General features: G+C 39.6%; 4 protein-coding genes across 4 annotated transcripts in view; 1 reads left to right on the forward strand and 3 right to left on the reverse strand.

Annotated features, from left to right (window-relative positions):
• Window positions 1-7,849, reverse strand: part of LOC115807904 (F-actin-capping protein subunit alpha-2) — a 12,777-nt gene extending 4,928 nt beyond the window's left edge. Inside the window, exons 1-6 of the mRNA XM_030769108.1 lie at window positions 7,810-7,849; window positions 2,191-2,254; window positions 1,132-1,183; window positions 902-965; window positions 565-771; window positions 113-192 (exon numbers count right to left, since the gene is read on the reverse strand). Of these exons, the coding sequence (XP_030624968.1) occupies window positions 113-192; window positions 565-771; window positions 902-965; window positions 1,132-1,183; window positions 2,191-2,254; window positions 7,810-7,848 (506 nt within the window). The 5' untranslated portion in view covers window position 7,849. The remainder of the gene's footprint in view (window positions 1-112; window positions 193-564; window positions 772-901; window positions 966-1,131; window positions 1,184-2,190; window positions 2,255-7,809) is intronic.
• Window positions 7,850-11,131: 3,282 nt separating this feature from the next.
• On the forward strand, window positions 11,132-14,088 carry LOC115817477 (B-cell receptor-associated protein 29-like). The gene is made up of 5 exons (XM_030780788.1): window positions 11,132-11,169; window positions 11,911-12,013; window positions 12,450-12,550; window positions 12,657-12,804; window positions 13,259-14,088. Exons 2-5 carry the CDS (start codon window positions 11,922-11,924, stop codon window positions 13,353-13,355), a joined length of 438 nt encoding a protein of 145 aa, XP_030636648.1. The 5' UTR covers window positions 11,132-11,169; window positions 11,911-11,921; the 3' UTR covers window positions 13,356-14,088.
• A 3,880-nt stretch (window positions 14,089-17,968) lies between these two features.
• On the reverse strand, window positions 17,969-27,407 carry LOC115812508 (solute carrier organic anion transporter family member 1C1-like). The gene is made up of 13 exons (XM_030774989.1): window positions 27,266-27,407; window positions 25,183-25,315; window positions 24,584-24,705; window positions 24,113-24,259; window positions 23,819-23,917; window positions 23,148-23,396; window positions 22,661-22,825; window positions 21,556-21,751; window positions 21,002-21,167; window positions 20,307-20,497; window positions 20,116-20,180; window positions 19,782-19,899; window positions 17,969-18,197 (listed from the first exon to the last, which is right to left on the reverse strand). The coding sequence occupies exons 1-13, from the start codon at window positions 27,405-27,407 to the stop codon at window positions 17,969-17,971; spliced, it is 2,022 nt and encodes a 673-aa protein (XP_030630849.1).
• Window positions 27,408-53,275: 25,868 nt separating this feature from the next.
• On the reverse strand, window positions 53,276-121,634 carry LOC115821533 (cGMP-inhibited 3',5'-cyclic phosphodiesterase A-like). The gene is made up of 14 exons (XM_030785379.1): window positions 120,729-121,634; window positions 85,730-85,780; window positions 74,841-75,098; window positions 69,664-69,821; window positions 63,088-63,152; window positions 62,408-62,589; window positions 61,409-61,546; window positions 61,084-61,195; window positions 60,527-60,640; window positions 59,819-60,018; window positions 59,350-59,553; window positions 57,322-57,483; window positions 53,727-53,991; window positions 53,276-53,565 (listed from the first exon to the last, which is right to left on the reverse strand). The coding sequence occupies exons 1-14, from the start codon at window positions 121,632-121,634 to the stop codon at window positions 53,276-53,278; spliced, it is 3,105 nt and encodes a 1,034-aa protein (XP_030641239.1).
• Window positions 121,635-125,753: the final 4,119 nt, after the last annotated feature.

Below are 125,753 nucleotides of genomic sequence, written 5' to 3' on the forward strand. Positions count from 1 at the left end.
AGACAGTTTAGGGACTGATGCTCACGGAGACAGTTTAGAGACTGACGCTCACAGAGACAGTTTAGAGACTGACACTCACAGAGACAGTTTAGACACAAATGTTCAAACCTACCAGAAGTTTTTTGGTTGAAACTGATGGCACTCAATGCAAACAATGATGGTTTGCTGCCCATCAATGGTTTTTCCATAAACCTAAGGCCAAACACATATTTTCCAAGTTAAAACTGCAATCAAACATTTAATCAGACCGCATATATGCAATTAGACTTTTTCATTCCTGTCTTGAACTGTTTAGGGGTTTTTTTGCACGTCATCTTTGGTGGCCAGTTCTAGCTACATGTCCAATTCTACCTGTAAACTGGAACACTGCGGTACCAATACACTGCTAAACCCACAGACAGAATCACCTATTCCAGTTTCACAGAGCAGTGTCAGGTATACAGGTTAATGAAAAAACCTTCGACAGAAACATAGACCAAAGCGTTGACACTGGTCTTGACTGAAGTGTGATTCTACTGATTTTGCTGGTGTGTCTGATTGTGTGGATGATGAGGGGGTACTCACAGTGGACACCCCGTTAGGGTAGTGCTCCTTGACATAGTTTCTCACGGCAGTATCCAGAACACTTCTCCAGCCCTCAATGGATCCATCTGTATCGTGAGGTCGTGGGTCGCTCGCCTCCTTGCGCAGATGGTCAAACTTAAAGGAGATTTTGTTTTTGGGGTCCAAGAGTCTACCGTTGCCAAGGTCACCGTGCTCTGTGATTAAGACCTGAAGACAGCGATGAAACGGAGAAGTACAAATGGAAAATCTGAATGGAAATGCAACGGGGACGTGCTGATCATGCTTTTCTCACAGGTTTTGTCCTTCAGTGTTCAGCAGACAGTTTAACTGATCTCACCTGGTCTTCATATCCATCGATTTTCACAGGGGTAAACTGATCCAAGTTATACTGTGCAAATGCGCTACAGAAACACAGAGGGATAGAGTTATTCATCATTAATAATAATGTCACCCTTTTCACATGATGAATAAGCCACTGTATGACATCAGGTCACTGTAATCAAACGCCAAAAGGCCAGTAAAGGCTAAAAACTAACAACTGTGGTAAAACGTCACAAATACACTTACTGTGCAGCACCCTCCCTGAGAAGATTGTCATTATTGAGAAGCAGTCGCACATCTGGTGGGAAGAAAGAAAACAAAACAAAAAATAAATAAATAAACAAGAAAGTATGAGCCCACATTCATACAGACAGACACCCCCCCCCCCAAAAAAAAGTCATGAAAACAAGAGAGAACAGACGTAATAAGCAGACATAAAACATATGTCGAAATCCAAAAGGAGATGAAAAAAGGAGAGTGGTACAGGCTGGTATAAACGGGGATGAGAAGGGGGTATGGTGGCTGTGATAAGAAGGATGAGCCTTTGCCAGACTTAGTCCTCAGAGATGACGCTAATCTCTGCATAAGGATTAGCATCATAATTTCCCTGAAGGCTTTAGGATTCCCTGAGAGATCCTCCTAGTGCTGGCTGTCTGCTAATTTCACATTCCCTTGTCCTTGTCCCTCAGTGGAAGAGTTCAGGGACTCTAGTGAAATGGTTATTACATGTGCTAGCTGGTAACTATTTTTAGGAGCGTCCGTGTCAAGACACCCTGAGCTGTGAGTTTGTGTGCGCCTTAATTACATTACAGCTACTTTCTGTGCTTAAGCAAACTTAACACAGCAATCCCCAATGATTACAACAATGCATAAATACAATATTTTTATTCTCCTTATTATGTATATCAAACTGTTTACAACATAACATGGCATTATATGGCAATTTCCAAACATGTAACTCTCAAAGGCAGGCTAGCATATAGCTCCCAGTGACATTTGTGGTGTGGGTCAAACTGCAGAATGTGTGGTTTCTGATATGGTTATCTCGTATGAGAGCTCACAGGTAACATCCTCTTTTTAATATGAGTAACTGAGAGAAACACAGACAGCTGTAGCGCTTTATTCATGTTCTAAGAGGTCGGTATGGGAAAGCACATGACACGTTTCTATCACATTGCACCGATAAAAATGGCACGCATGAGCTAAATGTGAAATATGTGAAATACACCCATTCTGTTGAGAAGGTGAGACGTGTGGCTCTCTACCAATCAAACAGTCTGCTTCGTGTTGCTGGGCGTCCCTTACCGTTGAAAACTTCGTTGAACTCTCCAGGTGGAGCGTGGATGATAAAATTGGCAGCTATACGCACCTGTAAGAGAACAATTAGACTGTTTTAAGGGTCACAGACACAAACCATAATATCTGTAATATTAATAATATAAACACCATTTCACCTAAACAAAAAGGATTTATCTTAATCGTAACATCTTATTCACGTCCGTATGACAGAAGTGATGCGCAGGGCAGGAAACAGACCTAAGACTGTGCACTACAAACTGTGTAGCACATGTCTGTGGCCTGACCTGAGTGCAAGGGAGCTCCACACTATGTAGGTAATAGTCATGTATGACCTGTTAAAAAGCTATGGCCTAGAATTTACAGGCTTTTGTAAAGGTCAGGCTTAAATTGTGAAGCAGCAATGCTGAAAAAGAGGTTACATCAAGACATTTACCCTATTAGCACTTGTTCCAAAGGCCTACGCTACCGTGTTTTAATGTTGGCTACTGCCTTTTTCACAATTACAAATTAACACAGACCTTTGTACTCATTGCTTATTACGATTCAGCCCAAATATAAACAAATAAACTGTGTGTGGTTTTGTTGATTGTCTATTCACACACAAATAAAGCACTGTTGCACCTGCAAAACCCTGCAGGTGCATGTGTGTGCTGGAGTTGGAAGCATTATACTGATAACATTTTCTCAGTTGAGGGTTAGGAGGAAAACAGGTTTGCGTATAAATCCAAACAAACCTCGAGCGCGCCTATAAAACAGAAGTGTTTGTTACAGAAACTGTTTGAATTAGGATTCAAGTTTATCTAAAGTTACTGAGAGGCTCATGACGTTTCAGAGGATTTCCAGCGAACATACGACATCCGTTTGAAGTGAAACGGAACCACTTAGTCATAAAGTGCTGCATCGTAAGCTTTGTCAACAAACAGCCGAGCACACAGCTGATCCGATGTAACAGTGAAAGTACTGCTTTCTGGGCTTGTCGCACGACTAAGAGAGGGGCAACAACTTCCCATTTGAACAAAATAACCATAAGATTCAAAACAAAATGAATGCCACAAAAAAAAAAAATGACGAACAAGTCTACGGTAATCTGACACATTCTATCTTCTCTTGGAGATTCAAAAGAAAAGTTAGAAGATGAATCCTGATGTGAGATTTGTTTTTTGTTTTTTTTTTTTCCCTTCACAAGCTACTGTTTTACCAGAGGGGAGTCACACTGTAGACATATCACTTAATTTTGCTGCTTTGACTGCTCATCTAATTGAGGGACAACACTATCACCAATGACAGACCCAGGTCTACTTAAAAACATTCAATCAGCTGCTTTACTGCTGTATCTCTTTTTGCTCTTTGCTGCTTTGAGCACTTCCTGTTCTGTGGTCACAAGTGGGGAACTCACTCTGCCCCCTCCCACTGCAACATCTCTCATGACCATAAATGGTAAGAAAATAAGGTGGTGGAAGGGATCCTTGTGGTACCCCCTCACACAGCCAGACACCCCCCCCTCCACCCCCGTGGGACAGATAAGCTGATGCAGAAGGCAAGGGGTAGAGAGGATGCCACCAAAAGAGCTGCAAAAACAACATCTCCCTGTGGCCTCCATTAGAGAGACCTCTGGTGTTTCCCCATTGGCACAGATTGATTTGACTTAATGACTGATGATGTGGGAAAAGAGAGGCAAACAGCTGTGTGGTTGAGAGTGTGTGAGTGTGTGTGCGTGCGCGCATGTATACATGTGCACCTCATGGGACTAGCGAGTGTGCGTCAAGGACAAATCCCTCAGGAAACATTACTAGGACCGCTTGCTGAGTTTTGTGAGAAATAAAAAGCACTCACATATACACGCACATACAAAATGTAAAAGACAACTGTTACATGTTCTCTTATGTACTATCGGAGTCTTTGCTCTGTTCTATGACTACACAACCACATTACAAGATACTGCGAGAAGTAAAAGCAGAACTCATTCGTCAATGGACTGCAGCTTGTGGGGCTGTTCAATTATATTGTTATAATGCTCTTGTGCTATTTAACACAAATGTGTGAATACAGGGGTTTCTTCCATTGCTTAAGTCTGAATGATGTGTGTCTGTATGACGTAGGACAGCCATTAAGTCTGAATGATGTGTGTCTGTATGCCAGACTGTCATTAACTACTGACCTCACTTATACATCCTTTTTCCAACAAGTAGTCTACCTTCTAAAACTAGGCAGCTTTGGACCTGGGAGGGATGCTCCAGTATGTCCTAGGCAATCTGACCATTGCTAGTAAATGAGCTTTAGGTTGAGATGATGAAATGTTTTTGTGATGTTAAATGCTCTTACAAAAGCAGTGTCTACATCTTCACTCTGGGGTTTGATGCCAAAAGATTGCTCCAAATATGGCAATACATCATGAACATTGATTTCCACAAAGTTGTCTTAAATGTACAAAACCCGCATTATTGGATTAAAAGTCATTTCTTTCAATTCTATCACTAGAAGCTGAATGCTTTATTGTCCAGCTGAAGCCTGGGATGACATAAGCTACTCATTATTCATTGAGCGACATGTCAGCAGCGTGAAAATGTTGGGACGCCTGTCAGAGATGCTCTGGTTATAACTAAATGGCTGTTTGGAATGCAAGGCTACTCAAGCCCAAAGTGGCAGCAGAGTGAAACATTCGATGCCCTGCCGCAAGTTTCTGCTTGCAAATCATGAGCCATCTCAGATGCAGAACAACTGAAAATCCTGCAAATTCACACCCACAATTCAAGCACAATGCATCTGATATATTTTTTCCACCACTGTTCATCTTGTCCTCTTGCATCTGCATTGAATGATAACTGATGCATGCCATGTCCATTCCAACGTTAGCAGAAAAGATCTTTGTTTCAGTATCTGACAATGTGTGGTAAGGTGCCAGTTTAGGGTACTGATACTGCAGCCATGTGTTTTTACTCAACATTCTGCTCAGTTTCACAGATTAGAACACAAAGTGTAACAGAACCTCCTCCCTGCCTGTGCAGTCTCTGCACAGTCAAAACACCGGCTGAGTGGTTTCTCTCTGTATGCCTACATACACCCAGACAAAAAGGCTGTCTCCCCTTAAAGACAGCGAGGCTGATTTCAGCCTCTGGCCTCATAACGCACCAGTAAATACACCAGTAAACACACTATCCCTCCACAAATAAAAGAGTCTTGTCTTGGTCACAGAAGAAGAAATATCGTGATATCACATTTTCTCCCTGAGTTACACGCTTAGACAAAACACTGCTATTCAGTGGAGCATAACTATCTGTAAAGGCTGTAAGCAACACATCTCTTTTAGACATCCTAGTCTACAACTTACAAGATCTTTAAAGGTGGATCGGTATTTAAAGTCTGACTTTGTACTGTTGGCCAAAAGGTTACCTACAGCAACTTCAGAACACAGATCAAGTATGTGCAGAGAGATGAGAAAGTTAACTGTGTATGGCCTAGAAACTATGATGTCAAATTTCTATTTGCAATTTATTCTGAATCCAACAGAGAATGGCATTTTTCAGGGCACAGGCCACATATTTGTTGAATGTAAATGTTGGAGCATTTCATCAAAATCGTAGGATATACAATTACACCTACGTGTGTAAGGAGGCTCAGTCACTCAGCTCACAATGCTTTGTCACTGCTCTTCATTTCTCTCCATGTAATATGCTTGCTTGAATAATTGTCAGTAGTAACTTAATTTCATTCTAAACTGAGTGCAAAAATGTCACCCCTTTTCATTCATCTAAACAAAGTTAATCCAGAGAAATGTGGCTAAAGCTTAATATCAGTGATTACATTACAACAGGGATTCATATGTTTTGCCATTCAAAATTGGAAAGTAACTACTGCACAACGTAAAGCGGCCTGAAACACAAAAGTTCTCGGAAATATCATTTCCTCTTACCCTTTGACGGGTAAGAGCGAAACACAACACCGCTACGTTTCAGTACACAAAAGTTAAACAGAGACTGGCCATTTTGTTGCAAATTCAACTATTAGCTGCAAACTGAGAGCTCAGGACATAACATCAGCTGGCAGTACTGAGGACCGTCAGAGGCCTCAATGTTACAGGAGACTGTTAAAAAATAACGTCCCTCTTGTCTGTGGCACGCGTTAAATACCTTAGCTACATTCGTTTAAACTTCACTATCAGAGAGGCACAGCTTTACTTACAAATGAAAAATTAAAAAAATCTGACGTAGTAGGTATTAAAAAAAAAAAGAGATTTCTCTGTTTGCCAGATAAGCTGCAGGTAGGCATAAAGTGAAAAGCGAGAACTGGACAAGAGGAGAGTTTCTGTTCCACTGTCCTGGCTTCGCCGAGTATTGGTTTAAATAATTGTCACAGTAACTGACCCCATGCCCATCTTTTATGGGGAGTTTGTGCATTGTTGATTGATTATCTATGATTTAATTATAGTTTTATCTAAAGGGAGATGGGACAATATATTTTCTTTGCAGTGCAATGCAATATCATTGTATAGTCTTAGAGCACATGTACAGTTAAAAGAGTATCATTTTTCAAAGGAGATATAGATGAGTTAACGGTGCATCACAGTGTCCAGAGTCATTGGAAAAAAGTTTAACATCGTGCTGAATTCAAATTTATTTACAGAGGGGCGTATCAAAGGACATGTATCAAAATGAAATCTACTATATTTCGATGTAATGTGATGCGCTATGGAAAGAAAGGCGTAACAGTCTACGACTGTTTCACAACATTATGGTACGTTTTTCCGCCCCACTAATTTAAACTGAGGAACTCAACTCTGTGGACCTCGAAGAAACAGCCACACCCGTTAGCGAAGCGACAGTCAAAAACTCCCCAACTACTGCCAAAAGACCTAGCCTAGAGCGTGACGCTGAATAATGTCATTATGTGAATAATCCAGACTTAATGTCTGAACAGTATGAAACATAAACTGACAAATGAAGTAGAGGTAAATCGTCAAGAAAATACGTCAATACATTATACGGTCTGTGTAGGACCAAGTGCTTGAGTTAGCAAGTTGGTTACTTTTCCACTTGGTCCAAACCAAAAAAAAAGGGAGAGAGAGAGAGGGAGAAAGGAAGAAAAATATTTTGTGATAGGTCCAGGGACTTCTGGTCTGCTGACCAAGAGATTCACTGAAATACATCGTAACTGTTCTGCAGTCTTTACATGTCTTCCGTGTTCACTGTCACTGCAAACCATGCACGAGAAGGCGTGTATGCCGCTTGGAAGCCGAAATCAACAGCTCGCGCTAGCACGCTCCAATGCTAATGCCCATAACATCTTGCGTTTGCTAGGACGCACAATAAAAACAGTCAGTAGTAATCTATTTCAAGTTCTAGGTGATGTGTGTTTGGGAGAGGAGAGCTACAAACAGTCCAGTTCTTATTTTAGCGTTAGGACCGTACAAGGACTCCCCATTTAAGAATCGCAAATGGGCGGAAGTTGGGTTGAGACGCTGAGCTAAAAATAATAGAATATGGCTACAAAATCGAACGCCTATAGAACACCGATCAGTGGAAGACTTTAGAAAATATTGTTTGGTCATTACTAAGATATCCCCACCATTTCCCTCACATATTGCTTCAGTCTACTATATGCAATTACTAACATATTGCATGAACCTACCTTCTCTTCGTCGGATAACTGCTCCTCATGATCCGCCATCTTTCAGCTCGCTTGAGGCGACTCTGACGTCAGCAGTATGGGTGGATTCCGATATTGAACCTTGCAGTATGCGGACCAACCCCAGGAATCCATCCAGACCCGGAGACGGTGAATAAACTAATGACAGGAGTTGACCAAATGCTCACAGTACTTTACCTTTTTGAAATGTATCATTACTTCGATTACTTAGGTCAAAAGAACATATTCAAAGATTCATTTCAATATGCATCACAGCATGAGTCAACACCCGGCTACCATGACCTATGATTGGAGTGTATTAAGTTATCATGTGCAAAGAATCAACTGGTACAGGACTGGAACAGCTTGTGATAAGTAGTTCCTCCACAGGTAGCCAACAAAAACAAATTAGTGTCAGTAGTGGATCTTACTGGGGTAGGACGCCTGGGATTAGCAGCTGCAGACTTTTGGGACAGCAAGACATGCTGTTTCACCTTTGATAAAACTAGATGAGTGACAGTTTGTGCTTGTCTCACTAGGAAGTGTTTGACTGAACAGGCCAAAAAAGGCATCTGAAAAGGCATCCCTCCTGAGGATGTATGCAATGTATCCAATAAGTATGCAATGCAAGGCTGTAAGATGTTCCTTCCTCCACTAATAATATGGTTGCCCAAATAGGGCTGCCACACCCTCACGCTAATCTTTTCCTTCCTCTTGTCCTGCATGTGGTCCTTCAGACTTAAGTAGCATGCTTGGTCAAGTCAGGAGCATCTGGAAACTCCCTCTGTGCTGGTCTGACTAATGCAAAGCTGGAAAGTGAACTGGAAATGCTGGATGACTTGGCATTAAATTCCCAAATAGATGTTTCTGAAATGTCAAATAAAGACCTTTTTTCTAGTCAGCCTAAGTTCTTCCACGTCATATAATCTGAATGATACTGTTCTTATTTTTTCTCAGAAGACGTGGAACAAAGCAACATTGTTTAGCATTTGTGTTTAAGACAGAACCTGAAGTAATTTTCACTCAGTAAGCCTGCAGAGGTCACGCACTGATTCACTTGCTGAATTTAAAGATTTACACAGATAAGTAAATGTTTAATATTAGTGTACGGAAATAATGTATCAGAAAATGCACTAATGATTTCATTGCAAAAAAGTAAGCATTATAGACCCAAATGAGAAACAGGATGGATTTCCCCTTTGATGAAGCTCATATAGGAGGCTGCCCAGGTTAGGAAGCTGCTAGCCTCTCATTGTTCGATGAGATCAGTTTGTCCTGTTCTAATGCAAACTGACATGAAGATGGAGCTAAAGACCTTGTCCATCAGCTGCTTTTGTCAGGACAATATGGTAGTGACATAAATAACTCTCTCAGCTCTGAGTGAGAGGTTATGAGTACTTGTATGTAAATTCATTCAACCAATTGTAAGCCAGTCAGAATTAGCAAGGAACTGCTTAGGGCTATCAGAGGTTTTCATAATGCCTTCTTATAGTGGCAGAGGGGAATGCTCCTTCTCTAGTAACTCTGCTAGTTGCCTTGAAACACTTCTCATTGTAGGATGCTGGCTAATGTTGCACAGACTGACACAAGGCACAACATTTTCTCTTCACTGTAGTGCATGTTCACTTCAGTGACTGGAGATGACGTGTTACTTTGTGAGACTGCAGTGACCAGGAATGCTTGAACCATGGCTTACTAGTTGTAGTGACTATGTGGTACATATACATAAACATAACAAACCAGTCATATAGCAGGTAGCAGAATATAAGAAGATGAATTGATTTTACTTAGATGATTAGATCAATTCATTGCTCTCGGAAGGGTTGCATGTCCTGTACAAGTCACACTGCAAGAGGCTAATATTCGCTGCATCGGGTCTTCTAGTTCATTCACCAGCCCAGATCTCCCTCATGCATGGATACATGGGTTTCAAGCCCAGTTCCTCCAGGCAGATATCTACCTTGCTCTGAGATCAAAATTATTTATTATTAAACATAACCACAGCTTCTATTTGGAACAGGAGTTAAGATAAAGGATACTCCAAGTCACTCATGTGGGTCTTGTTTAAAAGCATTTTCTCTTGGTTAGAACATTAAAGAAATCATTGCAAGCAACCAAAGTGCTGAAACTGAACAGCTTGAAAAGTCGTGTGTGTGTGTGTGTGTGTGTGTGTGAGTGTGCGCGCGTGCGTGTGTGTGTGTGTGTTTGTGGCTAAAAGAATGATTGCATTGTTACATCTTCCTTCACCAACAACAACAACTTGCACCACTGACCTTGCAGCTGAAGTATTTCATTGCCATGGTGAACCACTCTTCTCTGACAACCCATCCACTAAATTCTCAGCTGCCTAGTATTTGTGGTACCTTGTGTAGCTTATAAAGGTTTTCATTAAGGAATTTATTCCAAATGAGAGGTAGTTATTTGGGCTGAATGAAAACATTACTGTAATAATTAGTAAAATATGTTTTTTTCACTGCTATAATATGAACGAGGACTATGGTTTTCTCACTGGATTAATAAAACTCATTTAATTAATTTCCCAGAAGACAATTCACATCACATCGAAGTGTCTTGTGAGAACTTATTGTGAATAGAGTGTGTGACAATATTTGGAGCAAACAAACAAACAAAAAAAAGAACATCACGTTACCATTATCTTTGCTCACGTTTGGTTTTCTGTTACCATTATTTATGCCATGTTACATTTTCTCCTGAACTTTTATCCAGTGTGCCTCAGATCAAGTAACCCCTCCCACTCTCGGTCCTTGGCGGTAAGCGCGTTGCTTAGGGACACTTAAACTGTCAGGCTACAGCTCAAACCCAAAGTCCTTTGGTTAGGGAGTCTGTTCCTCTCCTGGCTCGCCATTATCTGAGACATTGTCTCGAATACTAACGGAGTTCTCGCCACTAGATGACAGCATCGATCTACTCATTGCTACGATCCTCCACTTAACACCGCTTTTAAACGTGACGTCAACAGTTGAAATGCATGGTGTGTTCTGAAAAGTGATCAGTAAACGCCGACAGAACAGTATAACAAAAAATTTAGCGAATGCACGATCATACGGGGAGAACGATCAAATTAAAATATCATGTGTAATGCTAACGGAGCGCCTTCAGGTTTTGGCAACAGTAAATTTTCCAGAAAATGAATTGCGAAAAAAAGGCTCGAGGTCAGAAAACTTTGTAATCTATTATACAATTGTTCACCTTTATCACGGAAATCAAATGAAACTTTGTTATAGAGCGATGAAATACATGACAGGACCTGCTGGCGAGCCCTCTCATGTTACGTCACATACACAGCTGTTGAGTGGGTGGAGTAAAGGCTTTATCGGTTTTCAACTTACGAGAGCTGAGGGGGTAAGTGTACTTTACTACTTAAAGTTTTGCTTTAATTATCCACCAAGACATTGTTTTCCACAACAAAAAGCTGTCACTTGCATTACGCAGCAGCAAGGATCACTTATGAATTTGTCGTAAATGTACGTGCTGCTTCTGATTGCGTGAGGTGCGTGTGACAGTTTCAATTTGCCGTGTGGTCTACCTTCTGAAAATAACGATCGTCTGTGTTTAATTGAAACGCATATAACTCTAGATGCTTTCGATGAATTACTTTACTTGTTATAAAATAATGTTGTGATGTAATATTGAGGATTAAATTTGCAGTACGGTGTCTGTCAGGACGTAGTTACATAAAGCAACATTTAGCAACTTTCAGTTTCTGAAACTTGGCGCCCGTTTGGATGCATCACGCACTTCATTAGACTTATAGACTTGCAACCCAAGACCATTACATTGTTTGTAGATGGATGATGATGATAAAATACAAATTAGCTCACATAATATGTAAAGACAACTCAAGCAAATGCTGCAACCAGTTGACCGACAAGTAGTTAGAGTGCACTGGTGGAATTAGACGCTGAGCTGGTTTGGGCACTGTTTTGTGTGACTAAAAGTGCATGTGAATGAAAGAAGTAAAATGATAATGATATACATTGTGTGACTGAAATGACGCAAGTCACTTGCTTAGATTAGGTTCATCCTTCAAATATGTAATTGATGAATATGTAAATTAAGCATAATTATCCCTTGTCATTGCAGCCCTTGGAAAGATGACCCTTCAGTGGACTGCAGTAGCCCTCTTCCTCTATGTTGAAGTAGCTGTCATTCTCATTCTGTGTCTACCTTTCATATCAGTTAAAAGGTAGTGAATTTATTCTTCAGTTACACAATTTCTAACGGGGTAAAAAAGGTGAATTCCAAAACTGCAGTAGGCTATTATCCATATCCAACATAGACAGGCTTTGTTCATGCTAAAATTTGAAAACTTTTACTGTGACCATCTTATTTGTATGTTACCGAATGACATTACTTCTCATTATTGTCTCTGAAATATCCAGTCAGATTTATCGAACTGCGAACTAATATCTGGATCTTAGGCCATTCTCAACACTACCAATATCCATACATCTTTAGGTGTGGTGTAAACATGTATATTTTAAAAACAAATTAAATGTTAATTAACCATGCACAAATCCTTTTGATAAAGTTGACTTCTATATGAGTAAATCATTTTGGTGTATCTGAACGTTATAGCTAGACAATCTGCTAATTACAGTTCTCTTGAATTTTCTTTGCAGATGGCAAAATGTCTTCCACTGGAGAATATGGAACACAGTGTCTCCATACTGGAACAAAGGTTTCTTTGCCATGATTATTATCCTTATTGTTCTCTTCCTTGGTGAGTTGTCAAAATCACATCTTACATCACAATTACAAAAGTGTGGCATATTCTTTGAGGGTTTATGTTCCAGGGCTTTAAAGAGGTCTTAAACTTTCTGTCTTAGATGCTCTGAGAGAAGTAATGAAGTACTCAGCCCCAGCACCTATGAAAGACGCCAAAATTAATCCTAACCTGTTTGACCACATTCATATGAAGCTCTTCAGGTCTCAGAGGAACCTGTACATCTCCGGCTTCTCCCTCTTCCTTTGGCTGTGAGAACCTTTCATGAGCACATGCCTGTTTCATCAACGATCCAGTTGAATCCAATTACATTCAGTAAATGTTACTACCACATTTTGAATAAATATCACATGAGTGTAGGCATAGGTTGCTGCATTTGTGAAAGTTTAACTAGCCTGAGAAAAAAGAGACTGACATATATTCAGTATGTTGTATCAGTGGGTCAGAATATCAGAACGAGTCCATGTCTGACAAGATACAGAGACTGGCTTCAAGCATATCAGAGAAAACATGTTTTAGCCTCATTCACCTACCTTAACCACACTGCCTGACATGTGAACAGCAGACTTTTTAGAGAGTAAATGAATGAGATAAGGAACATATAGCATGTGCAGTATTGATAAAAATAACACAGTAAACACAACACAACTCAATATTTTTTTTTGCGATCATGGCTAAACATTGTGGTTTAAATGTTCTGTGCAGGGTCATGCGTCGTATCGTCACACTGATAAACCAGGCTGCTACGGCTGAGAGAGCTGTAGCTGAGCGTGCCAGCCAGCAAGACAAGAAGACAAACTAAGAACGTGGCTCTGTGATGGAGCAAGGGTATGACCTAGGAAAACACTGGAGATATTGTCGGTTTGCTAGAAATGTTTTGGATATTGCCAAACTACTAACTAAAAATGGCCATGTTGTAATTACCATATCATCTCAGTGTTTTATCAGTTATCAGTTTTTTTTCTATTGGGGGGATTGTAAATTTTTATCTAGAGAGATCGAGTTGAAATGAAGTATGATATTTTTCTGCTGAATTTCCGTTTTACATGATCTGTTCTTAGGCTGTAAAATCATTTTATGTTCTTAAACACACGTTATGAAAAGTTAGGGTAATGTTAGGGTAATTTAAAATGAAAGTAGTGTGGAATCAGGCCTCTCTGTGAAGAGCTTCTGTGTGCTATTTAAATAACTCTGAGCTCTGATGCATGATTGTACCTTGGACCTTTTTTCACGTGATTTTTAAATAAATCTACTGGGATACAGTGCTAAGCCTGCATGAAGGTCAAATCCATGAAAAGACATGAACATACAGAAAAATCTGAAAAACATGCAACTATATTTTGTGGTTTACAATAATGAGAAACACCAAAACCAAAAAATTTGGCATATTTACGAGACACAGAAGACCAGGAGAGGGAACAGAGAACTGAATCGCTGAATCGCTCAAAATCAGTATTTGCTGACAGTATTTTACTGTCATGTAAAAATTCCTATACCTTAATTATCAATAATAAATGGCAAACAATTCAGAGGCATTTTTTCATACTGTTTGTCAAGTCTCTTTATTGTATACATTTCTGCAAAATACATTCAAAGCAACAATGATCATTTAGATATCCACTTCGTGCTCGACTATATTCACATTTTTAAGGTGGTGGCTATGTACGTTACTACAAGAGTATGGTATGACAGATAGGACCCACATACATTAGTTTAGATATATGACTATAAGTTGTAGATGTACTGATATTATTGTTAACTGCTAACATTTCAGTTTCAGCTCTCAGTTTTGATAAGATCACATTCTTTTAACGGTGATTTAACATGTTGAAAAGATATGATGCAGAGGACATTCCATCTTTCTTTGTTGGCAAGAGCATGTCAAACCACTCTGCCTATTTTGAATCATTAGTTTTTTCAAAGCGGTAGATACGTATTTAAAATGGTATCGTGGATATTTCCCAGTGCCTGTCAAAAATGACCAGAACATGGTGTGTCTCTGAAAGAAAGTGGTATTATAATGAATTATTGTTCAGGATAAAGTGAAAATAAGTGCTTAAGCAGCTGTTCTTCTGAGTCATGTAACAGAGAGAAATGGATGATGTGATGGCACAGTTGTCTAACCACAATGTTGTTAAATATCAAGTAAATTCAATCTCAATGCCCATCCTTCAGGGCACATTTGAAGCTAAGGAAACAGACTATTTCTGTGATTTGTTCTACCAGGTGAATGTTAACCCAGCTAAACCTCAAAATATAGAAGCACATGTGCTTGCCTGAGTGTAGGATGGTTATTGAATTGTGCCTCTGCAGTTCTGTAGAGGAATTACTCTGATGTACATTGTGTGCACTGGACATGTACAGTATTGCTTCATGAAGTCTGGTGGATAAAGCTGACGTTTACTTGTCCTGATTTCAACTGCTTGTGTACACATCTGAGAAAACTCTGAGTTGTTTACAGTGTTTACATATTGCGTGGGAGATCAGTGGTATTTAACTTTTTTTTTTTTTTTAATGCAATGATGAATCTTTTGCACTGTCTCAAAAGAAAAGACGTTTTTGTGTCTTTTCGGGGCGTGCACTGTCCATTTCTCACCCTCGAGGAGAAAATCAAGACACAACAGTGTGCATTCAAAATGGTTTCCCAGATAAATGAGCCCCATAACATTTGATTTCTGGTGCCCCCTAGCTTTGTGCTAAGGTTCATGAGGGTTAAGTAACAGCTTAGCCCTTGCAGACCAAGAACCATTCGGTCAGAAGCTGGAGCAGTACATAGCAGCTGCTCATACATCCATTTAAAGAATTAGCTTTTCTTTCTTCAGGGTCTTGGGAGTCAGTTACCTAAGGTGGCCCCTTGTGCCCAGAGTCATCACTAACATCGGTGAGTGAATAAACACAGGCCCAATACTTAACGAGATGGCACTTTGGAGCTAATTAAAATGGTGGATTTAATCATGGCTGTACTATAAACACTTAAATTTTCCACAGTCCTTTTTTTCCTCGTTTGTCCTGTCAGTAGATTCAGATGTTTTTTCTTTATTTCTCGCAAGAGAACAGGATTTTGTTCCTTTATATTCTCTCTTCATTCCAAGTTAATTCCATGTGAGTATTGTAAATAACATCATTTTGTGCTCATGTCCCATTAGAAATGACAAGGGAATACCCTCTGTCTCTCTTCACTTCTAAAAAGAAAAAAGAAAAAGCTATCTCGGGTAACTTTCATTTCTAATTACACGACTCACTTTTTTTTTTTTTTTGCTTTTATGGCTCTCACAATTAAAAATGATTGAGTGGTGTGTGTGTGTGTATGTGTGTGTGTGTGTGGATGTATGTATACATATACACATACATATACATACACATCCCTATGTTGAGATTAACTATTCTCCCCTCCCTTCTGTTTATCTCATCTTCCAGTCCAATACTATGTCATGTCTTACATCTTCAGGGCTTATTTCAAGGGCAGCATGGGACCCATATACTACACAGATGTCTTCTGTCTTCTTCTATATCATTATAGATGCAAATGTCATACTTAAGCCTCTCAGCTATACGTGCAGATTCTCATCCTACCTCTGCTGGTATAACTTCTCTAACAATACATGACCTTTACAGTTAAATTTTCTTCATCAAATAACTGGTCAGCTGGACCAATGGTATTGTGCTACTTCCAGTCCAAAAAGTGCTCAAATGTTTGAATATTGGCATTTATTTCATAGATCTCAATTCTGCATGTGGTATCAACCATGTTGTTTACTGAATTTTGTGACAACTCTTAAGGGTCTTCCTGAGGGGAAAATAAGTCTAAAAACTGTTTGGTGCATCAAAAAGTGGTCACAAAAAAGGAAGTGCTACTATTCTGTAAAACAAACTGTTCAATTCAGCTTTTCAGATAAAATTTGGCAAACATCTATTACCAGTAGCTTTGTGATCTTTTGTCACAACCATTTTGTAGCACCTTCAGGCCAAATCTCATTTATGCTTTGTCATTTTTATTATGGAAATTCATAGGCACAACTGTTCATTAAATAAACACACTGTATGGGTAGAATAAAGGTCTATCACAGTGTTGTGACAGTTTTATGGAGGGTAGGAGTCGGTCCACCCTGTTATTTATGTTTAAAAAAGGCATGAGAGGGGAATGCTTCATTTTGACTTACCTAGCGTGTGCAATTCACTGTTACCAAAAATAATTCAGTATATTCTGGTCTATTGTACTGAGGTAAAAAATTCCTCTGTCACCCGAATTCTCTGACACCATTAAAGGGATCCATGTGATGCAAAAACTGCAGTTATTTTTTTTCAAGGGAGAATCACATCAATATTGTACTACATGAAAAAAATGAATACTGAAGAATTACAGGGGCATTAAAAGAAATTTGCCTAGGAGGTGATATTGACCTCATCTGCTAACAGCGTGATGTGTCTCTCATGAATTCTATGGAGTGAATTTTGTGCTACCATTATTTACAGGTATGATTTCAGTGTAACATATGTGGACAAAGATTTGTGAACAGCAAACACAATTTACACATGTAGACAGCTTCTACTATATAAAATATGAATCCGGTGATACAGATCTTGAGTCCACAGTTGTCGTCTGTGGTGCATCTGGCAGTCTCAAACTGTGGAAACTGGTAGGGGCAGCTGTGTATCACTTTGACACTGTGTTTGATATGATATACAGTATGCCTCTTTTGTGACTCAAATCTCCTCCTGTTCCATATGTTACATTCATACATGGGCTGGTAAAAGTGTTACAAAAATGACATAACACTACTGTAAAATTATATGAACATATGCTATTACTTCACAAAATGCAGTTTGCCAGTTCCTTTAGCAGGTTTGAGACAACATTGTGAGTCGCAGTGTGAATCACAAAAAAACAAAACAAAACAAAGCAAAAACCTGTTTTTGTCCCTGAGTACAACTCCAATTAAAGAATTTCACTATCACACACCCGGAACAGGTCTACTGCTGTGAAATGAGACAATCACTGATAAACCATCATGATCAGACTGTGTCAAGTGTTACGATATGGATTAGAAGTATTACTGATTTCAGGCCATTGCCAAAAAGAGCTGATAAAACACCTCACTGTACACTATGTACAGTGTCTTCAAAAGGTATAAAACATACAATTTCCACTATTACTATTTACTAAACAAACATAATTTCAAAAAAGTCTACGTCATTTCCTACAAAAAAATCCATTTTTGCAAAACACAGAACATACATTCAAGAGATATCATCTGAGAAGAACAATGTTCTTTTTTTCATATCATCTACATAAGCTCCTTACAAATGTATAAAATTTAAGTTCTATGTAATCATACAAGGTGTCTTCAGCATACACATTTTGCATGCTCCAAAAAAAGTAAAATTAATCGATGATAGAAGGGACAATGTGTGTTATCACAATCGTGTCTCCCTGTCAGAGTTGCAGTCCAACGTCCGTAGGAACTGCTCGCAGTTCAAAGACTGGCTCTCCTCTTTCCTGAGCGACTCCAGTTCTGTGCTCCCATTGGTCAAGGTGCTCTTCCTCTTCTCTCTCTTCACATACCTCTTCAGCAGCACAAATCCCATAATGCACAGGAAAAAGGAGACGGTCCGAAGCCCTAGTGTAAGACCCAGATACACTGTCCTAATGGTGGCAGAGGAAACACATAGAGACACAGGTTTGCCATGGTTACACTGTGTAATTTAATAGAATTAGACTACTCACTCAAAAAAAGGCAGACCTTCAAGGGAGACAAAGTAAGGATATCACCTGCTTAAATCCACAAGACAAAAGATTCTCCCATTATCTTTGACATGGATGAAACTAAAATGAGTCATTAGTGACTTACGTCATTGATGTAACTCACTAATGACTTATTATTCATGTAGAGTGGGCACCTATTATTTTCATCGTCAAAACCTGATGTTGATGTTGTTCCTAGGTGTATCTTTTTTAAATACCCCTTTACTGAGTTTAGCATAAATCATAGGTGCAGTTATTATAACCAAGCAGTGTATATTTGGAGATATACCCAACTACATTACTGAGTCTGTACATATGTACATAAGTGTTGAAGTACTAGTCATCCTGGTATTACTGAGCCGGGGGGGGGGGGGGGGGGGGGGGGGGGGGGGGGGGGGGGGGGGGGGGGGAGAGAAAAGCCACAGCGCAGGCCTGGTGAGCTGTGCTAGGTCTTAAGCTCATGTAGAGGTTCAAATGTATTCATTCATGCTGTGATCTGATAACCTTTTACAGTTCAATCATCACATGATTTGACTGCAATTCTCTCTCATTAATCCATGTGTGTACGGTAGAAAGGCCTCCTTGTGTGATTGTCACAAGGGCACATATGTCTCAATGACCATATTGTTTTTTGGTGTCAATTTCTCAAAGGGGCAAATCTCATAAATTTTTAGTGAGTACTGTGAATATAATTTTCTCAGCTCGACTGGTTCATCTAAAGTGTGAGGGAGAAGTAACCATCTTCCAAATAACTAATATGACACAACCAGCAATAAGTAATGAAAATATCATTGTATTTGACATCAAAGTGGACAAAATGTTTTAGAGAAAAGGCCAAACAAATTGACCACACGATAATATTCAATATTCCGGTGGAAACATTCAGATAGGAAATGTTAGAAAGGACTTCCAAATGGTGCTCCGAAAGGGAGTTAGTGCTGGGCAGTACCAAAATGCACGGATAAGCCAATCAGGTGCCTGGTGGTGTCTGCCACACATGAATTCAAGGCCACAATTCAATCTGGCAAATATAATCTTTGATGAGTAGGTTTGACTGAGTAACTTAACTGTATCAGAGAACAACAAGCACATATAGAGGGTGACTGCAAGTAAGAAAGAGCTTTTTCCACTGTCTGGGACTGAATTTACTATCAGGATTAGTTCTCCAATTCTGGTTCGCGATAAAAAAGATGTGGATGGAGAACATCATAGTATACATTCAGATCCTGCATTTTTGGCAGTTATGTTCACAAAATACGGTCAGTTTCTAGTCTCTGAGACAGTTGAAGGATTTTTTTTTGTTTAAAATGACAGATAAGAGAAACAAATGCTTTTGGCAGTAAGAATTTTACGGACGGATGGGTCCGAGAAGCAATTATATTGTCATGGTGCAGCCTGGATTTATCTGGAGAGGACCAGAGAGAGGCCGTTTCCTGAACCTGATGACTGGTATTGCAGCTCTAAAGAGGCTGAATGAACGCGTACCTGTAGGCTGCCGTGTCGTAGATTCTACACGCTCCTCTTCCTCCACATCTTTTATGTCCCCACTTTAGACAGGTAGTGTCTATGACTGCACCAAAATAGATGGGAGCAGGAATACCAGCTACAAAAAAGGGGTAAAAAAAAAAAAAAAAGAAAAGATTTAAAACAAAATCTTCATCTCAGAGCACATACTTTTGCCTTATATGTTTTGTATTCTTCTGTGTTTTCAATTTATTTGCTGCCTTCTTTAATGGATTATATACTGATATCTGACACAGATAAATGAACTGAGTAAATTATAAAGTTTCAATTTGTAAGGGTTAGTAGTAAGACGCACCCAAAGTTCGAGTGGCCAGTGTGTGGAATCCCAGTGCTAGTGACTTCAATTCAGCTTTAGTACACCTGCAATATACAAAGGTCATACGTTGAAAGGGTAAAAGGGTGTGAGGGTGAAAAATGTTAAGCATATGTTCTCTGTTGATTGACAATAATGAAGTTTCAGTATTCCTAAAAAAACTGAGCAGCAACCTGATGAGCAGCACATAACCAGGGGTCCCACCCAGTGAAATGATAAAGGAGGTAATGACAGATAAGGCGAGGAAGTAAGGGAAGACCCTGTCACAACTGTCACGGTGGGGACAGTGGCCTAAGACAGCCGTCAGGTTTGTAGGCTTGGAGCTTGTAGCTGCTGCAGCTATGCATTTGCAGTTGTTAAACACCTACAAAAAGATGAAAAGATGAAAATGGTCAGTTTAAGGGGTTTATATGACAATAATTTTCATCACTCTTGATATTTTCAGAATTTATTCTGCAGAATATCACACTACACCACAAAAAAAAAAAAAAAAAAAAAAACTACACCAAAAAACCCATTTGTACTTATCTGGCAATAAAATCCTTAAGGTATTCTTGGAATTCATATTCATATTCTACATATTCTATATATGCTGCAATTTTTAAGCTATGATAAACAATACATACCCTGCATGATAGATAACAGTTCAACACAGATAAATCTTTAACCTTTTACAGTGCATGAACTGAATGTAGTATTAAAATGTAGAACTAAAATAAAGGCTTCTTCCTGTCTGTTACCATAACTTGAAGTAGTTGTTGAATTGTTGAAATTGATGTGTTGAAAACGATCAATATTTGCATGCTGCAAAACAAGCACAAAGACAAAAAAAAAAAGAATAAAAAACAGAAAAGTAAGTGAATCTAACCGTGTTTTTCCCTGATCCAGCTGAGGTGGTGCACCCGGCCAGACATGGGGTTACATATGTTATTCCATTTTCTCCACACACCGGGTCCCAGTCTCTCCCCGGGCACAGGCAAGCAGAGTTACAGCCCGAAAACACAGACTCCTCTCCATACGATAACACATCCCGTCTGAATAATGAGGGCATTAACATAAAGATACGTAAACATGCAGGTAAACATGCGGAGATCCAGAGTGCTCCGCCTGAATTCACAGTCACGGTGATTAGTCGTATATGATGGAATAGTGATGGTAGTCAACAAATGGTCGACCGCGCAGCCGAAAAATAATTTTATGAAATTGGACAGGGCTGCGGTATGCCCAGGTGGATGGACTAAACATAACAGTGTGAGTTCTGTTACAATCTGGGTACATTTCCCTAATAGACTCAACAGATATTTTGAGGACGTACTTTATATGCTACATCCACACTTGCATAACCACTCCCCAGTGGTCAAACTTATGAATCATTCATCTCATTACTCATTTCCAGGACGTAGCCATCTCCAGTGGACATACCCTGTGTAAGACACTGTAACTCCTGCCACCTTGGAGTTTTCACAGCCCATGGCAAAGAAGAAGAGTGACAAGAAGTAGCCTAGGAGGGATGTCCCAAAGGCAAACTTGGCTGCTCCCATAATGCCAAGCTTGAATTTCTTCATGATCACACCTCCGGAGAACATTCCCATGGCAACAGCAGGAATGTTTATGACACCTAAAAACAAACATTTTGCAGCATTCATTCCCTGTGGAACCGTAAATAACAAACACTACAGCTCTATTTTCGTATGGAGACATATTGTAAGTGTGAGTTTGATGCCTCCTGAGGGGAATCAAAGTCGGCACTGTCTTATTCATAATAAAATGTCTTCATCCTCATTTAATGTAGAGTGGTCGTGTCAAGACAGATTAAAATTCCTTCTGCTGATTAAAATGACCAGGATCCAGATATGCATATTTAAATTACCCTCCCAACAGTTCCTTATTTGATAAAAGCTGTGAAGATAAAAGCCGTGCTATTATCTGAGCATCAGTGAGTCTTTGAATATCACCTTTTTATCAGGCACTGTCATTAATGTAGCTCATTTCCACATTCTCTTTCATATTTATTGTCTGTCTCATGTCAGTATCTAATTACAGCTATGCCACACTGCGTACCAGTTACTGCTTACCAGTCTGCATTGCAGCCAGTTTAGTCAAGGCGAGTGAGTCTAGCACGCGCTGCCTTCATCATATGTGAAACAAATCATTGCATTTTTCCCCATTATAAGATGTTCTGTATATTATCTATACAAGTGATTAACTGGCAGAGGCTACCACTGAGAGGAGAGATTAACTCTGACACACATTCTGAAAGACACCATGTTTCACGGTCAGAAGTATGGAGCAGTTGAGGTTAAAACTATGAATCCAAGATGTCAGACGCACCTCTTCAGTGTTAGACAAGTGCCTGAACAGACTGCGCTACTAGGGAGCTTCTGCCAGAAAAACCTGTGATAAAGTGCCTGTGATAAAGTGTCTAAGAGCACAACTTCTAACATAATTTCACATGAACAGTATAACCGGATAGTGACATATGCTGAAGAATTTTCGTGGGACAACACAAATGGGAGACGTAACATACCCATCAGGAAGTTGGCTTTCGATGCTGACTGGCCATAGTGCTGCTCAATGTATTTTGGCTTGTATGTGACCATGCCAATAAGAGAGTTGAACTGGACAACTGTCACACACAGATAGATGAAGTACACGGGGTTTCCAAGCAAGCTTTTTAACGTTGGCAGAAATTCTAGGAAACAAACAACATTGTTGATAATTGTTATTAAGAGAGTAAACTGAAAAATTGTCAAAATTCAAAAAAAAAAAAAAAAAAAACTTGAACAACGAGGGCTTTGCTTTAGTTAGTTTCCTGAAGAACGGCCCTAATTAGTTTAATGGAACACTAACCTACATCATAGGTGAACAATCTGTGTGTCTATCAAGGAGCTACGAATACATCAGTTAAAGAGTTCCTCTATATTCTTTTCAACGAACTGATTAGCACTAACACGATTGGAATGGAATGCATCTTATTTACAGACATACAGTATCTCATGGGGGTGTGGGGTTACCTTTAGCCATATTATGGAAGTTGGCCAGCTCTTGAGGAATGTACTTGTGCTTGGTGGCAGGTGAGTCACTGAGGAACCTGGTTTGCTCTGGAGAGCACTCATAATTCTGTCTGTCCTCTGTCAGCGGCAGTGACTTTGGCAGGAACCAAAAAGGGATGGCTGACATCAGCGTGATGACCCCTGCGATGAGGTATCCAAGCCACCAGGCCCCTACCCAGCGTGCATCAGCAGGAGTAATAGTGATGCTCTCTGCCAAACCACATGGAACAAATGGATCTTGTCATTAGCGCAAAAGTGAAGCATTCATTATTGTAGGAGAACATGGTTTACAGTTTTGTTCTTCAAGAGGATGGAACTATTTATGTTGTTGTTACATCTATTATATGAAAGGGATTTTGGTTGAAACATAAGGGGCATAGGAATATCTTCCCAAATGTTTCCTGCAGATGGGAACTAGCTAAGAAATAAATAACTGTGCCATTTATCCATTTCTATTTAAAAATAGACCGTGGCTTTTGAATGAATACTCTATAAGGCTGCTTAGTTATTGATAGTGTCTTCACAATTAAATGTACAGCATGTTCTAGAAAATGTACAGAACAAGGGACAAACAGTGTTGTCACAGAAACGACTATATTTTTCAAGCATTGCTATTTTTACACATGACTCACCCATGTCAACAAATCCAATGTCAACATAAATTTTCGCACACAGAGAGCCCAGCAAATAACCAAACACAGGGCCAATGATTGATATGGTCTGTACACATCCTGACAAAAAACAAACAAATGAATACAACAACAACGTAAATAAACAAACAAATAAATAAAGTTATTTCTGTAAATGGTTATTTGGTTTGTGTCACATGCATCCAGTGGGCAATCAATGTCTTTCATCTTTAAACAGGAAAAGACATCTTACCAATGTATAAAAGACATCTTACCAATGTATAAAAGACATCTTACCAATGTATAAGGCTGCATTGTCTGGGCGAGCATGGTCGTCAATGTAAGATATTCCCAGTGGCTGTACTGGGGTTTCGCCCACTCCACGTAATACATTTCCAAGGAACACATAGATCCACATGGAGAGACTGGACTCTCTCTCACAGCCTGCTTTTGAAAACAGATGAACATTTTAGATCAACTGAAGGCCAAAAACTTTTACAGCAAAATGTAACTACACCCATGCAGTCTTAAAAAATGACCAGTCTGACTTTAGTATGATTACCAGGTCGTTTAGATGAAATCCATATAAGTGCATTTAAATAAAACAAAAAAAAAAAACAAACAAACAAAAAACAGTCAGTCCTACTTTTTCAAATTTCAGACACAGGTATTCGGTACTCGAGGGGCAATTTAATAATCTTACCCACAGAGGGCACTATAGATGGTGGCTATAATAGATGGCACTATAATAATCTTTAAAAATCTTACCCACAGAGGGCACTATAGATGGTATGCCATCTGTACGAAGGGCTGCAGGTGAGCTTGCTGGGCATGGAGACAGGGTATTAGTTGTATTCACTGGAGGTCTAACAGACGTTTCGAACTTATAGCTGCATACAAAACACCAATGTGACTGTTAAGCAGGAGGAGGGAGAAAGCACCATGTGTCATTATATTCAAAATCCAAATGAACAGAGCAATGAAAAATAAGATCACATAGAGTCTTATCATCAAAATACTCAAAACATCTCTCAGCCACAGTATCACAACAAAAGCAATTAACAAACATTTCTTCATGTCTCTGTGGTATGCCACAATGCTGACAGATTAAAACAAGCTCAGCAACAAGATTATACTAGTCTGATATCAGGAAAAAGTGAACAGTATTCTGCTTCAGAATTTCTGCACGGGGGGGGGGGGGTGATCTTTATAGAATTACATGAAGAAAAAAATGGTTAAGAACCACTGATATCAACTGGTTGGTTTCCAATTTGACAGCACTTGTGGCACCTTCTGATCAAGGAAAGAAAAAAATTCATTTGTCTTTAAGCCCCAGAGACATTTCCATCCAATGCTCAGACACTTACCGTCCAATAATAAAATGAGGCATTGCTATTAAGAATGTGCCGAGGGACATCAGGAGACAGCCAATGGAGATGATCTTGGGGCGGTGGAGCTTGGCACCAAAATAACTCACAAATGCAATCACCAGCAAATTACCTGTTAAGGAAGTGGAGAAGATTTTTCTCATTAGGTTAGATTGGGCCTAAGGAAGGGCTGTGGGTGGAAAAGTTTCAGTACAGAGTGTTTTCAGGATAGGAGACTTTGGAGGATATAGTTGTGGAATGGGTAATGCGAGGGAGTTGATGATCAGGTCAAAGTATAACAGTCGACAAAACTGAGTAAAGCGTGATCTCAGTGGACCTTGGTCAAAAACGTGACAGGGTCCACAAGCAAAAGCCCAGCCAGCTCAATTTTCAAATCTTGTAATCTTATTTTTTTAGAAAGCTATTTCTCATTACCTGATACATCATGACAACCTGCATATCAATACCAGATGTCAGCTACTAAGAGGGTAAAAATTACAGAAAAATTACATAACCAATTGCTCACAATGGCCTTAATGTACAGATGAATGGATTCTATGTGGGCTTTCTATGTTCAGTACAGTTGTGGATAGAGCACAGTAAACAGCACACTCCTCCAAGCACACTACACTTAATTACAATCCCGGTGAGGAAATATGTGGTATAATTAACTCAGATGTTTGTTAGGGTTGCTGTCCCTGATATGTTGGAAAAAGCAATTAAAAACATTAAATGGAAAATACAATGCAAAAAAAAAAAAAATAGACATATATAGAACAGCATGATGAATAAATCTTTGTATGGTGGTAAGATTTAAAAGACCCTCACTGTGTGTGTCACTTTCTGAATGCTGTTACATCATCTAGAAATTGCTGCAAAAATACAAGTTGCAAAAATGAGCTAACTGAATTGAACCACCATACAGCATCAGAACAACACCAAAGACTATTTAAACAGTGCCTTGCAACCACAACTAACCACCATTTTCTTAGTTTTTCTACCATCATAGCAAAGTGACTTTCACTTGTAGACAAAAACTGGTTGTAATTTCTGGTAGTAAACTATCTAAGACAAGTCACGATATGTGTATAGGTATGCGTATGAGTATGTGTGTGAATGAGTATCTCTATTGGTCTATTAGTGACTCTGTGATGTTGTGATGCAATGCCTTGTGATTGTGCTGCAAGCCAATTTCCCCACAGGGACAAATAAAATATCTGTCTATCTATCTATCTATCTATCTATCTATCTATCTATCTATCTATCTATCTATCTATCTATCTATCTATCTATCTATCTAAGTCTGCTTTAGGGAAAAAGGACACTTGAAATTAAGTGACAAAAATTAGATTAGTTCTAAGTTACAAAATTCAAAAAACCCATTACTAGTTCAACTGTTGTTACTGCCCTGTCCTTGTTGTTCTTGTCATTGTCTATGTTGTGGATACAGAACTGCAGTCAAAGCTTGGCCTGCATAGCAACAGTAACTAAGGGGGAGGGACCTGGCAAAGGGTCATATGTGGCAAAGATTTCTGAAGAGGCCAGAACATGTGAGTAGATTTCTATTGAAAGTCACTATAGAAACACTGGTGACTAGTGCTAGGACGCGACACAGCACTGTGATCTTCCCTGATGGTTTCCCTTTAGGTAAGCATCAAAATGTGGACAAGAAGATCCATTTCCATGCACAGTATGTTCTTTTACCACTTGAAGACAGTGGCGCAGTGGCTGTGCTTGGTCTAATCCCCTCTCAAGAAAATTAGTTGATAATACCATATGTCCTTAATAACTACATTCAAGGGAAGACTTGTTCAAGCCCTGTTACCAGAAAACAAGAGTCTTGCTTTACTAGCATGTGGCTCCTAGAAAAACACATATCAAGTTACACTGCGAATTCAAATATTTCATGAACGTCAAAATTATAGTCACATATCTGCTCAGTCACAGAGAAAACAAACCTTTGTTTAAGCAAAAAGAATTTTTTTCTGTGCTGCACCACAGAGTGGACTGCATTTATAATTTGCACTGGAGGTGAATCAGTTTATATCACTGATAATGTAAGGGTAAATGTTACGGAACTCACCTATTTCAAAGCTCCCATCAATAATCCCAATTAAATAACTAGGAATATCGAATCGTCTCTCCAGCTGTGTAATTGTGCTCTTCATGTAACTTCCAGAGAGTGCCTTGGCAAAGTAAGCAAATGACAAGGCCGCAAGAAACATCTAAGAAAGAGAAAGGGAAAAGAAAGCAGACTGATTAAAGTGCATTGCATAGCATACCACTAATATTACCATTAAAAACCATCCCAAGACCACTTAGAAAGACAACCATGGAAAGAAAAAGACAGCCTGACACAAAAAGAGACAAAACTAGAGACATTGTAGAAGAGAGAGAAGTACAGGGAAGGAGAGAAGTACAGGGAGGGAGAGCACCAGGTTGGGGTGACATTCACACATATACAGCCTAGAATTATTATTCCTGCCGAGAGTTTCCGCAAAGATGATACCCCAACACTCCATGAGTCTGGATCACAATGGAGGGGATTAAAGAAGACTTATTTCTTACATCCCCTTGGCAAACAGCTCAGGACTTAGGGGAAGATAATTGGAAACAGGTGAGCATCAGCCCGGCCCTATAGTACATTGTCTGGACAGCTGAAAATAACCTCATTGTGGTGGGAGCTTCACTGTGCCGTACCCAGCAGCTGTCTCAGTCAGAGAGACCATTACAGACCCCTGCCCTCAGATAAATACATCCCCGGCCAAACACAACCCTTTTCAAATATACCAGGATATGGCTCTGCTTGAGTGGGTTTAGAGTGTCCTCTTCAGCTGAAAATATCATAGTGATTCATCCCATTCTCCTTCTCAGTCCTATTCTCTATTCTCCACTCCCCTTTTTTCCTTCAGACCCTCACTGGTCAATTTTCCTTCTGGAGTTATTGCATGTCCAGCTGGTCTCTGTGGACCAACCCACTTCTCCTTCGTCACTACCAGTGCTGGCATTGCCCCTTTAGGACTTTGCGTCAATCTTCCGTTTCCTTTGTTGCACAGTCCTGCGTTTGCTACCTTGTCACTGAGTGGCATCAACCTACTGCCTCCCAGTTTTGTTTCAGTGCAGGAGGGTTCTCCAGTGTTACATCAGATAGCAAGTTAATTCACATTCCCTCTCTGGAGTTCTCACCACCTCTTAACAGTCGGACAACAAGCCCGATGGTTTGTCCAGGACATTTGCCTTAGCTGTGGCTGTAGTAACTACTGGCTGTGGTAACCTGAGCCTTCTCTCTAAACAAACAATTTGAGCTCAGACCTATAATTGTGAGATAACAATATACAAAAAGGATTTGATCAAATACACAACATATAAAAATTGCACATTTCACTTCAAATAGTTAGCCATTTAGTAGCACTGATTTCGGCCAAATGTTTCCTAAACATCTAGGTTAGCCCTACAGATCACCTTGAAAGTGTTTTGGCTCTTACCTTTACAGGATTTGTTCGACAAACGGATTTTTTGGAACTGTCATACATGAGCTAGCTTGTTTCAGGGCATGCCACAATGCCTCAGCTGGGCTGACGTCAGGACTTGGACCAAGCAATTCCAGAATGCAAAGATTTCTTTTGCTTCAGTTACTCCACTGTAGATTTGCTTATGTTTTTAGGACCCATGTCATGCTGCATGACCCACTGTCTGTACAATTCATCTAAAGGACAAACATACTGAGAATTTCCTCATACGATCCAGATACCAGGTCCTGAAACTGTGAAGAAGCCACATACAGTGATACTTCTACCACCTTGTTCCATGGTTTAGAAGAGCCTCTTTTGTTGTTACGTTATGTTTCTTATTTATGCCAAAAAAATTCACTGACCGTCTTGGCAACTGTTGTTCAGCTTTTGTCCTGTGGTAGACTCATAAGCCAATACAAGAGAGGGCTGAAGACTATCCTTCTTCCTGGGGTTCTTTGAGAACTCATATTATACTGTGGTCCTCACTCTTGAAGCAAGTGTTGTTGATCCACCACTTCTGTGGAAGATTCTCAACACTATTGAATTTTCTCCACTTGTGCATTATCAGTTTGACTCTGGGTTGGTAGAGGCCAAGTTTAAAAAAATCGCTCTGGAGGTCTCTATAGCCCCAGAGAACCTCATAAATCTCTCTTCATTAGAGCATGAGTTATCCTTACAAATGTGCTGTGCTCAGATGCTGACAACCAAAGCTGGGCTTTTCTGTAGCAAAAGCCCCTAAAACCCATACCTGACTCGAGTAATTAATAGGAGCATTTGACCCAACTTGGTCCCTAGGGTTGATCTTCCTTGAGGTTCCCATATGTTTTCCAACAAAGACAGTGAATGCTGAATCAACATGTTCAATACAGTCACGAAAAGGCATAATTTGGGGAGTTATTTGTTTATTAAGATTCTGTTTATTTATTATTAGTACTTATTTGACGGTCACAAAAATGTTTTAAGTAAAAAAAATGCAGGTGCAGATCATTCAAAAGGGTTCAGAGGGCCTCAACATAGACACACACACACATGCGCGCACACACACACACACACACACACACACACACACACACACGTGCACATACAGAAGTGCTAGGTGTTGTCAATCAAAAATCACTATCTTTTGTGGGTATTGGACAAACCGTATTCATGCCCAGTTGGTCTTGCCACCAATAGTTTCACCAAAGAATTTGGACAAGAGCTATTGCGCGAGAAGCAAAACATTTAGAGATTCAAACCTAAGGTAAGGTTGTAGCATCAGGGCAAAGCATAGATTAGTTTGAGAACTGCAAATATGCTGTGTTGCATAATGTTGAATGTGTACTAAATATTTATGGGAATGCCTATGGATATAAGTGTTTCTCATTGGTTTGCTTAGTCTGGAAAGCCTTTGTGCACGTTTCCTTATAACTCTAGCTCTTCCTCATTTTTCCTCTCTGCATGAGAAATCTCTGCACGTGGTCTGTTTCACAGTCAAACCTTGTCATTTCCAAAACTAATGCAATTACATCACGTGGCCATATATTACTCCCATTCCAAATCAAACTAAGATATTTTGCATTTTATAAGCAGACTGATCACTGAGTGCTGATTCAAAAGAAGTCCCTCTCCAAACCTTTCTATTCTCTTCTGTCTCAGGCCCTTTGTTCCATTCTTTCAAGTTAGCAAAGGGGCTGTGTGAGTCACGCTGCTCACAGCTCAAGGCCAGAAGTGTGCATGAGATTTGGGTCACATCTCACAACAGCTCCATCACATTTATGGTTAAACTACAAGCAGCCGGGCTGTGTGAACTTGAACAACAAAGAACAATAGAGGGAGAACAACAAAAAACGTGCTCGGTTCCATTGCTGTATTGGCAAACACTGCTAGAATCACTGCACACAAAAGTAACGCTACATAGACTTGCATCATCTGGGGTAACTGGCTTGCTTGCAACCAACTGCTCTGCAGCCACTGATACATACTCCCTTTTGTCTACAGTCATTAGTTACCACTCTAGTTACTTTTTCTCCTGTTCCTTGTTATTAACTGTTGCTTATCTTGTTATTCTGTGTTGATACTATTTTGTCTATCAATAAATGGTTGGTTTTTGATGACTTACTGACTGATTTGCAATTTTATCAGATTTGCAGCCACTTACAAAACTAATCATTATAAAATTACAAACTAGTGAATTTGTAGATATGTACTAAATCATGCTTAAAACTTAAAAGTGAAATATGCAACAGGTCAGACATGCCACTCTGTTTTCATGAGCTGAGTGCTATTTGGTCTCATGCAACAGGCACTGTGGAAAATCTCACTCAGTCTATGTACTGGGAACAGCTATTCATCCTTTCTAACTTATAATTTTCATTTTTAACATGTTTCAACTCTGTGGATAGGCCACACTTTATACAGTTATGAGATAAACATCATGACTTGTACTCAGTACTTGTGCAAACCCGTTTATCACACCTGTTTCATGAGATCTGGTTGGCTAGGAAATGGGGCAGGACCATTTATCTATTATAAAGCCAATGTCTGAATAAAAAACACTCATTCTAAACCTTCATAAAAGCCACACGATTAAATAAAGGTACCAGTTATGCTTTATATATATATATATATATATATATATATATATACACACACACACACACACACACACACACACACACATATATATATATATATATATACACACACACACACACACACACACACACACACATATATATATATATACATATATATATATATACACATATGGAAAAGAACTTTTTCCATTCCTCTCCTTTTTCTAAACTACTTCTCATTAACTCACAAGCCCACACACAAAAAGAGGTCCATTTGCCCCACTAAAAAGCTTTTATATCATTAAAACCAGTTTCTTTCAATCTCATGACAGCATTGAGAATGCATGAATGTCTAAGTGTCCGCATTGTGGATGTGTGTATTTGACAGCATTGAGAATGCATGAATGTCTAAGTGTCCGCATTGTGGATGTGTGTATTTGACAACATTGAGAATGCATGAATGTCTAAGTGTCCTCATTGCGGATGTGAGTATTTGGGGGCATTCAAAACTCTGCTGTGGCAGAACCCTGAACACTTTCAAAGCTGAAACTCTCTAAATGTAAATGCAGAAGAAACATACAGCTCTTTATCTAGCTTAGATTTCTATTATGGCACAGGAGATGCAATAGGTCTTCGATCTGAATCCAGTCAAAACTACAATAACTGCCTCCCAGCAAAATGATTGAATTTCAGGGTACATATGGACTAGCAGTGCCCAAGAAGTTTGAGTCCGCCCCACTGCTCCTGCAAAAAATAATCAGTGATCCCTAGTGATTTTCAACAAGAACATGTCAGTCCCACCAACATAATGCCACCTTTGTTTGTGTGCTGATGCTCTCTGTGAACTTGTGGCATGAAATTGGGTTACTGGAACACTTGTGTCTGTTCCATTACGTTGCTCCTTTTGTCTCCCACTGTCAGGACAGCACTTCTGCAGTGAAAGCATCGGTCTGTTTCAGGAAATAAAACAGCCTTTATCTATCCAGTTCTCCTACGACCAAACCATTCATCCCTCACCTGGCAGGATCTGAAGCTATTGAATCAGAAAGAGAGAAAAACAGCAGCCACACAGAAGTCTAAAACAAAGACAAACCTGGTGACCTCTTTCACTGACTATAAAGGACAACATCGAAACCACACACCATACTCTGGCCTGACTTCTCTCCAATAATGCCAAATGACTCATGCTCATTCTCACAAAGCTTATTATGGTAGTCATATGCAAACCCTAATGTCATAAAAGTTCAAAGACATCAATGCAAGCATTTTGCTTTTAGCTGGGCTACCGTTACTTGACAACTGGACGGAGATATGACCCATATCCTACAGGGCCAAAGGCAGAGAGTTGACGGTCTTGTCTAAATTGGGTAGTGTTGTTAAAAATGGATGAACTGATCACATAGCTAACTGCATTTTTAGTCTGACAGGGACACGGAAGCCCATTATAAGCCATGTTAAGGGCACCGTTCACTATTTACATTTCAACATAGCAAATCTGTTGAAAAAACTGCAAGGGTGAAAATGAGCCCCCTGCTGGCTTTTGTCCTGAGGTATTTTAATGTCTCTAGTGACACCTGAGGAATCTTAAATGTCAGTTGCATAATTAAACACCTCCTGCAGAATTGGCAGGGGGAAAAAAGGGCTACCACTGGACAGACTGAATCGTCTGTTTACGAAGCAGTGAGGTTTAGGAATGAATGACAGACTGAATCGTCTGTTTACGAAGCAGTGAGGTTTAGGAATAAATGACAGACTGAATCGTCTGTTTTAAAACTGGTCTGAATGCCATGGGATTATATGTGATAAACACGTTCGTGATCATGCATACTTCATGTTTAAACATAGCTTGAAAACACATGGTAAACACAGGACTCTGCTTGTTCAGAGCAGAGATATTTGTTTGACATATTTGCCTACAATTTCTTCAATCCGTAAATGTCAGAACAAAATGGCATATACTGGACAATGTCTTTTTGAAGCATCACAGACAGAATATATTCAATATTATCAAGAATGGTGATATATAGTCAAGCATTGGCACTGGACATGACTGTGAAGTCCTGACCCAGACTCAAGCCCAGGAGTATGATGATACAAGACTGACTATCCTCTGTCCTAACCAATGGCAATTTGTCACATATAACATAATGTAACATATAACAATATACATCAGTAATAAGGCTCAGATAAATAATTATCCTTGACAAATTCTCAGATCAACACTACAGCTACACTTTCTAGACTTCAAGTGCATTCAAACTGTTTCTCTCAATGCATCTATAAGAACCAAGAGTTCAGCATCTCAGTAAATTAAAAGCAATTAACCTCCAAAATCAAAAACAAAAAAACAAAACAAACAAACAAAAAATGCAAACCTTCCCTATCTGATTTGTTGTTTTTGAAAGGGTTTTTGTTACATTATCAAACAGCCTTATTGCAGGGGGCTTTCTTCACCATTAGCTAACCAGTGAAGGGAACAGGCTCTCCTTTCTACATTCATCTACAGTATGTGAGCTCAAACACAATGTTAAGTCTTTGAGGCTCAAAGGTATCAACTCTACTAAAGCTTTTACATGCTACCATAGTCCAGGAAGTGGTCAGCAAGAAAAATGCTTAACTTCCTCGACACATGAGTTGCATGTTTGTTACCTGTCTGCAAGATTCTAGTAGCTTTCAGGTCTTAATGAAGTGTGTGCAACACTAAACACAAATTATTGTTACCAAAACTGATGATACCTGTGTGTCGTCCTCTCCTTTCATCAACTTGTAAAAAGCAGAACGCACCTTTGCAATGTGAGATGGTACTATAAGAAGGGAGCTTGTTTATCAATGCGTAAACTCATTCAATAATTTCAAAGCAAAAGATGAGATGTACTGAGAAACGGCAAGCAGTGTAGTGATGAGTCGTTTGTGAACGATTTGTTCATTTTGAACAAATCTTTTGTATGACTCAGGAGTAACAAATCGTCTGAGTGATTCGTTCATTTTTTCCCTAGGCCGCACATGCTCAGCTTCGTTCAGGAATGGGTCTTCGGGTCCTGGGTCTCTTGTTCACTTGTCACATGGCTGTTGCGCAGGCTCAGCGTAGGAACGAGCGGGGTCTTTCGTTCATTATTCAGGTGGTTACAGCAGTAACATGACCAATGCTATTATTACTGGTGAGGAGAGCCATCCAACATTAGCTGGATAGCTAACATTAGCTATGTAGCTATTGAGTGGACATTTAATTTGCCTTCCGTTGGAACAAGTTCATACACTATGGGTCTTCAATGACCAGGTAGGCTAAAGTGAATAGCTATCATAGAATGCAAATTTTTTTATTGATAGGCGAAGCGCTCTCGTATGGGCAAATTAAGTAATCAGTCATTTCAACTGAATAACTCAGTAGGCTGTGGTCCAAAAGGTTGTTTTAAAGCTTAATAAAAGTGAACCTGTGTATTATACTTTACCAAGTGAAGCAAACCATGTCGATCTTAGTGTCAGAGAACCGTCTTTCTGTCATCACTAGGGTTGCCACCCTTATAATACAGGATTGTCCTGTATTGGAAAATAAAATGCTGCGTCCTGAATGGATCAATAAAGGACGCTGTTTGTCCCGTATTTTTGTACACGTCGTTTTATATATGCGCTAGGTCTTCAAAGTGCTGAGAATAACATAACATCAAGTAAAACTAAACCACTTATACAAGCGGAGTGGGGAAGTTTAAGTTCAGTGGTGAGCTACAGACCAACTGTGTTAGATTGGACGTCAGCGTCATCGTTCCCATTAGGTGTAACTCAGTGGTTGCCTTGTAGCTTACAATTAAAAATAGCACCCTCAGTTGCTGTATTTTTCTTTTCCTTATTATTTCAATGATGTCTCAAGTCCCCCGGAGAAACGTAAGAGCCTGTCAAGATATTAGGCTGAATGATCGGTGGGTCAGCCCTTTCCCTGGCGACGAATACAAGGCAAACTGTACAGTTTGTCATCGAGCTTTTTCGGTTGCCCATGGAGGGGTGTCTGACCCTAAACAGCACGCTGCACGTGCTACCCATGTCTGAGCAGAACAGACTACACAGAGTGGAATTGCTCGATTCCTTATACCTCAGACTTCCCCCGAGGCGGACATGGTGTATTGTCTAATTAACTGTATATTGCCAACTGTAGCCTATATTATAGCCTATGTTAGCCTATATTACACAGTAACCAATACAAATAGCTAGGCAATAATCAGTGCAAATGTTATCCTGATATTCCATCCATTCTCTTGGATTTTGGGCTGAAGGTTAAGATAGTTATTTATTTTATAATTCATAAATATGATACATTATATAAATATGACAATGTACAATATAAAACATCTAAATGACCCATCAGTCTATCCTGTTTAAGCCATAAACATGATACACTTTTAAAAAATTGTTTTTTTTTTCTAACTAAGGAAAAAAAGGTTCACAGTATCATTTTGTATTTAACAGTCTAATCCATACACATTTTCAATCCGATTAATGACGCCTCCTCTACAGGTAACAGCTGCAGAGTTGACACATGTATATCACACTGTCACGCTGTTAAAAAAACCTGAGCTATGACATGCCGGGGGGGGGGGGGGGGGGGGGGGGGGGGGCTCTCTTATTTCTCCATATGAAAGGTGGCAACCCCAGTCATCACTCAGATGACAGCTACGGTGCCACACTAGTTCCTATGAACAAAATGCACAAATGACTTGAAAAAAGATTCGTTCATTTTACTGAACAAGATTCAAAGATCCGTGTCAGTAAAAAGATCCGAACTTCCCATCACGACAGCAGTGAATGCTTGTTTGAGGTTGCTTGTGTATTCATATATGCACACCTTTAATTAGGCAGGCACAGAACGCTTGAACAGGTGACTGAACAGGGAAAATCCACACCATCCTATGAATTAAAGGATTTCAACATCAATGCACAAATGAGGGTTTTAATGTTCTCTCCACATGTGCAACCATGCAGCAGCTTAATCTATGACAATGGCGTCAGTTAATTGTTTTACTGAAATTATATTTTCACAATAGTTAACAAACGTATTTCTTTATTCACTGTTCATAGGTCATTTATAAAACAGGCTCATAACAAAGATAATATACCTTCCCTTGGAGTAAAACAGTATGTATGTTTTTCATTTCTTCACTCAACTTTTCTTTTGTTTCAACTGAATGGTTTGCGGTATTAGCTTGATCTGCTATTGGAACAAAGTCGTCACTATCTATTTATTCATTTAATTCTATCTCTGTGTCTTACTCTGTCCAACCATTTCTGTACTTATTCTAAGATGAAAGGATTTTTTGTTTCTAATTCTATTTAATGTTGTTTCAGAATCTACTGCAGTTGTCATCTGTTGCCATGCAACATTTTCTTGCTTGTTGCACATGGCTGCACAGAGTGAATAAAAACAGTACACTTTTATTAGACTCACCCTCCATTATGCAGGTGTAATTTAACATTTCTCATAGTGTGTTGGCTAATAATAATGTCCACGCCTCCCTTTAAAGTGGTAGTTTCTGACCACACATAGTTAATCAGGGGTGCTTATGTATAAATAATTAGAGCCATACATGTGCATACCACAAACAATCTGTATTTATAAACCTTGACTGCTTATTGATGTGTGTATGATCTGTTGGAATATTTGGTAAGTCCCAATTTTGTTGCTCATGAGGTTATCCTAAAGCTGATTTGTAACACAAAGTTTAGAAATTTGTCTGTGCAGTGCTGAAAAATGAGGGCCTCTGGTTGACACTTCGAGCCATAAAGCCCAGGGAGCTTATGAAAAATCCACTTGGCCGGACACGGCAAGCCTCAGCCACGAGGCACCTTACACAGTGCTTAAAGAATATTTACATTGTCTTTCTTGCATTTTTCTTGGAAATACGTTAACACAGTTTTTCCAATCGATTAAACCCTGTTACACAACTTAAACTAATTCTCTCCTGTAACAGATAACAGCCTTCCTAAACTGGTGTACACTGCATTAAGAATAGACTGATTCACGTGCTCTCTTAAGATTGAGCCCTTTCTGTTCAGGCATGGCTGTGTATCCTCTTGCATAAACAAATTGGGTACTGAATTTTAGAAAACTTCAGCATGAGTAGCCAAGAACTTGAGTAAAAAAGAACATCAGTTCAGGGTATTGGTAAGGTGGTGCATAAAGACTTACGTGTGGGCTACAAATACTATTAAAGGAACATTGTTGCAGAGCGGTGGAAAGGCATTGAACTGGACATTGTATTAAAAAAAAAAAAAAAAAAGAGATATCAAAACTTGTTATCATTTGGAGCTTTCCAACCTGGGGGCAAAATTGTTAATCAATAAGAAAATATATATTTATTATGTATATATATATCATCTGTATTCTGATACAAATATGGTAGAAGGTTGCATTATTGAAGTTCTGTATTAGCTCTGTATATTCAGTGGGCTATTGTAAAAGTCATGTTAGTTTCAGTGTTTCAAAAGTGATCATGTGAGATAATTTGTTTTTATTTGTAATGGCTTTCAGTTGACCTGGGCTAAGTCTAGCAAAACGACACTGCTCTAAGGCTCGTCCTGAGGCATTCCTCTATTCACTGTGGCTCCTGTCCCTGTTTCCTCGGCCATTTTAGCCTCTCTTACTCCTTTAACTAAAGCAGTTTTCATGCCTTTGCTTTTGCATGCTTGTGCCTAAGGTACCATTTAGACACACACAAACTTATACACAAATGCATGCATTCACACACACACACACACACACACACACACACACACACACACAGTTTGGAGGGAGAGACTTAGCATAAAACTTATCTTCTGCTCATGTGGGCTAGTGGCTCTCTGAGAAAGTAAGCATGTGAGAGAGAAAGAGAGAGAGAGAGAGAGAGGGAGAAAGGAGGAGGGAAAGAGAAAAAGAGAGAGAATGGAAGAAAAAGAAAACCGTCTGGTCCCCCCCCCTCTAGGGCCAGTCAGATGACTTTGAACATGAAAGGGTTTGCTGGCCCTCACCTCTCAGTAATGCAGAGAACTCCGTTCCCCATCTCCTGCCTGCAGACACAGGGTAGAGACGGAGCAACTGAGTCGCGCCAACTGGCTTCACATAGGAGACAGTGGCCGTCTACCAAATAGTCTCAGTACAGGCACTGGAGGTCACACCTTACTAACCAAAAGGCCTTATGTCTGTTCTGTATTTGAGTGATGCACTTGAGTCTGTGATGCACAGCTTATGTAGCATTCAAACAGACATCATCGGTCATTAGCATCAAGCAGGCATGAGCTGGACTCCCTGGGATTCAAAGTGATGAAAGAGAAAGCACGGTGTGAACTGTCAAGATAGAACTGGATCTCACTAACTGCACTTTGACACTTTGACACAAAGCCACAGAGCATACAAGTGCCACTCTGATTCTAAATCCTTGCTTTGTTCCTTACATTTTGTGTATCCATTGCTGGCTGTCACTCTGTTTCCTCTAACTTTCTAGGAGAATAATAGTGAGTCTTGCTCTGCAAAAAAGTTTGCCTGTGTGTATGTGTATGTCTGGGTGTGTTTGGGCACGTCCATTTCCCTCTGGGCCAAGCTTTGTGGTACTGTCTAACACTCACAACTAGGGTGCTAAGAGACTGAGGTTACACACTTGACTCACTGACACCCTTTCATTTTTTTGCACACTACCAGTCATAAATCAATGGTGGGTCATGTGCTGAAGAGACCCATGTTACGAAACACCTTTGATCCCACTGTAACCCGATCATTCCTTCCACAGATCTCCATGTCTCTCACTGGAAAACATTTGGATGTCATCTGATTTAGTAATACGTTACTAAACATTAATGATTCTGTTCATTGCAGGGCTTCATGCCTTCTTGGTTTTTAAGAAGTGTGTGTATGTGTGCGTGTGTGTGACTTACTGGCTATGGCATGCTGAGTGACTATGGTGTACACAGTGATTTGATGATACCGCTGTCATTTAGCCTCAGAACATACGACCTACTTTCTGCAGAAAGGACCTGTACCCTCTCCCTGATAAACCAGTCCAGTAGACACTATGGATTTGCTGACTGACTCCACAACACTACAGTATATGTATATTTCTTCCTTCTCTTTCCCTTTTTCCAGTGTCAGTTTGTAGATGAATAAGACAGGACATGGCGTCACAGGATAACGTTTGTTTCAGGAGGATGATACAGCAATCGCCAGTTGCTTTGGGGGCCCAGGAAACCTAACCCTCACTGGAGATGACCATTTATGAGTGTGGGACTGCCACAGCAGGCTGGCATTTCCCTCTCACACCTCAGCTGCACTTAAAAAAGCAGATTCCATTTCACTCACAGACAGGGATAACTCTTACCTGCAGGGAGGGGCGTTGCAATGAAAAATGTGTGTGTGTGTGGGCGTGCACAAATGTATATGATAGTAAACACACTTGCCCCCTGGACTGAATTGCACGACAGTGAAAAGTACATAATATTAATATTAGATTACAAGTATGCATAATAACTTGTAACAAGAGAAGATTAAATGATGCTTTCAAGTGACGCATGATATTATTTAAGCAGTGCTACCAACTAAATTTTTCCAAAAAAAAAGTTTCAGTAATTGTAATTTACAGGCTTAGTGTCAATTCCAAGATCAGAGGTGCTGGGTTATCAGATCAACACTGTGACATTCTCAGCAGCGCATTCATTTCAAAGATTGCAACCCTACTTTCATATCATGATATGGTAACATGATATGGTAATATTGACATAGTTATTATAGGATAGTCTTCCTTTATTATAAAGAATAAATACCGCCTCCTTGAAGTATTTGCAATTACACACAATAATTTTTTGACCACCTGAATTAGAATTAAGCACATAATCACACTAATCAGAGCAGAGTTTCATAAAGCAGTTTGTGTTCACCTGAAGAATAAACACTGGCACATATACACACAGTTTAAGTGACTACAGTCCGACCTGTGATGACACTTGTTGCAAATGGTCCAATCAAAAGTAGAGAACATTCTAGATTCTAGATGGTGCCATGGAGGCGCTGATGGTGTCGATTGAGGGAGCAGCTGTGATTGTTTGACTATCCAGTGTTTGTCAGATGTGGAGAACTGTGCAGGGATAAACTGCCGAAAATGTTAATAACGCTTGAATTGCTCAGATATAATTAGCTTACTGGTGAATTTCAGACCAAGGTAGAATAGAGTACAACTCTTCTTCTTAGTCTCTTACTCTCTTCATAAGAAGATTGAATTTATGATGAAAGTCCATGTAATGTCATTCGATCAATGAACAGGATTAAGTAATACCTTATATACAATAGTATGTCCTATAGGGTTGCCGGTTCGATTCCCAGGACCGACATCCACGGCGGCGTGCCCTTGGGCAAGTCACTTAACCCCAATGCCCCCTGGGTGCAAGGAATGCTGCCCACTGCTCCTATGTCTGGTGTGTGTTCACTACCAGTGTGTTGGATGGGTTAAATGCAGAGGACAAATTCACTGCTCACTATTCACAGTGTGTGTGTGTGTGTGATCACAGAGATTTACATTTACATTATTCACATTACCTTTAGCTGCCTACACTTCACTGTAAAATAAGAGTCCTTAAACATCAGTGTTGGAAGAACAAAAACACAAAAACAAGACAAACTACAAGTAACCAAAGTATTCAGTGACAGTTGCTGTGTGCCCTTAGGGATAATTTGATTTTTTGACAACGGTCACTTGAAAAATGTCCCACATTATAATACCCTCTAGATGTGAAAGTAGTAGAGGTTATCAAACGGTCCCATGTATATTGTATTGCTGCAGTTTACAATAATATTTAAGAATGCCACCTGACACACTGCATGGCCGCATATTCATCATCTCTGTCACACTCTCAATCTCACACAATACCATGTGGCTGTACCTTAAGACTGGGGCTGCAGGAATGTCGGACCCTTTGGGATGAAGGACTGTGGTTTTCTGGTGTCCAACTCTCCTTGGTGTGTGTCTCCATCTTCCATAGAGGGATAATGTTTTCCTTGGAAAAACTCTCGTGGATAAATTGTTTTTGCATGGAGGTGTCAGCACCTATAAAGAGATGCTTCTGTAAGTTAATTTATTTAGTCACATAGATATTAAGCAGTCAAGATCATGTGATTAGGTACCTCCATTTATCACAAACATGCTGGTAAAACACTACACAGGACCCACATAAAGTATTAAACAACTTTATGCAAGATATCCATAAGCCACATTTTACAATTTTAACAACACAACCAACAGAGTGACAGCAGAGTATGACAATACCATAACAATTTCAACATCACTAAAAAAATGAATAGCACAACTTGCGCAAGTGTTGCTGTAGCATGCATTTTACATAGTCTCTTTATCCTTCTGCATGAAAGTTATCTGCACTAGGAGACAGCTATCTAATTACCATCGATAGACCACTAAGCCTTTATGGCTTTAGAAAAGCATTCTGCGCCAGTAAAGAAAACAGTAAAACCAAATTAAACTGCTTAAAAGAGGTGCAAGATTTGAAAAAAAAAACAAAAAACAAAAAACAAACAAACAAAAAAAAAGAAAACCCCACTGCATAACCCCTAAGTAGTCACTCAGATTAAATCACCAAATCACGTTTCTAATAGAGCATTAAGCTGACGCTGGACTTCTCTAAGCATACACTGTGCCACACTTCTCAAACTAACAATGAGCTCCTTGTGGCGAAGAACAACAAAAAGCAAGAGCTAATCAAAAGTTTGCCACAGAAGGAACAAAAATGGATCTGAATGGTCACATGGAATTAAATTGTGCCTCTACAAGATGCATCCATTGCAAGCTACCTCAAATAAACAGAGGCAATCAAATAATCATACACAGACATACACAACAAACACAGACACATCAACACACACATACATACACAAAGGGAGAAGAAGGAAGGGAGGGGGAGAGAGAGAGAGAGAGAGAGAGAGAGAGAGAGAGAGACTTGATTGTTTTGAAAATATTCATGTTACGACATGTCGCACATCGTTTTCTGCATTTCTTTTTAGTGATACATCAAGCTTTAAGTAATTATTTTGCACGGTGAAGAAAACAATATCACCACAACTACCACGACAACGCAATTATTTTACGCTTGTCGCTTGACATATAACCTCCACAACAACATAATTATTTTATAACTGATATGAGAGACCGACAGGCAGCCTACTTTGGAAACGCTTATGTCACATGAACCAGATCAGATTAATCATACAGATCAGGAAGAACAGCCCATATGACTGGGACTATAAAGCAATTGCAGTTATAGAACTGCACCTAGTAGGGTTAATCATAATTAAGTCGAGTTTTATTTACAGTGGTTGCACAGTCGAGGCACTGCAATATTAACGTCGCTGTCGCAGAACACTGTATAACGATCTATTTTCTGTTTTGGGAATGCATTTTCGAGGCTGCTATAAAGTTACTATTAACCTACATTGTTTACAGCTCGCATAGCTTATGAGGGGCAGACATGACAATGCTGTTTATATTTCCCTTCGCCAAGCGCTCTTTTGCATAATTGGCTTCTGTACATTCAGGCACCGTTCTGCACTCCTGAAGCTCGACGCAATACGCACTACCATCTCGCTTTCATACACTTTTCGTACACAAACTTTTCCTGCTATAAATCAGAAATGATTACATAACCAAACATACCATTCATTTACACCATTCACAGAACTAAAAACGGCTAAAAGACTCACCGTCATTTATCTACCCTGTTCACCGCTCTTGAAATTAAGACGGCATCGTGAATGACCTCCAAGACATAATTTAACAGGGATGTGTCGACAGTAGCTAAGAAACCGTTCTACAGGGATACACTCTCCAAAGGATTCATAATATGAATCCCCATCTTGCTTAACAGGTTAAGTTTAACAATTTTGACGTAAATCACTGAGCGTTACACTAGTGAACAAACTCTTGGACAGAAATGCCATTTAGGAGTCTATGAATACAAAAGTCCTGCCTATTCACCATTTTCCGTTTGTTATGGTAGAATTTTTGGACTTACCTTGGTTCGTCATTGGATGACGCGATGTTTAGCTCTGGATGACAGCTAGGTAATCAATCTGATGGGGAATGTTTCCGATTTAGAACCAATTAATTGAAACTTTCCATTGCAGGCTGTTGATAGGAATGGTCGGTTCAATCTCTGATCAGCACAAATGTCTGAAAGGTCCATATAACTAAAAGCGAGTCCTCGGAGATGGCTGTAGTGTCTTAAATGCGTTGATTCTGGGCGTAAATCAACGCCCGATAAGTACCTCTGATGTTCAGGCGAATCGAAGCTTTCCTTATGTTGTCGAAACCGCTTGCACGGTACACGCTTATCCACGTGACTCTGCTTCGAATCTTAGCATACAGTGGTTAAACAACAGTGCTCTGTTTTTGAAAATATGAATACAGTTAGGAAGTAGACCGAACGTGTTGACAAATATTAACGCCACCGGTATGGGATCAATGGTTTTCTGGAATGTTCACGTCGCCCCATACCAGCGACTGCAGCTCCTCAAAAAGTGTGCGCAATTCATTGATGAGAACTCCCATAGGCACTGGGAATGGGAGACCACATCCACGTGATGTTGCAAAGTAGACTACAAAGCATCTGTCAGGTGGTGTGGAGTCTGCCACAGCCAGCATTTGGAGTCGAGAAATTTGTGACGCCTGAGTATCCGACGAAAGAATACAAGCCTTCTGTCTTGTCAATACATTATTTATGCCTACCATTTCACATGTATCAGTAGGAGCTGGGTCCCATGACAGTTAATATCATATTTGGTTAATAGCTTAAAGTGTTTTCAGTGCATTCCACCTAATTAGATCATTAGAGAAGCACAGAAGTCTTAAAGAATGCAACAACAACAACAACAATAATAATAATATGCAGTCTGTGATTTTACAACCATACGAATTAACTTCTTTGATTCAGGATTAAATTTGTTGATCCCTGTTGTTTAGGTCAGACTTTTTTGTACTTGCAATCATGGGGAAATCAGTGATCAGCTCAGTAATATAAACAGTAGCTTCAAGCAGCACAGGACACAATAGGGGGTTAGACCTGACAGCCTATGCTCCCGTGTTACCATGGAGATATCCTGGCAGTGTGATATGTAAATGTTAATTTTCACATGAATGTGGTATTTACAACATGCTCCTTGATAGACACTGAATGCTTGACACAGGCACATTACCAAATTTCATGAACTCTCTACTGAACCTTTTGCTGACCCAAATCCCATGTTCATCGTCTGTACTTTTTGACACATTATCACACAAAGGTCAGTGCAATAAAATAATGGACATGTCGGTCTGACTTCTCCGTTCTTCTAAAATTATAGCATTAAACTCATGGAATGAATGAAATATGACGTGTAATTACTCATTTTCCAACACATTATGACAACAGTGGGGGAAAAATGAACAGCAAGCATTGAATGGACAAAAGTGGTTGTTTCAGACAATTAATAACTGGTCTGAATCCAGTCCTCTTAACACAGTTGACCATTGTTAGTGAGTGATTGTGGACAGAGGACGGAAAATCAGAGCTGAGCCAACAAATGTGAACAAGTGTCTGAACTGGGAACAGATACAGTATACAGTATAGTCAGTCTATCAGTGTTCAACACTTGTGTGCAGATATTAAGGAACAGACAGAGCAAATGTAATTTACATTTGAGTCCCTTTGTGGTTTGTTGGTTTCGGTTTGTTGATTTTGCATATATTCTAAAAGCAACCAGACTTGTAATATTTTTGTTTTATTTTATCAGTTCTGATGATAACTGTTAAGGAGAAGGAGAAAAAATATGGCTTCAGTCCAGACCAAAGAGTGAGGCTAGCTCTCACAATCTGAACTGTCAATGAACCTGACCATTATTACCTCTGGTTCCACTTGTGTGGGCAACTCTATCTGTTCAGCTTTTTGGGGAACATTTTTCTGTCACAAGTGGTTTTCTGAGAGCCATTAAGAACCTCTGAAACACAGTAGTTAGAGCAACAAAAACTCTTTAAAAAGTGCCACAGGCAGACCAGGGTGACAGCTTTATATTTCTTCTTGTTTTGATGCATTACTTATTGCATGTTTCTTTGTGCAGCCATATTTTTCTGCACATTGTACAAAATACTAAATGTTTTAAGTAAGTAACTGTGATGATTCATTGACTATTTGTGTGGCTAAACAGTTTCTGAATCAGCTGATTGTTTGGTAGACAAAAGTGATGTCAGATGATGTCACAATGCTCACAATTTCCTCATTATCCAATTATTTGACAGAAGTTTTTAACTGCCTGAAATCTGCAAGAGCTTAACTGAGATATTATGCTTTTCTCCAAAGCAGAATATTTTCAATCAGTTTTTTTTTGTCATGTGCACGTTGTTTTTTTTCCCGTCTCTCAAAACCTTTCTCAGCTTCCATAGTGTTTTGTAATTTTCTGCCTTCATTTTCATTTTGTAATTGAGTAGCCTGAGGAGTGTTTTAAACAATAAATACCTAGTTTGTGTGGCTGAAAAGATTAGTTACACCTCTTAACAGGGCAGAATTGGTAAACTAAGATTTTTATATTCTTTGATTCTTCAAAGTGAAGGAAAAGTGATACACAGGGAGATTCTGAGAAATTCATATACAGTGGAATTCTGTCCTGCATTGTGTAAATACAAACTTGGTATTAGAAAGAGTGCGTTGGTTTCACAGCAGGTTGCCAAAATAGCATACGGATGCCAGTGGCACTGCTTATCACTTTCTAGACTGGGAAAATAAGGCTTTTCAGCACAGAGGCTAATGTGAACACGATGCCTGTTGGCAACTGAACCTACGGTTTTAGACAAATCCCAAACTAATGAATTCAAAATGGTCTGAGTTTTAATCCTTTTATGTAATCACTTTGAGCCTCCCACCCACTGTCTCATTTTGAAGCATTCTGATTTATTTCTGAGGGAAAAACCTTCACTTTTATTACAAACCATAAAACAATTTTGTTTAACATTGTAGTAAGGCACGCACATTTTGTGAGTGCACCCACGTTCATCGAGTATGACTTGGGGCTACAATTGTTCATTTGAGTGTACAAGCAAAGTCTCAGATTAAAGACACAATAAGTATGTTTTTTTTTTTTTCTGAACAATAAAAATTCCAGCGGTATGTATTTGCTAAATTCGTAATACAAATCCCCCTTGTTCGTAAAGAGGTAACCACGCAGAACCAAAGACGACTCAACTGTTGCCATTCTAATCTCCACGTAAATTGCATGTTTACTTTGCATGGCCCATCTTCCCCATTGCACTGTGTCTCTATCATTAGGCTCAAATGCATGAGGCTCTACTCAGATCAGTGATGGCAAGGCTGTTAAAAGCCTCATTTCTTCTCCTGCCTGTGCTTCAGCTCAGGATCTGCCATGTAGGTCAGGAGGAAGCAGCTTCTCTTCCACTTGGCTCCATGCATTTGCATGTGAAGCGCATTGAGAGAGACAGAGAGAGAGGCAGCACAACACGGATCGGTCTCATAAGAAGCTGAGACACGGATATTGGTCAGAGGAGCTGTTGATGTTTTATTAGCTGAGACTATTAAGGCTTTTAGCAGTTTAAATTCATTGATCTGCAACTAACATGTACAGACAGAGAATGATTTTCAAATAATGGAACATAAGATTAAGTGTAAATTTTTTCGGGTACTTCTCGATTGATCTGTTTAAATATGTGGTTTTTGCCCCTGCCCCACACTCACCGTGCTCACACGCTCTCTCATCCAAAACAGTGAAGTTACCTCTCATCAAAATAATATCTCATCTTCCCACTTACATACATGCAGTGTCAAAATTTAATTGCATACTTCCTGAAGAACTCCGATATCAAAAATAGTTCTGACCCAATCATATCATACACGGCATATTTGGAGGTAGATAAAAGTGTAGGCGAGGCTATTTACAATGAAAATGTAAAATTGATGGTCAGTGATTGTGTCATTCTAATCTAACCTTTCAAACACTTTATTCACATTAGAAAAAAACAAAACAAAACAAACAAACAGACAAATACATCGGAGACGCGAGTACCACAGAATTTGATGTAATGCAATTCAAGGTATTCACATTACAACATCCACACACCATTTAGCTTGTGACAGGTTATAATAATGATTTCAGTACATATTTACTGTATAACGCATTTCACCAAGAGGCACTTCCAGTATAACTGGCAATAAAGGAGCTACAGTATAGTGTCTCAATTACAAAACAGTAAAAATAAATTATGTATGTCTAAAAGTCTTTTTGTTGTTATTTTAATTTTTTTTCCTCATACTGTACAGCAAATATATATTGTACAAAATGGAGCATCAACCAGCAAGAAAAAAAAAAAAGAAGAAGAATTTTCACCTACTAAGTTCTTGTAAATTACATATTCCTCCTTTGATAAGTATTGCTACATGTGTTAAGTGCAAGATACTTGTGAGAAGAAAAGAATCAGTCTGTGAAGTGCCACTTCTATAAAAAAATACAAGTCTCATTATTATTATTATTATTTTTTTACAGTTTATAGAATTATAAAGCTTGTTTGGTTCTCCACGTGGTGACGGTAAAGATGTATGAGTAGATGTTCATGACAGCCAATAACATACACCAAAGCACACTGTTGTATATCCTTCAATCAGAGGGTGAGGGCGAAAGCATAAAGGATTTGAAAAAAAAAAAAAAAAAGATTCAAAGATCTTAAAAAATAGGTTTGGGGAAAAACATAAGAGAAGGAAAAAGGGCAACCTGCACCCAAATAGCAGTTGTAATACAGAAAGGGGCATATCCATGGAAGAGGGGATGAGGGGAGGTATATAAGTGAGAGATAATAATTACAGAATGTCAAGTAGTTCCTCAGAATGTACATAGAATCTCAAATCCATACAGAGCACAGATCAAAAGGAGCGCCAGCAATTATCTAGTCTATGTGTTCTGTTCAGCTTTTCTGAATAACAATTAACCCCTGAGAAAGGAAAGAGAGAAGATAAGGGAAGGAAAAGGAATTGAATGAAAAAACAAACACACACACACACACACACACACAATACTGCATTCAGCCATGTTGCTGTCCACTAGTTTTCATCAGCTTTTCACTTGAAATATTAAAAAAAACAAAACAAAAAAAAAACACCCAGTCATTACAGTACACTGTGATCAGGGACTTTGGGAGAACTCTAGGTTTTTTTCACAGGCACTAAGGGTTCTTCTGAATGACAAACTTCACGCTCTACAGAGACCAGTACAAATCAACAGAGTAGTGCCACACACTCCACAAAAATTTCCCTGACTTCCATTCATTCAAGAGTGCACGTCCCAGCCCCTGTAACTACCCATGCATCAATAGACATGACTCTATGGCCTTGGGAAAATGTGAAAAAGTACGAAGATGATATGAAATCAGCAGGAGGCTTTCCTTATTTATCAAGAGCAATGTTGATGACTGTATAAAAGAGCATTGAAGAACAGCTGAACAGGTATGAGAGAAATCATATAACAAAATATAATCTATGTGCATGCCATAATGATCATCTGGTGACATGTACACTGAGGGGAAAAACATACACACACATACACACATAGACATTTCAATCCATCCTTCAGAGAAATGAAAAAAAAAACAAACAAAACAAAACAACAGCAAAAAAAAAAAGAAAAAAAAAGAAAGAAAAAAATGTAATGGCCTATAGCTGAACTTTAAAAGCACTTATGTCATGGTAGCATGTCTTCCCAAATGACTGTCTATGATGTAACCCATCATCACTGCAAGAATATATCATATATATCATATCTTATGTAAAAACAGTAATACTGAATCATTCATGATGAAACTGACTGGGAACGGACTGTTAAATAATTTAGTGTACCTACTGCATCTATATCCATACTAATTGTCATAAGTGTAGTGTATACCACCACAGACCCCGATGTCAAAGAAGAATTTCTAAGTTAGGTGGACAGTGTCAGTGTAAAAGTCTACATGCAAAACAGGAGTGTTTCATTATTCCATCTAATGGATACCCCCTGTTTCATAGTGTAACTCTTGCGACCTGTATATTTTCAGTTCAACGGCCAATCAATGGTTGAAACAGATTTCATAGGCAAGCTATAAAAGAGCCACAGAGTTCCTCCTCTCCCCTTATAGGTGTTGTCAATTTGTACTGAAAATTTGAAAACAATTCATGTACATCCATTGGCAGCTTGTAAAGTGTCCTGAATACTAAAGGCAAAAACTTCACTCAATACATTTTACTGGTATGAGAATTAGCCAGAATATTGAAGCTTGTCAGACATATAAAACCAGGAAAAAGACAGTTTTGTGGTTTTGTGACTGTGAAGACACTATGGTTGCTATAAACTATCGATGGTAGCATTAGAGAGGCAATAGGATTTTAACCAGGACTAACAAGCTTCTTGAGAAGGGGGCTGATTGGTATGTCATTTGAACTTGTATGTCAATTATTTCCAATTATGTGTTTGTTTAAGTATAAATTCCAGCCACCCCATGAACTGTACATAGTAGATCCACAGTTCTTACAGACACAGAGGCCCCACAGACAATGTGGAATATGTCATTTCCCATTTGAACATTGAGCGTTAGCATGTTAATAATAAATTCAGGAAAGGGGTGGGGCATGGGGGATTAGAGAGAACATGGTGTTCCTTTCTAGTACCTTTACAATAGAGAGGTCGCTCTTTGTGTGTGTTGTGTGTGTTGTGTGTGTGTGTGGCTCCAAGAGAAAGCAGAATGAATCCTTTTTAAGATCACCTCGGACAAAAGGTTTATCTCCCTCCAAAGCACAGCTCTTTGATCCAAGTAACCAATTCAGTAATCCTACGAAAACCTGTTGCTTGTAAATGACTCTTTCTTAGCGCTATGGTTAATATAGCTCAGTTTTTCAGTTTTGCCAAGCAAGAAATTCCATTTTCAACTTAGTTTAGGCTGAGTTTCTATGAAAGCTCTGGTATAAAAGTACAGCCTGTCTTGAAAGCATTTAAGTGAAATATTTTCCTCAAAGATCTAAAGTGAACTGTGTAAACAGTTAGATAGGAAAAGAAATTAGTAAAGGTGTTCTATCATTGTGTATGGATAGGGCATCCATACATGAATTCGCATGTAATTTTATTTATACACTGTCACACTGTCATTGTTTCAACTTAGACTCAAAGGTCATTGCATCTCCTCTGTAGCATGTCTGTGTATGCTGTCTGACTGATTCTAGCAATAGCTGCTACCAGGCATGGCTCCACTATGAGAGGAAAAAGTCATAAAGATCAAAGACACAGTGGAGTCAGACGATTGCGTATTCCTTCTTTATGCTGTCTTGGTTTATGGGTGAACATGCATCTACACATGAATATGTCCCACTGATCTTCAACCAAACTGTAAGAGATAGTTTCCCCCCAGCAGTTGTAGAGCCACTAGTAAAAATGAACCTGTCTGTGTTCTCTTGTGAGAAAAGCCAATGACACTCTACCCAACAGACAAGATACCCCCCTTTCAAACACTTAAGAAGGAGCGTGTCCTCTTTCCTCTCTTCTTTGTTCGTGAAAACCTGAGTAGGACTAGAAAAGAAGTAATCTGAACTTAGATGTCAATTTCACAATCAAAGTGTGAGCTTTACTCTCTTTCTGCCAATCAATAAAGAGCTCAGTAATACAGGGGTCGGAGGGGGGGGGGCATTCTTTTTTTTCTCTGCTCATCACCAGCACACAAATGGCACAGTTCACTGCTGTCTCTATATCAATAATTCACCATAATGAGGCCTTGATCAAAAGGATGGTTCTATCCTGCTCGTGCACGAAGCTAAAACACTACCGCTTCAGGGATGCGTAGTACTCCGATTGGCTATATATAGCCAACTGTCAAAGCAACTGACCTTGCTCCCAACTCCCAACCAACTCCCAATTACTGGTAAATATTGCCAGCTACATGAGAAAGATGCAATCACTCTTCTCCTATTCAGTTTAAACACTCAGCTTCTCTTCAGTGCATAATATGAGGCCAACTGCTGAGCACTGCCTCATTCCAACACGACTCGTTCAAGCTGACGATGCACACTAACTATTATATTTTTTCTTTGCAGAATGTTGTATAAAAGGTGGGCACACAGATATTGACATCAAAGACTAATCATTCTTTCTGTATGGCGTGGGCCAACTGAGATGCTCATGAATAATAGTGTGCCACATTGCATCTGTGCTACTGATAACCAATGCCATCTAGCCAAACAGCACTTTTTTCAAATGCAGCCAAGATTTTTGAATGTATGCCTCACTAAATTCAGTAAGCTACTACTCCTAGTCATTGTATTAAATTTCAATGATCAGGACCTTATCGTGCATGCCTGCTGCTCTTAGTATGGCTGGCTGTCCTTCCCTTGTATATGTGTCACATGACTTGCCAACCAACAGCCTGTGTCAGTTGTTAAGGAATCTGCTCACATACATACATGGAGTAACAGCCTAGCTTTTCCATCCTAGCTGTAGTATGGACAATATAAGATAATATGTGCCTGTGTATGAACTACAAACAACAGCATGTTTTTTTCCCCTGTGTTTTCAAAGTGCTGAACATTAAGTTCTCCTAATCCCATGGCTTGGCTTTGTTAAAATACTTGATTCTGACTGGTTAGTGAGTGGTCATTACCTCTGTAGAATGAGTGGTGAATAATGACAGGCTAAATAATCTTGCTGTCACACTTAATCACATCACTCTCTACACAAAATCCAGCAGAGTAGCTCAGTTACACTACGTGAAGTACTACTGATAATAGGCATTGTAACGGTTTATCTATTGTATTTTATTGTCATTGTTGTTTAATTACTGAAATAAACCATCATAAATAATTATTCTTGTTGGGGGTCACATCACCCTCTCAATACCTATTTTCTTACAAATGATTTGATCTCTGCACATTATCCTGTATATACAACAGTTTGACAGTTAGCGGTTTAGGGAAAGGCATTAGGATTTTGATTTGCTTAACCAACTGGAAATTGTGAAAAAAGGAAAGAAATACAAAGGAAAATAAAAACAACAGAGAAACAATGAGAAAGCCTGGGGTAGCTTTTCCCATGTTTACATGACATCAAGGGATAATTTTTCTATTTTAGAATGCATGTGAGAGAATATTTAACAGTACAAGTGATAAAATATGAAATCCCCTTTCCCAATTCATACGTTAAAAAGAGGAGCCTGAACAACTTCAGCTGAAAAACAACTAGTGGCAGCAGCCCTTCTGGTGACTGGAATCAAAAGGTGAATGTTTAGCTGGTGAATGATGACAACTCAGTGACATATCATAATGACATATGGTGCGTGAAATATCTGCATAAAGGGGCAGATGATTTGACATATGTAATTATCAACGGGTAATGTAATGTCCTGGCAACTGGTCTTGAACTGGGCTTGAATGCACCGTGTCTCATTTTGAGGAAAAAAAAAGAAAAGAAAAAGGATGGATGGAACGGAGATGATGCAGATGCATGTGTTAATTCTGAATGTGCGAAGATTTCTACTCCCTCCCCCCAGTGGAGGATCACCCTCCCCCCAAAAAAGAAAAAACACCTCCCAGAGAAGACACTGTTCTCATATGTGGTCTTTAAAATAAGGAGTTGCATTTGAAAATGTAACTCTAATTGCAGCAGTCAGTCAGTCTGTCAGTTAGTTGGTGTTGGTCTGTCTTACTCTGTTCTTCAGAGCACTTTTAGGAGTGTGTCTGGCGGTTCTCTATTGCAGTACGGAAACTTCGTTTAACAGAGTTCGGACTCTTTTGAACCTGATATCGTTAGAAGAGCGTGAACAACACAAGGGCTCCGGTCCCCGTCACCTTGCGATGAGGGCATCTGTTATCTTTCCCCCACTCTTCAGGCACATACTCCTCGTATCTTCTACAGTGTTGTGTCTAACGTGCTGGCAGCTGAAATCTGTTTACAAAAACGAACAAACTAATAAAACGTGTCAAAAAAAGGTTTTGCCTCTGAACAGTACCAGTTCTCTGCTTTCACTCCTGCTGTTCTTCCTCTGCTTCAGCAGGGTGAGGTATTTCATCCAGCTCCTCTTCCTCAGGCCCCTCCTCTTTCCCCTCCCCTTCTACAGGCTCTTCTTTGCTCCCAAGCTCCTCCTCCTCTTCACAGATTGGCTCAGCTGGATTGTTGAGGCGGATTGACTCCTCCCCTGACCCATCCATCACTGTCTCCTCTGCAATCACCTTCTTCCACATCTCGTGATTCTCCAACAGGTGGTGAGTGATCTGACAGAAGACTTTCCTCTGTCTCTTGGAACCTTGTTTTCCTAAAAAGATCAAGCAAAGGAAGAGCTGACATCAATGCATTTCAATCTCATCATTCAGAATAATGGTGTGAGAACAGAATAAAACTCGACATGATCAACAGCAAGGAGTCAAAGCATAAAGCAAAATCAGAAAGGAATATGAGAAAGACATGCATGCTCACGTGAGTTCTCTGAGCACGTAGATGCATCCTCCTCGGCTGTATCCTCCTCCTCTTCCTCACTCTCTTCCACAGTCCCTTCATCTTCATCTTCCTCACCTGGGCTTTGCTCAACCCAGCTGCCAGGCATGAGTCCAGCTGAGTCATAAGAGCTACACAGTGGTCCAACTATGTGCGTGATGAAGGACTCCTGGAGTTTGGCCAACTGGGGGGCTGAGCGGTCCATGAAGGGGCTGATGGGAAGGCCCAGACTGGATTCTTCATCACCCTGAATGAAAAACAGACCCAGTTACATATACATGACCCACCTGACATGGTTAGAAATTCGTGATCAGCACGAACTAGCTGTCCAAGATGCAACATGTATTTGCAGTGAAATGTTCCATACAAGGTGTACTTTGACTGTATATACAATATAAAACTACACACTGTGACAGAATTTTCTAATAGACAAGTACATGAACTGTTAAACAGATTGGATTATTTTAGTCCCTATGTCCCTTAAAACCAGGCATGTGATCTTGCTTCTTAAACATGTTAAAGCAATGTATGTACAGAACACTATGTCAGAATTTCTATCCAAACAGAAAATTTCACATTAGCAAAGTGCAGGCAGTTGTTGTCTGAAAAGTACATTTGCATTTGCCATTCTTGTCACATCAAATTACAACCCCAAAAAATGCACTGTTAATTCAGAGCAACATCACGTCTTTACTCGTGCTCACTGAGGGCTGTTGCAGTGTACCATACACGAATACAGTCAGTCAAACTACGCAGCACAAAGGAACACAAGGCAGAAAACTGGAAAAGGAAAGCTGATGCTTTTTAAGAGGTCTTGCTGTGTTTAAATGGTTGAACGTGGGCATGCATTCCCCATCAGAGACAATCAGAGAAATCAAAATAATTGTGAAAAAAAGCACACAGGGTTTTTGACTGCTCAAGTGGAGAAGGTTGTTATGATCAGATTTTCAATGTTTTGAATGCTGTTCATGTGCAGTTCTATTGCTTGAATGAGTGGGGTAGAGAAACACATCTGTTGAATAGGCTGTTAACAATTTGAAAAGCGTGCAATTTGCCCCATTGAATGAATTTCTTTTTTTAAGTCCAATATACTAGTTATGTTTGTATGTGTTGTAACCATCCCTTGAAGGTCAGAGGACAAGTTGCCGGCCCATAATTCATGCTGCAAGGCGAAAACCAAGGGACAGGAATGGAATACATTTTTTTTCAGTATTGTGTCTCAGTGGCACACATGTGGCCTGTGAATTAAGGCTTGGGGTGTAAGCTGACTGCAGTCTCAAAAAGGTCCCTGGTTGCCATGGTGATGAGCACACGTGCCATTGGTGTGTGTACTTTGCAAGAAGGCTGTTAATCTGAAGCACGAAGATAACAAATGAAAAATGCCCCTGAGGGCACCTGTGTATTGGTGAGATTTCTTATTTACTGCAGAAATTGAATGCGAAAAGCAGGACAAAACGTAAAGGATTGAGAGCTGAGAGAAACATCTTTGATGTACTCTTCACTGTCAAAGTTGTCTTCTTTTGACAAGATGACAAGAATTGCATTCTCTCTGTGAAAGTTCATCGTAATGTTTCTGGGCCAGAATTTGCGCTAGCAGTCTCAGTCAAACAGTACTGGAAACAGTTCAACAGTAATGAAAAACATGTCTTCTACTCCAGTCAGTTCTTCAATCAGTTTTCCATTGTTTGTTATCTACAAGTGTCTGCAGAAGTTGACTTTTAAACAGGAGAAACACAACCACCTCTTTAACGTGTTCATCACCTTTGCAGTACTTACTGAAGGAACATCAATGTAATTTATATTCACTAGGCATGTGGAGTTTGATTCTCATTAAAGTACTGCTGCCTACACGAACAGTATCGGCTTCAAGGTCATCCAACTGTGCTAACACTTCCCATGAAGGAAGCAACTGCTCCCACTGATTCACTCTCACGGTTGCTTAGTGCCCTTATAGGCCACATCCCTGTTGTCGCTGGAGAGTGATGCTGTTGCCATGGCGGTGAAGCATTCAGCCTGATTTCAAATCCCCATGATGATTTGCAACGCTAAGGTCATCAATTTTAACAGGCAAGAATTCTGACTCTTGCTCGTTCACAGGCTAGTTTACACGTGCCAGAGAGATGTGTCAGTGGCTAACAGGCTTTTCACAACGTGACAAGTAACTATCACAACAGCTGATGATCCAGTTCCCTGGATCTAGATGTTCTAGATTCAGATGGAACTAGGATGTTCCAAATGCATCAACACCTTAGAGTGGTACAGTCCAATGTGACCAATGTAAAACCACTCACTCCTCTCATTCTATAGGGGGAAACCTAAGCTGTGAGACCTAAGCTGTATGACTACTGAATTGCATAAATTCGCCCTTTTAATGGCTTTAAATGCCATCGTTGGGCAGAGAGAGAGAGAGAGCCTAATGGATGTGCGATGGAGCCTAATGGACATGCACCCCCCCCCCCCCCCCCCCCCAACACACACAGACACACACACAGACACACAGACACAGACACACACACGTACACATACATTCTAAGGTTGTGAACTGACTGATGTATCTGTAATGTTGATGTTCGTCATCTGGCCGTCTTCTCATATCATGTTAAGCATGTCCTACATTAAAGACTGGCAGTGAACGACATCAAAGCATCAAACCACTTTTTCCATACTTCATTTTTTACTCATCTCACATCTTAACATGAATCAGTTCTGGAATGCAACTAATCTTTTGAGGTCCAGACTAGTCACGATATGGTATCACAAAAGGTAGATGACTATAATTGTCTCAGTGTCTCGGTAATGGCACGTGTATCAAATTGGGCTATTATGAATTTTATTTACCTATATGACTAAAAAACATGGCCTGACTTACAATGAGGATGTGAAATTCTAAGCATATAGTGAGGCTATGTAGATATTTGCAGCTTGACTTTTAATTACATAGCACAGAAGCACTTCTCAAGCACACTTCTCAAGTGGTACTATACTACTACACGGAACAGGAACAATCGATTTCTACGTGGCCTCAGGCAAATGCATAAGGTCTGCTTCTTATCAGAGCTTACATCTTACATGTATAATGTCATTTTAGCTCTTGCTCTACTGTCTTGACATTTAGGCTCTCATAGCTCGTGGTGTAATTGAGCGCTGCTATGATAATCAAACGGCTTGCTGGTTCAGAGAAAAAAAAAAGGAATAAAAAAAGAATAGTAAAACCCTTCATACTGGAAATCTGAAGAATTATGCAGCGCTGTCCTGAAAACACTACTGCACTACCTTAAAGCTTAGATTAAAATGATGAGGGGAAAAAAAGGCTGTTATACCTACAATGCTAACTTTAAAAAGTAAGTTGATTCCGTCTCATAATTGTTATAATTTTTACCCATTATACAGTAGTTTGATCTCATAGAGTCACAAGGATATGACTTCTGAAGAGCATGTAAAGATGATTTCTTCGACAGGTGAAATGTAGTAGGACATTGCGCAAAGACAGGTCCATAGGTCTACAAGTGAGGAAACCTCAACAGAGACAAAAGACATTTGAACCACACTGTGAATGACACCAACCCTCCAGTCCCACCTGCTCATAGAACTCATTGACGATGCCTTCTGTCCACTGTAGGTGCAGGTCCTTGCACTTGAGAGGTCCATTAATGTCAGCCAGTTTGATACACATTTGGCACACTAGTAGTCTGTCATTCTCATTGGACCAGTCAATGCCCGCACTCACATCATCACCAACCTACAGAGTGAATAAAAGGAATGGCTAACAGTAGTGCATATCAGTTTCACATCAACATTATATCAAGCTATTTTAAGCTTACCATGATAGCCACTGCGGATAAAGTATTGTGTAGCGGAGGATAGTGCAGGAGGGTGAGGTCTGGCATTTAGGAAATTTGACGCCGATATATTGTTAATGATCTCGTGGGAGTGCACAAAACGGGGTAACCAAAATCTGATCTGTGTGATCTTGAGTCTTTTTGGCAGAAAAAAGGCATTTAATCATGAAAACCATAGGATTCCAGCAGCACCAAAGCTCCTACCCATGTTGCATTTCTCAGCTTCTGGGTCATTTCCACAAACAGTGGCCCCTGCTGCCATAGTATCTCAGGCAGTGTTTGGTATATGATACAGCAGTCAGCACTGTCCATGGTGCTGAATGTCATATCACATAGAACAAACCTGTACATTGATTTGTCATGCAGTAGATCTGTCGGCTGGCTCATTTTGACATGCAAATGAAACATTTAAAGGCCAGCGAACTGTTGACATTGCTGGTGTTATCACTTGCAAAGCTGCTCTCAGTAGCTCATCCATAATTTGTGACAGCTTGCAAAAGCATTTCAGTTTTTGCACATGATGGCATTACTGGTGCTCTTAGTAAATCTAGGACTTTCTGTCCTCTTAACGATAGTCTGAATGTGTGGTCATTTTAAACCAACAGTCAAGTGATCAGCAGAACGTCCTACTCTATTCACCCAGATAAGTTAACAGTAAAATAAGCAGACTTACATGGTCCATGCTTTGAGCTACAATCCATTCTACCAACCACTCAGTTAAAACCTAGCATCACCCTACAATCTCATTAAATGCTGTGTCAATCATTTGCTGAAAGCAGGCAGTTCAATCTGGCATTATTAAATAGCAGGAAATACACATTGCTGTCAAGCAACGTCAAAAAAAAAAAAGAAAAGAAAAGTAGCATTAAGTCATCTGAGTGTCTTCTATAAGACAGTATGTTTTTGTTCATTGTCTAATGAGACGCTACAATGAGACTCTGAAAGACAATACTTGTCTTTGCACAGTAATCAGTTTTATTGTCATTTATTTATTCATTTTATTTGGGCTTACTTTAAATGGCTCACATGTTGTGAGTAGCACTAATAATGTAGAGCATCTGAGAAAGCTAGCAGCACCCAGCTGGTTTATTAGCCTTTAATAATCACCTATGATCCGCCTCACAGAGGAATTCTTTGAAGGCCCTGAGCAAAGCTGAGTGAGTTCTTGGAAAATGCAAGGCATGCATTGTGGCATCAGAAGTGGGTGGCGAGAGAGAGAGAGAGAGAGAGAGAGAGAGAGAGAGAGAGAGAGAGAGAGAGAAGCACAGAAAGCAGTATTGGTTTTGATTTGAAACTCCATAATCCTTGGGTAAACAGCAAGGTTTTGACAAGAAAAAGAGCTTTTGTGCCAAAGTGTGTGTGTGTGTGTGTGTGTGTGCATGTGTGTGCATGTGTGTGTGTGTGTATGCGTGTGTGTATGATTTGGGGGGAGGAGGTCGATGTTTCACCATAAATATAAAGGCTCTTTCTTTCCTTGCATTTGTAAAGCTCACAATGTAATATCACAATACAATATCACTTCAAATATTGCTCCATATAAACAAAGTCAAAGTCAATGGCATCACAAGAGGATTGTTTTCTTGGCATCTGAAAACTCTGCCCTAACATAAACACCATAAAAGTAATGCTTTTGCTCCGGCACACTAGCTGCAGAACAAACGTTACAAAGTTCAAACAAACAGACCTTTATAAGAGAAGCTTATTCTTCTGAAGGACCTTGTGACTGAGTCAGTCTTAATCAACTAGTAACATCTTTTTGAATTTACCTTGGCATTGAACTCCGCTAGAAAGTCAAAATGCTTCTTCAAGTCTGTGGCAAGGATGGCTTCGATCACAAGAAAACGGAAGCGTTTAAATTCCACGTGGTCCAGATTGACCAAGAAATTGTAGTCGGGATGGGACATGAAAAGGTTCCATGCAGATGCTGCGTGATGGTTCTCCAAAACGGAGCGGTCATTGTACAGCACAGCCTGACAAAAAACAGACAGTGTATTCTACTGAGAGATACTGTTAAAATAGGCTTTACACTCTAAACCGTAATAGACTTCAACATATAAATAGAATGTTTGTTTTTTTTGACACAGCTATCTGTTGGTCTATGAGCTTGTCTGAGATTCTTTGAAATTAAAATGTCATTCGCTATTTGAATGAACTTGGGTTTTTCTGAAATTTTCTGAAATATTTCTCAAATTGCTCTCATAAGACAGTGAAATAAGTCGGTTCGACCCGTCTAACCTGAGGGGCACTGGTGGCCACTAAGAAAGCGTTCGTCCTCCCAGGGTGATCATAGTCGTGCATGGCCGCTGCCACATACAATGCCATGAGTTCCAGAGCAGGGATGAGGCCTGACAGACAGCCATAACCCTCCTCAAACACCGGGTACGTCTTAGACACCAGGTAGCCCCTGTGGCTGTGTGTGATGCCACTGTCTGAGTCTGCAGAGGGGAGGAGGCAGGCAGTGAGTTGTGACAGGAAATAGAGGGATGACAAAACAAAACAAAACAAATCACTGAACTACAGATACGCTGTTATGTCATATTTTGGCTTGTCTACCTGTTTAAATGTTAGCATATACAAAATCATGACTCCAGACAGCAGAGAGTTGATTTTTTTTAAGTTTTCACTTAAAAAGCAAATGTAAGTTTAATAAAGTCTTACTCTTTTGTATGTTACATTTCACTGAGTAGTTTTGCGAGCAGCAAAAAAATGGGCAAACTCAACAAAAAGTGGCGTCCAGTGAAAACAAGATGCATAGAATTAAGAAGTAAAATAAAATAAGAGATGTTAGGTTAAACTGATTTAAGATTTGTCAGCAGCAGTGAGGTTTATAATATATATATTTTGAAATGTCCGCACAGTGAAATGTTCACTGAGTTAGGCAACAAGCGGCATGAATGACACTTAAGTCTCTCCCTGCCCTGGAAAATGCTGGCATTTCCATACCTGAGTCGCTCGGCGAGTTGTGGTCAGGCATGAGGTTTGGGAGGCCAGGCACAGGCTGGGTGGTAAGATACCAAACTGCATGAAGGACATCTGTAGCATGGATCCTGTTATGGTCTGCAATGACAATGAGGGAAAAAAATGTGGTTGCAAAACAATCAGACACCACTAGGGGCAGTGTAGTACTGCATGCAGTTAAAAGAGTTACATGAATGAGCAGCAGTATGACCAGTACCACATTTCCCTCTACTGGCTGAGAATGGTACTGTTCAATGGTAACGACATTAATCGGCTTTGGGAATAAAGGCAGAGTAGCACTGAGTCATGTCAAAATACCACATACTCCATAATGCACTTCAACACAAAACTGTCCTTTAAACTTTCACATGTAACACAACAACCATCTGTTCAGTTATAAGTCAATCCTCTGATTTTTTAAACATATGCTGTCTTTACAAACGCTGCTGCTTGACATAAGCAGAGCCTTCAAATTTATCATAAGAGTTTTTAGGGACATATCTTTTTAAATCTCATCCTGTTTTTTTTCCCCCTGTACTTACAGGGAATGTCTCTGTAGCCATTCTCCAAGGCATGGAAGTAGTTCATGAACTCTTTCACAGGAATCTTGAATGTTTCAAAGAGCCCTGTGTCCTCAAAGAGCCTGTAAGAGACCTGAGCCAGGCAGACTGGTCAGACAGAAGCATCAGTCCCAATCTTACGTTTGATTTGTTCACACAATCAATCATTCACTGACAATTCACTGACTCACATTCAGACTGAATCCCTAACTCACTTTAGTTCAGTCTTTGTTTTCCCTCTGAAGTGGAAAGGATAGCTCACCTTGCCCACTTTGAGAAAAAGATGAAATATGAATTCCACTCTTACCTGGCTAAGGATGCGACCACACTTGCCATGTGTTTTCTCCACCAGGCTGAAGATAGGGAAATTCCAGTTGTTGATTTGACTCATCAGGGACTCCAGGTCCTTCATAACCAGAGGCTCAGGGGCCAGTGTGGGCTTATCCTGACCACCACCACCAACACACACACACACACACACACACACACACACACACACACACACACACACACACACACACACACACACACACAAACAGAGAGAGGGAGACATTGATCACACTCATCAGTCATTTTTCCTGGTTGTAATATTAAACACAAAAAGATCTGATGAATTCAATAACAAAAAAGAAAAAAAGTCTTTCAAGCAATTGTTTGAGTCTAGGATTTAGGAACTTGACAACAACTTAACAATTTCATCAAAACAGAGAGAAGGCCCATCTTCTGAAGATCTGGGAAAGTATAAGTGATTCAAATATAGAGAAAGGGAAGACAGTCTTTGCCAGAACAGAATAATTTTCTGGCCATCTCAACAACAGCAGGTTGCTCTCTTCAAGACTTTCTTTGAGGCATTCCTCTGTCACATATAACTAAGGAAATCCAATCATTTATAGAGTCAGTAAGGAAAACTTTGATTTGAGTGTATAGTCCAAAATGAACTGTTTAAGCATGCCATTATACAATTAGTGCCTGAAAAGCTCAAAACATGAATAATGTTTGTGTCATTATCAACATTGTGACCATTGCCTTACTGTTATTAGTTTTGCAGATATAAAAAAAAAACAGTGATCTGAAGAAGGGCTGTATGTGTGGAACAGCCTACCTCTGGAGGTATGAGTGGATGAAGAAGGGCTGTGTGTGTGGAACAGCCTACCTCTGGAGGTATGAGTGGATGAAGAAGGGCTGTGTGTGTGGAACAGCCTACCTCTGGAGGTATGAGTGGATGAAGAAGGGCTGTGTGTGTGGAACAGCCTACCTCTGGAGGTATGAGTGGATGAAGAAGGGCTGTGTGTGTGGAACAGCCTACCTCTGGAGGTATGAGTGGATGAAGGATGAGACTGGGCGAGCGGTGTGTTCTGTGACTGCTGTGAGTGCCTTTGGTCTTTTGGCCTTCCTCGCCGTCCTCTTCATTCTGCGCTGTGTCACTGCCGTCACTGTGATTAGCCTCATGAGTGCTCTCGTAATCAGACGACGCCACCACCGGATCGTCTGTGAGAGGAGAACGACAAGTGGGCAAACCGTCGCCGACAGCATTTAATCACTGTGGGGTGTTTTTGTGTGTGTGTGTGTGTGTGTTTAGCTCAGAAGAAGCCGGAGGTGTGGATTAAATGAGGTTCCATAACAGAGATGGATTTCAGTTCAAAGATTAATTAGAACAGCGGTGGTGAACTATAGATCACTCCTTAAATGATGTTTCACTGACTGGATTTGGAGGTGTTTATGGTACATAGAACAGAATTTCATGCTAAGGTTGTCATGTACTGCCATTAAAACTGAGGAGAGAATCCTTGATCACACTTTAATATACACCGTGGTTTACAAGATCAAATCTTAAATGATATTAACTAGATGTGTTGTAGCAGTGCTCATTGTTTTAATATACATATGTTGCAACAAATCCAGCACGGCATTAAATGGAAAATGGTACATAACCCTAACTTGATTTCTCGCACTGTTTTCTTTCAGGAGGAAGGAGAGTTTATGTACCTGTCCGATGTATCCTGTCCATAGAGCCCTCACCATGACTTAGTTTACTGTAGGGTCTGCCACAACTGTGGAGAGAGAGAGAGAGAGAGAGAGAGAGAGAGAGAGAGTTTATTTTCTGGAGCTCTGTTAAATGTCATATACTGTCAGTTTTTGATTAAAATTCAAAGTAAATTAAAAATGAATTAGAGGAATGTACTGAGCCATCACTTGCCCTCAGCTGCAGAGCCCAAGGACAAACTCTACACAATTTTTTTTCAGCATTTTCTTTTTTATGAATGGACTTATTTACACAATGCTTAAAGAGCTATCAATAAATAACAACAAACTCAACTAAAGCCATTGAAGCTGCTCATTTCTCTCATAGCAACGGTCCAGTGACTAATAAGGGAGTTTGCATTAATGAACTGAGGTTTCGGCATGACTCCTGATATACTGCAGTAATGCTCTTTAATTATGCACTCATTAATAACAGATCAAGTCCATACATGTAAAAATTCTTCCAATAGGACTTTGATAGCTGGAGCAAACACCGTGGGGAAGTTTAAACTTCTTGTTGTGTCCTTAGATCAACTTTCACATATTCTTAGGACATCTGCTCATTTTGCCCTCCCTAACACACACACACACACACACACACACACACACACACACTCACATACTCATTGAAAAACAAAACGAAGCCCTGGGGGTGGCTGTTCAGTTCTATGGCCTGTGTAAGGGTCAGAGGTGACCCATTAAAATAACTCCACTGAAATGTTGTAGAGCCAGCAGGTGGTGTAGAGGAAATGCCTCTAGCACAACAGAACGAGAGCAGAGGAGCAACCCCAATGATTGTTTCTTGTGAAGATGGACTGGTTAGTTCTGCATATGTGAGTATTTGGTGCTAATAAACCAGTACTCTGAACAAAGTGAAAAATGCTGCTGACAAACGGATGACAAAGCATTTCACATGACAAGGCACGCTACGTTTTCCTGTATGAGACCTCAGTCACTGTGTCTGAGTTTAACTCTGGTTTAACTAAGGTTTCATCCTACAACAAAACTATTCAGTTCCAATAAGCTGTAGACCTGTTCATTCTGAATTGATTTGGCCATAATAGGACACGCTAGGTTTTTAGCAAATGAACACTCTAACCGAATAACTGAAACATAAAGTTTAGCTAGATTTCACCAGTTTATAACCATGTGCAGGATTTAAAAAAAAGTCTATCTATCTATCTATCTATCTATCTATCTATCTATCTATCTATCTATCTATCTATCTATCTATCTATCTATCTATCTATGATTTTCCACTACATAAGCTCTTAAGCTGTTCAAAATATCTGATAACAGCTTTGCTTAAGTTAGTGCGGCAGTAAGTGTGACTTTTCTGGGAAATGGCACAATGAAATTCCTCCATTTCCCCAATCCCTCACGCTCCCACGCTCTCGTGATCCTTCTACTTACACGCATTTTCAGGTTGCCACAGAAATAATCCAAAGATCATTATAACAAGGCTGAAGTAAAAATAGCTGCGTTGTCTGCAAGTTCCCTTATTTCTGCTTATCTCAATTTTGAAAAGGAATGCAGTATACACTGACAGGGTGTCGAGCTAATTTTCTCACTCATTTAGTAACAGGACTGATAAATATTGGCTGGAATCCCAAGTGTAAAGCACCGAGCCATGGTAAGCATGGTGACATTTATTGTGTGTTTCTGGAATCAGGAAACTAAGACATCATAATCATGCTTACTACAGTTCAGAAAAATGACTTGTCGCGTATTGCAGATGCGTTTGATAAGTTCATTTTTGGCTTTGTCTGCTTCAAAAGAGACTGAAACAACTTCAATGTTTGGTTAGGAACTAATGACACATTTGGAATTCACAGTATTCTTGCACGATATAGCTGTTTTTTATTTTTCCGTAAGATAATGGTGGTGATGGAATTCTTCTAAAATTTCAGCCACTCTGAAGTAGAACGGGATAATTGTCGATAAAAGGTTGAACTGTTGTGGGTAAGTAAAGTAATACCATGGCTATGAAGTCCATGTTGCAAAAAAGCACTGCAAAAAAAACCCTTTTAAAAATACAATTTTAAAAACATAAAATACAACACCCTGTTAAAATATAATTAATATTTCTGTACCCAGTGAGATATTTTTACGCGATTCACAAAGAACAACCCATCGTGGCAATATCTGTGATGCAGACATCATTTCCCTGACTAGACTTCACCATAAGTCAGAGCTTCAGTGACAGCTGGGGAGACTCTTGAGACAGGGAAGATGTGTGTGTGTGTGTGTGTGTGTGACATCTGAGCTCTGTCAGAGACGTGTAGTTGACAAACATTTGGGATGTCTGAGAAGAAGTCGATATGTCTCAAATATTTTCCAGGTCAAAGCAAACAGCATCTCTTTTATTAAGATTTATTTAAAACATTTCTGTGACCAATCTCTCCCAAGCACAGCCACAGAAAAAAAATATGATCCTAATAATTTCAACTAACATGTTATTTCATTTTTATTTGACATTTCTGCATTTTTCTAAGGCTTTGGGAGTTGATGTTTGGAACAAGTTGACCTCTGTTTGGGCTCCTACTCCAGTCTCCTTCTCTGAACAGTTCAATTAGAAAAGATAGAACATATACACTGGCATATGTATGTGTTTACACAATATATTTTACTCAGTGAATAGAAAGTTCACAAGCCAAGCAGTTGCCTTGTGGTTTGGTGAGTCCCTAATCCTACCATTGATTTGATCCCTAAACCCATACATCAACAGTGAGTTTAAAAAGTGTTTGGACAGTGACACATTTTTATTGTTGTTGCTTCGCCTCTGTGCATTTTTTTTCTTATTAATGACGTACCAAACAGTTGATCTTGGCATGCAGAATGTTTTTGCAATGTCTCTGACTGATGTATTGTGATTTTCCACCTCATAATGGCCAACTTCACTTGCATCGACACTACTTTGATGCTTATGTTGCCCAATCCCAACGACTTTCTCCAAAAGAAAAACACAAAGCCTTGAATCAAGACTAGACAGCTCTCTTACGCATGCACTAATGACACAGACAGACACACCTGCCTAATAAGAAACAGCTGTGGAGTCAATTCATAAAAAAGGTTTGTGGTACCCCCCAAAAAAGAGGCATATCACGTACATAACGTGCTGTAATTTCTAAATGGTTCACCTGATATGGATGAAAAATTAAATTTAATTTCTTCAAATTAAAGCTGACAGTCTGCTCTTTAACCACCTCTATCTCGTATCAAAACCAAAACTGCTGGGAGGCAGGACTCACAAATGTAGCGTTCTTCAAAGACTTTGAGAACTCATTGCACATTGTGTTCTTGGACTGCTGAATTGTCTGTAGAGGCCTTGGCGAGTAGGGAACTGGTATTGACCATTCATTCGCTCCTTGGGAGATTAAAGCTGAAAGGTTGCTTAGCGGGATCTGAGATAAGACGTTTATTTGGAATGTCCAAGGTCTTTCATTCCTTATTCTAGATGGAAGGAAAACAGTCAGTTGGTCGGGTTTTGTGCAGCACCAAAACAATAAATCAGACAGACACAGAGCCATGATCTCATGAAGTTGAGCCACAATCTCTTCCCATTTTTTGCAGCGAACTGTGTTGGGCTATTTGACTAGATGGTCTGCTATCTCTGCATCCCCTGAAATCTCTTAAGTCTTCAGGAGAGAGAAACTCTCTCTATGAAACCATGGAATGTAGAGAGGCTGATGGCTTTGTGGACCAGACCTTGGAGACAGTGTGGTAGAGGTATGGTTAACGGTAATGTTAGGGAGTAGGATTATGGCAATATTTAGGAGCTTAGCTTTATTGTATCCAGTAGACTTTCCCAAACGTTCCATGACATCATCACTATGTCAGTTGATCACTAGAAGAAATAACCCTATGTGGAGGAGTATTGGCTGTGAGTAAGTGTATCAAGGACACAGCACTGTATAGGGTTCCATTCAGGGAACTTAGCCAACACAGGTCAAAAGACTTTCTATCATAATGACAGTGCATGAGTGCAAAAGTGAGTGTAAATATGTGTTTATTTTTTATGCATCCAAACAAACATATTACACATGTTGAATGCGTGCTTATCTAAGTTGGCGACAGCAAAACAAAGGAAGAGAGATATGTGCAATTCTCTCTTCTTCTTACTCCTCCTCATCCTCCTCCTCCCCCATTTCCATAATTTCCTGGTTTAGGTCCCTCCTGTCATTTGTCCTCCCTGTTACCTTCCTGATATAAACACCAAACTTCTCTCTGGTTGTAGCTGTCCTGTGCTTTGTAAATACAAATGCTTCCTGGCAACCTTTGCTCATTTTAATACCACGGGGGTGGGGGGGGGGGGGGGGGTCAGAGATGTCATGCAGAGTGTTCTGTTCTAGCTCAAACTCTGACACACAAAAAATTCAAGACTTCCAGTTGGTTCAGGCCAGTCTATAATGAAACACATTTTTATTGGTTGTGTCTCTGAAAAAAAACCCTTCTGTTTTGCTTGTGGACTGTGAATGCATCCAAAGAAAAGTAAAGAAGACAACATAGCTGAATTGGCCTCATGGTGGCACTAGAGGGTTGATCAAATGGCCTATGTGCACGCTGGGAAATCATTGACTGAGGAACGGAGCACAATCCATTGTAATAAGAGAATGTGTTTATAAAAACACCCCACATACACTGTAAGTGAGACAGAAGAGGTGAAATGAACAAGTATGGAGCATCCACGTGCATGCTCAGAGTAAGAGATCAGATGAACTTGTGAGAACATATGGGTCACTATGTTATCATATCTGTGCGCTTGTGCATTCACTTTCTCCACATGTTTGATATACAGGTGAAGGCTACTGACCAATATAAGATATCAATGTACTCTTCTGATATGTTAGAGGTCAGTTCAGGTGCAAACTGAACATGTATGGCACACATGGTCCTCCACATTTGACACCGTACCGCTCGGTTTTCATACAGTGAACAGAATTATGCAACATTTCTGGGCATTAGCTCAGAATGGGTATTGCACTCTCTCATAACTTAAATTAAAAAATTCGGTCACTGAATAACCACAGTTGTGGTTGAATAACCACAACTTTTACTTCATCACAAAGGCATGGCAAATGGTATGGAACAATGATCAAAAGCATTTATGCCTTCTTTATGCTTTCTCTTCATATCCTTGTGGACCCTTAGGTTCAGTTTTGTGTAAACGCAGCTTAGAAAAGTACAAAAGGGATGTTTCACAAATGGTAGTAACATAAAATAAAAATACTCAGCCAGGCACACTTTTAAATGATGCTAAAACCACGTCAAATGAGCTAAAGTAGCTCAGTAGCTCAGAGTCCACCCCACATTTTTACGAGTTAGCTCATACTATAGCTAAGGCATCAAAATTCACTACACCATTTGAGCAAATGAGTGCAAAATCAGTCTAGCAAAAACCTACAGTAAACACCAGGGCTGCGTGAGGGGATGCAAATTGCAAAAGTAATGTGGCATGAAAAAAATGTAAAGCTGCACAAGTCTGATTTGTTTGTAATAAACAGAAGGCTGCATGCTAAGTTTGATCATGTTAAAAAAACAGAGAACGACGTTCTATCACTCCGCCCACTGTCCCTGCCTGAAAAAACAAAAACAAAAAAAAAAAACCCTCAATACTGATGACTCCCTCTGCCATGTGTGTTTACACAGAGAGAGTACAACGCTACTACAAGATTAATAATTTTAATGGCCGAGAGAAGCTTATGTACACTAAACCAAGCAAGAGCCGTGTTTGGATTCTGAGTGAGATATCTACCAACACTTGGCACATGTCCCCCTGAATTGTGGCAGCAGCAGGTAGGTCATTAGTCCTGTGACTACCCAATATTGCAACAATACACCATGACAGCAAACTAAATAAACCAAAGAGAAACTGTAGAAGCGGCTTTTCTCTGCATGAACGCCTTGAGCTTGGAGGTCTCCTGAGTGACTGTTTGATTTATCTCTTGGAGGAAGACTAGGTGCATCAACGTCTTCCCATCCCAGCCGACAAGTGCCTCTGGATGGGTTGGCTTTTTTTTTTTTTTAATCCAACAATTATCCAACAAGTGAAAGGAATTTGTATTGCTTAATTGGTGTGAAGTGTGCATCAGTCTGAAATAAATCCAAGAACTGACTGGTCTTGCTATCAGTGCTACCTGAGTTCAAAGAACAGAGAGGAGTGAATTGTAGAACCGATGAATCTCCCCCCAAGAGTGTGTAAATTTCTGTGAAAGACTAACAAGTCAACTTGAAATATTATTAAAAAAAAAAAAAGAAATAAAAGGAATGCAAAATGCAATGCTATGACCTAAGTAACCAAAATAAATTACTTTGCTAACAATACCCATGCATGAGTGCCTTTACAGAACAGAGTGAGCACTGCTACCTTAGCAACACCCATAGAGTTGTAAGAGAGCAGATGCTATCGTCAAGCATGTAGGGTTTACTGAACACAGGTAAAGAAAAGGTTGACTGCAGTATGTGTTCATTTAGCTTTGACAGAGTTAAGCTTTATTAGTCATAATTATAAATGAGACATTAAAGGAGAGGAGGACTAACCTGCAGGTGAGGGTCTCGAGGTAGGGCTTGATGCTGGCGCTGCGATCGCGCCGTACCGGGCCGGGCTCGATGGTGGGGAGACCCGTGGCCGAAGTCGTGGTGGTCCATGTGGACGAGATCCTGCGTAACAAGCCTGGAGGTAAACTCCTTCTCAATCGCTGTAAACAGACACAGACACAGAGCTGTAAACACAAAATCTACTATTTAGATGGTCTAAATGTTTTGTTTTTTTTTTAGACAAGAGCAAGCTTTTGGTGAGTTGTAGTATTATGGATGAACCTGTATCAAGTTTCTCAATTTCATGCCACCGAAAATGTGGAGGAGTTTTGAACAATTAAGAGTTTGAATGTCTGCTTGCTGTTACATGCAAGACAAACCATGATCACATGTTTTCTTTTGACAATAGTTTGTAAACATCCAGTATTAATATGAGGACAACGCCGGATTGTTACACCATACTGAACGTTAATCCCAGTACACAAATTTACTATCTATAGGTGAACTGAACAGGGGTAACAGACAATCATGATTAAAGAGTGAGTAATTAGTTGTTTAATCCCTTTCTGTGCATGGGGACACCAGTAGCATTTATCCTGTTAAATGTAACCAAAATGCTGTATCACTGTCAGAACACAGGACTTCTCCAGTAACACTTACATTAAAGCAGGGTGTTGGTGGACCAAAATATAATCAGAAATGTGCCCATTTTTCATCTTCAAAGAAGTAATATTTTAATGTAATGCTCACCCCAAAATCATTTCACTTGTCATCATCAACAGAGCAAAGTGGATAATATTTTAATTTTCTACTCATTCAGGGGATAAAACTTCTGCTTCCAACTTCCGACATCATTCCCATTAAAAAAACATCTCATGATTCCTTTGACCCTGACATTAGTACTATCGGTACTAATGTCTTGTTAACATTTAGACAACGTTAAATTACCAAAAAAACCCCAAAAAACCCTAAAAAAGAACTTATTACGTCTTAGCAACTACATTACATTACTTAAATGTTTAGCAGATCCGCAGTTTTGACATATTTCAAAGTCATGCTCCGTTGAATATGCTCAGTGAATTACTCATCCTAAGAAGAAGCTTTACAGGTATTACAATCATTTTAATTATTGCTTATTACAAATACCCATGAAAGGTTTGTTGGCACGCTAGTGATACTGTTCTGTTTTCTACTATGACTGTTGATCAATGAAATTGTCACGGTCTGTCTCTGTCCTGACAGTTCTCCTTAAGTCTGAACTGTCCTATATGACTGGACTTTGACATGTATTTATTTAATATTTTTTGTATTATTTATTTATTAATTAATCATTTATTTAACTAATTTTACAAATGTTTATGTAACATTAGACATGTTTAAAATATTGTGTTTAGCATATTTATTAAACATTGGAACATTTCAAACATCCATTAAAGATTGTACTGTGATGGACTGGCGACCTGTCCAGGGTGTTTCCCTGCCTTTTGTCCAATGAGCGCTGAGATAGGCTCCAGCACCCCGTGACCCTAAGTAGAACAAGCAGCTTGGAAAATGAATGAATGAATGAATGAATGAATGAATGAATGAATATTAAAGGTTTTAACAAATAATTTAATAAATGTTGATTTTTTTGCCCACATTAATTTAAATCTGAGAATATTTTATTAAATTACTGAATGCTGAAAATGTTACAAGCATCTAGTAAAAGTTCAACTTTGCTTAAATTATCAAGTATTGAATATTATATTCAAGATCATTCAAACAGTGATAAATGTGAGAATATGATAAGTTTTTGGCCTAAATGTGGATAAAATCATGACTTTTTTTTAGCTCAAATCATGCACTATAAAACTACTTTTATCGCCTTTGGCACCTGATTAACTGTTCCCCAAGGAAATGAAAAGTTCTCCATGGCGAGATTTATGGTGGTTCTGTCCATTGTGGTTGTGCATTGTAATGATAAAGCTTGTCATCCCATGTGACTAAAGGTGGGAACTGCGGCAAGGATTTTTTCATGATGACGTCTTTTGACACATCGTGCGTTTGTTCCAAAGAGAAGAAGAGGAAGTGTGGTTCACCAGAGATCTCACATTTTAAACCTTTTTAAATTGAAGCTGACATTTCAAAAAGAATAACTTGATTTCCATAAAAGTGAACAAAAATAGATGTTCTTTACAAAATATGACAGAACTGAGGGTGTAAGTAAAATTCAGTCCTTAGTTTTTTATTTCTTTAGAAAATCCAATACAAAAATGAATGGGGAAAAATACTTTTGCAGGTCCAGATAGCTTTCTTTGGCGCTCTGTATGTCTACATTACTTCTGTCTTTTCAGACTTTCAAAATAGAACTCTATATGTCCTATATGACCTCTCTGGAGAAGCAATCCCAAAGTGCTGGTCCAGGGCCAATTTACCTTGCTCTGATTCAAAACTTAACCACTTTAAGATAAAAAAAAAAAAAATTGAAACCAGCACTAAAGGAAGACTTCTTCCAACCCGCTATATGATCCATGGAAAGACTGAGCAATCAGCCATACAACACGGTATAGCCAAATGACTAGAGAACCAATCAAAACACTACGATACTCTGAAGTTCATGTCGTAGAACAACACTGAAGTAGACACCAACTCCACTCAGAAAATATGAATTTCAGTTCCTCTGACAGTGTAATGACTGTAATTATTGCACTGCAGCCAAACCAGTAATGATCTATGGTTTTGGACGGACATGCATTTCTTGACTTTTGGAGAGAAGACGAATCGGTATAACTAGGCAGTGCATGTCTCAAGGAACGTTGTAGAATAAGAGAAACAGTGAAGAAGAGAGAGAAACGGCTTATATGTTGAGGAGTTCAGTTCCTCCTGGAGTTACACAGAGAGCTGAATAGAAGCCAGCTATGTTTCACTCATGGTTCAGGACAGGTCACCTCAGTCTGAACCTTAACTGTAGCCCAGCTCAGTTCTGAAATTTGATTGCATAGACCCATCAAGTAGAAGACTTGATGACACCTCTTCTTTACATCATTAGACTGTGCATCAAAGAGCTCTACTATTTTAAAACCGGCAAGCCAATCCACCTCTTTATGATCCTTCGCTAAGAACCTATAATCATGCTATATAACATAGACTCATTTAACAGTATTACTCTGTTAAAACAGGCAACCAATCGGGTCAGTGAAAGCATTGAAAATAAGCTACCTTAGTCAAGTGCAGTGTCTGCCCCCGTATAGGTTCAGGAGTAAATTGTCAGTCCTTGTATTTTTATTCTATTTATTTTAGTCTTTTTGTTCTGATTCTTTTTTGGATAGTCCTATGGGATGCTGCCATTTGCAATTCAATTATAATAGTGAAACTTCACAGATTTAACAAAAAAGTTACTTATTTACATGGCAATTAAGAGACATAAACAGTCAATTTCAAGCAATCATTATCTATTTGTAAAATTACTTTGGTGGAGTCAGAAGCCTAAAACTATTCAAACAATTTATACTCTACTGAAAGCTAGTCACATAAATCAGAAGCGGGATCAACTATTTATTATTGAATGTCTTGTGTATGCTAATGTCCTCAGGGTTCAACGCTGTTACAAACCTCACAAAATCATGTGGTAAGGACTAAAAAGTTAAGTATCCAAAGAATGCAAATTTTGTGATGTTTTGAATGCTGTCCCTTTGTGTGTCCAACTTTTTTCTCTGACAGTGCAATCTTTTGCAGTCTTTTCACAAAACTGTGCTCTTCAATCTGGTCCAACTACAGGCTCCTAAAGATATATGCAAATGCAACCACCCTCTCTTTCTCTAGCTCTGGAGAGCCCAAATATAATTAAGAACTAAGTTATTCAGTAGCTAAAAGGGTTATTTCACTGACTTTCATGTCACATCTAAAAATAGTTTTGGTATGGGGCTACCAATCTCTGGACAAAATAACAGTTAGGAAACTGGTTTCACCCCTTCCAAAAAGAACGTGGTGTGTACTTTGGACAATGTAGCTCAACAGCAGCCCCAAGTCCTATACAGGTATGAACAGTAACAGTAACCTGTGTCTTTGTCCACTGGGACTTGGAGCTCTGTTAAACAAAACATCTTCGTCCCCTGACAACCTCTAACTATTTAACTTAATGTTGTCTTTCATCAAAATCCTTTTTTTCCTAAACATTTACACTGTTTTTCCTCTCAGATCTTTCATGTTGACACAGCTGTGGACATGAAACAGAGCTCACTATTCAGCCAAACAGAAATGCAATACTCTGTTTTTTTTTCATCCTTCAACTTCAACTGTTAAACTCTATTCATGTCTCCAAGGCTTACAGAAATACAGCAGTATTGATAATAGAAGGTATTAAACATGCACATTTGAGTATAAGACAACACAGTGGCTTGGTAAGTCCACACTAAGCAGGTGACAAACAGAAATATGTTTTATTAGGATGGTCTGTTGTGGTGTAATGATCTGCATAGTTCTCCATCAGGGATTTGGGTGGAAGTGAGAGTAATTTATGACATTTTGAGAAATGATGTTGTGCGGGGATATTTATTTAATCTGTGAAATATATTTACAGTTTTGACCGTAATTCTTCCCATTTAACTGACAACGACTGCTGTTTTCCAAATGTGAACACCCACATTGCACACGCAGTGAATATTACAGAAGATGTATGCCTAGTGCTGTCCAAACAAAGAACATACACTCAACTACATCTCCAGTTTACCAACTACCAGGGCTGAGATGAAATGAAACTCTATTTATAAGTTAGAAAAAAAAATTTAGCTAAATGACAGCTAATCCACTGAATTGAATTTCAGATGAAGTTATTTGTGACTTCAGTTTGGGGCAACAACTATGCAAGATATTCAAGCTACCTAGTTTAGCGATGCCCATTGACAGACTCTCATTTCCCACTGGCCAATTCACAATTCCCACCTCCTCCATGTTTTCTACTTATTCCGTTCTTCGTCTCCACCTGGGCAAGTGGTGTCAGCATCAAACAGTAGCAAAGTCCCGATGATGTCAGTTCCTAACCTGCAAGTCTCATACCTCAGAATTCTCCTCCTCTCATTCACCCTCAAATCGTGTCAACTTGCCCCAGTCTGCACAGGTGTCCTCTGCACTTGTAAATTGCCTATTGTTAAACCAGCCAGAAGATGCAATCAAAAACTGAACCATCACACAATGGGTCTTACCTTGGGGATGGTGAGTCTCTCTCCCTTTTCCCCGTCCTCAGAGTCAGAGCAGGTGTGGGAATCACTGAGAGCGGTGAGGAGGCTGAGACGGGGCCGGTGCAGGGGCTGGAAGGTGAGTTGAGTGCTGAGCAGGTTGCTGACGGCCCGTAGGGAACTGCAGGTGTTTGGGGGTAGAGAGGGATCGGCAAGAAGGTCTGTGATCAACCCATGGGCTTCACCCATCACGGCTATGTCCACTGTTACACTGGTGCCCGATGACTAGAGACAGAGAGCGAGAGAAAGAGAAAGAGAGGGAGAAAGAGAGAGAGTGTTACTAAGAGAGTTACTATAATTGAGCCTTCATTAACATCAAAATTTCTTCGGTTTCTTTGGTAGTTCTGGCAACATTTTTGAATGTAAGAGGGAATCAAAGATACTGTGAATGCTGTGATACTGTGAAAGAGAGGGAATTGGGATATTTACAGATTTCTCAGGGAGAAAAAAAACATAAGGCTGAGAACAGACAGCTGTAGGAGAGCATATGTCTCCTTCTGCTACATCCTCTGAGGCATAACCATTGTGATTTAAGTCCACACACATAGAAAGGTTTTAATCATAATGGAATATTGTATCAAGAACCTCTCTAAGTAAAGAAATATGCACTTTTTCAAATCAGTTGACCTTTTGGTAGATTGAATGCTGTAAGTATAAGTGTCATGCACTGACAGTTGATTAACAGATTTCATTACCATGCATACAACCATTCATGTAAACTCTATAGAGTAGATTTGGTCCCATACAATTAACTCTACAGATATCCAGTATAGAAATGACTTTGTGAAAAAAGAATGTATATTAGTCTGTGATATGCTGTAATATGAGAAAAATACACACAAAGATGAGTCATAGCAGATATATAAAAATATACACAGTGACATGTCAAGGCACGTGTATAAAAATACACAAAAAGATGAGTCACAGCATGTGTATAAAAATATACACAAGGACAAGTCAAAGCATGTGTAAAAATAAATACACACAAAACACGAGTCACAGCGCGGCACGTGTACGAAAATATATAGAAGATGAATCAAGGCGCATATATGAATAAATATACACAAAGTTGAGTCGCAGCACATGTATAAAAATACCCACAAACATGAGTCAAAACACAGACAACAAAATTTTGAAGTATAGAAATATGATGGGAAGCAAACTGGAACATACAGAATTGGTTAGAACAGACCAGCTTCTCATATCTATGATACTGATTTTTGGCTCTCGCTCTCTCTCTCTCTCTCTCTCACTCACACACACACACACATACACACATGCGGAACGCATACGGATACAGAGCAACTGTTCCTTGCTAAGAGAAATGAGGGGGTGCTGATTGAGTTACTATGGTGAGTGTCCTGTAATGTGAATTGGCCACATGCTAACACATATTCATGCTCACACACACACACACACACACACACACACACACACACACACACACACAACCACAAACACTTCATGCCTTCCTGTGGGTGAATGATGACGTAAGACAGGCCGATTGAGTTACCACAGTAAGATATACGCAAACACAGATGTGCAAATGTTCGAGATCTCTAACACTAGCAAGACTTACAGTCCAAATAAATAAAGAAAAGTCCTTCCTTTCCGTCGGTATGTTGTCTGATATTTTAATTGATGGTGTTATATTAATGGAAATACTGGAAATAATATTTCCATAATTGTGTCCGAAGCCCGATGTTAAGATACTTTGCGTGTGTGTGAGATACACAATTACACACCATTATTCAGATTTTTACATTTTAAATTTGTATCTTCTATACAAAACCTAAACGCAACTGGTGTTTGAGAAAAAAAATTCAACATGTTTCTTATTTTGGAATATTTTGCCAATAAGAAATTCAGCTTATTACATAAAGAAAAAAAGTTTTAAAATCTTTATGTTCTCATTCAGTATAAAGTGTTTTTGTATGTTAGTTGTCATCTCTCCCCATATACTTTATTTTAATAATATAATGTAATCTTCTATTCATTAATGTATATGAATAAATGCTTTATTTTAATAATATAATGTAATCTTCTATTCATTAATGCATATGAATAAATGACAACAGAGCATAAACACAGAGACAATCATGTAATTAGAATTACAAACTGAATACACACATACAACCTAACCAGTGCTTCCGTGGCACACATTAACTGTACACACACAACTTAAAGAAACATCGCAGACAAACAAAGCATCTCTGAGCAGACAAAGCTGAATTGTGAGAGAGTATTATGACTGTGAAACATGAAGAAATACACACAGCTTCCCTCACAAGGCTGTGGGGTCTGAAGACAGGGCACATGACTCTGTTCTCTTCTTCAGAGAGATTTTAAGGATCCGACACAGTGGAGGAATCCAGCCGGCCGCTCACAGGGAACAGCTGGCTGCACAGACCCTGCCATGACCCTGAGGGAGTCACTGCATGTCTGTCTCTCTCTGTCTGTCTCTCTCTCTCTGCTTGTCCTCTGTCTGTCTCTCTCTCTGTCTACACACACGCGCGCGCACGCACACACACACACACACACACGCACGCACAAAACATTAAAGACAAAATATAACTGTTTCTTTCTTTTTTGGAGGGGGGGGGGGTAGATGATGGAGGAAACAGTGGTAAAGTTTTTAGGGTTACTAGACTGTCATGTGCAGTAATCACTGTGTGCATGCATGTACACTACACTCATACACCTCACACCGCAGTCACGCACCACACACCACAGTGTCACAGTAGTCATACACAGAATAATGTGAATGTGTAGTCTCACACCCACACCCACACACACACACACACACACACACACACACACAGGTGTCTAATATATTTGAACATCAGTTGCTCATTAAAACATGCCATTCAAGTCTATTTGATTTTCCAGTAATAAACCAATATATAATGTTCAGAGCTGTCCTGCAGGACAAGGGAGTGGTACCTAATTCATATGCTGTTTGTGTCAAACAAACCCCACATTTCTCTTCACTTGTACAATGCTGACACAACATTTTTGTGGATTGGCCTCATATCCCTGCTAAGCGCAGTACATTTCCAACTACTGTTCATTTGGCATGATGTCTATGTTAAAAAAAAAAAAAATCTGAAATCTATGGTAAATGCGCAGGCAACTCCCTGGGGCATCTGCCAGCTAGTTTTTCATGAATTGTTTTAAATGCGCTTAGTTCAGTCTTCTGACGTAGAGCGCGCAACAGTGCCTTTTTTTTCTTTTTTGACAAACCATTAAACAATCGGCCCATTGCACCATTCCACTTAATGAAACTGACCATTTTCTTAGAATTAACTAAACTTAAAAGAGACACACAGAGACTGTCATGTGTTCACGACAGTGCAATTATTTACAACCACAGACAACGTAAGCCTGTGTTAGACGTTTTGGTACCATTCTAGTTCTCTGCTAATGTGTCTCCATGTATCATAGTATTGTCTTGACTGAAAGTAACTTGAGACATCAAAAGTTGTGCATAATACATGTAACACTTTAATGTACAGAAGACCTGATGAATTCTACTCTTTCATTTAGAGATACCATCCTCCAGATGTTCCAGAGGATGTTCTAGAACTTCTGGATTAAGTTCTGGATGTTCCTTCCATGGCTTCTTTGTTTTCCCCATTGGCCAAATTATTACTTCTACTTATACAACATGTCCATAAGCCACTAACTGTGATCATTGGTCAGGTGGCTCTGATAAATCACTGATAACTGAGAACCTGCACTGATAACCTGCTGCAATGCAAAATGGGGATGTCCCGGAGGCAGAGCTGCTAACCTACATCTATCCCGCACAGACTCTACTATTGCCCAATTCTAATTAACAACATGTTCTCCCCACACAGTTACTCACACACTTACTTTAAGAGCTCAGGTCACTACTGATTCTATGTAACACACACACACACACACACACACATGAAGCTGAAGATAGTGACATCATTGAGCCTAGCCCAATGTAATCCAGGTGCTTGAGATCAAAGCAAATTTCAAAGTACTGTTCAAGAGTAAAAGTAAACTGTCAAAGGTTACAATTAAAGGTGACAATAATACACAATAAAATAGAGGTGGTAAGTTCGGAAAAAGAATCAGGAATATGCTCTGGCCCTATCTCCAATCTCAGCATAGTGACGTAACAGGCAGTAGATTAGCATTACTAAATCACTGGCTGTGTAGAGTGGCGCCCAGAAAACAATATGGGCTTTGTTAGCAGTTGGCAAACTTTCTGGGGTAGGCCTGGCCTTTAGATGAGAAACAGTATATACCCCACCAATGGAGGGTGCTGCTCTCCAGCTCACAGTTTTACTGATTTAAATCTTGACTAACCTGATCTAACCAGAGTAACCAATCCGGGCTTCAAGCGGACCAGATAAACTGACCTAGTTTCTATTTCCCATCCCATAAAAGCTAAAAACGTCAAGCCCAGTAGCATATGTTCAAATAATTTAATAAACATTAGCTTAGTTCAACAAACAAATAAAACCAGTGCTTACAATATAAAGCTTATGATATGAAGTTAAAGTTACTTAATATAAGATCCCTCACTCCAAAAACAACACTTGCTGCTTTTCAGAGCTGGTTAAACCCAGGTGGGTATATCACTCTGAATGAATCTGCTCTCTGCTGGTACCACAATAAGCCAAAACCTCCCAGTGTGAACTGTCAAGGGGGGTGGCATAGCTGAAGCACTGCTCTCAGCTCTGCCTACAGGTCTAACTCATCCAGAGTGTTTGTTCTCAGTGCTGCTGACATAGCTGTTGATAAACCCCAAGTCATTTACTCTCATAAAGTTTACAGAGGCCTCTAGGGCCTTATCCTGATTTTTATACTGGAGTTTTTTCAGTCTTCTTGGCTAGCCTGGTTGTTACTAAAGATAAGGCGGGGATTGTTGGAAATTTAAAAAATTACTCTCTGAGGATAGTTTTAAAACCTGTTCTGGTAGTTTGTCAGTAACACATAGAAGGTAGCGGGTTCCCATACATTGCTGTGATCACATTTCTGACCTGATCTGATGTTATGACATTGGTGTTGAGAATGGAGCCAGCCTTACCCAGAATCCCAATATCTCAAATCATTAGCCTGTTTCTTCGGAAATTCAGTTAGGCCGTCCTTCCATATCAGTTCCTCAGTATCACTCCAATCAGTCAATTAGTTCATCCACTGTTGGAAATCTCAGAGATAAGCTCCCCGAATGACTCTTACTTATAAATACAAATGAGCCGTCTGACAAAATGGCTCTTCATCAAATGACTGAAGATCTATGTGCTGTTTTACATGATGGTCTAGATATGAGTGTGTATCCTGGTAAAATCACCACGTAAACAAGCTTCACAAAAACAAGAATGTAAATGAAGCTTGACTAAACTGGAGATATTTCGTACTTGAAGAAAGTCTTTTAAATGAATTAGGCGAGGCTGTGGTTAGTTGTCTCATGGGTTGCTTGTCACATAGCTAATTACGGCTAAAAGGGTCAGTACTGTGCAATGACTTTCATGTCAAATGTGTAAGCTTTCGTCTAGAGCACACTTCTGAGTTCAGTTCAAGGAAGCAACACAAAAACTTGAGAAAAGCTCAGTTTTTTGTAGTTCCTTTATATGTTTATTTTGTGTGTGTGTGTGTGTGTAATAAATGCTTGTATGTTGAGTGCCTCCATACATATACAAATTTACCAAAAAGAGGAAAGTTATAATTTTGCTTAAGTGGTCAGCTGACGGCGCTCCATAAATTGAAAATAAATGAGCTATGATTACTTTTCAGAGACAGTTTGTGTAAGTTATTGTTGATATATATTTTACAGGTATTTCCTGTCATTAATTGACTCCCCCTGTCTCATTAAGTCTGTCACGCTGGCGGTGTGGTGCAGGACCCAAGTGCAAAGACACGATGATGATAATGAAAAACGGAGGACTTTACTGGAACTGAAGATCAAAATACATGTGCAGAAAAAGAACAAAAAACCAATAACAAAAAGGTGCAGCATGACTGTTGTGCAAACTAACACAAACAACGATAGACAAAGACAAGGCAAACACTAGGACTTAAATACAAGGGAGAACTAAACAGGGCAAAACAGGATTGGATAAAATTAACAAGGTAATAATTAGACAAACAGGTACAGGTGAGGGGCGGAGACAGACAGAGAACAGGAGCACAAAGACATGTCAAACCAAAAGTCCAAAATGGCGGTGCAGGTTGTGACAAAGTCACTGAATGTTATTCATAAACATAACTGGTACTTATTCTTTTATGTAAACTAATAAATTCCAGAGTGATCTTATACACACTGACATTAATATAGTTATAGTCGACTGTCTTTAAGTGTACCAACAGTGCGACTGTCTCCACAGATTAGTTGATATTGTGTCATTATGTAGCTGATCACAAAGACAAAACCCTAATATGCCTCAGGTAATATCACTGCCATGAGCCCACAAATCTGAGCCTGGAACAGATCCATACCCCCTGAGGTTACACATGCTCACAGCATTGTGCAACTGGGGAGAACAGAGCGTGCTTCAGCCCCACACATCCAGACTGGAGACCCTGGCAAACCTCTGGGGCCTCGCCTGTGAGGGAGATTTGATTTCCCATATAAACAGAGCTCATTAGAGCTTTATAAAGTCACAGAGAATCAGCTACAAATCATAATTAGAGCCTGAGTAACTCACGCTGAGGCCCACACAATCACTGTGAGAGAGAGGAGAGAGAGAGAGGGAGAGAGAGAATGTGTGTGTGTGAGAGAGAGGCAGACAGAAAGAAAGAGAGAGACAGAGAGAGAGAGAGAGAGAGAGAGAGAGAGAGAAGATACTCATTGGCAAATGAACAACTGATTAATGGTACTGTCTGCATTGGTTCCCAAATTTATCCTCAGTATATTTACAATTCTGTTAAAAACTATCTAAGTGTCCGATGATTGTCTATGAAGGTTAGACGTTTCTCTTGGTCTCGTACATGACCCTCCATCTTTAGAAGTCTTTAATCACGACCTGTAAAGCCTGGAATCTGACTTGTAACTAAATTCAATTACAAGCTGTTCCACATTTTTTCTAAAATGAAAAATTCTAAACAAATTCAGAGGCAGAACAAGTTTTAATGGGGGGGGGGGGGATGGGGGGGCGTTCAACCAGTCCACCTATAACCACTCTGTCCCTTTACAGAAAATATTTGGTTTACCTACCCTATGTGAAACAAAATTAGCAGAATAAGTGTCTGAAAAAGAAAGGGACTGTTAAAGGAGCCAAAGGAAAAGAAAGTAAGCTGGGCAGAGGGAGGGGAGAGAGGGAGAGGGAACAGCAAGGAGAACCCACTTCACGGCAAAGAAAAGAAAGAGCAGAAGAGGAGAAGAACTCACCCTTGTCTATGAATAGAGTTAAAAAAAAAACAAGAAACAAAAAACAAAAGGCATTGTCTGATGGAGTGTACATACACCAGTTTGAGGGTAATCTGGAAATTCAAACTCAGAAATAGAGCTACAGCATGTGATTAGTTTAAAAACTGCATATTCAGGTGATGCTATCTTCTTCTCATTTGAAAACGGTTACGTACAATTGCGCAAAGAGTTCTCCTCACACATACAATCATTCTAAAATTAAGGTAATATGTGGCACATCGTCACATGCAAAAAATTAAATCCTGGAAAAAAAACTACAGTTGATATGCTGCCCTGAGAAACTGATGCGTGGCTGAGGGCTGATAATCATAAGTAACATGAGTTAATTCATAATTAATCATAACGGGGTCTGATATACAGTTCTCATTTACTGTGTCCTCTGCGGTTTAAGCCATATCTCACTCTTTGTTCTATTCTTGTATGTACATCTGAAAACACACTCCTCTCTCAAGCCTGCTACCCTTGTGCTCTGTGTGTGTAAGGCCTGGCTGAGCCCTCGGTGCTTGTGTACGTGTGTACCACTTACAGCACACTCTCACACATTCACTCACACACAGTCATACATACGTACACATCACTTCCTTTGTCAGCTACAGTTAATGTTTTCTATGAGTGTGTGTGTGTGTGTGTGTGTCTGAGAGAAGTGTTTCAAAACATTTTTAACTAGGACTCTCCATTTTATTTAATCCCAATTCCAATTCCAGTTTTCTCATTCCAACCTTTTCATCCACTATTTTTTTACTATTATATGGTTCCGTTCTTTTATTGTTGTTGGCACTGTCATACTTTTTTTTTTTTTTTTTCATTATAATATTGATTTATGACCTGAGCATGAAAAGTGGCTCAGTTTTCATCTGACCTTATTGGTAACAGTTTATAAGAGCTCAATTTCATAAGATCACTATGATATTTGTGTGTATCTATAAATGTCAAATACTAATTATATTAACAATATTAATATAAAAATCTGGGTCTATTTTCACCCAGCTGATAATATCACAGTATTTATAGTATCCATATATTTGAATACTGAATTAAGAAGGTTTAGGAGGTTTTTTTCTTAATTAATTAATGACTTATTCTTTTGGATTCACAATTGAAGATTTTAACATTCTTCATTCAATTAAATGTTATCATGAATATTTATGTTTTTCATGAACAGTTTTAATCAACCTAATGCTAACAACCATTTGATGAGGCTGGGGAACGACCACATATTTGACTACAGACTTGTGATGCATATTTCTATAATATTCCATTATACTCATCATCATTGTCCTCAGTGTCATTTGAGTTTGGCAGAAAAGTGAAGCTAACAGGGAGCTTAATATTGGTGTCTGATGGTGGATTGACACACAGTGTAATAGAGGTGCAGTTGCATGTATACTTTTGAAAATCAACTTGTGTTAAATTTTATGTGATCAGGAGAAAGTCTGTGCATGCGTACGAGATTCATGACTGTTCGGCTCATGTTCCCTCAGATCGTTGCTTAAAATCAGCTCTTTTTCAGGACAAGCTCATTTATCTTTTTCACACCCCAAATACTTGTCTGTGTTTTTAGAGACTCCCTGCTGTGCCAACTCAACCTCAACTCAAATTGGGAGACTGTCCACCATAGCAAACTCAAGGTATTGACTGAATTTCGTGCACTCCCTCCTTTCCTTCAGTTACCAGGATAGAAGTGAGAAATTTGGAGCCAACAAGAGCTCTCTTTTCAGCCATCTCTACAGGTAGCTTTCCAGAAACCCAATGTGTTTTCAAGCTCTAAAATAAATATTTAAATAGTTCTCTCTATGCATATTTTCCCCTTCAATTTGTAACTTAAAACAGCCACCACAATCTCCATAATAAAAATGCGGTTTAAAAAAAAAAAAAAACAAGAAACAAACTTACTAATATATGTGTACTGGCAAATTTGCGCACTGAAATAATCAATAAATCTCCACACTGAACTGCCAACACAGGATTTAATTTCTTAACCACTTGTCAAACAGAGCTATGAGAGTCTGTTAAATGAACACAAATATCCATCAACATATAAAATCAAAGTGAGCTAAAGCATCAAAACGTCAACCCCCCCCCCCCCCTCCCCTTATGAATCAAGAATAATTACGGTACTCAATAGGTGATTTGTTATTTTTTAACAGGAGGGATGGCCCAATGACCAACAGGTTGGAAGTCCCAGTGGTCACTGACACTACTCTATAGAGTACATAGGGGGGTGGCAGGTTAACAAGGGGAATGCATTTTGGTCATTTTGCTAAAAAGGGGGATGGCATCCCCTCTCATCTTCCTACAAATCACCTGCTGATGGTACTGATGATAAAAGAATAGAAGGGTCACAGATAAATCCCTTTTCTAATACACCTATTTATAGTAACAGAACAGAAAGTGACATCAAGACAAAGGTTTTAGCACAGCTTGTCACAAAACGTCATGACAGCTGGCTAATCAAGGTAGAAAGTAAACAAAGCAGTTAATAGTTCAGATAAACAAAGACAACAAAGGTGAACACTTTGGAATCCCGTTAACAAAAAAACATAATTACCATAATTCATTAACTCTGCTTTCTGCAAATATGACACAGACAATTATTCATGCTCAAGCGCTGTCTTGACACATGATGCCCACATGGGAGGGCAAAGCCAACCTGATGACTCCTCTGGTGCACGTAAAACCACCCACCAAAACTTTTCCAACTACAAGCTGGGACTGTAATCAAATGATATAATTTAGTTGCATCATTTGCATACTAGCATGTAGCATGGAGTGATCTGTGGAAGCATGTAGCATGTGACCACAGTGTAAATCAAGAAAAATCTGTGGAAGCCCATTCAAAGATGATTTACAACATTCTTAACACTTTACGAGAGAGGAACCATTAAGTCCTGCAAAATTCCATTAAGTTCAGTTTCCCACAAAATTTTGTTTGTAGAGTGTGTTGCATGAACTTTTGGATGAATTATGTGGGATATCCTCTTGATTAGACAGGGTACACTTTTGCATTGATGTGTCAGTTTTGAAGAGCTCAGTCTGATTGTGTTGGGTTAGGAAACAGAGCCATTGGGGATTGTTTAAAAATCCTTTCCATTATTCAGGAGGAAACAGGACAATCACTAGCTAGGTGTATAGAGCTGAGTTTACCCAGGCTCTGTCAGACCACTGGAGACCACCATTTTCTCACGATACCACTGCCCCAAAGCAACCAAGCAGACTGAAAACAGTTCCCTGTCTGTTCAAGTAACACCGCCAATTTCTACCAACAAATCCATACGTGCTTTTCATCGGGGCTAAAACATATGTCACATTTCCACTGGGCTTTGTGGTTAATGGCTTGGCCCATTAGGTACAGGAGATGTCTGCATCACACAGTATGGACGGTTACAACTCTGCGCTGATCTAACTGCTTTTCCAGAAAGAGGTTCAATCTGTGGACATGCACAGGACTTACCTGAGATCCCCTGGGCCATCGTTTATGGTCCCATTCAGAGTGGGAGAGTATCTGTAAACAAGCAGTGAGAAATAGTGGGAGAGAGAGAGAGAGCGAGAGAGAGAGAGAGAGAGAGAGAGAGAGTTCAGTCACATTATCCAGAACATTACTGTCTCAAAAATAATGACCAGTTCAGCCAGTGAATTAGTGTTGAACAGAGCTAAAAATATATCCAACACATAAAGAGCTAAAAAAAGAAAAAGAAAAAAAAAAGGCCTGCTGAACATTGCAGAAGTGCTTGTCAGCCCATTTTTCCCCCCTCCCCATTTTGGAGCGTGACATCTCTAATTCAATTTCACTTTCAGGTCAGGTTTTCAATATGGTCCTTTCCACAGCTTAATGGACCGAAGAGCTCTCTATGCTTCAATTAACAGAATGTACAACGCGTCCATCCCGGACCTTTTCTGGTCCTCCCATCACACACACTGCCTGATCCTGAACACAAACACAACAGGTGTGTGCAACAGAACACTATTCCTCTCAAATGACTCTTCACAGTCACATGGACCAAACCGCAACCTGAAACACATCAGAGGCCGTTAGAGTGGTAGCGGACCCAATAGAGGGTAAGATGATTGCTTACATTAGCGCTCCGCCAAAATGATCAGGCCATCTAGAAAGGCCATGGACCTTGTTATGATGGTAACAAAGTGCATTTGGCCATTTGTACAGTTACTGTGGTGGATATAGACAGGTTCTTTTGAGAAAAAAAGAAAACACACATACACACATGAAGGACCGCGGAGGAGTTACGTTATTCATTAACCGACTGGCAGAAAAGCTTGAAAAGCAAAGATGCCACAACACCTTAAAAACATTGGAAAAATCTTTGTGTCATCATTGTGGCGTGTTAAAGGGACGTTCATTTTTTTTTCCCTTTTTTTTTTTTTTTAGAATCTTACTGCATATTTTTAACCTTAAACTTGAACTATAGTTTTGAAAGATGCCCTATAACGATTTCTAATATGTTAAGTTCTTGTTAGGTAAAGCTTACATTCTAGGCTGGAGATAACAAGAGATTTTGAAGCCAGGAATGAACGCATGCAGTAGTTATGTTAAACAATATATGCTTTAGTCCAAGTGCTGCACTCTGACACTCCAGAGCAAGACAAGTCCTAGAATTTAAGAAGTCAGCATACAGATTTAAATAAGCACAAACCCTTCTCTTCTCACAGTAATCTCAAAGTATGAATCCATAAACCTGCTTCTGAAAAAGAAAAATCAGGTGGGTTTCTTCTTTACTTATGGTTTAAGTGGAGGCTTTAATGAAGGCCATGGGTGTAAAGTTAAGGTTGTAAACTGAGGTTAGACCTCAGTCTGGTTAACTGGGATGATAGTGTTGAGACGTGACACAGGTATGGATGGAGCTTTCAGCCTGTTGAGTGTACTGTCATGGGACAGCTGCTGTTGCCTGGCTGCGTTTTCCTTTCGAGCTCTTTCAGCTTGTGACCAAGGTATGATTTAGGAACATTTTCCATCATGCTACATTAGTACAGCATCCTCATTCAGAGTTTCCGCTAGTTTCCGTGCAATAGCTCAAGTCATAGATTCACTGGGCCTCAGTTCAGAAAAGAAAAACAAACACACCTTTTAACGTAAAGTACTGCAGTAAATAAACAAGCTTTATTTATGCTAACAAGAATTGACTAGGTTAGTATTTTAAGTATTTTAAGAGGGTTAGTGTCAGTTGTATTTGAAAGTCTGTTTTCTTGAGGAGAACTTCTTCCCTTGTGCAACCCCAGACATGAAAGAGAATTTATCAAAAACCACTACTCTTTTCTGAAGTTCACACAGAAAACCACTGAAATACACTACAGACTACACAGTACCCTCAGAGCCTGCTCAGGCTTGTTCATCAAATGAATTCATCTGAAGGCACCAACATCACTCTGGTTTTAAGCACTAAAAACGTAGTCCAATTGTCTCAAAATGCCAAATTCTTTACAAGCGCTGAAGAGAGCGGTATATTAAATTTTCTCCCAGGAGTAATGAGGAGTAGGGTTCTTTTGAAGAGGAACATCAGTGGGCACCGCAAAGTCGGACAGCATTAGTGTATCCCAGCATCAGTGGGCCTCCGCTCCGGCCGTCACTGCATCATCAAACCCCAAACCCTTACATAAGCCAATCTTTCATCTGCTTCTCTCCTCAGCAAGCCTGAACCATGCCTATCTGCACTGCCTTTGATCCTTCTAAACAAACACACACACACACACACACAAATGATCAAAAACGGGAAACTATGGATAACAATTTTCTGTCACCTTTGGCATCTAATCTTCCTTAAGGCCAGCCCCTCCTATTTCTAACTGAATACATTGAAATGTGTCTGATTCCCATTAGGTCAGTAGCACAGTGTAACTAAATTTTGGAAATCTACATTCATCTCATTCTAGTTCATTCCCTTGCTGCATAACAAGATACAATCAGCATAAACAGTAACTACAAAATGCAAAATCTAAAAATGCACTGGATTAGTCAGTCCATTAAACACAATAAACTAACAAAAAGAGCATAAACAAATTTGTACTATGATAATCCAGCTGTTAGTGCAGGATCAGAGCTAAACACTGGTCTTGAACTTTAGGGAGTTATTGTAGTTCTAGTAATGATATATGTCTTTCACAGCCACATTTCAGTGTCCTGAGATGAAGTGATGGAGAGGAATGAGGTGAGTCTTTGAGGAAGCAAGACATGAGAAAAACAAGGGCAGCCGTTCTTTTTTGAGTTCTGATTAAACCCTCGCCAAGATTAGAAGTGGAGAACAGCATTTGTTAATTTTGACATTTTGTAGTTGAGTATGACTAACAATCCTGGAAAAAAATAGGTAAGTGACGACAGCATTCACCCTTGTCCATCTCCAAATAGTCATAGATTCTACAGGGAGTCTGACATGAACAACTAAATGTGTCCATTTGACACTAAGCCAGACTTCTGGCTCTTCTTGTAATTAACTAGACTGGTTGATAAACTGCAGAAGCCTCTGTCTGTGTATACAGGGATCCAAAGAAACTTCTTGCGCTTGCCCTCTGCTACACAAAACAGACTGAATGCTACTCCGCTCCTCAGAGGTCTCTGTTGTTCATGTAGTGTGTAAAAGCCCACAGGTTGAAACACTGGCTTGTCAGCAGTCTGAATGGTACTTAACTAGCTCTGTTTCAAACACACTGGAGACTGGAACACATACACAGTCATCTGGGATGTATGGATGGAAACAGTTTTACTGACTGAAATGTGTAATATACACATGTCCCGATTCAAGAGAGGAAGACAGTTATCAGCGTATCTCCTGGCTCAGGCTCCCTAGCGCTCTCTGACGCACTCCGTTCTAGCTCTAATGAACTTTGCAGAGTGTGTGATGAGTCGGAAGCAGGAAACTGCAGAGCGCTGAACCTAATTACTTCAAATGGATTCAGAATCAGTCATTCAGTGTTCTACCCAATCTTTATGTCCTCTTCCCTTTCTCTGGTACATATTTGGTCCCTCATCAGTGCCTTTGCTTCATTTGGGGCTGATACCCATCTAATTAAATTACAGCTAATGCGCTTGCACTAATCTAGACAAAAGGACTCCAGTGTCGCAGAACTTACCTGCAAGGCCTAAGCTAAAATGACTGATTGAAAAATTGTCTGCAGAGTTTCCTTTGAGGTCAGTGTCCTCATACAGAATGGTGCAAAGAATCGTTTTAATCCATTACACCTCAGGGATTTTTTCTTTTTTTCTTTTTTGCACTGTGCTGCAAGTTTAATTAGAATAAAGGAGCACACCCTAATTAAAATTATGTTGCACAAAGCAAATTAGATTACACATACTGACTTCTACAGGATGTCAAAGTTAAAATAGAGGATACTACCAACTACTGTAATGACCCATTATGCCAGCAGGGGGCAAGTTCCTATTGACAGGGATCCAAAAGTGTCCATATCATACTACGCCTTAAATGGTGTGAGTTATGCTATAGAGTAATCAGTGGATAACAAGCTGCTTATCTATTTCCAAATGAACTTCTGACTTGCTAAAATAAACAGTGTAAGTGAAATATGAAAAACTGAATAAAGGTAGATTGCTGTATGAACACTGAATGAACCGTAAAAACGATTGTGGCTGCTTCAAAGATGTACTAGTGAAAAACAGAACAGAGCCAAAAACCCTAAGGAGAAAAATTATGGAGAAAATAAGCCCTTTTTTCTTTCACAATAAGTGATCTATTACAGTGTAATAACAGTACAAATTTTACAGGAACTAATCCCAAAAGAAGGTCAATGCTAAAAGCCAAAAAAAAAAAAAAATCCAGAACCTGGAAGCTATTGGTTTTGGGTTTCTCTCTCTTTACAGCCAGATTCCTCACTACACAAACACAGCTCACTGAGTTTCATCATCTTCACACTCCTTATGAGTCCATGGGGGCATCTACAGTCGTAACTAAAGCTTGCTGAACTCTCACTGCCCATTAGAACAAAACGGAGATCAGTCAAAGCACAATAGACAAAGCAGACTTCCAGCAGGCCCGATTAGGGAGTGCAAAAGTGCTGGAGCAGCTGACTAGAGTGTTGCATTTCCTCATAAAAGTTTCATGGATTTCACAGTCTAAGTGTTTTCCTCTAGACTTTAGAGGGGATGTTTAAAAGATAAAACAGATGGGACAAACACACGGGGGCCTCGGCTGTAGGAATCACGGTCGCCGTTCACAGCGGGAAACCCATTTCGTGATGCATAATCAGTGCTGTGGGTGCTTACTTAGGACCCCTGTGAGAATCTTGAATCCAAATAGCAGATACCATCTGTGACCTGAAACGCGCTCCCTTGGATCCCAGCGAGCGGACGGGTCTGCCATAACCTGTTTCTGTTTCCGAAACCTTCCCGCTCCAAGCCGAGCGTGAAGGCAAGCATCTGTATGAACTGGTCTAAGGAGTCAGCCTCATTCTGGCTGTCTAATATTTTACAGGTTTTGCTGTGGAGGTCACTCAGTGTAGGTCATTTGCGTCATCGCTGGAGGGAGCCGCCAAGGTGAGCTGCCAAAGACAGGGGGCCATGTGAAGGGGAGAAACACTCGCTGTTTCTCACGCGCAGACTCACACACACACACACACACACACACACACACACACACACACACGCACACGCACACACACACCACCATCAAATGTGTTGCCAAACACATTATTTTAATCCAACCTTACGGAAATGCCTTGCTCATGGTAGAAAGCCTCATTGATGCATACTCAAGAGCACCTGCAAGCAACCGACGACATCCATAAACAAACACATGCATGCATGCCAGCAAATGCACACACACACACACACACACACACACACACACACACACACACACACACACACACACACACACAGAACGTCTGGCACTTTAACTGGATTCCACTCTCTCACCATGACGAACGAGTGAAGGGAAGTCCTCAGTAGAGAGTTGGAGCGACAAAACAACTTTGCTTTACTCTTTAGACAAGCAATTCACTTTGCCCAGAATCATTTAGAAACCACCAGAGATACTGAGCTAGAAATCCAGGATCCTTTAACTCAATAATAGAGCATGACAATACTGTTTTGGATAAAAGTCTCCTTACTAGCCAATTCTGACACGGTTTAAAGGATGTGGGTAACTAAGGGGGAGTAAATCACCTTATTTTGGGGTTTTCCACATTTTTTCTCATGTGTAGCATTTTCTTTTCTGAACTCTGACAGAAGATATTAAAAAATATATTTTAAAATCTCTCCCTTTCTTTTCTTGCTCTCTTCAGCACACAAGTACACAACAATTCTTTTAAATTATTTTTTTAGTAATACAGTAAGGGGAACTTTATCCATGGACAACGATATCTGTCATATTTCCAATTTGAAAATGTCAAAATACTACATGAAAGCAATGTTTTTTCTGTAAGATAAAAAAAATGATACAGAAAAATGACAAACTTCATTCCAATTAAGTAAATAACTTATTAAATGGCTAAATCATCCTAATTAAGTAACTCCTAATTAAATAACTTAAACAAATAAGGCTGCAGTTTTAACATGGAAGGAATCCTTACAAAAAAATGTAAAAAAAAAAATATATATAACAGAGAAAAGACGTGTATATTTTCTTCCAACACCACTCTAAAGTCTTACACTTTGCCTCTTACACTTCTACTTCAAGTCCCATAATGCAATGCAGCAAGCAAGGGAGTCAATTCAAGCTATGTTGGATAGATACAGTAAGACCAGTGACTGCCCATGCCTGGGGTTATAGTGAGGCGTTCCAAAGCCTATAAGTGTATAATGGTACATTCATAGCCATGAGAACTTATACAGAGGCCTGGGGGCTTAGGAGACTGAGCTCCTAGTTATTTGTTTGTTTTAGCAGACTGTTCAGTTAGGCTTTGGCAGAAAGCTATTGTGGAGCTTTAATGAGTTGCAACATCACAGTCTGAAAGCAATAAAAATCTCATTGGGAACAAAGAGTGGAATTATACAAAACTCTCCTACCTACCAACAACATTCGGTAATGTGCGTCCTAAATGACTAAATTAAGATATGCCATAAGTATGGTTGGTCAAAGTCATCACACTGCTGCGAGCAGTTTTTTTTTTTTTAATTTAGGTCCACTACTCTTGGCAGCAAGTTACAGTGCTGGTAACTATAACCTACCCTTTTTTGGCCCATGGCTATACCATAGCCAGGCAAATGGAACCAAATCAAACCTGTGTTGCAGTGAATGAGTGGATGCATGGACAGGGTATGTGTTTGATTTGACTGGCCTGAATGAAGTACCAGGTGAATGGAGTAAAACCGGTTTTGATAGTGTTAATGTGGTGGATGGTGAAATCAGAAAATAAACAAAACCAGATGTAAACTGCAAGGCTGTTTTATAACAAAAAAAATACTTTTCATTAAATATCAATTGTTTTATTCAATTCATTGCTCAATACATTTCAACATTAATTCATTTTCAGGCTTACTTTGTGTTTCTGATTAAATGTTGCACTTTTCATGTCTCATGAGACATGAGATGGGTGGTAATATAAATGGAGTATGGTTGTATGTAGTAAACATAATTGTGTAATATGGATGCACTTTCCAGACTATATGAAAAACAAATTTCCCAGTCAATCCCCCTCTCATATCCAAATATGTGTTTAGGGTGGAACAATAAAGTAAAATGGCTATGAACTGAACACAATATGTATTGTCTTTAAATATAGAGTTCCTTTTACTGTGTGAATTATATAATAAACTATACGATGAAACAAGGCATTTCTCATGGCAGAGCCGTGTGTTTAGGCATTGCAACTTGTTCTGAACCTAAGTTCCCTTTTTTCCACTAACAGCACCCATAAATGTCAGAGAAAATCAACGCGTTCCTACCTGTTTACTGCTTACTGTTCCAACTCACAGAATCAAACAAAGGCCAGGGTGCTGCTGCTCCACTGTAAAAGTTTTATGATGCTATTAGACTGACTGGAGCAATATTTCTTTTAGGGGCGTCAGACTGCGTCAACTGAGCTTTTAAAGCAAAATTACAACATTAATTTTTGACTGAGTTGAACAAGAAGGACAGAGAGAGAGAGAGCGAGAGAGAGATCTTTGGAATCCATTTTATTTTTATAATGATATTTTTGTTGACCTGTCAACATAAGACTAGACTCTGAAGAAGAGAAAGCTAAAGAGACTATAGGAAGAGCTTGCATTTCAACCTCATTAATGGCGCAAGCATAACTCCCAGAGCACTCACAGAGCACATGGAAATGTTTTTGCACAGTAACCATATCCATTCAATTAGAAAATCATTTACAAAATCTCACTATTTGTGTCACTAACTCCAAACCCCTTTTTCAACAACAGTGTTTTGTTTCATTTTATTACAACTAAACATTGAAATGGAGAATGTTTGAGGGTATTTATTTTACTTGTGAGGCACACACTTTCAAAATTACAGATATTTCTGGTGTCAATCACATCTTTGTTTTAAGACATGAGAAGTTATCCCCTCTGAAGTGGAGACTCTCAGGATGACAACAACTGGACTAATAATAATATCACATTATGTAATATGTTCTCTCATCACACTGCAATCATCAGCATGTAACGTAGCTTGAGATAACTGGATCAATGTACTCTCTTTTCAAATCAAATATGTATAATCGTGACTCATGACACAGACGTCAGAGTGACAGTTCCATGAATAATCAATTAAAATGATATTAAAAAGCAGCCAGTCCTGTTTTAAAATCCTTGCAGTTCTGCCAGGAACCCAATGAACTTTTTAAAGTTGATGCTGTGAAAGTGTCCTGAACCTTGGAGACCCTGGTTATTAACGCTGGGAGATCTCAAATAGATAAACTGTAAATCTTGTCCTGTTTTGCACTGGCGTGGTGATATTTAATAAACCCTGTCATTCAGCCGTGATAAGGATGTAAGTTATCAGTGCTCATAAAATTCTCAGAGACTTTATGGGTAAGACCAAAAGAGGACCAGACTGAAGCTTCACAGTGGGAAGGTGAGGATGAGAATAGATTGAATGAGATATTTACAGCATGACTGTGGCTCTCTTAAACTTGTCGAAATTCCTGTCCCTTTCACAAGGACGTTGTCATGTGTTTACAGTTTATAAATGTAACAGAAAATATGAGACGTGAGAAACCAGGAAATTCTCTCTAATGGGTCTGTGAGTTGATGAGAAAGGCCAATGACCAATTTGTCAGAAATTTCTCTAATGTAGGTGGTTACTGTGAAAAGAGTAGAGGGGGATAAGTATTGGTGAGGATAACTGTACTGAGTGAGGAAGTGCAGAAGAGAGTGTGAGAATGTGTGTGTGTGTGTGTGTGTGTTATGAGACTGAAAGAGAGAGAGAGAGAGAGAGAGAGAGAGAGAGAGTGAGAGAGAGTGGTAAGGTTAAGATGGAATCTGGAGTGGCATTAAAGAAGGCCACAGGACTGAGAAAACATCACTGAAAAAATTGTAAGGCTGTAGTTTTAACATGGAAGGAATCCTTACAAAAATATGTAAAGGGTTTGTTTCCTTTTTTTCTCTCTGAGAGTCTGAGAGACAACACAACTCAAAACTACTGGTTTTACTGCAACAAACTTTTGATGGTAGATTTGATTCCAGCCTGTCCACACATCTCCACATCATCCTTTACAGCTTACTGTACCGACTACCACTCTGCATACAATCCTCTTCCAGAGACTCCTACGTTACTCTGGTGTTCTACTACTGTCTCATGGAGCAATACACCAAAACTGGTCTATGCTGCATCACACACTGTGAATTACTGACAAATGAGGAATTACATGAACTCATACCTCTCTAACCGTGTATCAAACATCAAGACTTACAATTACCTAAACTGAGTACATAGATGAACATTAACCTTGAGACGTGATTGAATTACACCCTGAATATAGCAGAGACTGACCCTGTCATAGATGGCGGACATATCGTCACCCGCAGAACTCAAAGTTCTCCTAATATACAGAGCTGACGCTGTATTACTACATGTACACATACACATTACACACACGGATGCACCTGACTCTGTGTACTCATGTTGCCTATGCCTAAATGATATGTTCAACCATATGGTTGTTGTTGCTGGTTATAGTTACTGATGACTGGTCCTGATTACTGCAGTTTTAAAGGTATTACAGTAATATCGGTCACTGGCAGGCAATATTCATGTTCAGTGACCACTTCCTGTCCATTTTGGTTTCTCCCCTCCTTTATAAAAAGTGAAAAGCTTACCAGAGATGAAATTCCAAACTAAGCTGTTGTGACATGTTTGAGAGGCAGAGAGGCTATGGCATACTAACTGAGTTCATTGAGTTAAGGGGATACATGTGTAGGGTTGGTTCTATAACGGAAGGTCATAAAAGCAGTACAAATGAACACGCTCAGGTTTGGCCAAATTTGTGTGGGCCACCCTGGAGTTGAAACCTCTAAAATCTGGGCAGCTGGTCATTTTGTTTCCATCTGGGAAGTTTTCGCTTCCATTACCCCCTCACCGATTAATCTAATAGAAAACAGATCCCAAGAGAAAATGAACACTTGCCATTTAACCTGATTACACAGTACTAAGGGAAAATGGACCAGTGACATACAAGGTGGCCTGAGCGGACTCTGTGTAAGATAGTTTATGCAACTGCCAGCACATGAATATACGAGTTAGCTGGGTTGACTATGGTCTCTCTGGGAATACGTGTAAATTTAAAAGCTATAACTTATGTATTGTTTGACTATTGGAAACAGTACGTATGACGTATGATGTTGTTTGCGAACATTTGTGATGATACTTTCAGTCAGTGAAGTCATGTTTTAACTAATCGTTTGCTTTTCAGACATCCAAACACTTCCCATGCTATGGTAGGTATTGGGAGTTGAAGGATGTCGTGGCTGTCCGCCAGACAACCTCTTTGAGAGTAACCTATGTCATAGTAGGGTAACCTTAAAGTCATTCAGTGTGACTGCCTCTGTTAGTCATTTCTGCCATGTTTCAACTACAGTTACGGACACACATCCGGGAGTGTCACTGCATGTTTTCCATCATCACAGTTGACTGACCTGCTGTGACTCTTTTTGTTTTGTTTTGTGTGTTTTTTTTAACAGCTTTGCTGCCTTGGTTGCTGACTTGGATCTTAGATAATGACTCTTGTAGCAATTAGAGAAGCTTGAGTTTAAAAAAAAAAAAAGACCCTTGGTTGCACCACAGCAAGGTAATGTGCCAAACCAACAGTTCCTGTTTCTGGTGTTGATCCTGAATTTTAGTGGATAATTTAGTGTTTTTAATATTTTTCCCTGCATTATAGTTTGAGAAAGGTATCTTTAACTGTTTTCATGTTCATGGCGCTAATCTGAGACTATCTGCAAACAAATTGGAATTAGCCAATATAGCATAACTCAGCATGACTGTTTATGTTACTATTGGACTAGAAATGAACCATACAATACCTGAATTGTGCTTGTCTGAATATATTACCCATTTCCAGATTTGTTTTATGATCTGACTACTTGTCCACCAACAATACATTTAAATATTTTAAAGTTGTTTTTAATTGTAGATTTATTGACATGGACCCTACCAAACCAGCAAATCACAGTGGAACATCATGATGTGACCTAAATTTGACCTAAATCCTTTCATTCAACTTTTTCTGATATCAGAGGGGAAAATGTTCCTCTCAGCATTTTACTGAGAAAGTAGATGGTAAAAGCATTTTCAGAGCAGCATATAATTATCTGGGACCAGAGATTAAAGACCAAAACAACCAAAACAATGTAACTGCACCTCCAAAATCAAACAAGAAAGATTCAAACACAACAATGGATTAGGCACCACCAACAATCAACAGTGGTAACCAAAAAAAAAATGCATCAAAACCTCAGGAAGATATGGGGTTATCCTCTTAACAGGCTTTCACAGGCTGTTCTTTTAAAAGTTCGTGACCCTGACTGTTGCCGGTGAGACGTGCAGTCTGAGCTGACCCTAAAGCTGCAGGTGCTGTGAGGTGGTGGTCTTGTCCCAGGGTGCCACAGGCCGGCTGGCTCATTGCAACCGCACAGTTTCCTGTGACAGACAGACCCCACGCTCATTGTGTTAGGGTTTCAGTAATGGCCAGTGTACAGAGACAGCACATTAGATCCTTAGTCTCATCAGAGCAGCAGTACCCATCCACTGCACTAATGGGGCTGTCTCTGGAGATTCAGATCAATGGACCTGGTGGAAATACAGCTAAGTCCATTTACAGCCCCCCATCTGGCATCAGGCTGTACCCACTGAAGACTCTGCTGGTTAGTGAACACACACAGACTAACAGACACGTACGCAAGAGTATGCATACACGTACACACACACACACACACACACACACACACACACACACACACACACTTTCTGTGTTCATCACAGTCCGAATCTAATTGGCTGGTACTGTACGATGGACAGACTCTGGAGCACAGAGGGACAACACACATCAGAGATTGATCAGACTGGTCCAACCCCCCCCCCACCCCCCCCAAACAAGCAGGTATACCGGCTTTAACAGGCATCATTTTATGTGAAGATATACATCTTATTCTGCTATTTCAAAATAATCATTAAGGTAGATAATAAGTTGTCTGTGTTAATTTTAGGGTCTTATACTTAATCACATTAAAGAGTGAACAAACAAACATCAATCTTGAACATGAATGAGGGCCTACAAAACATTCTTTGTAGAAGGATGTTTTGCCTACATTATTATTAATTTCTTATTTTGGATAACAGAAAGGAAAGTGTCCAGGCAGATACACCCCTGACAGTTTTAAACATCTGGAATTTACAGTTACTTTTCCTCACAGGTAATTTCCATGCCTCCAGAGACCTCAGAAAACGTCTGTGTGCACTCAGTCTTTTAAGCCAAAAACGGGATGTTGTGTAACTTTCTGGCCTGGAAATGAGCAGCTTCAAATGACATTCTGTCCAAATGAACTATGCCAGACCATAGGAACACTAAAACCGCCAACAAGTACGGCCAAGGGTATTGAGGGATTCAATATTTCAACATCCGTGTGGTTTTAACCATAAATCCGAGTATTTGCAGTAGGTCCCCCCCCCCTCTTCCTTTGTTAGAATAAAACATTTCTAGCATGAAACATTTAAAAAAAATTTCTGTCATTTTTTGTGTCTAACATTCTTGTCCTACAATCCTCAAACCACCTTAGACTTAACACAAAGTTGTGAAGATCTCTAATGCCATTGAACAGGTAATAAGAGTGAATAAATGAGAAAGTCAACGAACTTGATCACAATGCTGTGAACAGATGCAAGTAATAGGCTGCGAGACAAAGTGGCTGAATTTCAACAGGCTAAAGATCCAGGTGGATCCAGGTCGTTCAAGATCATTAGGGATCTACGAAGGATATTGCAAGATCTTCTAAAAATTTGTGAAAAATCATTTAGATCCTTCAGATCCCATAACTGCTCATAATTTGAGACTATGTGCTATAATAACATGCACTGAACATTTCTGCTTGAACAGCCATATATTGGTCTCTGGTACGATGCCAAGGGGATTCTCTTATCAAGTCCAAGATGACAATTTTGCCTAAAGACATCAATGTAATAACTGAATAGAGCAGCTTCTGTAAGCTCAGTTTTTGTTGTTATGAGTGCTGCAACTTTTGAATAAATATTTCACCCTAGTCTTAGTACAGAAATATCCAGAAATCCCCTCGCTGTAGTGTAGGTGAAATTCATAGGATATTGCTTCAGAAGTAATATTTCAGGAACTTTTCCATCTGACAAGGATAATAATAATGATGTTGGCAGATAACAACATTATGAAAAATGGAGACATGATGAAATGTGGTAGCAGGAAACCTCTAAGAGTATCTGTTAGGCTGAATGAAAGGTCATGTAAAACCACAGTGACTTTACCCAGCGGGGGTACCAACTGTTAATGTAATATATCACATTACAGCACCACAGTACAACACTGTGTAGGATATGGTATTACAGCGCTGTTCAAAGGTATGCTCGACAGTGCACAGGGTCATTAAAAATGTTGAGTGAATGAATGTGAATTTTGATCTTTACTAGCTGTTGCTTACTCTTTCTTTTCAATTCTTTTGTATTCTTAGACATAGACATTTTCATTCAGATATGGCATCAGGTATTTCAGTTGGGATAAAATCTTGACTGTTATTATTCTCAACCCACAGATGCCACACAGGACTGTTAACCATCATTTGTGTAAATATCTTTGTTTAATATGAGGCAACATGTTTGTGTTTCTTGTCTAAACAGAATTGATAAAATATTAAAAATCGGAAAAGTAAATGTTCACTATCAGTAATCCATATTTACATTTCCAGTTTAAACCTTAGCACAAAGCAAATCAAATGTCTTTTGACAAAAGTGTACACTGGTCAGAGTACACTGTCTTTTCATATGCACACTTATATAACTACACAGCCTCTTCCAGACCTCCCATGGAGGACAAGACATCCAAGTAAGGAGCACTTTTCAACAATCCCTGATACACAAACTTTCCATCAAACTGAGAGTACATGAAGTGTGAATCAACATTTCAGTATTGTATGATTCTACATCACATTCCTCACAAAACTTCTACCAGAGGGTCACACACACTTAGGAAAAGTATTTTGTGTAAGACATTATAAAAGTTTATGTCACAATATTGTGAAGAGTTAATAGGGCCACGAGAATTGATTAAAATTCAATTTATAGCACAAAGTTAAAAAAAAAAATACTGATTTTCTGCAAATTGATAACAATACTTCCTTTCAATCTTTGTATCTGATATAACTATTCCTCTAATACAAGCATGCTAAGGGAGAATGCTCTTCTAAAAAAGAAAAGACTACATAGTTGTGCTTAGACTGCTGACAAGATCTTGTTTACAACAGAGATCCTAGCTAACATCCTGTCAGTGAAGACAATCCTGCTTAATGTCAAGTCCAAAAACACTGTCGTAGTCAAACAGTAGTCAAATAAGTATATACAATTATATTTGCACGTGGGATTTCTACACGTTCCTTATTTCTGACAACATAGTTATCTGGGACAACATAGCTATCACCTAAACCTCATCAGGGTAAAATGCTGACAGAAACAAGCCTTGTACAGGATCATGTTTTTAAAGATATTCCATAACCCTATAGGATATTGGTCAAGATGTCTTTTATCTTTTTGAGATAAAAGAAAAAAATGTGTTTACATTTTATAAGTGTGTATGCGTGTGGGTGTGTATGTGTGTGTGTGTGTGTGTGTGCGTGTGTGTATCTGTCGTATGTATACATAGATTTATATGTATAAATCTGGCATGCAGGTCAGAGCAGATATGTATTTTTCATGTTAGTTACGTAAGTACTGAAGCTCTTTCTGATGACAGTATCCAAAAGTGGGCACAACCACAAGAAGACGCAAATGGGCTCAGAGCTTCCTTTGTCATCCAGAAAGATACTTGTATTGCAACAAAAGCTGCTGATGCAGGCACTGAGAAAAAGTCAAACGTACTTCCTGCTCAAGCAGCAGGCTTGACCCTGAGAGAAAGCACAGCTGAGGAAAAAGATAGACACACACATACACACACACAGACCAATACAGAAGAGATAAAGAGAATGTTCTGTAAGATGAAAATCTGACACTACTGTGAGGTCACAGCCTTAGCTTAATTTAGAATACAAAGGGCAACTGGTTACGTGGATGCAGAGCCTCAGACAAGGACAGAGAAAAGAGGAAGTAAGGCAGACTAAGGAAGGAGGAACAGAGAGGCAAAAAGAAGTAGTGAAAACAGTGAAAGAAAGTGATGGGTGGTAATCATAAAAACGTCACCTGAGTGTGAGTGTGTGTGTGCGCGCGTATGCGTGTGTGTGTATGCCTGTGTGAGTGTGCATATATGTGTATGTGTGTGTGGGTGTGAGAGTGTGTGTGTATGTAAGTGTGTGTGTGTGTGTGTGTATGTGTATGAATGCGTGCGTGCGTACTGCACTGTAAGGGGGAGGCCTTGAGGCTGCAGGAATGCTGGCTCCGTCCAAGGCCCAAGCTAAGAGCGCTGCAGGAAGAATGTTCAAAAATTACCTCTTGGGGGCAGGGGCACGCTGGGTAACTATGGTAACCGTCGAAGAGGCTGACGTCAAAGCAGGCATTATGCGATTACTCATCCGCGCTGAGGGGGGGGGAGGGGCCAATAAAACGGGACCACTACTCACAGACAAGAAAGAGTTTCGCTTGCCAAGGGTAGGGTTTCTCAGGGGGGCCCATACAGTAGGAAACAATTCATCAAAGTACTCTGAATAGAGTTAATATACAGCAACAGCCTCCACAAGAGTAAACAGAACATTTTTCATGTGAATGGCTCATATCGTGATATGAAAGGAGGACACAAAGTCAGAAGTCAACCAATCAAGATTCATAGCATTTCTCTTTTTTTCGCCTGAAAGTAAATTTGTAGATCTTGTGAAGACAGTCGAAAGAGAAACAATTGGTGTTACAAGCAAAAACTTAGAGTAAACTGTTATCCATATTTAAAAGTAAGCAAGACAACATCTTTAGCTTATTTAGATTTCTTTAGATTCCTTAGAGAGGGAACCTACAAAGAACTTTCCTAAACATGGAAGTAATCTGTGCAAACCAGACCAAAACTTATGGCTTTTAGTTATCATTAATTGACTTGTAAACAAATCCATTGACTCTTTTTTCCAAACAACAGAGTCTCCCTGCAACATGATTTGAACCACGTTCAATCTCACAGCAACAAAGCCGCAGGTCTAACCGACGACAGGGGGACCGTAGGCATACTTGGAATTCTCTGAGCTTCCCACGGGATATTTCTGTTCATCACCGTCATTTTGATAGAGAAAGATACAGTTGGATGACATGCCTCACAGAATTCCATGACATCAGACAACCTCATTAGACCATAATAGTGGCATCATAATAGTGGCCCACGCGTTCTTTCTCTCTCTCTCTCCCACTCTCTGCCCTCTCCGCATTCCTTAAACCACTTTGCTAAAACGCTGCTTGGCAGATAAGAGTCCCGGACAGTAGAGGTGGATAAACAAAGTCGCTCCCGCAATTAAGTCCACTCTGACCCCAGGGCAGACGGCAAAAGACAGCAATTAACCATTGAAATTTGCAAAGGAGCTGATGAAGTGTCAGATGCTTAAATTATTCGGAATGTGACACCTTTCCAGCAAAAGAGGGAATGAACTTAAGTTATCATGTGCTGGTGGCTACAAAATCCTTTCACTCTTTTTTAGATTACAGACAGACGTCATCCATTTTGGAAGTGTGCCTGAATCATGCAGGCTGAACCAAACAGTAACAATTATAAACTTTACTGTGTCAGCCTTCGGTCTGGGAATGCTATCACTGCAAAAAATGTCACACAAAGTCCTAATATTTACCTATCTCTGTTTTTCAACCCCATCTAGAACACCAGAACAATTTAAGCTTAGTATGTTTCTTTCTGAGGTTTACACATGTTTTGTCCTGAGGCATACACATAATGACTACTTTCCACATGAGTAGAATTTCTCTCATTTTTACATAATTACATATCAAAGGGAGGTATCTGTTTTTTTGTTGATTTGAATATTTTTATCAATATTTTTAAACTAATCGTTACACTTTGGTGTATTTTTTGTTGTTTAGCACTCGAAACATTTGAATTTTTCTATGTGAGTGTGTATATGTGTGCGTGCAAACGCAGACATATCATAGTTCCTCTGGCTCTTAATTTAATGAGTCTCAGATCACTTAAAAAAAAAAGAAATTAAAATATACTGAAAAACCACCATCATTACTCCTTAGGCTCTGGTCAGATTCAAGCAAAAGAACAACAAACACTTCCTCCAAAAGCACGTCCTTACCATAACATCAACCTTCAACCAAATCCACTCACAAGTGCCCTTAGGCCTGATTCACCAATACACAGAACAAATGTACCACCTGGACAAATTCCTCCTTCATTTATTTATTTGTTCATCTTAATGGGTGTCCAGCTATTTTGTCTAAACCCACCCAGATTTCCTCTTGGCATGTCTAAATAAACAGCATGTAACATCTGGGTTTCTAACCCACATCACTCCCAAACTACCTTTCTGCCACCTGCACCAACATTCCCCTCTCTCAGTGATTACTGGAAAGATGGGACTGTGAGAAAGAAGAAGAGGCATCGTGTTCATTCTTAATCCTCAAAGGAACATAAATCCATTTATATGGCATACCATACCCCCATATTGTATTTGCTTCTGCCGAGGGGGTCACTGACTTCTAGGGCTCAGAGGTAATGTGTTTTCTGCATGAGAGACACACACAAATGTATGTACTGGGATGCACACGCACACACAAACACAGTATCTCATGTGCCTACGCTTCCAAGTGTAGTAGAGAGGTGAGAAGAAGAGCAGAGGTTTTAGACGTTCCCGTCATAACCTCCACACATAGATCGTTTTTTAACTATATGTTCCACCAGCAGTAGAAACCAGGCTTACCACACAGTGAACACACCAGCTTGAGCAATCATACAACTTAAACAACTCCAGCCTCCCGAGGCCAAAAAAACTAACCAACGGTTACTTCACTTACCCTAGCACTGCACAGTTAGCACTGGAGAACAGATCTCATCTATGGCCTGCTGTGAGAATTATATGTAAATGACAGCTTATTTGACATTCAGTCTAATACTTGGGTAGCGCAACAGTAGCGCTGTTTTTTGTTATATTTTGCTTTTTTTTTTTTTTTTGGATTTTTTTTGTTCCTGGAATGTGAACAGTGTCAAGTTCTCTCAGTCTTCTTGAAGCTGCCGTTGTGCTGGCTTTGCAATTGCGGCCTCGTTCAGCCCGGCCTCTTTCAGACAAGGCAGCATAAACATTTTAATGGAAGACAGCTGCAAGGTTCTAACCCAACCCCCCACAAGCCCCCCCCCCCAAACACCACCACCACCACCTCCACCTATCCTCTGTATCTCTTGCTCTATCTCTTCCTCTCTCTTCCTGTCTAATGCATACACACAACCTCAGTCTCTCTCTATTTTTCTCCAGAACTCCCAAAACACAGTATCTTTTTTCATCTCTCTCAGTCTTTCTCTCTCTCTCTCACACACACACACACATGCACACAGACAAACGGACACACACACACACACACACACACACCAGTTACACTCAACCCCCTAGACTTTTCGAAACATGATCACTCTCCTAGTGTATCCAATGGCATGCAGTCCAAAAGAATAAGTTCGCAATCAGAAGCAATAGATTTTCTCATTGTCCCCGAGTAATAAGAAATAAAAAGGTACATAAAAACTGCTGATCTGCTTTGCACACTCTCTTCCACATCTGACTGTTCTCTATCAGAGACGAGAGTGTGTTCACAGAACCAGCCTAAGGGGAAAGGCAGAGGAAATGTTTGTGTATGGTTTAATGCTAATAACAAACATACAGAATTCAGTCTTTTTTTGTCCTGCACTATATCTTCTTCTAGACCTTTCTACAGCTGCATGACAAAGAGCATGGTTGAATGAACGATGAGGACTATTTTATTTGGCCCCTAAAGACCTCAAACAGGGGGAAAAATCTCCCATTATCTCCCCAGGGAAGGCAGATAATAGCATGTTAAACAATGTAACATTTTAGCTCGTTCTTGACATGGAAAAAAAAAGAAAAAGGAAAAAAAAAAGGAAAACATTACTGCGATCGAATTAGCAATAGGCAGATGTTTATGGTCCTTTACTTGCTGAACACGTGTCACCTTTCCACACCACAAACAAAATGTAATTGCATAAACTGACGTCACGAGAAAGCAGAGAACAGAGAAAACAAAACAAGATGCGAATTCCATGGAGTCGGGAGGCCTTTGGAGAGGGAATGATGGAAAACATGACAGAGTAGTTTTAACCCCCTGTGGCTCTCCTGCTTTGACATTAAAGAAAAGGCTACAAATGGCCTGAGAAAAATGAATCCATTTCTCACTAGAGGAAGGAAATAGGACCACAAGCACAAGTGTCCATTTCTCTCTCTCTCTCTCTCAGAGGCTATGAAGACCTGCCCAGGCTCAGGGTTTGCCTAGTACTGCTGACTGCTGTATACATTACCATCTCCATTTAATAGATTGAAACCACTGCAGCCAGCCACCTGGGAGTCATCTCCTACACCAGTCTAATGTTCACTATAGAAATGTTAAGAGACCGTTTACCACACATCTGTCATCAAAATTATTGCACATGTACAAGGCTCCAGGAAAAGTGGTGTATGTACACAGAGAGGGACAGTGAAAGAGAGATAAGAGAAGAGATATAAGACATACACTGTGGAAAAGTAAGAACAAAGGGATACCATCAGCAGATGAGTAATGGGGTGTACTTAGATAGCAGGTTATCTGTTGGATTAATAGGCTTTGTGCTTGTGTGTTGGTATTGTGCAAACACACAAGCCCGAAGCCTATTGATTGTAAATAAACAGTAATAAACAGCAAATTCATTAACCGCAGATCTGTAACAGCATTTTTCTCCAAATGATTAAGAATTAAGAGCCCAGTACCGCCGTCACGGAGCAGAAGGCATCTGGAGTTGGAATCGGACTGTCAGCCTCTAAGATACACTGTTTGTGTAATGTGGTAGACTGAAGTAAGCAGGCTGCACATTGATGGAAACCCTACACACACTTGAAAGAAGCTCGCTGACCTTTTCATATCCAACACTGAATCAGTCTTAAGCCCCTGCCAAGCCCCAGATGAATGGCAGTTTATTACACCAATGCCAACATCACAGGCAGGCTACCACTCAGCTACCAGCTCAGGTGTGTGCTTGTAAGTGTCACTCTGGGTGTGTGTTTGTGTGTGTCTTTATGCAAGTGGGTTATTTTTTTCATGTGTGTGTGTATGTGTGTGTGTGTGCGCGCATGCCTGCATGGGTGTGTGTGTGTGTGTATGTGTGTGTGAGAAGAGTTAGTGAGAAAAAATGGGTGAATACGGGTATTCCAATTATCTCTAGACTTTGAATAGCATGTCCATCAGGGTGAAGAAGAATATCAATAAATGTTCAATTCAAGCAAAAAATTACGGTAATAAAAAACCTAAAAGGAGTATGCAGGAATAGGAATAAGGTTGTTAGCATCAAAAGTAGCGCTGGCTAATGTGTTGCGACAGCATGTATAACATCCAAGCCCACTGTTCTCAGTATGGCTTAATGGAGTCAGTTTTCAAATGTGACTAATCTTCATTAGGGATGACATTTCTGAAATAATAAGCTGAGATAATCATAAACAATGCCCCCCCCCCCCCCCCCCCCCCCCATCCCCTCAGTATGCAAAATGGAATTTCTTCCTATCGACCATGTCCGCATTTCAATGCTCAGGACCAGAAAGAATGTCTCAAATATGTAGCAAAAGATTGTGCTGAAAATACAGATATAATAATGGACGGATCCAAAAGAGCCATAACGCAAAAACTGTTGTTTACATTCACATTTATTTGTTTTTCTTAAGCTCTTATAGACTTAAAAAAGGCCGTGCACTTACTATAAGGTAAGTCTGGGTTTTTACAGCTACACAAAATTCCAAAGCTTAAAGATAAGGTCAGTTTGAGTGCTGACAGCAAAACTACATGAGAAATATGTATAGTGCTATACAGCAAAATACTGAACAACACATAATGTACGTAATATGCGTAGTTCTAGTTGTGGTGTAATTGAAATAGATGAGTTTCATGGGTGTGTTGAAATGTTTGTAATGACTGTCCTGACCGATACTGGAAATTTGTTCCATCACTGTGGGGTAGAACCTCTGTTAAGACAGCGCTCAGCTTTATGCACATCGATAGCTTGAGACAGCAGAACAACCAGTCATTCCGCAGCCATCTGAGTGGTTGTGGGGGTTTACGTGTTTGGTAGCAGAGAATGCTGGAACAATTTATCAATTTTTTTATTTATTTATTTTTTTAATTCTGCCTTTTTATGGATGATGTTTGCCAACATCATCTCTTCCAACTCTCCTCTGAACAATGACAACAGCCTACAGCATGAACATACATTGAATGTCACGTTGCAAAACACATCACATCCCTCAAAAGCAACGAAGTTCACAAAACAAGCAAACTGAGCCACGAATACAGAGAATACTTTGGTGTGCTAGTCCAGTGTAGTTGAGTGGTTTTGGTAAAAAACAAAACAAAACAAAACAAAACAAAACAAAAAAAAACGAGAACCCTCTGCCGCTTAGTGTTAGAGTCTCCGTCATCAGCCAGGAATATGAGGCTGCAGTGCTCCACAAAAGGTAATAAACTGGGTCGGCAGCCTGCAAGTTAATACAAACGTGTTCATCACAAGCGCTCATTCATTAGAAAAGTTCTTCATCAGGAGACATCCTCTGTCATACAAACCCATGTTAAATGAAGTGTGTGAGAGAGGGGAGTGTGTGTGTGCATGTGTGTGTGTGTGTGTGTGTGTGTGTGTGCGTGCGTGTGTGTGTGTGTGTGCAGGCGTGCATGTGAATCCTTAGCCCCCGCAGTGATGGAATGAACTGTCCAGTTCAGTTAGAACAGCCCAGTCACTATCTGCAGTCTGACGCAACCTAAAGACTTTCTTTTAAATGATACATCAGTATTTTGGCTGCATACACCCACCATTATATCAGCGCTAGCTAATATGAGTAGATTCGCCACAATGCCAATGTTTTAACGCCTTAATTCATATCAGCTTTTCATACTTATTATGATACCCATTGTTCTGCTCTTTGTTTTACTCCACAAAATCTATTGTATTCCTCTGTAACTGCGACTAAATGGAGTTATTTCTCTTTCATTTGCTCCTGCACTCATTAATGTTTCATGGATGTGCTGGTATTTGTACTGAGTTTGGCTTTGTATTGTGTAAGTCTAACAAAAGCGCTTAGCTATGAATGGTAATCACTTACCATTCAGAGACTTCAGCTTTCACAGAAACCATTACACAAACCATTGCTTCTAATGTTCACTTGCTAAATTGTATGCTCTTTTGAAATGTCTCCTCCTCAGTGAAGAAATGTAAGTGATCCAGGCCTAGCTGAGACTCATTCTGCTTTTTGGCAAGAACAACAACAAAAGTCGGGGGGAGGGGGAGTAGTTGTTCAGTTCTGGGACATATGCACTGATTTAAATGAGACTCTGACAGGAACAATCAAAGAGTTTAAAACTTCATTATCTAGTGACTCCCAAACCACATACACACACATCAGAGCATGGGAGTCAATCAGCAGTTCAGTCACAGAGAGAATTGTGTGAGGGATGAACTAGAAGTTGGAGAGCCATTCGCTGGCTGATAACAGACTTACGTAAGAGGTGGCTGTGCCGGAACCACTGCAGCCTGGGTCATGATATAGCCATTGGCAGCTGGCTCGGGAACACGACGTGAACCCGGTGAAAAAAGGGGGGAAAAAAAAAGGACCACAGCTTCTTTGGCAAACTTGTTTGAATCGAGTTGACGCAATGTTTATAGGAACGGCACAAGAATGATGTTGGGATTTGGGACAATGTTACATCTGGAATTGTAACAGATGGTGTTGAGATATGATGTACCTTCTAACAGCATCCGGTGCTTCAGAGACCCAGAACTCGATGGCGCTAGTAGACAGATACTTGCCTCTGGCCTTTAAATATATTTAGTGAAAAAGTTCTGTTGAAAAACCAAACCTAAAGGCCAGACCATTTGTTGAGGAAGTGTTCCTTTAAGCCAATGACTGTTATTGAGGCCAGGGTGGAACTAGTTGATTTTGTCGACCTTAGTGCAAAAGGAGCTTGTCTCAGTGCCACATCTGTGTCTCTGATCTGACGCTCCTGGACGCTTATGAAAGGAGTCATGATTCCAAAGTGACGTAAAACCTCTCTGCTTCTCTGGACTCATTCCAAAGTACCACATGGCATTTCTCAGGATTACAATGGACGAAGTTCGACAGGTTCAGGGCAGCACCCTGACAATTAACTTGCGAAAGCTGAACCTGGAGATTTCCAGTTCAAAGGACCAATCCAGATTTGAACAGAAAAGAAAATGGGATCACAGCGTCTGGGTGTTAAAAAGTCTCCTTTTGGAAAAAGAGCCATACTGGACGTTTAGACGCATATACAACAGAGTTCACTTGCACAAGCTTTTCATTCTGAATGGCGCAAAACAGAGATGTAAGATTTAAATACAGGCTGACAGAGTAAGAGTTGGTCTTCTATAATTTATTCTACCAGTGTAATATAGATCGTGCTATGTTATGCAAACACTATAACTTTGTGATGTTCTAAACACAGCAGCTGCTGAACAAAACATTTATGAACATACAACCCTAAATTTACATTTTGAAAGACCATCATGGTATGGCAAACAGTGGAGATATATATATATATATATATATATATATATATATATATATATATATATCCTCTTCACCGCTCATATTTCAGAACCCTGTCATTTGTAATTTTGAGGAGAAGTGAACAGTATGGTGTGTGAGTCAGACTCTCTGTGATGGGGGGTTGGGACTGTATGGCAAAGGAAGGAGTCAGCAAAAGGTAAGACAGAACTCATAAGGCTCATCTGGAGTTTCACTTTAGACAAAAGAAAGCACAGAAGCACAGTGCTGTAAAAAAAAAAGGAGAATATGTTAGACAGCAGGAGGACGGAAAACCTGAGGCAGCTGCAGGTGAGCCAAAGGTGAAACTACAGCGTCTTATTGTAAATTCCAAACTACACACACTAAAGCACACTAAAATACACACACACACACACACACACACACACACACACAACATACAACAACAGCATATTGAGCACACAAATTCCATTTAAAACATTTATTTTACAAAATCATGAAGAGTGTCTTCCTATCTGTACGTTTTTTTTTTTCACTGCAAAAGGCCACAGTTTATCTTTGGCCAACGTGCAGGATGTCCATTATCTGTTTCACTTCTCAGGTGAGGGTCCCCTTTCACTTTTATGCTGTGTCTGCCCGACTAGAGAACAGCAGGCTGTCACTCACTGGATTTGATTGTAGTGCTAGATGAGAAAGCTCAGGACTCCATCCCCCGTCACCTGGCAACGCACGGGGGGGCCCATGACGGCAAAGACCAATATGACGTGGGTAAAAGTAGACCCAACATGTTTGTGTGCATGCGTTACCAGGCAATCTAAAATTCTTCTCTGAAGAGAGGGCACAGATTCAGCCACTGCACTCTGTTAACTTAAATCTGAAAACCTTCAAAAGGCACAATGCAAAACAATGATGTTAAACAAATGTAACTGAAAGAGTGAGGGTAATATGACAAATAATATATATATGTGTGTGTGTGTGTGTGTGTGTGTGTGTGTGTGTGTGTGTGTGTGTGTGTGTGTAGAAACACAAAGGGGCAAGAGTATTGAAGGTGAACTGAATGAATGAGATTGGAGTGTGAGTAGAGGGCAAAGAGAGTCCAACTCTAAGGCAAGATACTGCACATTGCTCTGTATTGGTTTCAATGCAGTCTTAAGCTTCAAGCAATTCTCAGAATTAGTTATTAGGCCTGTGGGTGGTTGTGGTGCTAACAAGAGAGGAAAAAAATGGAGAGAATATTTCAAACCTAAAAATGCTACCATTTACACAAGTTGTATTGGTTACACAAGAATAATAAACAAACTTTGCAGAGTAAGTTAAGAAGAAGTTGGTTTTTTTCCCCTGAATATAGTGTTATTTGTTTGTCTGAATTTGCTCACACACACACACACACACACACACACACACATACACATGAGTATAGATCCCAGTGGGGATTTTCTGTTGACTTTCATTTCACTATTAATAAAAATTAATAACCTAACCCTGACCATAACCAAAGAAATATTTTGGCACTTTTTGTTTTAACAATAACAGCCATGTCTTTTTTTAAGAGCAGTTTTCCCAAGTGGGGACTAGCAAATGTCCCCAGTTGGTCAATCCCCCCCCCCCAGATATTTATATAATCATGGGGACATTTGGTCCACACGATCCTAAACCACACACACACACACACACACACGAAAACCAACAACATGCTTTTTATGTGCATTTTCACAAGCTCCACCTCTTTGACTCTATCAGTGGTTTTAACAGCTGTGCAAATCTCAACCCATCAAGCAATGAAGCCGCACTGTACATTAAGTAATCAAAGGTAATAACAAGTACTGTCTAATTAAATTTGAAAATGAAGCACTGTGAATGTCCACAGATAAACATTTTGTTTTAGTTATACAGTTTTTCAGTTGGTTTTAATAAATCACTCATTAAGAGTTAACTGTTTAGAAAAGAGATGTTTTAAGTGCTTCAGTCACATGTAACATCACATAGCATTAATACCAATGTAGAAGATATATACATTTAGCATAATGTGGGTAACTGAGCACAAATAATTACCATTAGTGATAAATTATAGTTCATCTCATCAACTCACATCCAAACTGTGGTAGTACAAATGTTTCCTTTGCATAGAATGAACAAAATTCTGTGAGCCAAGCTCAGAAAAGGGGGTTTTCAAGTATACTCTTTTTTTGACCATCTGTACAGCATATTTTTCTGAGGGAAAACACATTAGTGAGTGTGTAACAACGCTGGCCTTGTTAGCAGTGGGAAACACACACACACATGGGCCTGCTCTGCAGTGCTCCACTCTTGAGTGCTCTGAAAGTGGCAGTAGCAGGCAGAGGTTAAAACAGCAAAGCTTCCTGTCAGCACGCGATGACTCGCAAGGCTGCTGCCGACAAACCAAGGAATATGTTGAGCATGTGCCCCGAAGTGTTTACAGAGATCACGGTATAAAAAAACAACAACAACAACAACAACAACAAAAAAGACCCTCAAATGGGCATGAAAAGACTCAGATGGAATCAAACTGGCGCAAAAAAGCTAACGTTATTTATACAACTCGCGACAGAGCGTGGAGTGGCTGTCTACGGCTATGGAATGACGATTGTAATGTTTGTGTATCTGAAGATGACTTCAGCAGTATCATACCACAAAAACGCTCACTCTATACTTAGGACATTGCATCCTGTACGAAGGGTGGGTGAGAACATCCGGAAGTTTCCACTCAATGTTTAGATATTCTAGAGCAATTACATCTCCCCCCAAAATGTCTCTCCATGTAACTAGTGTGTGTGGTCTGACTGGTCAGCTCTGTTCTGTCTCATTACGATAAAGCAACAACACTGAAAAAGCCATTGTAGGGTAGCATATGCCATTCACACTTACTGAAACAGATAAGTCACACTGTCAGAGTTATGACTTTGATGTTAACCTTTGTTGGCAGATTCCAAAGACACCTCCGAAAATGCTAGAAATAAGAACTGTCGTATGCACAGCGGCTCAAAGTCGACAGCAGGGCACAGTGGTATTAAATAGAGGGCAGGACCTGTAGTGAGAACAGGCACGTCCACTGCCTCATTATCAGGTGTATCTAAGGCTGCTCACACAGCTGAAAAACAGTGTGCCAAGGATACTGGGTGATTCATAAACTGTTGTACAGCCTGGTGGCAATAATTCCATGTGAAAGATTCCCTGTACACACAGCAGCATACCTGAATGCACCAAAATTACATGTATATCTATGCACATGTGCCCAGAGACGTAAAGGCATGTCAGAAGGAGACAAGAGAAAGAAAATAAAAAAAAGAAGAAACAGAGAACCCAAATAATCCAGTGAGTGATATTTATGTTCAGAAGAAATTGCTCAAAACTGCAACAGATAACGATGATGGTGTTAAGTCTACGGACACTTTCCAGTAAAAAAAAAAGTATGAGTAACTCCGGCAGCATAAGACTCCATTCATCCCTGTTGTCCTGCAGCACACACCTGGGCCCAGTGCAGGTGGTTCCTCTCAGCCCCGGCCAGGGGAAGATCAGAGAGTCTTTAACTGAGCGGAGTTTTGCAGCGCCCCTGGCCTACTGAATAGCTGAGCCTACGCATTCCAGACCATTTACAACCAAAAGCAGTCGAGGAAAAGTCCCCTTCTTCCCCCTCCTAAAATACTAACCGGCCAGAAGCAGAGCAGCAAGACATTCTCATGAGTAAATAAAAAAGGAGAAAATAGTAATATCTGTGGTATTGCAATCCAGATTAACACAAAAAAACATGGATAATATTGAGATTGAAATCAGGTAACCGATACTGTATTTTTCATATGTGCATGAAAGAAGTCATTTTCCTTCACTTACCACAATAACACGTATGAATTCACTGCCTGAGGCAGTGGGCAAAACAATACCGAAATTACAATAATGATCTTCGATGACAGAAATGAGTTGTTTTCAAGAGAGAGAGAGACTAGTGCAGTTGGTTACAGTCAGCAGTGCTTTCTATTAACCCTGCGTTTGAGAGGTGGTGAGACCGTCTTAATAGCATTCTGCAAATGTTCTTTGGGGTTCTCCCAAGGGATTAATTTACGTCAGAAGAAAATGAGCGGTTCACCCTCCTCCCCACAACTTCCCCTCATCCAGAACACTATGTTCACCTTGAAAACCCCAAATGTGATTTCTTCCCCTCCTTCTCCTCCTTCTGCTGTGAAAATACAGAACCTTGTGAGACATAATTGCTGAAGAACCTGCTCCAAGAGAAGTATCAGGCATCTCCCATTCATTGAAAGTCCTCGTATTTCTATATCAGCAGATGATTTTAAATATCAAAACTGACACTCTGAAACTGTTCATACACGTACATATTTATCTGACTGTATACCTGGATTAAGAGACAATCAAGTCTTTTGGAAAACTTTTCTCAGGCAGAGTTTTGGCCCAGGGCTGAGACTTTGTGTTGTGAGCTGTTGCTATCAGGCCTCTCTGTGCAGCGGCTCCAAAGTGTCGACTATTACAACAAATTACGAAGTGCAATTTAAAAAAGACCAGCACGCAATCAAATTACGAAAGTAGAATAATAAAAAGCGTCTGCAAAAGGAAAATACAATGCAAATGAGCAAATTAGAAAATAATACAAAATTAGTGAAGTAATACAAAAAGAGAAAAAAATGAAAAATCATTCAAGATGTATTCAAGACGTATCCGAATGCTGCATTTTAGGGAACCCACAATAAAGAAGTTTCAGGAGCTAAACCTTTACCAAGCCTTGGTACGAAGGGTTTTGCCCTTTGAAGGCAAAGAATGAATTTTTCAACATATTCACTGCAGATTTAACCCTCAGAGTCATTGTTGTCTGTTCCCTGAAATGGCCCGTTTTATGTATTTCCTGTACATGCTGTCACTTATTGTTGATGTGTTGTCACCTCTTGACAGCTTTGTAATTTGTTTCTTTTTGTTTCTCTACTTTTCCAATTTTGTTTTTTTATGCTTTTCTTTTGGTTCAAGTATTTCATATTTTGTGGTTGTCTTTCCATTTACCAATGTTTTCTCAATTTGTTTGAATGCTTTTCTGTTAGCATTTGAAGCTTTGCAACCTTGTGTTTTTGTTTTGCACTGCGGAATCACTGTTCCTAGACTGTTTATGTGTGAGCATATGTCCGTGTCATGCATTTGAATGGCGCTAACTGTGAGACTGGAGAGCCAGTTAGCCAGACTCTCTCACTGTGTGCTAACTCAATCCCTCATCTGGACTCAATATCAGGCCACCAGCAGCTGGGAGCCATCACTGCCCTCCCACCGCAGAAACCTCGGAGAGATTGGAGGCCATTGTCATTGCCGTGAACGAACAGTACCAATGGGCTCCAGGAGGGGTTAGTCAGCAGAAGGTTGTCAGAGAGAAAGAGAGAATAGAGACAAACAAGTGAAGACATTTTATGGAGCTCTCTAAGCATTTGGAAACACATTTGTGAAGAGTCTGCAGATGGGACTGGAGATCTTAAGAAGTACACAGGGAGCTCCAGGAGACTGTGGGCTGCACTTCTGGCCTTTGCTCGCAATTATGGTATTTGCAAAAAATTGTAAAATGTCTCTCTCCCACATACGAAAGTTATGGCTGAGACAAAGAAATTAAGAGAGCTAGGGCTAGGTCAAGGCGGTCGTTTAAGGTTCATCAGAAAATAATATCACTCCTGTCCATCCAACATTTCGATGGAAAGCCCTGCCGTAATTTTAGGGAGCAAGGCTGGGCATGTTGTTTTCCATGGCTGTCAAGCAAAAACTTCAAATGACCTACTTTATACCAAACCCTCCCAACGACAAAATGCCAAGAATTGATGGAGAGGTTTGTGTACCGTCCAATTACAAACAACCAATCCAATACTAACAGTAGCTTCCCCTTCAGATGGTTTTCATTTAGAACAATTAAAAAAGTGAAAATTTCAAAAGAAAACAAATATCCTGTGTTTCAGGGCTTTTGTGTTCAGGCGTACAAAAGTTTCTCCGTGAAAAAGGTCGTCGGATCCAGATGTACGCTTTGCAGACGGCAGTTCTCGAAAATCTAAAGTGATTAAGAAACATAACAATGTAGTCTCCAAAATGGTATCACACGCTGCATTTGGAGGCCCTTGTACAGGAAGTCGTTATCATGGGTTGAAAATATCTTTATCGTCTGAAGTTAAGAAAGAATTTCCTCTGTTGGCTGAGATAATATTAGTGTTGGTGTCAGTTGGGGGACACAGTCCAGTGGCTGCAGCAGACTGAATGGACTTGTTATGATGAGAAAAAAGGAGAAATAGAACCGTACGGGAGACGTCAGACAGGGTACGCAGACCATTAGACCAACAATCTAGTCACTTTTAATCTGACTTATCACACTGAGGCACTGAAAGAGAATTATTATTTCTGAAAGTTATGATATATCAGTGATAATTGGGCGTCTATAAATTTCAAACATAGACTGTATTTCAGAGCTGTATACAGAACCATATGACCTCAGCAGTCTTGACATACTTACATATTTATCCATGAGAGCACATAAACCATGTCCATATTTGTCCGTGACAACAAGCAGAACGCTGATATGTTTATTCATGACAACACATAGAGCAACTCATCTGAGAAAAAGTGTGCCCCTTGGACATTAACACCAGACTGGCTAAAATTCTTTTTGCTTCGTACATCCACAAAAATTGAGAAGAGAGGAAAAAGAAAAAGAGATTGAATAAAAAACCTCTACTTTTTAAAACAGACTCTCTGACGGGAATAATACAGACTAGTCAGTCAGCTCCTATTATTACACAGAAACAAGGTCAGGTCCAGTTGCTTTTATATGAGTGGATAGTCATGTCTCTTTATCATGCTGAGGTCTTGCTGACGACCTTCCATTGTGAAGTGGTGCAGCTTGGAGAGCAGACAGATACTGGCAGGCAGCAAGGATTCATACAAATAGAGATGCTTATATAAAATATGGCCTATGTAAATGGGTCCTGCTCACAGTTTGGGCTGGAACAGACAGAAGGATTTACACACTTCTCTCTCTATTTATTTTTTGGATAAACTGTTTTTTTCATACAAAAAAAGGCAATCTGAAGGGTCTCCAGAGGAGAGGAGAAAGTAGTCTGAAAAGGATAACTCTAATAAATGGTGTTTTCCACAAAGTAAATATACACAATATAATATGTTCTGTTTATGGACATAGATTTCATGCTATGTCATAGCAAATCTGAATTAATCTGAATAAACCAAATATCCAGACGTTAACACTGCAAACATCAATAGATTATGTAGTCTGAGCAATGATTTGCGTGACAAATGGAAAAAACCCATGACACTTCACACTAATTTTTCACCATGGGTTAGTGACCATAAAGTCATGGGCAGCTTTGAGAGGAGGGAAAAAACATCACTTTGAGGAGGTGATGACTACTACTGGTCACAATGGGCTTGTTTACTTCACAAGACCACACAGACGACTTTAAAACCAGAGGTAACATATGTAGACCATGTGTTGTGGTTTCACGCAAATAACCAACAGGGCTTCGTCATTGACGTCTTTGTTTAGAGAGAATACCTATAGGGTACGTATAGAACATGCCGAATATTCATCATGTCTGAGAAGTCCGAGAAAAAAAAGGAACTTTGGGCAGATGAAGCTGTATTAAGGACACAGGATTTTAGATTAACACCAGATGACCTGTGGTTCTACATGTTTGACACTAGAGGGCTCACGGCTTAATGTCAGAAATAAGATGAGCCATCAGACAGCAGAGGTGCTTTTGAAAATACATTATTTAAAACTTTTGTCATGTTGAAGTCTTTCCATTCCAATGAAATGTTATGATGAGGAGAGAGAGAGAGTGTATAATATTTTTTAGTCTCTCTGAAATCCATTGCTGGTGCTTTTTTAAAAATAAGTACATTTTTAAATTGTAAATTTTCATCAGTAACAGCTAAGACCCCGTGCACTTTCTGTTGTGTAAAGTAGCAGGATTACAGAATCATAAATGACAGCTATTCAAGGCTTAATGGCACAAATCCTGTGAATGAACCTATATGAAAAGACATACCACCTCAGAAAAGACACCCTTAGTGCTGATCAAATGTTATCGGTTAATTAAAGCTCAAATATTTAGATGTTGAGAGGTTAAACATTAAAGTGTTTTCAGACTATGGTGACACATCTCATGAAAGGAGGAGATAACAGCTCTTTTGTACGTTATCAGGTAATTCCAAACAAGCAAATAAACAAAGAAAAAAATCAATATAGAGAAAGAAATCTTGTTATCCGTTTGAAAGTTGACTGTGACTGTTCAACAAACTCATTTACACTCCCAACAGGATTTCCTACTTGTTCAAAAAAAAAAAACTTTATCCTCAACAAAATATCTTCTAAGAGCGTTAAAGACCTGCATCGGCTTTTTAAGTCTTAACCATTTAAATTGCCTGGAAACAGTTTGTAACTACTTGTTTTCAAAATCACTCATCAACACTTAAGAGCCCCAAAAGTGTGGAATTGTAGTAATTCTGATGATTTCAGGATAATTTCAAATTATCTTTGGGATTCTTTCTGCTGGTTGGACATTTCAAAGCAAAAATGGAATAATTCAGATGAATGACAGGACAAGGTAGTGGAAAGGCACAAATCAGGGATGTCGTGTAAAAATAAATAAATAAATGAATAAATGAATGAATAAGTAAATAAATCAAATTGCTTTGAATGCCCCCTGGAGCAAAATCAAGAATACAGCTTAGAAGAAGGTGTCAGCAGCTACTAATACCCTGTGTAGATCAAGTCATACAAAACTGGTCAAACGAGGAAAGGAAGGGGCTCAGACTGCCTGCCTAAAACCCAGTGACAACTTTGAAAGTGCAACTGGCTTTGGTGGTGATGACTGGTCAAAGTGTGCATGTGACAGCAGTATCCAGAGCAGTCCGGAGCTTTGTGCAGTATGATTTAGCAGTACATGAGTAGCTATTGTTCAAGAAAGCAAATATAGAGACAGTATCTTGGAGCCTGGTGACACCAAAATGGCAAAAGCATTGCATCAGACTACACTTGGCACAAACCCAACGCAGCACATCACTGAAAAAGCACCTCTTCTAATGTGTTGCTTGATGATTGCAGCATTGAATTTTGTTATTTCTCACTGGCATGGACTGTGGCACTTGTCGGGAGACAAAAGAAAAAAAAACAGCATAAAGCTTAAAGCAAAAGCAAATGTCTGTAAGAAAAACCTTCTGGTGTCTGCATGAAAGCTGAAGCTGGAACGGAGACAAACGTAAAAGCATAATAAGCACCCAAAACAACAAAAGACACATGTCCTTGAGTCTCCTGCTCTAAAAAAAATGGTCTAAATCAAACTGAACATCTGTCTCACAATCTAACGATTAGAGTCAATCAACTAATTCCCCATGTCCCCATAGAAATTGAGAGAGCTTGAACATTTTCAAAAAAAAAAAAAGAAAAGAAAAGAAAAAAGATCAAATATTGAGAGAGCTTTAAGTGTGAAGTTTGTAGACTTGACTGCTATTGTTGCTACAGATGAATCCACTTAGTATTACTCAAAGGCACTGATATTTACTGAATTGCTATATTTCAGTTTAGCGCCTTTAGAGTAGACGGTATGTGACATGCTGATGAGAGATAAAGAAACCCCCTCTGCATACGACAAGCTGACAGAGGAGAAGAGATGAAAAACAAGTGTAGGCGTCCTGCAGATATCATCTCAGGTAAAATATTTCCAGGTTGCACATCTTATTAATTTCTCCAGTTTTAAAAAAAATGACAATCAGCTTTTTCTACATCACGTCCTGATATCTACGTAATTAAAGATTACAAAGCCATGCAAGGCATGTTGATATTGTAGACATGATGTGTCTGCTGGACAAGAAGAAAAGCTGACCAACAAATAGCCACAAAAGTTTCAGTTAACGTTTTTTTCCCTCTCAAAAGGACATGCCATCCTCACAAATCTGTGAGAACAGGTCAGTGGAAACTTTGATCTAGCAGGAAATGTGTTTCTCATTGAACTGCTCAACCAAGGTCATTGGTTTTCCATAGTGAGGTCATAAATTAAAGGCCAGATTGCTGGATGTGACCTAAGAGCATAGTGAAGGACCCCTTCGGTCTATGAGCAGTTAACCTAGGTATGTGTCCGTGTCTCAATCCTAACTTTACTGCTTAAACAGCGTAGCATCTGCCTGTGGTTTTGAGGGTAAGCCACAATCTTCTCTCAGGAAACGTCAACAAAGCACAGTCCATAAATTACTAACTATTTCCAATTAGCATATGTAAATACTCAAAAGACAATACTGGTAAACTGGCTATAAATTGAAGGCTAATGAAAGGATAATAAAGTATGTATCCCAGTAAAACATAGCACCACTATGAAAGGTTCACAACAGCAAGGTGAAAAAAGGAATATTTTGTCCTGAACTCTGCAAAGAGCAGAAAATTAAACATTAATCTTATTTCTAAAATCAAGTGTATCCCATCTTTTTTTTCTGTGAACCGGTTCACAAAATATACTGCATTCCGACAATGTAAAACTTCAGATTCTGTTACTGAAATAATGCTTAAAACACGAAAAACAGTTCAAAGCAGATAAATTGTGTTACATGGCGTGAAACCAGATGTGTACAGGTGTACAGTCAGTCTGTTACTCATTCAATTTTTTTTTCCAAATCATGTTTGAACTACTTTTAATCTGTACCTTTTTAAATCCCTTAGAATACCCTATCACTATTTACCAACAGTGAAAAAAACATCGAGGCCAGTCTCAACTAAAAGAGATGTAGCTGGTCCTACAAGATAGATAGTAGCCCATTAGACTTTAACGATGGGATTTGCAATTGCATAGACATTAGGCAAATGTCTTGTCTGAAATGGAAATAAGCATCTTTGATATTATAATACTGTACTTAAATGCCTCTATAGGGTAAAGCCAACCTTTGGAGACCTGAGAACCGAGAATAAATCACATTAATATTATTATTATTATTATTGTTGTTGTTGTTATTATTTAATATTATTATTACAATCTGAAATGATAATAAACATCCGCATTTTCAGCCCTGCGGACAAGGAATAAACAACCGTCAGTATTTTCTATTATTGCCATCACAACATATGGGACAGAGGAAGGAAACTTCTTACCTGGTCTCTTTGTATGCATGGCAGAGACGTCCGTCTGTGTGACTTGCTGTTGGACTGCTTGTGTGCCATGTCTGAGGATATTACAGAGCTAGACCTCCGTCGCCGTTTAAATACAGGGATCTCTTCTTTCGCCCCAGTCACGGGGGTACAACCCTCCTTATGAATGCCTTGGTTCGGTAAGAGCCTGTCAGCATACCTCGCCAGTAGAATCCCGAGTACGCCGACTAGGTAAGCCAAGTAAGGTCTCCAGGATCCCCGTACTTTATTCAACGAAATAAGCGAAACAGTCCTAAGGAGGCTAATGAAAACAATGACAGAGATCCCTTGTTGAAGTCTCACCACCATGAGTGCACCGCTTGCCAAGCAGGCGAGCAGAACCACCGCTGACGTGAAGGAGAAAAATTGGTCATCTGCTGCGTGAAAGAGAGAACGCGCAGCTACTTCGCCCAAGTGGCACGCGGTGAGGAGCGCGAGAGAAGTTTGGATGTGGACTCCACAGCGGTTAAAAAATAAGCCAAGCCAGAAGAAGGCACACACAAGGGTGAAGAGCGGCGAAATCAGATGCCACCAACTTAGCAATAGCTCCCCCGCGCAGCCGAAGACAAAATGAATGAGAGATCCGGGCTGCGTGATATCGCTGCTGTTGCTGATTCTGAGCTCTGTCTCCCAATCTATACATTTAACAATCAGAGCGAGAAAACCCGAAAGCGAGCCCACGCACGCTGCAGACCACAGTATCTGAGAACTGCATATTTTATTAAGTATTAGTCTCATCCATAACACAGAGTGTGGCTCCTGATAGAGTGGGACGACACATGTTTTCATATAACCATTGCGCTCAGGTGTCTTTGAGCAAAATTCATGCGTACTATCTCCCTCATTCTTATTGTCTGTGTTTGCAGCCATCGTCAAATGCAGAAATATACTGTATATAAAGTACAATGTACTTCTACACTTACTGGACAAAGGACAGGGAGCAGCTTAGGTTACGGGCATATTAAGAAACTGTGAAGTGTACTCGTACCGCATCATGTTTTTCAGTATGTGAACAAAACCAAAAAAATCCTCAGTTAATGTCTCATATTTTAGTGGTCAAATGTTAAAATCGCCCATGTCCGCACAGCAAACAATCCTCTGTCCTACTTCCACCAGATAAAATGCGAACCAAAACAGCATTAACTGAGCCGGAATGGCAGGTCAACTTCTGACGTTTAACAGATTTAGGCCATTGGCTTTTTCTCACATAGACTCGCGGTTTAGCCACGCTGCTCCCCCTTCGGTGGCGCTCCGGCTCCTTCTTTGTGTTGGAGCCTATTCCAACACACTTTTAAAATATCCTGCTCCTTCGCGCAGTATGTTATGCATTCATTCACAGCTCAAGGAAAAAACTGGACTGTTTTCAGCAGGGTTTTACTCTTTCATTAGCTTTTCAGTCGGAATAGTCCGAGGCTGCAATGCTGAAGAGGCAAGACCAAAACACAAACGGATTTACGCGCTCGACCAAAGCTCAAGAGCTGATTATGTAGAGGAGGGGACTCGATCCTCTACTCATCAGATCAAACACGGTTCGTGCGCACGGGCGTTGGCATCAGTCTTACGAAACTCAGTTCACACTCCACCGTCAGGCGCGTTTTGGCGCCTTCATTTAATTTTGTCCAAAATATTTACACATCCTACATGTAACTAAACCCTGAATTTCGGTATTTTATTGTAACGTATTAGAACACTTCACAACAGCTGCAAGTTTGGGAAACTAAAGAGAGCTGAAAATGTATTGACAAGAGAGGTAGAAAGTAACAACTTTCCCGGTTTGATTTGACAGTTTATTTTTCTATCTGACTACGTGGAAGACTTAACAAAAGTTTAATCGTAAAATATAATGGATTCCAAAGAGCTCTCTCTCTCTCCGTCTCTCTGTCTCTCTCTCTTTCTCTCTCACTCTCTCTCTCTCTCTCTCTCTCTCTCTCTCACACACACACACACACACACACGCACACCTCTGACACACACACACAGACACAAAATGTTTTATTTGTGCTGAAGACACAATGATACTGTTTATGCCACAAATTAAAGCCATTTGATGTTTAAAATGACAGAACTTGAGTCTTGACATGGTGCAGGTTGTGAAAAGTCAAAAAGTCTCATTGTAAGTTTATTACAGGTTCGTACAAAGGTGACAAGAGTTGCGTAGTAACCTTGACTGCTCCCTGTGTCTTTTATTATTCCACTATTATTCTGCTATAATTAGACAGTTTGTGCTCACCATAAAGGTGGCGTTATTTGATGTCATAGTTTAAAATAATCTGGACTAGTTTATAACAGAGGGTCGTGATCAATGTTGTTCAATCCTGAGGAAATTTACAGTGTTTTTTTTCCCCCTCTGAAGTATAACTGCACTTTGCCAACAATATAGTCCAATGGCCTTCCATGTTGTCCATGTTATTTCTTTATGCCATAAAATTTCCACTTACATTATTAAAAACCATTTGAAATCAAAGGCCTGTGTTACTGCACAATAGCATTGTTACTGGCATACAAATAATAGGCTACTCTGAAAGAAAAAACCCCACTAAAATACAATGAAATTCAAACTGAAACAGGTTGGTTGGGCCACTGTCTGCCCCTCATCGTAACTATAAATCTATGTTAGCCTGGGGGTTGTCAATCTCTAAAACCACACAAGTTCAGCATTTGTTGGGATTTATATAATCTCAGGATTAATTAAGTTGCTTCTGTGTACTCCCTTGTATGGGCTAAAAACTGACGTAGTTGTCCAGCTCAAAGCTGAAAAAGGAGACTCGGGTGTGGTTCTCCTCATAAACCCACACAAGATATTATATGCATCCGTCTCCATGAGATCAAGGAAAGGATGATCAGGGTTAAATCAAACAAACAAAAATAAAAACCATGTGAATCTGCCACACCAAACAATATTTTGCTATAACCCAAATTCATCCTCTTGTTTCAAATATAAAGACAAATTCTGATATGGCAAATAAAGGTATTTGGTTAGATTGTGTTACACTGTAGCATTTGACCACACAGCATAACCAAAAACACACTGTGTATGGATGTTTACCTTCCTCCACTCATGCTGAAGTTCTGAGATAATCGAGTTTATTGAGGACTCTTGCTTCATTAGTTTTTTCATTCACCTGCATAAGTATTAGTATGTCAATGTCTCATTTGGATTATGGAGATAAAACACTAATGGGCGGTAATGCATACACTCAGACCTCTTCACAAATCTGCAGGGAAGTGAATGCTAAACTGGATGAGGCAGACGTTTGAAAAAAGCCAAGGCCAGTTTTGTGGAAGAATATGTCCATCACTTTTGCAACAAAGTTCAAGAGTGCTGAGACATTTGAAGGAAAAAGACTTATATAAATGTCTTGAGTGGATTGCGAACAAATTTTTGCTGGGACTATTGACCCCAAAGTTCTCAGAAAGACACAGGAAAGAGAGAGAGAGAGAGAGAGAGAGAGACAGAGAAATGGTACCACTTTGTGAACTCATATAAAATAAACACTAAGGAAATACATATTTGTAGACTTGTTCTGACAGAGTGATGCTGCAATGGTTTTGATTATCATGAGAATGATTAGATGTAGAGCAGGATCATTTATAATAGAAAGGATAAACTAAGGGACAGGGGGGATCAGGAGGGTGCACCAGACTCTAGGAGTACTTCTCTTCAGTTTTCCTTGGAAGAGGTGATGAATGACAGGGTATTTTTTAAGAGAACAGCCCTTTGCTAGGACTTACCTGTACAGCACATACTCACACCTCATTGCATTTTTCAGTGAGATGTTGTTTTTAGATAATAACGCCCATGCATTCCACTAATCAAACATAACACAGATTGCAGAGGATAGTGGTGGAAAGGTGAGTGGGCATCAAAAGGCTTCCAGTGAAAAATTTTTAATTCACCTTTAATGTGTGAGAGGGTATCCATGAATTTATGAATGTGTGTAAGTATGTACGTGTGTGTGTGTTTGTGTGTGTGTGTGTGAGAGAGAGAGAGAGAGAGAGAGTGTGTGTGAGAGAGAGCGAGGGAGCCAGGAAGAGTGTGAGAGAGTTTTGTTTAGACTCTGTTGTTGTCAAACTTTTGGAGCTCCAGAGGACATTAAGGGAAACACTGCTATGATTAAATGTCCTTCCATTTCTTGTCAACACGGTATCCAAGACATTCCACATCTACATTTGTCATTCCATCTGCTGGCCAAACATCTGCAGATAAAACGATTGTATGACAACAACTACACAGTCTGTCAGATTCACTCTTGATTTCTCAGGAAAAACAAATGTTCCCTCTGAAATCTTGAGATATTTGCACAATGTGTTTCATACTCACAGGTGGAGAGAGCTCGGAGAGATCTACCTAGTCACTCTAAGAAGAGTGCAACCGAAGTGGTTATTCTAGACACCTGTGGAAAAAGTCCAATAATCTTGTCCTACCCTATATGGTCGCAGATTATTATAAATGACTCACAAGAATTTTAATGACTATAGAATGCACAAAATTCCATTTAACTTGCTCAGCTATTGTGTGGCACATTGTAAAAAAAAAAAAAAAGTGTTTTATGGACACCAATTCATCAGACATCTGGTTCGGTTATCTGTCATGGGGTCAGACATTTGACCTGCACTAAAACCTGCAACAGCCTTGAGACATGGAAAACAAGCAAGCTGCATGGTGTTTTAAGAAGAGTCACAATCCTATATGGAAACCACTTAATGGATTAACAATGAGTGCTTACTACCACATTTGTTCTGTTCCTCTGTAGAGATGGTCACAGTAGGTATGGAGTACAAACACAGCGAGCATGGGATGTAAAGCTATACAAATTGCCCTAATCAGAAGAAGAACTGATAGTTTATGCCAGCACACTTTCTTTGTCCCACAGTGCATGAGCCAAGAAGTTGGCTTTTCTTAGCAAATAAAACAAGAAAACAGTTTTCCAAAAACAATAATGGCAGCAAGTTTGTCTGATGCAATTTTTCAAGTTAGTCTGCATAACA

Source organism: Chanos chanos, chromosome 1 (assembly GCF_902362185.1).
Source record: "Chanos chanos chromosome 1, fChaCha1.1, whole genome shotgun sequence".
NCBI lineage: Eukaryota > Metazoa > Chordata > Actinopteri > Gonorynchiformes > Chanidae > Chanos > Chanos chanos.

Coding starts and splice junctions, on each gene's coding strand:
- LOC115817477 (XM_030780788.1), top strand. CDS start 11,922: ATGACCCTTCAGTGGACTGCAGTAGCCCTCTTCCTCTATGTTGAAGTA. Junction 12,014..12,449: donor CCTTTCATATCAGTTAAAAG/GTAGTGAATTTA, acceptor TTTTCTTTGCAG/ATGGCAAAATGTCTTCCACT. Junction 12,805..13,258: donor TTCTCCCTCTTCCTTTGGCT/GTGAGAACCTTT, acceptor TGTTCTGTGCAG/GGTCATGCGTCGTATCGTCA.
- LOC115812508 (XM_030774989.1), bottom strand. CDS start 27,407: ATGTTTCTTGCGGCCTTGTCATTTGCTTACTTTGCCAAGGCACTCTCT. Junction 24,260..24,583: donor ATCTATAGTGCCCTCTGTGG/GTAAGATTTTTA, acceptor TTTCAAAAGCAG/GCTGTGAGAGAGAGTCCAGT. Junction 21,168..21,555: donor GTTACAGTGTCTTACACAGG/GTATGTCCACTG, acceptor CTCATTATTCAG/ACGGGATGTGTTATCGTATG.
- LOC115821533 (XM_030785379.1), bottom strand. CDS start 121,634: ATGGCTGCAAACACAGACAATAAGAATGAGGGAGATAGTACGCATGAA. Junction 75,099..85,729: donor GATGGCCCAGGGGATCTCAG/GTAAGTCCTGTG, acceptor CTCTGTCTCTAG/TCATCGGGCACCAGTGTAAC. Junction 59,554..59,818: donor TGGCCACCAGTGCCCCTCAG/GTTAGACGGGTC, acceptor GTTTTTTGTCAG/GCTGTGCTGTACAATGACCG.